General features: G+C 31.6%; 3 protein-coding genes and 3 long non-coding RNA genes across 6 annotated transcripts; 2 read left to right on the top strand and 4 right to left on the bottom strand.

Annotated features, from left to right (window-relative positions):
• Positions 1–16346: 16346 nt before the first annotated feature.
• LOC143084400 (uncharacterized) lies at positions 16347–21912 on the bottom strand. The gene is made up of 6 exons (XR_012981055.1): positions 21747–21912; positions 21134–21445; positions 20546–20667; positions 19417–19594; positions 17615–17726; positions 16347–16635 (listed from the first exon to the last, which is right to left on the bottom strand). It is a non-coding gene; the product is annotated as an uncharacterized LOC143084400 (long non-coding RNA).
• Positions 21913–37470: 15558 nt separating this feature from the next.
• Positions 37471–50392, bottom strand: LOC143082304 (uncharacterized). Its single transcript, XR_012980340.1, has 6 exons — positions 50334–50392; positions 47112–47204; positions 46050–46367; positions 45206–45318; positions 44129–44315; positions 37471–43393 (listed from the first exon to the last, which is right to left on the bottom strand). It is a non-coding gene; the product is annotated as an uncharacterized LOC143082304 (long non-coding RNA).
• Positions 50393–58515: 8123 nt separating this feature from the next.
• LOC143082301 (uncharacterized) lies at positions 58516–66485 on the top strand. The gene is made up of 9 exons (XM_076257926.1): positions 58516–58974; positions 59463–59786; positions 61330–61620; positions 62104–62196; positions 63325–63352; positions 64470–64507; positions 64962–65135; positions 65568–65626; positions 66225–66485. Exons 1-9 carry the CDS (start codon positions 58653–58655, stop codon positions 66441–66443), a joined length of 1548 nt encoding a protein of 515 aa, XP_076114041.1. The 5' UTR covers positions 58516–58652; the 3' UTR covers positions 66444–66485.
• Positions 66486–70084: 3599 nt separating this feature from the next.
• On the top strand, positions 70085–91477 carry LOC143082300 (sodium- and chloride-dependent glycine transporter 1-like). Its single transcript, XM_076257925.1, has 14 exons — positions 70085–70194; positions 71863–72024; positions 73408–73539; positions 74518–74779; positions 80106–80238; positions 81348–81482; positions 83371–83474; positions 84147–84271; positions 84709–84821; positions 85917–86045; positions 86747–86846; positions 87555–87655; positions 88274–88444; positions 90954–91477. Exons 2-14 carry the CDS (start codon positions 71868–71870, stop codon positions 91092–91094), a joined length of 1803 nt encoding a protein of 600 aa, XP_076114040.1. The 5' UTR covers positions 70085–70194; positions 71863–71867; the 3' UTR covers positions 91095–91477.
• A 1582-nt stretch (positions 91478–93059) lies between these two features.
• LOC143082303 (uncharacterized) lies at positions 93060–106487 on the bottom strand. The gene is made up of 3 exons (XR_012980339.1): positions 106405–106487; positions 102450–103353; positions 93060–95710 (listed from the first exon to the last, which is right to left on the bottom strand). It is a non-coding gene; the product is annotated as an uncharacterized LOC143082303 (long non-coding RNA).
• A 5404-nt stretch (positions 106488–111891) lies between these two features.
• LOC143082299 (interferon-induced helicase C domain-containing protein 1-like) lies at positions 111892–143023 on the bottom strand. Its single transcript, XM_076257924.1, has 5 exons — positions 142877–143023; positions 137548–138941; positions 134004–134157; positions 117528–117652; positions 111892–114488 (listed from the first exon to the last, which is right to left on the bottom strand). Exons 2-5 carry the CDS (start codon positions 138929–138931, stop codon positions 113179–113181), a joined length of 2973 nt encoding a protein of 990 aa, XP_076114039.1. The 5' UTR covers positions 138932–138941; positions 142877–143023; the 3' UTR covers positions 111892–113178.
• Between the last annotated feature and the right edge of the window lie 1156 nt (positions 143024–144179).

Genomic DNA, 144179 nt, shown 5'->3' with positions numbered 1-144179 from the left:
AGACTGTTGATTAACCAATTATTTATTATTTGAATAAAGAATAATTCAATTCTTCATTACTCTTGAGTACTTTTTTTCTGATTTAAATTTTCGTTGACACGATCACAACAAAACAGAATAGAAACAAATGTGTGCCAAATGTTAGCTTGGGGTGAACAATTGTTAGCTTCAGTCCAAAAAGGGATTGAAAGCTGTGAAAGTAACTTCCAGATCAGTCCAATCATAATACAGAGATTTCAACCAATCAACGTGAGTTTTATTACACCGAAAGGCCAATCAGTGTCGTGTTTGCAAACATTGCGGCTAGCACAAATACACTAACATTCGAAGTTTTAAAGTATTCTGTCGTGTAATCGTAGTAGATTTTCACAGAGAACATATCGCAATGGCTCGTACAAAGCAGACCGCCCGTAAATCCACTGGAGGAAAAGCTCCAAGAAAACAACTTGCCACCAAGGCCGCCCGTAAGAGCGCACCTGCCACAGGTGGAGTTAAGAAGCCACATAGATACAGGCCAGGAACAGTCGCTCTTCGTGAGATCAGAAGATACCAGAAAAGTACTGAACTCCTCATCAGGAAACTCCCCTTCCAGAGATTAGTTCGTGAAATTGCTCAAGACTTCAAGACTGATCTTCGTTTCCAGAGCTCTGCCGTTATGGCCCTCCAGGAAGCCAGTGAAGCTTACCTCGTTGGTCTTTTCGAGGACACCAACTTGTGTGCAATCCACGCCAAGAGAGTCACCATCATGCCCAAAGACATCCAGTTGGCTCGCAGAATCCGTGGAGAACGTGCTTAAACTGACCTTTACTCTATACAATAACGGCCCTTTTAAGGGCCACCAATATTTTTCAAAAAGAGTCTGATTATGTTGTACATCAAAATCAAATATAGCTGAAACCCCCTCTCCACCATCTTTCTTTATTATTGAAAGAAGAAGAAAAATAAAGAGAAACTTATTTCAAAACATGCAAAGGAAAGAAATAAAAGGATAAATATATATAGAGAGAGAGAGAGACAGACATACATATTTTCTTCCAAATCCTACAGAAAAAACAAGAATGTTATACCTTTTCTGGTATACCGCCCTGAAAAAAAATAATATACATGTATACATAAATAGAAAAAGGTAAGAAAAAACATACTCCAAGAACAACACAATCCATCTTCTAATTGCAGAATTATTAAAATGTATTTCTTTCTAATTTCTGTGTTTATATTTTTCTCTAAAATGCATTTTTCTCAGGTCTCATTTTCTCACTGTTTTTTTAGATGCTTTTTGTATGTAATTTTTACTTATATTGTGTATTATACTGTGACAACATGAGAAGATTCAATTATTTTATATTTCTGAAATATATTTTCGGTACGGGTCCAAGTAGTCCACCTTAAATTCTCATTGAAAACTTTGTCTTCATCAATTGTGTGGTACAGAAAGAACTTTTTTTTAATACCTTTATTTTGCGATTAAAATGCAGCTATTTTGGGTGCTCTATGTGCCTTATAAATGATGTGAACATGTGTGCGGATGAATCTTTTTTCCCAATTGGTGGAGAAAAATAGACAAGGCGCAATAATTTATTCATTCAGTGATGTACCAATTGTGGTATTTAAAAAGTGAGGCTGCACTGTGTACATTTCAAAAGCTTATGACTACATGTATAAAGTATTCATACATATGTAGCTGCTGAATTTAGAAAGATTCCTAATTAGTAGTTAAAAGATGAGCATTGATTGTATACATGTAATAATAACATGTTTGAAATGTCAATTTCCCGGGACATCTTTATTGAAACTGGTAAAGGTGATTTTTAGAAAAATTATTATGCACACCTGTTTTTATTTACAAATTTATCTGTCCATGCTTAAATATTAAAACTGGTATGCTGTAGTTTAGTTTTGCTTTTACTCTCTTAAGTCTGCAGAGTGGACTATCTCTGAAACTGTATCCTTAGAACAAGAAAAAAACTGTATAAAAAGATTTTTTTTTAAACTAATTGTTTTTAATTGCAATTGCACATTGTTAACTCCTGCTTATGTATGCAGTGTGATATGTTCTTGTATTTTAATTTAAGTAAAAGGAAATAAATCTCTTTCACATTGGAAAATATAAGAAGTATTAATTGATGATTAAGATCATTAGTTATTTGGTCCATCTTTTATAATCTTTGTATTTTTATTTGTATACAGTTTGAAATATTTTATTTTCATATATTTTCAGAGCTTCAATCAAAAAGTGGATTGAAAGTGTACAGAATTCCTACAGAGTTACCTCCCGGATTTAGACGAAAACAACCAATCAGGTCCAACCTATCAAAAATTCAGTGGTATTTCTTTTAGGGCCGCGTTCATGAGATATATAGCATAATTTGGATAGTGTTGTCATTCGTTTTATCGAACTTCACAAAGCAAGCAACATGTCAGGAAGAGGTAAAGGAGGAAAAGGTCTAGGTAAAGGAGGCGCCAAACGTCACAGGAAGGTGTTGCGTGATAATATCCAAGGTATCACCAAACCAGCAATCCGTCGTTTAGCAAGACGAGGTGGTGTCAAACGTATCTCTGGTCTGATCTACGAGGAAACACGTGGTGTCTTGAAAGTCTTTTTGGAAAATGTCATCCGTGATGCTGTCACATACACAGAGCACGCAAAGAGGAAGACTGTCACTGCCATGGATGTTGTCTACGCCCTGAAACGTCAAGGACGTACCCTTTACGGATTCGGAGGTTAAACAGCCAGCTGAAAAAATACAAATACAACGGCCCTTTTCAGGGCCACCAACATATTTCAAAAAGAATCTGCATTTGTTGTACTTAAAAATGAAAATCATAGCTTTCTCCTGTCCAACTTTCTTTTCTTTCCTTTTTACTTTTATTCGCTCATATTTTACTTTTTCATTTTTTTATTTTACCCCCATTAAAAAAAAAGGCAAGCAAGTCTGTGGATACAATATGAATCCCGATTTTTAATGTAAATTACAATTTTATTCTTTATTTCATATTCTTTTATGTCATAAATATATTGCTTAATTTTTCTCCATTGTCAAAAACATTCAATCTAGTTTATCCCCCCCCCCCCATTTTTTCGACGTTGAATTTATCTGTTCGTGTTTATGTTTTATACAATGGTTCATCAATACATATTCAAGTATAATTTTATTCTAGACAAAAAAAAAAAAAAAAAAAGAGAGGAAGAAATGTATAACCCGTTAAATTTTGTGTATATATATATTTTTAATAACAAACTTTTTTGAAATCGGACTAATCAGATGAAGAATAAAGAAGAGAAAAATAAGAAAGAAAGACAAAAAGACAGAATCCAGATATAGATAAATTGGTCATTTTGGGGTGGGACACAGCTTGATTTAGAAGTTTGTTATGTACAACAATAATAAGACTCTTTTTGAAAAATGTTGGTGGCCCTGAAAAGGGCCGTTTGTGAAGTGAAACTTCTCGTTGTTTACTTGCTGCTGGTGTACTTTGTGACGGCTTTGGTACCTTCACTGACAGCGTGCTTGGCCAATTCACCGGGTAAGAGCAGACGAACTGCAGTCTGGATCTCCCGAGATGTGATGGTAGATCTCTTGTTGTAGTGAGCGAGACGGGAAGCTTCTGCAGCGATTCTCTCAAAGATATCGTTGACAAAACTGTTCATGATAGACATAGCCTTTGAGGATACTCCAGTGTCTGGGTGAACCTGTCTCAAGACTTTGTAGATGTAGATGGCATAGGATTCTCTCCTCTTCCTCCTCCTTTTCTTGTCACCGCCGGGTCGGGCAGTCTTTGCCTTTGTTACGGCCTTTTTGGCTCCTTTGGTTCCAACTTTTGGTGGCATTTTGACAGATGTATACTCTCTGAAATATAATCAGTGAATGATGGCCGTTGATAAAAATTTCTATTTATACTCGGTAAAACGGATTGAAAGTTTTTACTTAACGCGAACTTCGGAGAGAGCACCTTCTAACATTCAACCTAACTACCTGGAAGAAGCGATGATTTGATTGGTTTAGAACTGAAACATCTTTCAATCCGTTTTGCGGGTATAAATAGTAAACTACCACCTCTTGGGATAATAAATTGAACCATCAAGTCAAGACATAAGTGATTTAAAAAACTGGGAAAACCTAATCACAGAGATACGGCATATAGCGGACAAACATGGGGATATCTCTGTTCCAATCATGAGACTCTTTCAAAATTTTGTCAGAGAGCAATTTAGTAAAGAAATAACAGTTGACGTCATATAAAGATAATATAAGCAACAATTAATTTAAATAATTAATTAACCGTAATGGGGCTACACATTTTACAGTGGAATGCGCGATCACTTTATGCGAACGCTAATTCCCTCAAACATTACTTAGACACACATAATAACCCAGAAATTATTTGTGTACAAGAAACTCGTTTCAAAGATAATAGGTACATAAAACTACAAGGCTACCACCCACCAATCATTCGAAATAGAAAGATACCGATTCAACCTAAAGGTAAAAATAAAAAGAAACCTCAAATAGGAGGAGGAGTAGCAATTTATGTTACGATTCAAGTTAATTTTTCACAACTTAATTTTAATACTGATAACATAGAAGTAGTAGGCGTATCTGTAAACTGTCAAAATAATAAGATAAATATAGTTAATGTGTATAGACCCCCTAATCAAGATATTAAATTTGATGAATATCAAGAAGTTTTGCATAACTTATCAGATAATATAGTGCTACTTGGAGATTTTAATAGTAGATCCTCGATGTGGGGGTCTAGCACAACAGATAGCAATGGTAACATAATTGAAAAGGTCATAGACCAAAATAACATGATAATTTTAAATGACGGTACAGGAACATATCAAACTGTAACAGGCAACCGAACACAAATAGATCTAACATTAGTCTCCGCATCGTTAGCCAATGACAGTCAATGGTCAGTTTTAGATGAGCAACTAGGTTCTGATCACTTCCCAGTACTCACCGTATTAAATGCAAAACCGGTTAAAAACAAAGTCTGCACTCCACAAAGATGGGTGTACGATAAAGCCGACTGGCACAGGTTCACTACCCTTTGTAACGAAATAAATATAGATAATATAAAACATGACGATATTGAAATCTTTAATCAAAATCTTTGTGAAGTGGTGACTAAAATCGCAGATGAAACAATCCCAAAAACTAGTGGTACTATACATACAAGAAAAAACTGTCCCTGGTGGAACGATGATTGTACAAATGCCAAAAAAAATAAGCGTCATAAACATAGAGTATATGATAAATCAAAATCAGAAGAAAATCATGAATTATATAAAACTGCAGTCAAGATGTTTAAACGTGTCACAGATAAGGCAAAAACTGACTACTGGCAAAATTTCTGCGACAAACTAAACTATAAAACTAACGTAAAAACAGTTTGGAACACAGTTAAAGGACTTAAAGGGGCAAAATCATCCACCCTTCCCACACTTATTAATGACACCAAACAAGCGGTATCTAATGTAGATAAAGCAAACATGCTCGCCGGAACTTTTGCAGAAGCATCCAGTGACAATAACTTAGATCCCAAATTCAGAACTCATAAATTAAAAACCGAAATAGAAAATCCAATTAATAGGGATGATGATGAGCAACATAATAGGTCAAAATTTAATATACCATTCAACAAAAACGAACTTTATAAGGTGCTTAAAACCAAAAAGACAACTGCGCCCGGTGATGACCGTATAACATATGAAATGTTCAAGCATATGCCTGAAAGTATGATCGATATTATGTTACAATTAATAAATAAAGTGTGGGTAACTGGTCAACTTCCCCACAGCTGGAAACATGCAAATGTAATCCCTATACTAAAACCTAATAAAAATAAATCTGACCCTAAATCCTACAGACCGATATCTCTTACATCAAATTTTTGTAAACTAATGGAAAGCATGGTTAATGTTAGACTTAAACATCTTCTAACGGAGAAAAATATAATAAATGAAACACAAAGTGGGTTCCGTGAAGGTCGCTCCACATTAGACCACTTACTGCGACTTGAGACAGACATTAAAAAAGCTAAAGTTCGTAAACAATTTCTACTAGCCATATTTCTCGATATTGAAAAGGCATTTGACTTAGTATGGCGTTTTGGTCTATTAAAAAAGTGCAAAGATTACGGTATAAATGGGAGATTATTTAACTTCATAAAAGACTTTCTGCAAGATAGAAAAATTCAAGTTAAAGTAAATCAAGAATCCTCAGACGAATATGATCTTAACAATGGTATCCCGCAAGGTAGTGTCATCAGTCCCACATTATTTAACATCATGATTAATGATCTAGTAGGTCTGGCAAAAAAACCCGCAGTAATGTCACAATTTGCTGACGACAGTGCTATGTGGTACCGAGGTGGAAATATTAAACACTTAACAAAAAAAATGCAAGAAACCCTTAATAACATAAGTGCATGGTCTAAAAAGTGGGGTTTTAAAATATCTAAAACCAAAACGATAGGAGTAATATTTGGAGATCGTCATGTTTATTCAGTTAACCTAATGCTAGATAACGAACCAATCAAATTCCAGAATCATGTTAAATTTCTTGGTCTCATATTTGATAGAAAGCTAACATGGAATAAACACGTAAACTATTTACAAGAAAGATCTAAAGCAATATTAAACGTTCTTAGGTATGTTCAAGCAAACAATTATGGCATGGGTACTGATTCTCTTCTCATGCTATATAAATCTCTTCTTAGATCGGTACTTGACTATGGATGTCAAGCGTTTAATTCAGCATCTATAACGGTAAAATCTAAATTAGATATAATACAAGCTAAAGGTCTTCGCATAGTGCTAGGGGCCCATAAATCGACCCCGTTAGAAACAATACTAGCCGAATCTGGCGAAATGCCATTACAATTAAGAAGGGACCACCTTTCTCTTAAATATTATGCTCGTACTAAACAAAATCCATCAAATCCAGCCAATCAATTAGTAGATGACTGTATTGAATATCAAATTTATAATCATAAATGGAATGACCATAACATACCTTACGGATTCAGAGTCCAAAATCTACTTAAAGATAACGAACTAGACAAAATAAAGTTGGCTACTAAAAATATTCAAGATCCACCTCCATGGATAATAGGTCAAGCAAAAACATCCAGTAACATAAAAAACAGCCTCAGTAAAAAAGAAAATCCGCATATCATTAAGACTAAAGCGTTAGAGTACATCGACAATGCATATAAAAATCATTTAAAAATTTACACCGATGGCTCAAAAGACCCAGCTTCGGGTAAAACTGGATATGCTTTTCTAATCCCATCAAAGTTGATTGCAAGCTATAAACGAACGTCAGACAATCTTTCCGTTTACACCACAGAAATGACGGCCATATATCAATCATTAAAGTGGGTATTCTCCAATCAACAGCCAGGGCAAAAAGTTGTTATTCTAACTGATTCATATAGTGCAATCCAATCTATAAATAATAATGCATCAAGTAGACCCGATATCCTAGAACCAATTCAAATACTGGCTTGTCGTCTAAAACAAAACAAAATAGAAGTAATCATAGAATGGATACCAGCGCATGTTGGTATCCTAGGTAATGAACAGGTTGACAAACTAGCTAAATTAGCACTAAGTAATGATAAGATTGACCTTAACTTGAGTCTTAGTGCAAATGAATTCATTGCAATAACAACAGCATTATATAAGAAAAAGTGGCAAGCTAGATGGGATAACACATGCTCCCTATGGAGTCGTTCTATAAATACTGCAGTAAATAAAAAACCCAACTTTTATCAAGGTAATCGATTTCATGCAAAAACAATAACTAGACTTAGGTTGGGCACTACTCTATTACCTGGGCAACTAGGCCAGTACATACGCAATGTCTCTCCAATATGCAATACATGCGGCATTAAAGAGGATATAGAACACGTACTAGTAAACTGTATTAATCATTCACAAGCGAGACAAAATTTGCAATCAAACTTGGACAAGGTTCAAATTCAAAATATTAATACCAAAATATTACTAGATCCTCCTAAAGACAAACAACAATATGTCTGGTCGTGCTTGGTACAATATTTAACAGAAATTGATTATCATAAATTTATATAAGTATATATATATATAAAAACAGGCATAGAAATAAAATAATTAAAATACACTGCAAGAGTTATCCGGGTCAGTGACTCAGAAATGGAGTCAGGCCGTAACCGGCAGTCAAAAACTAAATCTTCACTTCAAATACAGTACGTACTAAAGAAAAGATCGTTAAGAAGACCAGCTACACTGCAAGAGTTATCCGGGGTCAGTGACTCAGAAATGGAGTCAGGCCATAACCGGCAGTACAGAAGGCTCTTCAAGACGACTTACAACAACATCATTAAATAGGCAAAACACACTGCAAGAGTTATCCAGGTCAGTGACTCAGAAATGGAGTCAGGCCGTAACCGGCAGTAAAAATCAAATCTTCAATACAAATACAGTACGTACTTACTAGAAAAGATCGTTAAGAAGACCAACTACTCTGCAAGAGTTATCCGGGGTCAGTGACTCAGAAATGGAGTCAGGCCATAACCGGCAGTACAGATGGATCCTCAAGACGACTTACCACAGCATCATTAAAGGGGCAAAACATACTGCAAGAGTTATCCGGGTCAGTGACTCAGAAATGGAGTCAGGCCATAACCGGCAGTGAAAATTAAATCTTTAAGACAAATAAAATCCAAATTAAATATGATTTAAAAAAAAAACAAAAATAATAATAAAAAAAAAAATTATCCTTTGAAATAATTTAACATATTTAAAATTAGATAAAATAAATGTAGGGATAAGTTAATTAAACTATTGAAATTATGCTAACTAAACAAGAACGCACGATTACCTTTGGCTTTTTTTTTCCAAATTCGCGGCACCCCAAATTATTTTTGTTTCTACTTTTGGTCATTATATAAATTTTTCATGTCATTAAGCCGCAAGTCAAATCTAAGACTTAAAAAATGGTACTTCGCAAGATCTGGTTTGCGCTAATCCAGTTTTAATTAGCGTGGGGCACTGTCTTCCTGCGGATAAGTGTTCCAGTGTACTAGCACTCTAAAGTCCTGCAACTACGGTAGGCTAGCACAAAGCAGTCAAAATTTACATACACCCTTTGGTTTTTTATTTATTTTATTTTATTTTATTTCACTATTCTTTTTTTCTAGTACATACAAAACATCCCACTAATTATTTTTGCTAAAACCCACATACACAAATTTAGGCTTATTGTGGTTTATACATGATATTTGGCATATAAATTCACATACACAATTTGGCATATCAAAATTATCCGCTCTTTACTTGGCTGCTGGTGTACCAGGACAACGTTGCTGCCGTTCACTGCTGTTTGCTTGGCCAAGCTTTCCTCCTGTTCCTACTTCCGGTGGCTCCATGTTTAATAATTATTTATTTATTTTGTTTTATTTTATTTTTATTTTTATACAAAATTATTTCTATATTATTTTATTATCTTTATTTTTATATTCTTTTATTATTTTTTATTATTTTATTATCTACTTAATGTTAAAATGTTTACTTTTTTTTTTATTCATTTATTTATCCAAATTTTTGCTTTTTAAATTTTTGTTTTTATTAAACTTTCTTATCATTCTAAATTATTTAAATTACCACATGGTAAAAATATAAATTATTTAATGCCCAAAAAGGCGCAAGCCAGGGCCGACCGTGCAAGGGCTGTATAGCCAGTCAAGGTCGTTAAAAACTTCCATTTGTTGGGATAATCATTGTTTATACTTGTTCAAGTCAAACAACGTACTAAATCAAAATGTCAGGACGAGGAAAAGGAGGAAAAGCAAAAGCAAAGGCAAAGTCTAGGTCATCCCGTGCCGGACTTCAGTTCCCAGTAGGTCGTATCCACAGACTTTTGAGGAAAGGAAACTACGCCGAGAGAGTTGGTGCCGGAGCACCAGTCTACCTTGCCGCTGTCTTGGAATACTTAGCAGCTGAGGTTTTGGAGTTGGCAGGAAATGCTGCCCGTGACAACAAGAAGAGCAGAATCATCCCCCGTCATCTCCAGTTGGCCATCAGAAACGACGAAGAATTGAACAAACTTCTCTCTGGTGTAACCATTGCCCAAGGAGGTGTTTTACCAAACATCCAGGCTGTACTTCTGCCAAAGAAGACCCAGAAAGCTGCCAAGTAAAGTCAACACAACAGAAACTTCACTTACAACGGCCCTTTTCAGGGCCACCAACATTTTTCAAAAAGAATCTGATTTTGTTGTACAATTTAGTTGAATGCAGAAAGCAATCTCAAACATAGCTCACTCCCTCCATTTCTCTGTCTTTTTATTTTTCTGTTTTCTTTTTTCTTTGCAAACAGTATACAGGTGTCTACTTTCTTATTTTATATTACAATAGTTGGTGTGAAAAAAATGAAAAACATTACATGTTTCTTTTTTTTTTCTTTCTTTTCTCATACAAGTCCAAGAAAATATACAACCATATAACGCATATTCGATGGAAATGCGCAAGCACGAGAGGAAGAAAAACTCAGTTGTTAGTGGTCAATGTTGTATATTTGTATCGTTTGTTGTGTAAATTAGTTGCAGTCCTATATATTATATTATATAATTTACGCACACACATTACAATCTTTGACCTTATTTTTATATAAATATACATGTTCGTTCGTTCGTTCGTTCGTTCGTTCGTTCGTTCGTTCGTTCGTTCGTTCGTTCGTTCGTTGTGTGTGTGTCTGTCTTGTCTGTGATCTAGCTGGATTATTTTCTTCTTCTGCTGTCACATTCTCTTAAATATATAATATATAGTTTGTGTTCTAATACAAAGTACTTATGCGTATATTTATAGTTGTATAGATTTTTTTTTTTTTTAGCTGAAATCAGTTGTATTCGGCAAAATCGTATATAAACAATAAATAATACTTTAACAATGAGCAAGTTTCCCAGTATATGCGTGCAGTATACTAGAGAGAATACATGTAGAGAATATAGCTAGAGAATACAAAGACTATAGATATTACAAAGTGTTCTCTCTGTCTTAAGAACCCTTTCAAGACACTGAGACGAGTGACAGTTGTGTACTGTTATAAGCATGTCTTTATACGAGAAACTGGCGACACACTCTAAGAAAACGGCTGCTTGTCTATACCACTCGGATACTGATCAAAATGGATGGATGATGTTTTTTTCTTCTTTTTTTTCTATTTTGCTATTTAATTTACAGAGACTTATTTTCCTGTCAATTATTAATTTCGTGTCAGACTGTTGATTAACCAATTATTTATTATTTGAATAAAGAATAATTCAATTCTTCATTACTCTTGAGTACTTTTTTTTCTGATTTAAATTTTCGTTGACACGATCACAACAAAACAGAATAGAAATAAATGTGTGCCAAATGTTAGCTTGGGGTGAACAATTGTTAGCTTCAGTCCAAAAAGGGATTGAAAGCTGTGAAAGTAACTTTCAGATCAGTCCAATCATAATACAGAGATTTCAACCAATCAACGTGAGTTTTATTACACCGAAAGGCCAATCAGTGTCGTGTTTGCAAACATTGCGGCTAGCACAAATACACTAACATTCGAAGTTTTAAAGTATTCTGTCGTGTAATCGTAGATTTTCACAGAGAACGTATCGCAATGGCTCGTACAAAGCAGACCGCCCGTAAATCCACTGGAGGAAAAGCTCCAAGAAAACAACTTGCCACCAAGGCCGCCCGTAAGAGCGCACCTGCCACAGGTGGAGTTAAGAAGCCACATAGATACAGGCCAGGAACAGTCGCTCTTCGTGAGATCAGAAGATACCAGAAAAGTACTGAACTCCTCATCAGGAAACTCCCCTTCCAGAGATTAGTTCGTGAAATTGCTCAAGACTTCAAGACTGATCTTCGTTTCCAGAGCTCTGCCGTTATGGCCCTCCAGGAAGCCAGTGAAGCTTACCTCGTTGGTCTTTTCGAGGACACCAACTTGTGTGCAATCCACGCCAAGAGAGTCACCATCATGCCCAAAGACATCCAGTTGGCTCGCAGAATCCGTGGAGAACGTGCTTAAACTGACCTTTACTCTATACAATAACGGCCCTTTTAAGGGCCACCAATATTTTTCAAAAAGAGTCTGAATATGTTGTACATCAAAATCAAATATAGCTGAAACCCCCTCTCCACCATCTTTCTTTATTCTTCTTTCTCCACATCTTTCTTTATTCTTTCTTTTTATCTTTTTATTTTGCACTAAGATTAGACCAAGACAGTCAGGTTACTGTATTGAAAGAAGAAGAAAAATAAAAGAGAAACTTATTTCAAAACATGCAAAGGAAAGAAATAAAAGGATAAATATAGAGAGAGAGAGAGACATACATATTTTCTTCCAAATCCTACAGAAAAAACAAGAATGTTATACATTTTCTGATATACCGCCCTGAAAAAAAATAATATACATTTGTACATGTATACATAAATAAAAAAAGGTAAGAAAAAACATACTCCAAGAACAACACAATTCATCTTCTAATTGCAGAATTATTAAAATGTATTTCTTTCTAATTTCTGTGGTTATATTTTTCTCTAAAATGCATTTTTCTCAGGTCTTATTTTCTCACTGTTTTTTTTAGATGCTTTTTGTATGTAATTTTTCTTATATTGTGTATTATACTGTGACAACATGAGAAGATTCAATTATTTTATATTTCTGAAATATATTTTCGGTACGGGTCCAAGTAGTCCACCTTAAATTCTCATTGAAAACTTTGTCTTCATCAATTGTGTGTTACAGAAAGAACTTTTTTTTAATACCTTTATTTTTCGATTAAAATGCAGCTATTTTTGGGTGCTCTATGTGCCTTATAAATGATGTGAACATGTGTGCGGATGAATCTTTTTTCCCATTTGGTGGAGAAAAATAGACAAGGCGCAATAATTTATTCATTCAGTGATGTACCAATTGTGGTATTTAAAAAGTGAGGCTGCACTGTGTACATTTCAAAAGCTTATGACTACATGTATAAAGTAGCTGCCAAATTTAGAAAAATTCCTAATCAAGTAGTAGTTAAAAGATGAGCATTGATTGTATACATGTAATAATAACATGTTTGAAATGTCAATTTCCCGGGACATCTTTATTGAAACTGGTAAAGGTGATTTTTAGAAAAATTATAATGCACACCTGTTTTTATTTACAAATTTATCTGTCCATGCTTAAATAACTGACTGGTATGCTGTAGTTTAGTTTTGCTTTTACTCTCTTAAGTCTGCAGAGTGGACTATCTCTGAAACTGTATCATTAGAACAAGAAAAAACTGTATAAAAAGATTTTTTTTAAACTAATTGTTTTTAATTGCAATTGCACATGGTTAACTCCTGCTTATGTATGCAGTGTGATATGTACTTGTATTTTAATTTAAGTAAAAGGAATTACATATCTTTCACATTGGAAAATATAAGAAGTATTAATTGATGATGGAGATCATTAGTTTTTTGGTCCATCTTTTATAATCTTTGTATTTTTATTTGTATACAGTTTGAAATATTTTATTTTCATATTTTCAGACCTTTAGTCAAAAAGTGGATTGAAAGTGTACAAAATTCCTACGGAGTTACCTCCCGTATTTAGACGAAAACAACCAATCAGGCCCAACCTATCAAAAATACAGTGGTAATTCTTTTAGGGCTGTAAATAAAGAGACGATTTTTTTTCTGAAACTGTGAAAAAATATGAAAAAAGTAATTGTAATTGCAATTGCACATAACCTCCTTCTTACACATGTATCTTTTGCTTATGTTTACGGTGTGGTATTTTCAAGTCTGTCTTAAAAAAAAGCTCTTTCACATTTGAAAATATTAGGAATATTCATTAATATAAAAGATCGTTGATCGTTTGGTTTTAGATACAGCTGTATACTATCATAGGAAATTATGAATATGCCTATCCAAAGTTTTCGAAAATCTGTAGTTCAGTGATTGTTTTTTCTTGTTTAAACTATTCTCTAGTAGATACATTGACACTCATTCCACATCTTCCTATATCTATAGTCAGTGTCTCATCGCCCGCTGAATCGTGGATGGACTCTATTGTAAAATATAATAAAAAAAAAACCAAAGCGGAATTAACTTTCGTTAATCAATCTATGTAAACAATAATTATGTTGATTTCACTGTATTATGTTTATAATGCTCGATACGAATTGTAATTGAAAGAAAAAATAAACACAAACAAATGTTTGGTCTATAAGAATTAAAGACATTTGTTTAAGAGGTCATTGATGCTAAACATGGGCAGATTTTCAATGAAATTCAAAACGAATTTGTCTACTTTCGAAGTTCTACAATTTGTGAATACATGTATTTTGGCATTTTACACGGTGTTACACAAAATCTTTTGGACTTTGTATGTGTACTGATTAATATTTAAGTCATAACTTTGAATTTTTCGAAAAACTAAGGATTTTCTTACCCCAGTCATAGATTATCATAGCCGTATTTGGCACAACTTTTTGGGGAATTTTTGGTCCTCAATGCTCTTCAATTTTGTACTTGTTTGGCTTTATAACTTTTTATCAGAGCGTTGCTGATGAGTCTTATGGTGACCTATAGTTGTTAATTTCTGTATCATTTTGGTCTCTTGTGGAGAGTTGTCTCATTGGCCATCATACCACATTTTCTTTTTTATATTATGTAGAAGAAACGCCCGTCTTGCGTATCAAATTAAAATCCTGGTACCTTTGATAACTGTTAGTCTTGGACACATGATTTTCTATAAGTTGTTATTTGCATTTAACAAGTTTATAGTAACTGCAAGTACTCTCAAACCTGTACTTTGTGTCTTTGTGTTGTTGCATGTGTTATGTGTTATGTATGAACCTGAGGAGTCGGTCTGTTACACCACTGCCCTAGGTTAGGGATAGGGTTTAGCGTCATTGAACCCCGCCACATTCTGTATTTCACGGCCTGTTCAAAGTCAGGAGCCATTGGTTGTCGTTAGTTGCTGTATATCATATTTGTTTTTTGTTTATAGTTTTGTCCTTAAATTATACCGTAAGATTTCTCGTTTGATTTGATATTTTTTTTGCTAGGTCTTTTATAGCTTACTATGATGTTTGAGTGTTGCACATTGTTGAAGGCCGTTTTGTGACCTGTAGTTGATAACGTCTGTTTCATTTGGAGGCTTGTCACCCTGGCAATCATACCACATCTTCTATTCTTATTTTAACGATATGTTTGCAAGTCAACGTCCCAACATTGATTATGGTTAGATGCCAAAGAGTTCACGTTATTTATGAATCAAAGCACATTTGAAGTTTTCAAACATTTTTAATGAAATAACAATTGTAACAAAAACTATCTTTAAAAAAGATATCCGACGTATTTAAATTTGAGTATATGTTTAAAACTATCATTTCGATAACCATCAGAAGCACAAAGATACCATTTAAATAACGTTTTCTCTGTTTCACAAAAACCCCGCGGAAATCTCACATGCGTAGGTGCGTTCTAAAAGTCATGTACGTTCGTACAACAAATTATATTAAAAATTATATAATTGTCCCGAATAAACAGCTGTCACGGATGCAAAGAGCTATTGGAGAAATAATTATTTTAATAAAAATATAAATCTTTGTAAGATCTAGTTCAGATATTTATAGTTTTTCACTTGCTTTCCATCACGATATAATTAACGAGACGTTTTTTCAAACACAACCAAATCACTCACCATGACAGCATTTTGTCCAATCACAGAAAGGATTTTCGAGCATGCGTATTCTGTTGCCATAGTTAAGCGTCCTTAAGTTCAAAGGGCACAAACCGAAACTATACCGACTACGTCGGAAAATTAATATAAAAACAACACATATGTAAAACGATACTTATTTACATAATAGCAAAACCGTTATGACTTTGATAGCGATATGTTAATCCAAATACATTACATCATTTTTCGTACATTTCAAAACTCTTGTTTAAATCACAGATATTCACACAAATCCAATGACAAATAATATATGTGCCAAGTTTTTCTATACTCGACCAGATTACAAAAAAAAACTTTCTTTCCTAAGCTCTCGAGTGCTGACGTTGTCTAATTGACGCAAAAGGATATAAAAGAGGAAGTTAAAACCAAAAGGCAAATACATGTATCTATATATATCCTGAAAGGGTTAATCATCAATTTCTAATTTCTGACCTCTGAATCATTTCATTGGTTTAAGCATATCTAACCTTTCTATTTACCGTTTAGTGTTCTGATCGATTAATGATAAAGAAATGGTTATTATGTTATGTATGTAAACATGTTATCCATTACATCTAATTTGGACATTTTGTCGTTCGGTTGTTGTCTATAATTTACTTCAATCTTTAATCTAATTTTTTATAGGTATAGACCATATGCACATTAAAGATCTCATGTTGTGTATAAGATACATTATACTATAATTCAACAGCTTGTTTTCGAGCTTCCACGAAGCTTATGTTAATAGCTGTGAGTTTTAACATTTTGCTTCATAGCTACTCATCCTTCGTCGATTACGCTCCGGCAACTACCGGAAAGTCTTCTTCCGAACATCTGTGCTATATAGCATTTTTAGCACGATTTCTCAGCATTCGTTTATACCAGATTTCAAATAATCAGACCTAAAAAGAATAAAATAATAAACATACAATTAAAACGAGTTCATTGTTTCATGTTACAATTTGATTGTGTATTGTTGTATAATACAACACGGACGAAGATTATTGACTGTTTGACCAAATCTGTCCTGTATCATTTTCTATACTAATACTTAGTGAAAAGAGGTCCGTACGGTGATCTATTCTTAATATTTTTTTAATACGCGATTCGATCTTTGGTGCAGAATTGCCTAATTGGAAATCATTTAACATCTTATTGTTTTTCAGGAAATTCGTCAGTGGTCGTCCATTGAAAACTGGGTGTGTGTGTGTGTTATACATGCCATCGACTATTTGAAATTAGTTATCAACATGGAATATTAAGAGCTTTCCTTTCGGTAAGGTGTAATGCCATTATTTTTTTCCTCATTAGTCTTTGTTAAATATGCACTTCCCAAAAAATCGTGCAGAATTTATTTTTGTTTCAAATAAAGAAATACTTGGAAGGAGTAACGTTTTATCCTGTCCAGTACCATAGAAAAAATTGCACATAACATTTCACTGCATATAAGAAAATAACTCTCACTGGAAGTTAATCAATCAAATAATCACCTCTTTTTTACCGATGTGCAAGCTTTAGTAACCATGTACCCACAAGTTTCCAAAATATTCTATATAGAAACCCCAAATAAAAAAAGATAAAGGTGCTTTGAAATACCAAAGATGTATGTTTATAACTCAGAAATGTTTAATTGCGATGAAATGAAGAATTAATTACCTATAACTGTCAAATTCAAGAGCATATTTTTCGACCTATTTTCGTATGCAATCGGATGTGACGTACTATGACACAGTGGTATTACAACAACTGTTTATTTGGTCATCTTTACTTTTCTATTTTGACAAACCTGTGTTGTAGAGTTATTATATTATTATTGCAACGTTAATATATACTCAGCACCTACTATTTTATTGATACATATATATATATTATGAATCTTACTTGTGTTTTATTTTGTACACCAGTACCGAAATAACTAAACAGACCAACACTATGGACACGATTGGTAAAACAATCACTGTTATCCCTGGCAGCGTGACTAGCTCATCACGGTCTAAAACAAAACAGAAAACACAAATGTCAAAATAAGAAACAAATTATTGGCCGTATTTGTCTTTAAAAAAAAATATAGGATGGGGACCGCTACAAATAATATCAATAACCAAATCACGAAAGTTTTACAATTTAACCAATTGGTTAAAAAAATAATTTCTGTTTACTAGAAAATGATTATATTTTTAAAGAGACCTGTTTCTTATTTCAAGAAAGAATGTAATGGCTGTATTATATATCAATCGAAGACCTTGGTTTAACCTGGTATGTCATCATTTCCAAGAAAACATTAATCTTACAACTAATTATAGAGCAATTGAAACACGGGGAAAACATGCAACTCAGTTACTGTCTCAGCAAATTCAGCAAATCATACAATGACCCTAATTGTTATGCTTTTAAAGTCATATGAAACGAGTGAGTGGAGAACAAAAAATGTTTATCCAATTCTTTTACCATGTACATTTTTTACGCAAATATAACGTATAATCGTTATCTTTTTTTCTCTTTGTCTGTTATGATTAAACAAATATGGCTGCTCATTAAATGCCGTGTTTTGAAGCCGAAGTTTACCGATTGTCACTTTTTAGTAAACAAATAACAAAAAGCATGGGTATTGAGCACGTGTTTAACATGTACAATCAGATAATTGTTTATTTTAATGACAGATCCATGCGTATTGCGACCACAGGATTTTTACGAGGAGGGTTACGCTCAGGTCACTATGCATACAGAAAATATGTCGGCGAATTGCTTCCTAAAAGGAAGCAATAAAAAATAAGTAAACTGCTTCTTAATGTGGACAAATTAAAGAATTTTTCTCAGAAAAAAGTATATGTACACAAGTTGTGTAATTTAGTTATAAAAAAAATATGCATATTTTTTTTTAATTTGAGGTTTCTTATGACTTTAAGTGCAATGACTGAATAGATTTAATCTTATGTATCCTGATATTTTGTTAGTTAAGATAAAATACGATAGGTCCTTGGTTTATCAACCCAATTATATCTTTTGATTATGTATTTTTAGTCTTTTTTTTTTTTTTATATAATGTCAACTAATATGACACAGACACAAACACACCAGAGCAAAGTTGTTAGATGGATATTTACAATTATTACATTGGTTGCAATGAATTACATTGATTTCCCAGTTAAATAAAAAACGATAATTTCACATGTGAAATAAACTTGGTTATTTCACTCTCTGACGTCATACAACAATAGGCGTTGTAAAGACGTCGATAACGGCGGATAAACACAAATTGTGAATGCGTAGAAAAAAGATAAAGTTCCCTACATATTTCACATTAATTTCTTTAAAAAAAACATTTGCCAATGTAATAAAACATGTGAACGAACAACACTGATAATTAACTCATGCGCTACGCGCATTCGTGAATTAATGTGCTGTTCGGTCACTCGTTGAATATTTTACTCTATTTGAATTCTTCGATTAGTTTATATTCTATAAATAATCAGAAACCGACAAATTTTGGTTTGTTGACTCTTTGACACATTCACCATTTCCATCCTCTATTTTATTCGTAACCCCTTCAGATTCGGTTTAATAAGAAAATGAGGTTATAGAATATAAACATATTGCCTAAAAACAACCACATCTTTGAATAATTATGAAAACTGGCATATGCGTTTACCATATGAAACAGAGAATACTTTACATGTTCTTACCATCACAACCCGGAATCTTCATTGTTCTATTTACTATTTCACGTGTTCCTACTGAGCATATCATCGTGATTACTCTTCCGCAACATTCTGCTGACTTCATTTCTGAATTAAGGGAAACATTTAAAAACAAACCAATAGTTTTCCTACTTTCAATTGTCATGTCTACCGAAGATTTCTGCTAGAAAAGAAAAAAAAAACCCACACTAAATGAATATTTTCTCAACTATTAATCTGCTACATGCACCTGTCAAATGTATCCTCCGACTTGGTACATGAACACATATAGAAATATTGTTTTACTTAAAAATTCTTAAAAAAAAACGAATCCCAAGGGAAATTTAAGAAGGGGGAGTCCATATAAACTGACAAAACCAAAACGCTAGACTACATTAACCAACGAAATGAGCGGAAAACAACTGTCATATACAGGGGATTAAACTTTATAGCTAACTAAACCTCCAATTTGCATGACAATATTGTTGATAGTTCCATATTATAAAATTGCGCAAAATTCGTTTCGGAACTCAGATTTAGCCTCCCTCTTTCGGGTGATTTACTCACGTTTATTGTTTTACATAACCTACAGGAACAAAATTATTGTAAATCCTCTTTACAAAGGGAAATACCATTATAAAGTTTAAACTGGATTAAAATAACATTATCAAATTATAGACATGACCCAATTTAAGCTTCATTTTTAAAGTTTGACCTAGTATCATACGTGAACAATGGCGAGTTTCTATAAAATTGTTGAAACAAAAATGTATATATTAAAAATATATCATTTCTTGATTTACTTTAGGTTATACAAGTTACTGAGTTTTTTTTTTTTACTAACTATAACAATACAGAGTCAAATATTATTATTTGATAGTGAACAATAAATGTGAATCTTATCAGATAAGATAATAATTATTTTTAGAATTCATTTGATTTGTAATACACCCTAAAGACATATCCGGTATATTTATTAAATAAAGACATTTAATAGTGACTCATAGAAATATATAGCAATAAATTCCCACGACTGTACAATTTGATTGTTCTGAGAATAGTATTGACGTATATATTTTTATTAGGAACAGAAATTACGGTACATTCAAACTTATAAGGGGAAATACACACTTACATCGGTATAAACAACACACTGCGGTACTGGATATATTTTCTGAAATCTTACATACGTTGTCACAATTTCACTTTCGTTGTTTACTATAAACTGTGTGTCTATTTCATTTTCAATTGGTATATCTAAAAAATAGAAAGTAAATATACTGTGCAGAATGGAGCATTGTATTGTATAAACAGTAATAACATAAACAAAGCAGAAGAAAATGAAAAGTATAAACGATTCTGATCGTCGCTATCAGATGTTAAATTAGCCACTTTAATTAACACTTATAACTATATTATATTTGTTTGATACAAAAGATTTTTTTTAATAAAAAATCACCCATTACATTCATTTGACATATTTGCAAGTTATACACATTTTTAAAAGGAGGTTGAACATTTCTTTGATTTTTATCAAACTGTAAGATTATTTTACAAATCATTTCGTATCTAATTTAACGTAATTTTGTAAAAAAAAAAGAAAAGTAATGAATAAGCAAAAAAAATAAAAGAATTAGAAAAACAACAAGATTTTTCCTTACTATAGTGGGAAGATAATACACGACATCACAGTGATTAACACCTATAACATGACCACACTTACATTCATACAGTTTCTTCGTTAGATCCAATTTTGTCTCATTATATTTGAATCCGTACACACACTTATAATATTGGTTGGCGTCGGATTCATTGAAGTTTAACACCTTAAGACGAAATTCTGTGTTAGTTTTTATAACTTCTTGATATTTGCTGATATCAGATGAATATCCGTTCAAACTGAGAACTTTGTTGAAAGCACCTCCTGACCACTGTCGACTGCTTCCATCCTCTAGGTGTAAAGAGCCTTGCAGATAACACACTAACTCCACGGTTTGACCAAATACCAGCCGGTCTTCTTGTACATCTATTAAAACTAAAAGAATACGAATGATACTTTTCATTTTGAGCATGTATGCTTTCATCAAAGTTGAATAACTTTACAAGGAATATTTTTATCTTTTTGTTACTTTTTGCTTTCTGTCAGCTAATTCTTGTATTTCGGTGTTCAATAAAGACTTTTGCTGAATATCCAAATAATGATTTGGATATGAAATACAACAAACAATGTAGATGCATTTCTTTCATCTACCGAAAAGATATATAATGTTGGTGAATAATTCAACCCCTTTTCCCAAAAATAAATATCAAATGTGATCCATAACATTTAAACTTACCTTTAGACGATCTGTCAGTCGTTGCGCGTGTAAGATGTATAATACATGCTATCACAAATGAATAAAGAATCATTCTTTTTATTTTTTTTACTTGTTGACAATAAGGCACGATATTTCATAATGCTTGAATCTGTTCTACACCACTATACATGTCATTTTTTTTTTTTAGAAATTGCCGGATAGCTAAAAATAATTATGGAATTTCTTAATATCTATTTATAGTTGTGAAAATTATTATGACATAGGCATTTAAAGAAAGAATTTATTTTTACAAGTATCTTTTTAGTATGAAGAAGAAGAAGATATTTTATTTCCAATTATGGGCCCCAAAGGGCATAAACATTAAAACATCAATAATTTTCATAATGCAATACAAATAATGAGATACAAAAAAAGATTAATAAGAACTATTTAAGTTCTTAAAGAATATGTAGATAAAGAATCTATAGTATGTTTTTTTTAATACTAATGCATTTTAATGCAAGTGTGGTTGATATAGATAACAAACAAGTAGCCCAAAATGAAAGAAAAATATAGATATCCATATATGTATAGTACACAATAAGTTGGATCAATTAAACATACAATAACTAGCCAAAAGGAAAGTAGAAGGTAATCATGTCTATGACTCATCCCGTGTCAGCAGCAAATAGGAAAGTATTGGGAACAACTTTTTGGAAGTTTTGGTCCTTAATGCTCTTCGGCTTTGTACTTGTTTTGGCTTTCGAACTTTTTTCATCAGAGCGTCGCTGGTTAGTCTTGTGTGGACGAAGCGCGCGTCTGGCGTATTAAATTTTTGACCTGGTACCCTTTGTCTCCGGTCCGACCTCCTGCGGCAAGACGTTTTTCGTGAAGGAAGCATTGCGAAGATCCACGTGCAACCCGGTGCCGGAGAGGATCGTCTGGCTGTACCGACGATGGCAACCCTCTACGACGAGATTCGAAAGACGGTGGTGCCCACCGTGGAATTCGTTCGTGGTATCCCGATCGAGTTGGAAGCCGATCACTTCTTCGATGCACGGACCAGAAACTTACTCGTGCTGGACGACCTGATGTCGACCTCGGCCAAAGACCGTCGCATCAACGACTTGTTCACGGAAGGATCGCAGCATCGGAACCTGTCGGTGGTGGCTGTGAATCAGAACCTGTATTTCGGGAAGGATCCGACTCAGAGGAGAAACTGTCACTACCTGGTCCTCTTCGACAATCCAGTCGATCGCCAGCCCGTCGCCACGCTAGGTAGACAGATGTATCCGGGTCAGAGACACCTCTTGATGCAAACGTTCCGAGAGTTCACGAGGAGACCCTTCGGATACGTTATCTCGAAGACCTGCCGGCGACCGTGTGTTGTGCCGATGAACTCTCGGATGAAGTCTCGAACAGGCCCCGCAGTTTCGTCAACACGGACGACTGCGACGGCAAGGGCATTCACTGGGTGGCGTTCCACTTCCCGCGAGAGGGACCCGTCGAATGTTTCGATTCGTTCGGTCGAGCGCCAGAAACGTATCGATCTCGCTTCAGAGACGTGTTGGTCGCCAACGGACCCAGATACAAGTTCAGTCGGGTGCGAGTGCAGCCCGAAGACGGCGACAGTTGTGGATTGTACTGCATACATTTCGTCAAATACAGACACAAGAACTTCACACTGGAAGATATCGTGAACGAACTCACCGCCCGAGACCCAAAGACGATCGAATCCGAATTGAAAACATTTACCAATGAATTTGTTTGTGAATAAATAAACGTTTAAAACTAGTCGTTATTGCGGACGCCATACATCACTCCTTCTTATATATGATTAACCAGAATGATATGCTACCAATGTCGGTTCGTCTAGAGTCAATTCCCATTTCCCGAGTTGCCTCCCCTCTCCATCGCTTATTTTCCTTATATGGTCATATCATACTTCCATATATCGACATGTGTGTTTATTTCGATTTTCGAGTGATGGTAAAGTGTTGACCTTATTTGGACATATTTTCCTAATATGGTCATTTGATACTCTGAGTTATTTCCTTATATGGTCATGTGCGTTTGTCTCGGTTTCTGAGTGAAAATAAAGTGTTGACCTTATTTGGACATGTTTTCCTTATATGGTCATATCTAACTATGGGTTATTTCCTTATATGGTCATATGTGGTTCTTTCGATTTTCCAGTGAAAATAAAGTGTTGACCTTATTTGGGTATATTTTCCTGATATGGTCATATGACAACCTCCTTTATTTCCTTATATGGTCATATACGTTTCTTTCGATGTACGACAGAAAATAATGTTAAAAATACTTCTTGAATTTTCATACGTACATCATGGTATTGTCATGTAGTGAGTCATGCCCTGATCTTGCATCCTGATTACTCATGTAGTGAGTCATGCCCCGATCTTGGATCCTGATGACTCATGGTCGCACCGCGTTATGACCAAATATGACCGGCGTCCATCCGTCGTGATTCATCTTCCTTACTTCCGCTGACGTCATTAGGGCTAGTATATGCCCATATATAATATTGGGGGCGGGGCATGGGCATATGACGTCAGCGCCCTAGCGTCCTGCGTTTTAGGGGGGACTAAAACTGAACCGTCCCTACTACTCTTAACAATTTTTTTTTAATCGGCTAGTATGTTTGTGATATTCAGATGAATATATTTTTTTTATGTCCAATCAAATGTATATACATAGATTTCCTTTAAATAATCTTCACTAAGGAAGATATTTGTATATCAAATTACATATTATTTTAAGTAAATCAACATTTTCTACACTAAATAACCAGATAATTTTGTTTTGACTGATTAAAATAAGAATTATATTTTACAATACTAGCTAACATACAATTTCTATCATCCTCAAATTTGTTGCAATCAAATAGAAAATGAGCCTTATCTTCGACAGTATTTGAAGAACATTTATTACATATTCTGTATATGAAAACAATCTTCAAACTTGTTCTTTAAACCATGGAAGTATTATATTGACAGGAACTACTACTACCCGACTTCAAACGTTTCATCTACGATGCCGCGCCCAATTTAATGACATGTTAATTAGCTTGAAACATGGCACGTTATTTACATACCAGCGTGTGGTGCCCTACAATATTGTCATTCTCGGTTGCTTTCGGGATTACGGAAATAAATGAAGAAATCGAAAGTTGTGATAAATTCTTAGGAAACAGCAATCGGCAAACCTCAGCAGATTCCGTTACCTAACTGTGCCGATTTAGTGATTGATAGATTAATGCGAGTCATCATTAATTCTAAAGAAAAACACATTGACGATGGAAATTTGTACCAAATTTAATGAATAAAAGCTCCATTTTTATTGATTTATTTTTTCGGTAGAAATTGCACTATATGTAATATATATCGGAAGTTGTGATTATATAATAACTACTGTTTACTCCATTGAGTGGCACACATTTCCTGCATATTTAAGACGATTGTAAATGATCGTTCTGATAAAATCAAAAGATCAAAGAGATTTTAAATAAATGTAGGAATTATTAAGCTTCGCTCAAAATCCAGGGTAAGATCATTGGTTGGTATATACGAATGTTCAGCTGAACCCCGATGTGTTGAATTTTTTTTTAGTACTGCCACTCAAGGATTTGTATACAAATTTTTGTGCGACTGTTCAATAACATTTACCGGTATCATTTGGACGGTTTTATTTGGTCGGATAGTGATAACATGTTTAAGAAGACATAGACAATAACTGTTTATAATTACATTAAATGTATGTTTCACTATAATACGTTATTCTCATTGGCTAACTGTACATCACGTGTTATTCCTTAAGCAGTTGTATCACACAATAAAACTTTTCATTCAGGATGACACGAGGTCCCACAATAAAGTGCACAGGTAAATGAAATAAAAACTTGATAAAAGGCGTGTTTTCATGATCCTATAGGTAAAAATGTAATTATAAGTATTGAATGCTTTTTTTTTTTTTAACTTTATAGGGTTGTAAAAGCGTTGACCGTGCGCACATTTTTAGTATGAAGCGCTTCCGCGCTTCGTACTAAATGTACTTCGGTCAACGCTTTTACACCCCAATAAATTTACAAAAAAGAGCATTCAATTCTTAAATAAATATCAGCTGTATTTGTACGAGGCTAGGAAACAAGGTGTATGCGAGCTTTTAGCGAGCTACTACACCTGTTTCGAGCCGAGTACAAATACAGCTGATATTTAAAGACACTAAACAGTTATTGTCTTTATCCTGCAATTAATTCTGTATATTGTTTGTGTTTTAAAAGACACAAAAACTAACATATTTAGCATTTATTTTCGATTTGTAATCCCTTGATGCCCGAGTAGTAATATCAAAATCCCGAATTACGCTGAAGACGGGTTCGCAAAAAAATAATCTCGAATGGTCAACAATAATACATCGTTCAAGGTGAATAATTATCTTTTTTAACATAACAACATATTTCAACAGTAAAAACAAATAACAAAACATTGTCAAATTTGAAACAGAAGTGTACGAGTTGTCCTACGCTTCAAACTTGACATTTACTAAACATGCTTGCTGAAATTGACATGGTTGATTTTGTAACACAATCATACACATTCAAGTTTGAAATCGACAATTGTCATCGTCATTGGAATGCAACTGGAATACACATTCTGAGGTCACACAGGTTCAAACAATACTCAGTCCGGCAGTGGGCGGAGCTTTAAATCGATATCTGTACAGTATAGGTGGCAGGTACCAGTTTTGGTGTACCAGAACATGTGTCCCACGCAGAAATTTTGTTATAGTTAAGTATTGAGGTATATAATTGCATCATGTGGACTGAAAAAATAAATGAATGTAAATTCTAGGCTATTGTACTACACAAGTAAGTAGTTGCATACACAGGTTGGGGATTTCCTTCACATATAGGTCCAATCAGATGTCAAAATTGTGGTCTCCTCACTTGACGGCATCCAATCACATTGGGGGAAAAATTCAGTTTTATGTAAACAAAAATATCTTGAGATTTTGATGGTAAGGATAGGTTCGGACAAGGCTCTAATTCACTGAATATCCTTTCTCTCTTGAATTTTGGCTAAAATTCTTGTCGGCTTTTAGCAGGATTTTGCAGGTGAGGATTAGATTGGTATCAGAGCATCACATTTTTTGCCTTATTTGCAATGCATTTATAAATTTTTAAATTTCCATGCTGGACAGACACCCAAATTTATAGGTTTTCTATATATTAACATAAGCACGCACACATCTTAGTTCCTTGAAACCATACATTTTATTTGTATATAAGCTTGAATGAATTTTCAAGAAAATAAAATCATAAATCCATGAAATTCTAAAGATTTATTGTAAAATAACTGGTTTCTGCCACCATACAGATACAGCATAGCGATATATGTAGGGCTGTATCTGTATAGTTGGACACCTAATTGCAGGATACAGAAATGTATTATATAAATATCTATATAACATAGTTAGATCTCTGTTTTCTTCTGCTGTTTTTTGTTGATTGGTACTTGCTCGATTAATTTTCGTATTGTAAACTGGAAATTTCTACTTTCCAGGATTATCCAGTAACTTAACCATATATATTACTATAAACTTCACAGTTTTAGTATTTATCAAATATATTTATTGTAACCGGTGGTAACCGGAACACACCTTAATCACGATTTAAACTTCACCTACAAACTAATAAAATAATGTCACTCACTATTTCAAATCGTTGTAGAATAATTAATTCTGGGCCGATTTTCATTTTTTATACATCAGTCGATTAGTTTAAATAAGTTGTTCACGAATAAAGGTCTACCGACGCGATTGAAATAAGTGAAGGTGTTTTCCGACAGGTAATATTGTTAAGCTGTCTCGATTAAAACCACGTGATTGATAAGAAGTATCTCTGGTCAATTTATGACCGCGACATCGCAGATAGTCATACAAGAAATTAACGACAGCGTACTTATTAGACAGTTTCCATATCTTTTCTACAGGGCTACCCGGGTTATAAATAAATGCTAAGTAATCGTTGTAGTTCCTGTCAATATAATACTTCCATGTTTAAACCAAAAGGGAAACAAGAAAAGAGAAATACACATTACATTATAGAATTGATGTCTGGACAATATAATTACATTTTAGTGAACCCAGAATGTCTTGATTACACAATACATAATACCTGGTAAAAGTTTAACAAAATAGAGAAGCGTATCTTTCGGCATAATGTATTTTATGGAATGGAGTATTGGAATGGAGTATGGGAGTGTAGTGGTGGAGTGAAATTTTGAAGTGAGATTTTGGAGTGAAATGTTGGTGTAAATAGTATATTATTCCAGAACCTGTAAAATGTTGGGGAGTTAAATGTTTTGTTTAATTAATTTGAACAAGTATTCACTATAATTTTAAAATGTACAGTTCTACACATTAATATACATTTTGGTCAGAGATGATAATTATTTGGTCAAGTTTATCGTAAAATTATTCTAGAAATAGTGATGCCGGCTCACTCCACTCTAAAGTAACTGTATTATAACAAAGTCAATTTAGAACTTTCTTTGAGATATTATTGTGTCTGGGATACACAATTGATGCCCCGCAGATGGAAAGTGTTATTTTGAAATAATAACATTTAACCGCTTTATACCCCAATAATTACAAAGTTCAACTATCTCCCAAAAGAGCAAATATTAATAAAAATCAAAACCATGACCACATGCACACCTTCAATATATGTACAAACAGACAGCAAAGTGAAAACTTTCTTTCGAAACCACCAGGCCAATCAAAACTAAAATTGTCAAAATTATCATTAGGGTGTCTAAAAATTGTATTCGCTTTTCCTACATGTACTTACCTAAATTGTTTTAAAGAAACGCATCCGACCTCACGCTTTATACATGGTCGACTCAATAAACTATATATTGGCGTGTTATTTATGATTTTTTGTTTTATTTTGTATGTTACACCGTGTACACCGGTTGTCTTTGGATAAAATAGTAGTTGATTTTTTTTATGAGCTCAGTATCACATTGTGTTGTGAAATGTCATGCGGACTATACCAACTTCTGCGTTGATAATAAGTTTTTGTAAGTTTTTATGTATTTTATAAGTTATAATGGGCTGATGATTAAATATGTCCACACATAAAGGGTTTTGTAAAATAAGATTCCAGTGTTTCATTATTATATTTTTTAGTTTCTGTATAGCTGGTTGAATTGTGTAAACAAGAATATTGGCTGCTCCCGTTTCGTTGGACGTTGCATATGCAAGTTTTGCTTTTCTGTGTTTTGTGTACGATAAACAAAAAATACGTTGATTTCAGATATTCAATATCCTCGTTTGAGGAGACGTATTTTAAAAGCTTTCAGTTTTGCTGCTTGCGTTTTTGATGTACCTCAATACTCCCCCTTGCCATGATAATCCTTTGATTAAACACTTTTAGGTGCGAGCTGTGTCTGTGCAAATATTGAAATGTTTCAGTTGGTTTGATATGGGTTTTAATGTCTAGTATGCCTTCGTTTTATTAAGAATATTTCTCCTTTGTATATGCCAGTGTCTAAGAATACTGTTTTATTACGGGGAAATTTGTAGGTGAACTTCAAGTACGGGGGCACAGTAGTATGAGCTATTGTAAATAGCTCATGTATTTCCTCTATAAGTACATATTATATGATTTGCTCATCATCCCCATATCTGGAAGTCATTATCATTTTGTTTCTGTGTTGAAAGCATTGTAAAATATTTTCAAGTAATAACAAACATTGTAAGTTCTGTTAACTCATCGGATTCTGATCTGCCCATAGAGTTGATGTGTTATATATCTTTTCAAAATATTAGATAGAGCATACATGTAATTACTTTTACTTCAAAATTTAGCTCCAAAAATTTGACTCCAAAACCTCACTCCAAAAATTTCACTCCAAAAGTTCACTCCAACACTCCACTTCATAAAATCCGTTATGTCGTATCTTTCTGTATTAAAAACCATTTGATTGTCAACTGATAAATAAATAAATGTACACAAGAACACAATTAATTTAGGATATTTGGTGCATTACAGTTAAAGAAAGGATGGATATTACGGATATTACAATAATATATTGTGCGCACACTTTAAATATAGTGTGAGCACAACTTAAACATATTGTGCTCACAAAAAATAATTCATTGAGCTTACACATGGTACATCGCTTTAATGTGTCCTTTTCAAAGTGACAAAATGGAGAACTACATAAGGGTTTATTTTGAAATGGGTTTCATAAACATGGAAATACTCGAACTTTTAGCAAAGATTCATCACTGCATTATTTCTTATCGACATCTGAAACGAATACTGAAGAAGCTACTTTTACTTCGTCTTAAACTTGGTTTACCAACAGATGCGTTTGAAGCCACCACTGCTGTATCGGTGTTTATTGGAACGGTTTGAAACAGACTTGGCATTAGATTAAGGTCACTATCGAAATTATGTAGACTTATATATGGTTTAACCGATTTTCTTGTAAAAATTTAAAGCTACTATTTGTACTTATGCATTATACTTTATGTCTGCAAATCTCAAGATTTGTTTCTGTTGATTTACGCAAGACTTACATGTTGCTCAATTCACGATTTTGATTTTGTTATGCCCCGTCGACGATATAAGATGGTCACTATAATTAATAGTCTTTGTGTCCGTCCATCCGTCCGTATCTTTTTAGGATAAATGTTTGGTCATAGTAGTTTATGATGAAGTAGTAGTGTCAGCTACTAAAATAAATTCTGTGGTTACTTTGAAGATATCATTGTAACAGTGTAAAGTAAATCAAACCGACTTAAAACTAAGTACACGTGCAAGTTCTTTATCAAAATATTACTATGTTTGATCATGTTTAAGTACGGTTTCGCCCCAACATTTACTGTTCGTTATTGAAATGTGACGACGTGATCAGTCGTAGAAGTTCACCAAGAAGTTTTGATTAAATAAAGGCAAAACTGGGTACATATATAAATAAGAAGATGTAATATGAGTACCAATGAGACAACTCTCATTTTTGAAAGTTAACAATTATAGGTTAAAGTATGGAGCGTTGGCTCAGTAAACAGTAAACTATAAAGGACCCCAAAGTGACTATAATACTAAAACGATAAACACATATGAACCACACCAATCAACAACAATCACTGAACAATAACACTGGTGTTAAACTGATCACCGTAATTGGAACGGGGACCCACTAAATTGCCCCATTGAAAATTATAGTAAATAAATGGGGTCCTGCTCAATTAACAGTTTTGATAGCCACTTTGGAACTTCTGGTTCATGTTATGCATTTGTTTTGAAGTGTCTAGGTACAATCCCAGTGCCTCATGACCGGCATTCCATTGCAAATTTTATTTATTGAAAACAGGGTCAGTCTGTCTAATTCCGGGGAAGAATAAAGGCTAGAATTTAGGCAATTTACTCTATGTACTGACACCATAATACATTTAAATCAATCAATTTTTTTTACAGAAATTCAAGAGATATTTACATTCTGTAAATTGCATATATAAGGTAGATAAATTCATTCTTTGAATGGAAATCTAGTTTAAACAAAAATTTGCCAATAATAAATCAAAAATAATTATTTGTTTAAAATAATTTTTTTTTTTTTTTTTTTTTTTTTTTAAAGAACTACATATGCAAAAAAGCATACCCCCATAACAAGGGTACAAAATATGAGACAAAGTCTTCAAAAAGTCTGCTAAGTTCATTTAAAATACAATTTAAGAGTCTAGATGCAGAGAAGTTCTCACTTGTAGCTAAATCCAGTCAAGACGGCTTCTCCTATAGTTAAACAGATGTGGAAGGAAATCCTTGATCTTCCTGACCGCTTAATGATACTGTGCGTTGTTGTACTTTTGACTTCTCTAAATGTCCCACTAGTTCATACGTGTGTTCTATCGGACACTCAAAGTCAAACTGTTGGTGGCTGAGATCCATTTACTTTGGTCCAAACAATTTCACCAACCTGAATATGGATAACAAAGACAAGTTAATAATGCAGGAACTTTTAAAAATGAAACTTAGGGAAGAAGCAATAACGAAAATGATATTTTAACAGTGAAGCTGTTAAAAGAGCACTAAGTGTTGCCTTAAACAGAAGCTGTTCATGAAATGTTCCAAAAGCAAGGAAGATATAGCTCCGTTCACCTACTGCTGAAATTGATACAGATAAAATTAACGGTCCTTTTTAGGACCATCAAAATCTTTAAAAGGAGTCTAAAATTGTTGTACATTCAGTTTAAATTGTTTTTAAAAGCTATTTAAGCCCTACCCCTTTAGTACCTTCCAAAAAAAATGGAAAATTAGAGAGCCCCTGGCAAGAGTTTCTGATTTTACACAATATTCTCTCGTTATTTGTGTGATGCGGCTCTAAATAAATGTGAGCTGGATTCGCACACAACTTTTATGCAACAAATGGTTGGCCTGAAATGATTTATTTAATAGTCACAATTTATCAAAAACTTATTAAAAAACCTAAAACTGAAACTATGTTTGTTTATTTCTTTTTCCAGGTCACAGAAATAAGATACTGGAAAGAAATAAGCCAATACTTTCCATCTTTTATTGTCCCCTGATCCCATATAACACATTTGTTATTTATTGCCAGGTGGTTTTTTTCTAATACTGTTTGATGATATTTTTCGGAAAATCCCTCCATTTTAACTTACAATAACTCGAATAATTCAAGCCCTTTTCTAGCCTGGGGTCCTGGCTAATCTTGTCAGTATAGCCAGGCGTGTATCAATATACTGCCTGTCAATGATTGGTTAATACTAATTTTGTTGCGCAATGTTTGTTTAACATCTGTATCCAATCAATTCTTGTTTAACATCAATTAGTAAAAATTAAACTGTAATATTTTTCTTTATTAATTGATGCAGTGGCGGATCCAGGGGGGGGGGTTCCGGGGGTGCGCACCCCCTTTATTTTTGCCGATCAATGCATTTGTATCGGGACATATGTTTTGCACCCCCCTGCACCCCCCCCTTTGCCCTGGGTTAGCACCCCCCCCCCCTTTCGAAAATTCCTGCATCCGCCCCTGTTGATGTATAGTGTTATCATATCTAATTATTAGTATGGTGATAATTAATCAGCAGAAAAGGGTTAATTCTTATCAGCAATCGCCTGGTGAGAAAGTTAAAAGTTTAAGATTTCACATAACCAAGGTGTGAATTGGATTTCAATTTTGCTGGTTTACATCAAACATCAAATTTATGCAAATATTTATTCAGCCTCACTTTAGATTCAGAGTCAACTGGCACTGAATCGATCACATGGTATTTGTTCCCCACCTGGCCCTTACGACGCACAGCTAGATTGGGCCAGATACCAGGCTAGCCCTTTTCGTGTCCGATTTTCTCCCACAAGAGGGCTTGAACTCCTTATGATCATTGGCCGCGTCGCCTGCTCTCTGTGAGAGAGAGCCAATCGGCGGCGATCAGGGTAATGAGTCTGCGCAACTGTCTTGTAATTGTCTTACCAAACACGTGTGTTCAATTAACACAAATCCGATAATAATTTTAATTAACATCAATTAACATCAATTAACATCAGTTTACATCATTTAACATCAATTTACATCCGGAACTCCTCCTTCTTTAGCTGCCAATTTAAATCAAAATTCCCATATTGCATAGCGGTGTTGACGGTCTCGATCGAGGAAGACGTTCAGGCGTTAATATAGCCTTCGTAGATCAGCGGAATATAACGACTGAATTATTCGGGTTAAACTTAGTGTTTGAATACATATTACAAACAAAACGACCTTTCTGTGACCCCCTTTTAAGCTTTAAATTGAAAAATAACTTTTTTTAAAGTTCATAAATTTAAATTTCAATTTAAAATTTTAATTCAAATTTTCAAAATAATTACACCATTGTTTTCCTTATTGAATTTTGAAGTCTTCAGCCAAATTTCATCTATGAAACTTCAAAAATAAGCTTACAATTGCAAATTGAAGTGTTCAAAACATGCTCTCTGACAGGAACGCGGACTAAATTAATTGCCCCATTGAAACGCATTGAAAATCGAAAATCATAGTAAATAAATGGGGTTCTGCTCAATTAAGGTAGATTCATGGTATACCGCCATCTTGGATTGTACAATCACAGTACAAAATCGGTCTAGTTATTTGCCCAAATCAGCAAATTTGGAAACAGATTTGCAATTTAATGGTTAGACTTATTATTTATATAAAGAAAACTTTTTAATTTATTGTATAATTCAAAATGTTTTAACAAATATCAACCTTTTTGGTTTTAAAATCATTTTTTTCAAATGAGCCATTTAAGGGGAGATAACTCTTTTAGTACAATTTATACTGAGCTAATAGTGAATTTTTTTATTTTTCTTGTGGCAAGAAAACAAGTTCGGTGACACCATGTTTTCTTTTTATTTATTTTCTTAAAACATATAATGAAACCTATCTTCTCACAATTCATTTCCAAATTCTTTCTCATAGAATTTTTTTATGCACTCTTATGTGTTTTTTCATCAACTAACCAAATTTAGGCAATTTTCAACGACTCGTAGCTTGAAAAATAGCACGGTGACCCATACTTTTTATTATATTTTTGAAAAAAGCATAGTAAAATCTTCATTTTGGCAAATTATAAGAAAATTCTATCTCAAAAACATTTACTTATGATCTACCTTAATAATTTTGATAGCCACCTTGGGACTTTTGTTTCATGTTAGGCATTTGTTATGAAGTGTCTAAGTACAATCTCAGTGCCTCATGACCGGAATTCCGTTGCAAAATTTAGTTTTTATTGACAACAGGATCAGTCTGTCTACTTCCGGGGAAGAATAAAGGCTAGAATTTAGGCAATTTACTCTATGTACTGACGCCAGAATACATTTAAATCAATCAACATTTTTACAGAAATTCAAACTAGAAAGCCTACCCTTTCAAATAAATCTACATTCAGTTACAGAACTAGTGTAATAATAACACTATACAATTTTAAACAAAAGTTATATATTTTTTTAAGAACTACATTCGTGGGTACCGGACTGGTTGCCGTACCTGGGATCCTATTCCAATTGCAGTTACGGTGATCCCAACATGGCAGAGCATAAAACAGGTAAAATCGTCTTTTTGTAATTTCTCCGTGTGCACGCGTTGATTTAGAGAATAACTCAGCCGCTAGGTTGATATCGCAGGCACTTGTCTCAGAAATTTTTTTACTGTATACCTTATTATAACACAAGGTACTTAACTTGCATTTTAGAAAAATGTCAGGTGGTGACGAAGTTCCGTTATATGCCGCTTTACAGGCTGTCAACCCCGCTAAAACTTGTTATATCGTAAATCTAAATTGATTTATCTTTACAATGGTGTATAACATGCCTACATTTGTTGTCGGAATCATCCGTAGCAATCCTACCAAAGTATGCCAATCGTAATAATTTTGCAAACCGCTGAAGAATTGGCAATACACGTCCGCAGTAAATGATTTATTATAAAAAAATGTTTTAAAAAACCTGTTAGTTTTCGTATGAATAGAACTTATCATACAGTAAGTAAAATTGTATAATATACCGTGAAAAAAATCTAACAAGTGTTGTTTGTGGTATGTCTAATAATTTACAAATTTTCCCATGACGTCAATGTCTTGCAGACTCTCTCTCGACTTTACGTATGAAACGAAACAAGATCAGATAACTCTGAGAATCATTTAGACTTTCCCATAGAATTGACCAATCGGAAACCGAGATATACAAGTAGATGTGACGCGTTTATTGGAATAATTTCCCTTTAATGACGATTTTTACAATTTTTTGCGCTCTTTCTTATTATCTTGAAAACTTTAAAAGATAGATAAAAACTTTAAAAGGCAAACATTATCATTAGACAAGATCTACAAATTCGTCTTATCAGAGAAATCACATGACTTTTTATAAGAGTTATTAACATTCAATGATTTTTTTTACCAATTTTGTATGTGTTTTGTCTATTATCTTTATAATGATCAGCACGATATCTGTAAAAAGGTCAACATAAGTGTAGATTCATTTGTCAGTTGGCTGCCGATATGTATTGTCCTTGATGTCCCAAGTCAGGAGCATGCAAGTTAGTGGTTGTCGTTTGTTGCTGTTTAATATATTTGTTTTTAGTTCATTATTTTGTACAGAGATTAGGCCGTCAGTTTTCTCGTTTTACGTTTGTCATTTCGGTCGGGGCCTTATACAGTTGATTAATATGGTATGGGCTTTTGGGCTTTGTTTATTGTTGAAGACCATACAGTGAACTACAGTTGTATTTCTGTGTCAATAGGTCGCTTGTGGAGAGTTGTCTAATTGGAAGTCATACCACATATTCTTTTTTATCTTTTATTGAAGAAACTGCATGTAAGCAGAAAAAACGACCTGATTAGAAGTTCAACAAAAAAGAAACGAAAGTCATGCATAATTTTCTAGTCTACAATAGTGAAAAGTGTCCACTGATGAAGATGCATAAACACAAAGGTGAGTGGTACTTCTGAGTCTCTAGACATTTCTTTTAAAAAAAAAAAATTTTGACAACAAAAATTTATTTGTAAAAAAGGCTAATCATTTAGTCAATCTTTTTTACCAGAACATTTTACAACATATTGAAAAAACTATACACACACATTTCAATACAAAATCATCACAAAATAGAGAGAGAGAAATAGAGTTGAATAAACAATATGGTTAAATATACCAATATGATTCCATGTAGGAAAGATAAGTAACAGATGAAATCCAAATATACTCAATGTTATAATAATGGTTTTGGTATTTTTGTTATTTTACGTTTTAAGTACTTTATTTGACCTACTAAACTTATTTATTCGATCGTCACTGATGAATATTTGTAGTTGTAACGCGTGTCTGGTGTACAGAATTTCAATTTTGGTATTTATGATGAAAAATTTTCAGCTATAATTTAGGACAACATCTTAATATTAGTTAATATGTCAAAAATATCTACTTTAGCATAACTATAAAATCAGGGTTCCTTAGAATATTCACAATTTCCAAAAAAATAATGTTGTTTTGTTCAATATTTACAGTTGATGTCCATGTTATTAACGTAAATATACAATGCATTTAACATCTTTGCAAACTATGTTTCGAAATTGTCTCTTTCGTAGAAAAAGTGAAATCAATGGACCATCATAAAGGTTCATTGGTTTTAACAAGGATTCGGTACTCTTAAACTTGTCGATTTTTGCTGTGTAAAATATTTGTTTTTCGTTCTTTATTTGTTATATAAATAAGCCGTTAGTTTGCTTATTTGAACTGTTTTACATTTGTCATTTCGAGGTAATTTATAGCTGACTATGCGATATGGATTCAAAGCCTTACAATGACTTACAGTTATCAATTTTTGTGTCATTTGCTAACATTTAGGAGTTATCTGATTGACAATCATACCACATCTTCTTCTTTTTTTATATATATATAACTGAATTTAACATTTTGGCTTTTTTATTTTTATAGGTCGGGTTTTTTTTCAAGCTATCTTTACAGATAATCACTTATCATACCTCCTCGCTGCATATCTGTTAAATGTATTTATAATATCTTATATCACCTAGTTTGATATCTGTATACATGTCAATGACTTACACATATTGGTATTTTCCATAATAATTTACCTACATTTTATGAATAGGTTAATAGTCACTGTTATTAATGTTATTTGATAAAAGTGTAGGAATTATACTAGTCAACAAAAGAAACGATACACAAGTTTGAAATACAATTTATCATAAAATACGATTAATTGGGAAAACTGTTACATTATCCAATGAAGAACATTCATGTACATAGCAAATGCATATGATTAAAATAATCTGACCAAATTCGAAAGTTAGAAAATACAGAGTTATTGTACACAGGGGTCAATTGATTTTGCTGAAAATAAAGTCGGCACTTGATTTCGAAGATGAGAATTAAGTATTCAAATATCTGCAAAGGCATTCAAAATTTAAACAGACAATATGTAAGTTTCAAAGCTTAACATCAATTCTCTGTATGCATCAACCAACAGCTGGCCACATAAAAAAAATAATGTGATAGAAAAACTACCTCTTACATCAAAGTTAGTTGTATTATTCATATAAATCAGTTTAAAATCTTAATCATCCCAGTCCTTCTTGTCGGTTGCTAAGGAACATCAATTTCCTTAGCAACCAAGGAAAAATGTACCTCAAAATGACCAAATTTCAATTATGAACAGCTCATTTATTATGGCAGATAGCTTTACATAGTTTATCATTAAATGAACAACAGAATATGCTTTATAAAAATATATTTATTAAAGTAAATCATATACGGTAAAATACAGTATAAAACATCAGAGCTAATAGCTATTTTAGGTACTGTGGATCTTAAGCAAAAAGAGTAAAATTCGACCAAATTTGGTCCCTGAAACATTTTTTTTGCAGAAATATAGCCAAAACATGACTCCCTACACTTAAAGATTAGGTATTTAGCTAATCATTAATGAAAAAAAATATCTCTGGGTAAACATATTTTAAATCAATGGCGGATAACTCAATTTGGGTCATATTAGGGGTGTAAACTGTTCATGTAGGCCAATTTTTTATATGTTTGCTATCATACCAGATAATTTCAAACATATCAACCAACTTACATGTTATATTGATGTTGGTGTTTGTTGAATATGTTTTATGTTTGTTCAAATGACTGACCTATGGTTGACAATAAAAAAAACCTTCAAGAAAACCTTAAACAAAGAGGGGGGGGGGGTAGTGACATATTTTTTTTTTTTTTTTTTTTTTTTTTTTTTTTTGCACAAAAAAATTAGAAATAGAGAGGCACTTACATCAAAGAATTTTGGTATGGATACTTCAAATGATTTTCTTTAAAAACAGAGATTAACAAAATGGGTTCATTACTAGGTTCATTATATTTATGGAAAATTTGGGTTTTATGTTAAAAATTGGGGATTTTGAGATTCAATTTATTTTACAGGGTATACTTTGAGTAATTAAGTAAAAACTCTTTTGAAACAAGACTGAACATATAACTTGTTAATTTTTTTCTTCAATTCAATTTAAAGTAAAAGTTAGAGGACAAAATACTACATCTTTGTTGAAAAACCGTAATTTTGGGATGAAGTGTACTTTGGGCAGATGCTAATTTGCTACTGGTGTTCTTTCGTATTCATACTTGAATTATTTTTAAAAGAAAAAAGGTTTTGGTATTTTCTTTTAAATGTTTTTTTGTTTGTTTGTTATATATATAGACAATTGATAATTGCCTTTATAGATACTTATCGTCTTTGGCCAAACATGATAAGTTCCGCATGTATTCAAATTATTTTTAATAAATGTGTTAACTTTAAATTGCTTGAACTTTAAATCATTTTGTATTGCAGGTTTGAATCAATACCCATTTAGTTCCACATCAATATATGTATCATACACATTATACAGTTGTAAAAATATTCTTAAACAATATATTTTATAAACAAGAATAAGAATTAGAGGCTCTTAAGAGCCTGTATCGCTCACCTTGTGTACATATCAAACAAAGGACACAGATGGGTTCATGACAAAATTGTGTTTTGGTGATGGTGATGTGTTTGTAGATCTTACTTTACTGAACATTCTTGCTAGTTACAATTTTCTCCATCTATAATAAACTTGGCCCTTTAGTTACAGAGGAAAATATTTTGTAAAAATTTACAAAAAGAGGTAGCCAGGGCCAATTTGTCCGGATTTTTTTTCACAGGAGGGCCAATTTCAAAAAGTGCCGACAGAATAAAATTTACTATAAAAACAAAAAATAAAAATGCTTTTTGATCAATATCTCGATTTACATATATTATGATATGTGTGATAAATATTTAATTTAACCCTAAAAAAGGATGAGAGTTCAATATGCGGAATTTAGGGTGTTTTTAGGTTGGAAAAACAGGGAATCCCCAAGAAGAACATTTCAAACCAAAAAAAACAGTTATGTTTTTCGTGACAATTTATACTACATCTTCTCTCAAACATGAAATTGGTTTAGTGTGTCCTTATTATATAAAAACAAACATAAAACACAAAAATAATAAAAAAAAAAAACTTTTTAATGGAAAAAAATGTAACATCTCTAAATTGTATCGATATAGTTCCTTATTAAGAATATTATGGTCAAAGTTTTAATATCGATTTTTGAATTTTTGGGTGAAAATACTATTTTTGAAATCACAAAAATTAAAAAAAAAAAGAAATTCTCGCGTTTTTGTCTTTAATCAATGGTTTGAATAAGAATATAGCACTCTGTAAAGATTAGACCTTTAGGACAACTATTTACCTCGTCACAGTGTACCCACTTTTATTATATATGGAAACTACATTGCCTTGTATCGTTTGTTGTATTAGGTATGGGCTATTACGTTAACATGATTAAGACACAACTCAACAAAAATTAAACCTTTATTAGTAACCTCTTTCTAAATATATCTTGCATTGCATGTTAACTGTTGCTTGTGTCTGTATGCTTTGTTAATTTTTGTCTTTTCAATTTAATTATATATTAACAAAACGTTTAACAACTTTAAGTACAAGTATATGTATTACATTCCAATACAAGATCAAAACAAAATAAACAGAATATTTTAACATTATTGTTTATAAAATTTGTAAAAAAAAACTTTTATATACAATTGGCTTATTCTGTAGTATTTTGTTTGTATTAAGCATTCACGTAGATTTAAAATGATGTACATAATTTAAATAAAACACATTTCACTTAGTGTATCAATACACAATGTACATGTTCTTGAATTTCGATTACCCTTGGAGTGCATTCCCTTTTGATTGCTACATTATGTAAATACAGTCTCACTTTTTACGATACTGTGTTTATATATAAATTGAATATTAGTTTACGCAAAGATGTATCGATGAAATATCTTTACAAAAACCTATTCGTGAACTAAACATTTTAGCACCAAACTCTTTCTTAACAATATCAAACTGAAACTGTTTTTTTTTTCTTTCTCTATTTGACTACAAGAAATATGTTCTTTACATAGTTTTTTAAAAAAAAACACACAAATCATTGAAACCAAGTTCAAACGATTTAAATTCGTAAATTACATACAAAGTTATTCTTGTTATTTGAATTTGTTTAATGACACATAGAAATAACTAAAGCATGACCATGTAATATAAAATTACATGTACTAATATCCAATAACATAACTCAATACTAAAATAGACGTAGTTTTCTAATAATTAATATATGATATCAACCAAGTTCGTAATAAAAAAAATCATTTACAAATATGAATATAAATGTTTTTAACATCATACACCTTTTTAAAGCCCTGTTTCAAAATCATAACAGAGAAAACTACAAACACAGCTGTATAAAAATGTGTTTATTAATTATTTATTAGTAATCTAGATGACATTTGTTTACATAATCTGAATAAGGAAACCATCCTTGCATTTTTTCCATTTACTACTTCTTTTTTTTTTTGGTATTGAAACAATCTCATTACAACTATATGGAACACATCTAAATGAGTCAATATGTCAATATGTCAACAATATCTACTTAGTAATCATAATGAAACCATGTATCCTTCCTCTGTTATCTATATAACCACAATTTAAAAAAAAACTAATTTTGGTTTTTGTAATATTTACAGTTACTTTTCTGTAAATGAACAATACATATTATACATCTCTTGCATCTCTATGCAAACTGTCTTTCGGAATTATATATTCCATTCAAAGGTTATATGCCATGTACAATATGATTTTAAGCAAGAGTTCATGAAAAAAAAACCATATATTGTTGTTTATATTTTTGATACTCCACTTCATTCAAGATTCATTAAAATTGGCTGTCAATAATAAAATCTTAGAAAATAGTCTTCAAGTTATTTATTTTTCTGAGTTATTTTGTTCAACTTATTACTTATAGTGTTTACTCCACATCTTTAAGACCATTTTTTAAGTTGTCTCATTGGAGATCATATCATATCTCCTAACTGTGTATTAGTGTAGTGGGTTTTTGTTGTTGTTTTTTTTTGTTGTAAATTTTAACCTATTTTATTAACGATCACCTGTTACAACAACCCTGTCCACGGAAGCAACTGAGTTACCTTCGAATTTTTAGTCTTATTTGTCGGGGGGAAAAGCAAATGAGCGAAAAAACTCTAATCTATCTTTATAATTATTATCTATCTATGTACAAATGTACTATAGGGTTATTGCATGAATATTGGGGAATATTGTCCCGAGTAGAATTTTATATTGCACGAGCTTGCGAGTGCAATATATGTTCTACGAGGGACAATATTCCCCAATATTCATGCAATAACCCTTTTATTGTATAGCAATATAATATTTGAAAGTAAAAATTGGTTTAAACTAAGATTTAAACGTTGATGACGTCATGAATTTTGAAGATTTATTGCACTAGTGCAATATTAGAATTTATTGCACGCTAACTTTTGGTTACATTCTGTGGGAAATATTATATTGCTATACAATAAATGTAATTATTATCTATCTATATATTTATACATCACACCATATATAATCATTTGATTAAAGTATTCATTCTTTCTGCATATTTTTCTCACAAGAACTACCTGTATTAATTAAGCAGTTTAAATAGCACTTCACTCTGTTCATTTGTTATTTTAATTTCTATTACATTCAATTTCTGGTGTGATGTTTTTTTAGTATTTTATATCACCCGATTTGCATGATATCTTTTTACTTCAGTAACCTTTAAAACGAAATAAAGTTTGGTATTTCCAATTTTAATTAACCTACATTGTATAGATTTGTTAATAACCAATGTTAATAATGTAATTACATACACGTACATATAAAATGATTTCTGACACGATATAAAAGTCCATCGTTCGTGTTTATTAAATACCATTTGAAATACGACATATGATATTATATTAGATATGGGGGAATATATGAAGACACAAGTAAACAATATCATAGTATTTTTTAATATTTTCTTTCTAAGTATATCTTAAATTGCATGTTATAAGTTTTGCTTGGGTTTGTACTTTTTCCTTTAGTCAGATGATTTGCTGTTTTTCTTCTTAATTATAGGAATGAAATTATCGCTCTGAATAGGTTGTAACTGTTTACATCCGAGATTGCTTAATTATCTTCTTTTGCCAGTCAGGTATATTACAGTTGTTATCTATTCGTCTGACGTGTTTGAGGTTTTGATTTTGCTATTTGTTTAGGGACTTCCCTTTTTGAATTTTCTTCGGAGTTCTGTAATTCGGGAATTTAACTCTTTGTGGCGTTTATGCCCAGTACATTATTATATATATTGTGGTCAACTTAGTGTATATGATAAAATGCTGTTTGCTTTGTTAGTCGATTTCGTACACTTCAAAATATTGCATAGTTCTTGTTATTGGATCACTAATTCAAAATTATAGAACGATCGACGACATTTCAGTCTTGAAGTTCTTAATGGGAGATGCAATATAATGTATGATCTTTATAAGCTTAATTATAAAAGTTTATTAGGCTTATTTACTTGATGAAATGGACACATAATACAATCAAAACGTTCACAACAATGTTTGATTCTTTATTGTACGAGTTTGATGCGACAAAATCTCTTTGAGCAAGGTGCTTGCCTTTGAATGTAGATCCTGTAACATAATAAGAATACGTTAACTTTTTTAATGAAAACAGTGTGCACTTGTTTTCGTTTTCGTTTTTCTTTTCATTTATTTAATTCTGATATGAGTGAATGTGCTTTCTGTTAAAGTAGGAAATCAACACAACTATCTTTGCATATCAATTGTTGTTATTACTATTAAGCTTTCTAGTACGTTTCTTATCCTTTTACGAATTTCTTTTACGTTTTGTTACCCTTATATAGGATTTTTTAAAATTTTTGTTGCCCATATTCAGGATTTTGTACACTCAATTATTATGCTTCAGAAAGCATACTATATTTAAATCTTTAGTTTTGACGACAGATAGTATATTCTCAATTTGAGGATTTCAGGTTTTTCTGAATAACACAGACATTGGTTCGTTGTGGATGGTGTTTGTTTATACAAACGAAATCAGCAACTTCAGCAAAACTTTTTACGATACTAACTGTTTATGTTACGAGCTATCATTTTAAAAACTTGAGCATGTAGTTTCGTATTGTACTGAGTTTGAATATGAATGTTTTAACGCTTTTCTGGTCTCCTGGTATCTTTTGCTTAACAACTGCTTAATTGTAGTTAAGAGTTTCACATTAGTAAGATTTGTGTAAAAATATCAGGCATATGTCTTCGTGGTAATTGCACCAGGAAAGAAACTCACATGTTGAGGTTTTCGTCCAGAACGGTATAATTGTTTTGTTATAAATGCACAAAAAAAAGACGTACCTGTTTTGAGACATGAGAAGTTCCGTTTAGCTATAGTTATACGACTAGATCCAATCGTGCAAGTTATTGTTACCAAACCAAAACAATGCTGAGGGTCAATCATATAATTGAAGTAAAGCATTGATTTGTAAAAGATACCGTTACGTTTAGAGATTACTTTCAATGATTCTTGTGTGATGTCCTTTTCCTTTAAAAAAAGAAATTCTATTGTGTTATTTGCTTAAGTATATGAAAAGTATAGAGCACTTCTTGATAAAAGAAATGAAACAAAATGACTACTTCAATTTATTGATATTCATTATATTGTTTATTTGTAATATGAATGAATGTAACTAGAATAGTGACAATGTCAAGAAGGATCCAACTTGCATATCTATTTTTGAGACAAAGGAACAAAATATTTATAAACAAAGCAATACATTTTATAGGCTGAATTTTCATTAATTTTGACGGCTCGAAAAAACTTAGATGTAAAAGTAAATGCCAAGTTTCATTAATTATAATTTAATTACGAAAATAGTATCACATGGATAGGTTTTGATATGAATTTTATTGTAGAATTGTTTGTAATATCTAAACATGTATATCAAGTTTCGTATAATTCTTAGCATCAATACATGTTACTCACGATTTCTGATATTTTCATCAAACGCTTAGTGCAAATCTGATACTTGGAATATCACACGGTATTTATAAATAAATATGTTGCAATGCTATCAAACATTTTGTTTCTTAAATAAAACATTCTTGAATAAAATCCTTGTGATTTGTAAATAAAAACTATATTTTCAAAACCGAATTGGAATATTTGTAATTCAATTTAAATGCAGATCTGCATATTTTACACAATCATTTGTGTCATACCTATATATGTTTTGATGTGTTTGCATTTGCATATTGACAAATTGATTTTAAAGGACTACCTCATTCTTAACACACAAGCCTTATTTAAAAGATATTTACGTGAACAAGATAACGTTATGCCAAAGAAAATATACATAAAATCAAAAAGAAGTCAACTTAGAATTAAAACTTACTCAAATGTAAGTTATACTTACAAATGTAAGTTATACTTACATTAGCATTACCATAACACTGCGGTTTTGGGAAAACCTTTTCCAATGAAAGTTTTGCATACATATGTGTCCCATTAAAGCCCAAGGAAAAAGGCAGGGATTCGGTCGGGTGATCTGCATAAATAGATGTATATCTTATCCATAGAACAGTAATAATTGAAGTAAAGACTAAAAATGTTATATGGTACTGTCATTAATCATTTCATTAGTTATACTCGAGTAGAATACTTTAAATTTTCCTGAGCAGTCATACTTTTCTTTAAAAGACTTTATCGGCGAAAGTGGGCAAGTAAATATATTTAGGAGTTGCATATATGTAATAAACTTTAACCATGATTTTTTAAAAGCGTCTACCACAAACATGTTCATTTTGATTGGTAAGGAAAGAACTAATTGAAGATAATGGGAGAGCATGAACTAAGTAAATTTCAGAATACATGTACTATGTTTCTCTTTCTTTTTCCGTGCAATCAAAAGCTTTCATTAACGGGAAACTCATTTTTTTGTATTCACTTCATTATTACCAAACACAATTTAAAAGATAAATACTACAATGTTAATTTAATTTAAATGAAACCTCGCCATAGTGACAGCATTAAGCATATTTTCTTGTATTAAAGAAATGTTTGCTTTTATATAATACATGCACACTTTAACTGATATAGTTGTCCATCTGTTCAAAATGGGAAATATCAATAATGAAATTTTACATTTTGGAAATTAGAAATTGCCTTTATCATAGAATACCGTATCTTTCTTTTTTTAATACAGTGAGATGGATTTTTTTAACCAAACTTAATTATAGTTATATCAGCATGCTGATATAAAATACACGAAAATCTTACACTCATATCTATGCGTTGACAACTGCAAAATGGCTTCGTAGCTGGAAAACCCGTAACGGCATTGATAAAGAATATCAACCTCACTAACGGTAATGGAATTGATTGTCAAAATTGAGGTGCGATTTTCGGCATCTAATTGTTCTGTATATTTTGTGTCGTTTGATGACAATTCATTCAGAGTCAAAAGTGTATAATTCGAACCACTTCTCCATGACCTAGTATAATTGTGACAGCATGTATGTTTCGGCAAGTGACACCGTAGTTGAGCAGCTTGTCCAAAGACAACTTTTTTCGTCAAAAGTTTCCATGACACATTTTCTGAAAAAGATATTACGTTACGTAACCACAATATATATTTTATTCTTTTTTAAATCTTTTGTCATTTGTGTATTTATTTATTTTTGCTTTGTTATACAATGCATGAAAGACAAACCTTTTGTTTAACACATTGTTTATTTGATTGTTTAGTTTTTAAAACAACTAATTTTCACACTGCATAAGACGAGACAAAAAGGCAAAAACGTAAAAAAAACCAACAAAATACAAATAAAACAAACAGAAAATAAGCTACGTATCTAGAAAAGAATTTAATTAAACAGGGTTATTAACCTGTCTAAGTTTTCATTCAGCATTGTTTTAGGACACTTCCATTATTTTTGAAAGTTACAAAAGTAACATTAGTACAGTATCTATATTTTTAAAGGATATGTTATTGGTGAAATCAATATTGTGTAAGAAAGCATAAAGCGATGGCGACAAATGAACTTAAGTATGGTGACTTGTAGCTTTTTCAGTAACGGTCAACGAAGTAATGATGATCACCGTAAATTATTTCTTTTTTATTCTATTACACTTACATATTCTTCGATTAAGACAGATTTAGTAGATAACGAAAATCTTTTGAATTTGACAAACTAATGTTCTTATAATATTACAAATTAATAACATTAACGGTATCAACATTTCTTCACCAGATGCGTATCTGTCTACAGTGATGTTCGAGGTCAAAATATTTGAAAATCCAAAGCTAGTTGTCCTTTTCATAAACTGTATTTATTTTACCTTGTTCAAAAGACAGATCTACCAATAATACCAACACTGGAATAGTTAAATGCATGTTGCTTTGACATCAATTGATTCTTCATTCTTGATCTACTGTAACGAAAAAACACAAAATCAACTTTAAGTGATTTTTGTAACTCATATTTCAACATTTGCCTAAATTCTGTAAAAGCTCTGACTCAAAGTAATAAATTCCATATCTAAAGCAATATCTTGAAAGATAAAGATTTTTTTTTTCTCAAAAATGTTCTATTTGAAACTAAAAATATCTTTACTATTACTTTGGATCTGACTTAATTGTATAATGAATACGGATTCAATTATACACAATGGTGATATCAAATAACGGTATGTTGTCCATTCTAATTTTTCAAACAATTATACAAAACTTGAAGGTCGCATTTTACTAAAAGAATAAGATAAGATAAAACTATATGTGTCGGAATGGCCCAGCACACAAGCAAAGCTTAACTCCATATTTAGGAGTGGAAATTTGAGAATGAAAACCAGTATAACTGTTATATTAACGTAATTTTCAAAGACCAAACACAATAATATTGACACAAATCAGCAGGATAGAACCATGAATCGAATTCACTGAAACGAATCCGGGTAACATACTAAAACCGAGGGAAACACCTCAACTAGAGGAAAACAACAGAACAACAGAAACGCTGAACTGTTACAAAAACAGACGCCAACATACATAAAAACGGATTATTTAATTACAAGTGACATATTCCTGACTTAAAACAGGACATTTTAAGAAAAAAAAATATGGGTTGAACCTTGTTTAATGGCTAGCCAAACCTCACGCTTATATGGAAATGACTACAATATCACTAAAGTAAGTGGCACAAATAAACGAAAGAATATTCGGGACAGAGAAATACTTGAATAATCAATATAATAGTGCATTACAAACCACAGAATAACAACGAACACTGATTTACGACAGTACATAAGTACAGTACGATAGAATTATGAACTGTTCGTCACACGAATGTATCTGAGTCACATAAAGTGATATTGAAATATATAACTGGGCTTAAGTTTTCAATGGTGTTATGTTATGTATGTTCTAACCATTACGAGAGTATGAATTGTGTTTGTAATTTTGTTATTATTTGAATTTTCTTACGACAGTACATAAGTACAGTACGATAGAATTATGAACCGTTCGTCACACGAATGTATCTGAGTCACATAAAGTGATATTGAAATATGGTTCAACCCATATTTTTTCTTTTAAATCACATTTGAGAGAAACTAAAAATCATTTGAATGAACAAGTTGATTAATTATCATAACTATTACACCCAAAACACGAACGATAAGACATTACACAATATTCAATCAGATTTCCATACGAAACGTCACAACTAAATACACGAATGTTGAATCTCTAAATACCGACACACGTCTACTAGTAATTCGAGTTCACACTCGGCTAAATATTCATATTTGGGAATAGTTCACCGTCGGTACTCAACAGACCAGAAGACATTGATAGTAAACCCCAATGTAAGACGTGGTAAAAATGTCATTTTGTGTATCTTGTATTAAATATAAGAAGTCAACACTTAAGAAGTCGAATCTACTATATAGAGTAAATCAATTGTTGAGCTTTGTGGCCCGAACTTCTACTGCTGTCACTACGCTAATTAATGATAAAAAAACCTATGTTAAATAAAGGCAACAGTAGTATACCGCTGCTTGAAAGTCATAAATCGATTGAGAGAAAACAAATCCGGGCTACTAACTAAAACCGAGGAAACACATCACCTATAAGCAAACGAACAATAGACGTTTAAGTGCAACAAAATACAAACTACAATGCAACACGAACAGAAACGAAGTATAAGATAACAATTGCCATTTCCCTGACCACACATTCATATGTTTATTTATTCATTTATTTGGGAAAAGGGGGAGGGTAACATGTGTCCATGGATTTTTAGTAATTTCAAGAAATAGTCTTAAACAGTTTGTAAATTTCTGCGCACCCTTTTTATTCCTTACACTTTATTTCTATATGGTCGTGTTATTGGGTGTCTTCCCGATTGTCATAATCTATGAAATTAAAGATAAAAGAGTATTCAAACTTTGTGGGACAATAGGGGATATGTTTGTTGGACAGTTTTGTATTTAGCAAAAAACAACAGCAGTTAACTCATTTATTTAAACACATTTTAACACCTGTAATAATTTGGGAAAATCCGAATCTTTAAATTTGAAAGCGGGACAATCAGAAATAAACAGGTGAATGTTATTGAAAATTACTCAATTCTATTGGACGACGTTATTATTTCTTCACTTGTTGACCTACTGGAATAAGATTACCGGTACCAATTTTCCTGCACCAAGTAATTTGTCCTTTGTGTTTTATGTCAGAATGTGAAGTTTGTTATGTAACAATAATCATTTGTAAAACCAGTATAGCAACTCTATAACTGATGTTAAACATTCTTTAAGAAATTATAAAACTACTATTGTTTATGGATTTATCATTCAGTAATGGTGGTCTTCATTGTTTTGTCCTCCTTATATACTTAAAATTCAAGTTGAACACATTTACTTATTGATTTGCAATTCATGTAAGAGAAAACCATGTTCATTTATTTAATTGATCATAATTCAACCTGGCAGAAGTTCCTTATTTGAATAAATTTGCGATAATATAAAAATATTCTCCTATCCAAAAGACTTGTTATTTAAGAACAGCGTTACATGAATGTCCAAACAGTTATTTAATTGAGTTCGTGTTGTTTCTCTTTTATCAATAAAACACAATTTACAAAGGTTTGATTTGTCAGCTGTTTTACGAAATAGCACTTTCGTCAGAAATCTGTGACACTTTTACGAGTCATGCATTAACTTTTTTTTAAAACAGTTATTATATTGAAGTAAAATATTGACATGTGTAAAAAGGTAAAAAGCTTGTGTATTTTGACAGAAAATAAAATTTATCAAGGAATGGAAGATGCGTCAACCTACAATAACTTCTCATTCACAGTTTCTACAATATATTACGCTATATTAATATTAAATGAAACCCGGAAGATATTTAATGCCAGTTTTAGTATGCAAGTATTAACTTAAAGTTACTAAAAGCAATGCAGTAATTACGCAAAATTCACACACTAATCGAAATTATCTACATTATTTCTGTTGTTAAAGAATAAAAATCTATTAGACGAAGTTATATAAAAATAAACTTACCACAACAATATAGATCTCCGTTTTATCCAATAACTTTATCAAGGTGAATTCTATTTATTAATATTTGTTATGTTTGTCTATGACCCCTAAACCTACTTCTGTATTACGATAGCTTAAATGAATTCGTTTATGTTTTGTGTATGTTTCGTTTAAATATAGTTCACATATTTTTTAACGATTTATTTTCCTCTGAGTTCAGTATTTTTGTGATTTTACTTTTTTTTGTCATTTGTTAACGTATTATATACGCTTACATGGTACCAGTTTATCGGCCAGGCAATTAACTCATAAAATAAAGTGTACATAAGTTTGAATGTACTCAAATGCTTCACATAAGGTAAACATATGCACCAAACCTGATCGCAAACTTTTTTTAAATTTCCAATTTATTCACATAATAAACTGCCTTGATGTCTATTTAAAGTACATATGTAAATCTTACTTTCATAAAAAAAAAAAAAATTTGCCAACCTCTTCCTTATTTTCATATGAATCGTAGATCCTTCTCACGCTTGTGAAAAACAAGACGATAAAAGAAGCCAGCTAGTCATTAAGTTTCACATTCAGATAAATTAATGAAGTTCATTTCGTTAACAATCCGATTAGGTTCGATTGATATACCCCAAGAACTAGAAATAAAAAAAAAACCAACAGACACGGCTTCCTTCGTCTCATTTTTAGACTTACACATCGATTATGACATACACAGTCATCGCAGTACCATAATCTATGACAATTGAGACGATTTTAATTTTGAAATTACCAATTTGCCCCAAACGTAGTAGCAATATACCAACTTCACCTGCGTATAAGATATACATTTCCCAACTAATTCGGTAAAAGTTTATCGGAAGGTATCAAGATCTTGTTTTTAAATATTCAACTGTAAAAATAATACACGATGGTTTTGAAGTTTAAACTATTGGTACTAACGTCGTTAATCATCTTAATAACATTATAGTACTCTTGTATTTGTCTTTATAAATATTACTTTGTTGTCTTTTTTGTATTAAATCCTTTTGACGTGACTTATACAATCATATCGTTTGTTCTTGTATTATGCCATTCCACAACTACCCAAGGTTTAAAAGGAGGGAGGGTTTGTACTTTAATACATTCAAATTACATCGTTGTTACCGTTGAACAGACGCCGGACAGTTTTGAGCTTAATGTATAAAATGTATAGCTTATCAAAGGAACATTCTATACACAGTGTGTATGCACCAAATTCTTATCGTTTTCTCTAAATGTAAGCTATAAATTGCACCGCATTTTCTTTTGCACTCAGTGACCTTTGACTTTGGGTGCAAATTCCCATGAATTAAAGATTATTGGTGAAGGTTTCAAGTCACTACAACTTCTGGTTTTCGAAATAGTATTTTTTTTAAAAGTTGATTATAATTTTTCAAGAGAAATAACTCCTTATAAGAGTTAATAACATACTAATTGTTTATGTTTATAAATATTGCCATCTGTTTTTGTACATGCTGCCTTTTTCAATTTGATTTTATCTCTGATACTTAAGAAAAATGCAAATAATAGAAATTGCTTCAATGAGATTTAACTCTCACAGAGGATGATGAAATTTTACGCAGCCTCATCTGGTAATACTTCATGATGAGGTCTATATTTGGTACTGATAACTCCAATTGAAACGGGTGGAGGGCATGTCAAAAAACTGTTTGAAACAAAATCGTTTGAAAAACAATAAGAGTCTTTTCTCACGTACGGGAAATTACGTTATTAAAACAATACGAGATTTGTAACTGAAATGAAGAATATAATGCAAAATATGTTGTCGCAATTTTAAACAGTAATATTATATTCTTGTATTTTCTTCTAAAACGTTTTGTTTTTGGCTCTCCTGTGACATTTTATTGAAATACTAGTATCATTTTCATTTGGAAACTGTTTAATCTACAATTGTTAATTAAAGTGAGGATTGTATAAGTCCAAATACATGTTGAAAAGATGGTTCAAGAAAGATGTTTGAAGTTAAACTGTCATTAAATGGCATTTTTGACAATTAAACTTCCTCGAATTAGGTGTATTTGATGAACCGGATATCATCAAGTAGATATACTATGTTTCATATTGATGCACTTCACATATTGTCGTCTATTTTATTTCGTCAATTTATTCATCAGTCCAACTCCTGCAATAATGATCAATTTCCTTCATTTTTTCCAAAGTACATCAGTCATAGCATTGTTTCGATGAGTTTGATTGACATAAACTTCATAAATCTATATATATAAAAAAAAAAAAAAAAAAAAAAAGAAAAAACCAGGAAATTTGGACGAGAAAGGAAATATGCAATTGACTGAAATAAAAAACCAAACGGTAAATGTTATGAGTTATGGCATTCCCTGTCACTTATGATCAACGATGGTAAGTATAATAAGCATTTATATTATAAAGATTACTTTCTAGTTAGTATTTGTTAAGTTCTGTTTTATACTTGAAACGATGTGTTATTTTGTTTCTTTATCTCAGTATGTTTCATTTATTCCTAAAGTTATGAAAAGCAGAAAGACTACACAACTTAATTTTACAAGAGTTGCGAAAAATACCAAAGGGACCTCTAAACTCAGAAGTCAAATATGAACTTACAACACCATGTCTAAAGAAAACAGAAAATACAACATAAAAAACTAATGACTGACCAACACGAACCCTACAAAAAATAACTGTAATCGCAGGTGATCTTGAAGAAAAAAGTAGATCCACATGTGGCATTTATCATGTTGCTCATGCTAGTCCTAACCTGGTGATAAGTCAGGTAGGGCACATTTTCGGAAAAGGGGGATGCAATTTTAGCTACAACACATTAGTTGTTTCCTTTATTATTTTTATCAGTGAAACGGATATTCCATACACTCGGTCATACGGCCAACCAACTAGTTGTGGCGTCCGTAAAGTTTACGAAGGGATGATTTTAACTTCAACACTTAGAAATTATGGTTTAACAGATTCCGTTAGCGCAGCGACCCTCTACTAAGGAAATCATGATAGGAAACAGCAGACTTGGCATACGGCTTTTCTCGTATAAACTGAGTTATATACTCCGTATGCAGGCACTGTTGGAATTTTGCTATATAGAAATGGAAAGTTAATTTGTTTTCACTTGTTCAATAAGATATTTTTGAAATAGATGGTATTTTGAAAGTATTGCTATTCCGATTTGACTGTTACGTTCATGAAGGAAATATCTTTTGAATGTGACATATTGGAATAACGCATGCGCAAAAGTTATATCAAAAATATGTTAATGATATTTTTTTCTTAGATGCCACTTAAAGCGACTTTTTTACTTGTCTTCGGAATGTTTTATTGTAAGTACTTTAACAATATGAAATATATTTTTAAAATTCTTATATAATAAATAAACGGTACACTAGGTCAAAGAAAACTGAAATATGTCAATTGTACATTTTCATCGAACCAAGAAACAAAATTCACATTTTTGGTGGACAATACAAAGTAAACAGGTTTGAATGGCAAGCACAACTTGCTTATAATTGTTATGAATATTATTATAACATGTTCATTGAAATGCCTATATAGTCTTAACACTGAAAAAAAGATACTTACTGAAATATAAAAGCTTTTGTCATACAGTATATTTGTTAATTAATTCTGAAACAAATAAAGTGTTATATTGTTAAATAAAAAAAGTAAAAGTTCCTTTTTAGTAAAAAGTGCTCCGTCTTAGTTGGGCAATTGTGCTTCTTATTGATATAATTCATTGCTATATGATTGTAAATTAGAAAACTAAAGTTGATTAAGTATTTTGTTACACTGAATTTTTTACTGTAATGCACCAAAATTGCTTTAAGTTAAACGACATTGCTTGATTAAACTATTTTTCATGAAAACATTGTTTCTTTAGATATTTTGATATATTCTGCGTTGTGCAGTCAAAATTACTTTACAATAGTGTGTTTTGTCAGTGAAAACATCATTTGATAGAGGTAGATTCTAAGTTTCAACACACCAATCAACATAACAAAAACACATACGAAAGACAAAAATGTCGAGATAGAATCTTTTGAAAATTAAAACAAAATACTTCAAATTTTATTATAAAACAAATTTGTAAAAAATCATCATTTTCCGAATAAATGTTTGACTTTAACATCGTTTAAATTTTTATGATACAGGTAAAAGTAATGCCATTCCACAAAAAGACAAAATATATGTAACCATAGGATCTGAAGCGATCTTAAACTGTTCTAATAAGACAGTGAATGGATTAACTTGGTCACGAATGTTATATGGCGATCTCAACAGAAATTTGACAGTATATGCAGACAGAACTTTTATCAATCCAGACATTGAAAACAAGGGCCGTATTCGGATCCTTGTAAACAAAAGCGGAGAAAAATACCAGTTAAAGATAATGAACATTTCAGAATATGACGAAGGAGAATATAGATGCAGCTATTTCCAAAACAACAAGAGTTTTGAGTATGATGTATCTTTAAAGATTACAAGTATGTCAATCCACATGAAAATATCCTGTACCAAGTCAGTAATACGGCAAATAGTCCGTTTCTATGTGTGTTCTAATTTTTTTGTAGCAGTTTGGTGTTTCTGTTGTTCCGTTGTTTTTCTCTTATAGTAGATTCATTCCGCTTTTGGATTGTGTCCCGGTTTGTGTTTTTGCTTAATCGATTTATTGCTATTGAACAGCGGTATACTACTGTTGCCTTTATTTAGTCTTTCGCAATAAAATATACAATCATATTTTTTTTAAGTGGATTATAGTAATTGTATTGTTAGCCTTGATGTTATGTATTGGACATGGCTATACTGGTTAAGCAATATAGCTAGTCTTCTATCCCGTATGAGCTTGGTGTCAGCATGTATCTGTCATATCCAACCATTAGAAATTGTCAATTGTGTTAATATACAAATAAGATGTCGTTTAATTACCAATGAGACAACTATCTTTGATAAATCAAATGACGTAGATAAAAGCAAATATATGACACCATATAGCCTTCAACAACATGAACAATGAGACGAAACAATGTAATACAGTCGCCTATGAAAGACCGCAACATGGAAAATGAAAAAAATCCTAAAGAGGAAATTTATGACGTGATGTAGAACAAAACGAAAAACAAATATGGAAGACATAAAACAACGGCAAATATGACCGGGTTAAACATGGCTTGTTTTGGGGAGAGTTCTGAAAAATCAAAAAATCACACAATAAACTGTAGAAATACAGAAGTGCTGACTACTGGGCTGGTTATACCCTCGGGGAAATAAATCTCTACCAGCAAGGGCATCGACATAGTGGTTGCAAATAAACTCATCATAGATACCAGGACCAAAATTATATATTTACACCAGACGCACGTTTTGTCTACAAAATACTCATCAATGACGCTCGAATCAAAAGATGTTTAAAAGGCCAAATAAAGTACGAAGTTTGAATAGCATTGACGACCAAAAATTCCTAAAAGTTATGCCAAATACGGCTAAGGTAATCTATACCTGTAGTAGAAAGAACGGAGAGTTTCTTATTATACTAGTATACAGAGCTCGAGGGCACAATGCCAAAAATGAAATCGTCATGTTTGTCATACACCATATTTTATGTTGTAAATAAATGTTAATTTTGTGAAACAGATTTGAAGTATAGCTTGTACATACTGTCTTTTTGGTAGTCAGAAAGCTATATTGAAGTGAATTGATTTTTGTGGTTTCTTTTAAATACGTGAGTTGTTTTTTCTAATATTTCATTCCATATGTCAGTGGGTTAACTTACTTGCGAAATGTTTTCATGGTCTAGCTCTTTAATTTTTTTATAGCATCATAATCGTATGATCTGTCATTTTCCCGATTGTATCATATTGCTGATTGTAACATTTTAACTGATTGTGAATTCGCCTTTGCGGAAGGGACATGCATAGAGGGTGACGCTTAATCTATAGCGAAGCCTATCCCCACTCCCCACTTTAAGAGTTGATGCAAATCTCTTTGTTGGTTTGTTTCTTAATTTGTCACTCATTAATTCATGTTTATTTATATGATTCTAGCATTGGTAAATTAATGTCGTCTTATTCTTTGCCATGTATTTTTTTTAATTTTATTTAGGGATTGCAAATATTGTATTGTGCTGCTTAGCAGTTTTATATTATAATGACTGATTGATGATGACGATCGTTGGTGTTTAATATGATTTGAAGCACATGGGGGTATATCGTGGAGGATTTATTTTGGCGAGGAAAGCCAGAACGCTTGGGAAAATATCAATTTTCGTCAGGAGAACTGGCAATTCACGTAAATTTAGATAGCAGCCGAACACATTGTTAACCTCAATCTTGACTGGCTTTTAATATAGAAGATGAACTTTGTTGACCATTCGGTCACCGTGGCCATCCTTTTAAAAAAACGTTATGTTTATTAAGGTTTTCCATTAAGGAATTGAAATGTAAATTTGATATTGTGTAGTTTATGTACAAAACGATAGTTCTCAAACAACCTTATTAATAATTGACATCTCTTATAAGTAAATGCCTGTTCATTCAGTTTGTTGTTTTTTTGCTGTTTTAAAAATTAGTTACTATTATAGGATACCCTTCAAATATACGATTCTTAAACGTGAACGAAGGCTATATATCAGGCAAAGAAGAAAGTGATATAACATTAATCTGCTTAGTTGACAGTGGAGATCCACCAGAAACGTTATCTCTTCAATCATCTGACGGATTATCAATAGAAGGAGGACCTGGAAGCATCAGCCATTCTTTACGTCTGACTTATAACAAGCCTCGCATCAATTTCACTTGCAAAGCAATTAACCATCAAATGAATGTTCCGTTGATATCCAAAGTACACCTTGTTGTTAAATGTATGTACATAATCGTTAACATGTTATGCAATAAGTATAGGCTTTTTCAAAAAACTTATGCTCAGAAATTTATTTGAAAATTTGGACAATAATGTTTACGTTACTCATGAAATTCTTAATGCATTACTCAATTGAAAGTAAGCCTCATTTTGTGTCATCTTACAAAACACATTTACGAATTAATCAATTTATAAACACATTTGGCTACTATCTAAATTTTGTTGTAAATAACGGCTGTTCGGTTGTTTCAAAAAGCATTGAATATATTTTGTAGGAATGATTATTAAATTATTCGTATGGTTTAACTCATAGAAACCGTTTAGTCAATTCATTTTATTTCTCTGTTTTTCAATATTTTTTGTTTAGATAAACCAAGAGTAAGATTACTAGAGGGCACACAGCTAACTCTTGAAGAAGGGAAGAATTTAATGTTGACATGCCTTTTCTCTTGTTATCCCAATCAACACAATATATCATGGCATCACATTAGCAATACTTTGGATGAAAGCATTATTGCATATAGAGATCACAGAACATTAGAGATATACCCAGTAACGAAAACACACGCTGGTACATTTATATGTAAGGTCATAAACGAGATAGGAACTGGGATCGGCGTCATTAATATAACTGTTCAATGTAAGTATATGATATGATAACTTATTTAAATGAGATGTTAGTTATACGGCATGTAAATAGCAGCCAAACTACACCAAACTTCACCTCCCGAAAATATCACAACTCCTCAAAGTCAAAAAGAAAACGTTGAATAGCTCATATTAGATTATGCATCATATCATTGAAAATGATGAATGTTTCAATTAAAAGTAATTACCAAATTAACAATAGGTGCAAGATTGAAGAATTGTACTGCTGTTTATTTTAATTCGAGATTTAGTCTGCCGAATTTAAGTTTTGATAAGATTCACACCGGTTTTAATGTTCATTTGCTGACTAAAATAAGGCATCCAAAAATGTGATATTACTATTAACCAAAGACAATTTTTTTTCAAAAACTACACCAATGATATTTGTTTTTATAGAGTTTTATTCATGAATAAAATAAATTGATAATTTATGACCACAGATGACATTTGCTTAATCCCATTACCGGTTTTTTTTTTAGTTATTTATTGAAAAATACGATACGACCACAAATAAGATATCATTATTTCAAGATGTTCGAACTGTACAAAAACCTATAAAAGTTACCAATAAAGTTATGTCACTATATATATTTCTTAAGTTCACAACACATAAATAATGACAAGATTTTGTTTTATCTAAAATGTATATTATCACCTACATATCTAATAAGCATCAACATACATGTATCAATATTTTTACCCTTAAATACAATTTTCATGAAACTTTCAACACCTTTCTTCATTTATCCATTTTTTTCGCTGTATCAAAAAAATCTTTAAAAAACATCTTTTTTTCTTATAAAAATGTATGAGCTAAAACTTCATATTTTAGATCCACCAGTAGTACATATAAAGGTTTCACGAATGCCTAATGCTCTAAAGCTAGACTGTATGCCACAAGGATTACCAAACGTATATACTTTTGAACCCTGGGAACATACATCAAATACTGGTCAGCATATCAGATTTTTAAATGGAGATCATAATGGAAATTTGATTTTAAATCAAACAAGACAAGAAAATACATTACAGGACACTGGGATTTATATTTGCTCAGTTAGTAATGGCATCATTGGTCGCAATGGAACATTACGTCAAACAGGACAAACAGATATCAGTTGTAATGGTAGGATTTGTTAATATGTAACACAGGGGCTATGGACATTCCTAACACTGACATAATATTTTAGAACTTAAGATGAATATACATACATATTTTGCAAATAAAAGTTAAAGTATCTATAGAAGAGGCAACCTATCGTATTATTATCATGAGTTTGAATATCCCTTTGGTATTGTACTTCGTCTCTCTTTATCAGATATATCTTAAGGAAAGTAATAGTACATGATTGTATTACGTAGGTTTTGAATGTTAGTCTAGTCGCGGACACGTCATACTGTTAATGAAGCGTGGAATGATTTCAGCAACTAATGCTTTTGTCGTTTAAAGCCAATTATAAATGGTTAGTGTAATCAGTAAAAAGAAAGCGGATAGTTATTTAGGTTCAAGTGCTTCATTTTATGAAACACTAACATTGCAAATATGTATAAATGCAATCAGTGCTAGATATTGATTAAAAGTAAACGTTTGAAACATACTTCTCTCTCTTTCAGGACCTCCAATTTTCGGAAATAAGATTCAAGCATCAAAATATGGAACATTTGCACGAACGACAATTTTGAACTTTGAAGTGTACAGCTTAGATGGAGTTGATATTGTTATTAAAGACAATTTTAATCAACAAAAATGTGTTGTCAGTGAAATTAAAAGGCAGTACAACATATCTGTTGTTATTTATGGAAGGACCATTTATGTTGAGGGTTTCAACGTTAAAATAAAGACTAAACCCTTAACACGAGATGATTTTGGAAATTATACTGCAACTGCTGTGAGTCGTTATGGGAACACCACTTACCATTTTACTTTACAGTCAGCAAGTAAGCAAATATTCTTCTTTTAATTTTTGACTTTGGACTCTTGTATACTATTGAAATAATTAGTCCATCTATTGAAAAATCCATGATTATTTAGTGTATTATTGATTTGTGTGAGTAAATTCCTAGTTTGATTTCTTTTAAAAATAATTTTATTCGGATTTGGTTTAGACTTATTACCTTTGCATTCCTATTGTTGTCACGACGACCATGTTTAACTGCCGACTCCTGATCTCTCTGTTAGCACCATTTATTGACTAATGACTAGACATTTGCATAAGAAGACATGTAATCAGCAACTCATCTATTAAGCATCAACTTAGCAATATGTTCCCACTTAATAAAATGTCCATGAAATCATGGTAAATTACGTCAAACAGGATATACAGCAATCATTTGATAATAGTCCATCTATTAAAACATCAATGATTGCTTAGTGTGTAATTAATTAGTATGAGTATATTCCTATTTTGCTTTCTTTAAACAACAATTTTATTCGGATTTGGTGAAGACTTATTACCTTTGCATTCCATTTGTTATTGCTCCGACTATGTTTAAATATATCCGACTTCCGGATCTCTGTGTTTGCACAATTTAGTGTCCATCATTATGCAAACAAATCTACTTAAAACATCATTCTGTACATTTCATGCGTCCAAAGAGCTTTTCTGTATTCGCCTTTACCAGGAACGCAAAAACCATAGTAGTTAAAGAGCGAAATGACAAAACATTACACAGGCAATATAGTGCATCAGTAAAAATGTTTCTGAAGTTAGCGCCCGATTCGTTTTTCGTTATTCGATATACAATATTCCTCCGGCTGCTAGCAAGTCTAACCAATATCATTAGTTACATAGTGAGCTAGTGACTTAATACGGTATATATGGGGTCAGTGAATTCCATATGGGGTGAGCTCACTTGCACACTATGTAACGAATTTATCTTACCGACTATCTTAACGTGTGAAATTTAGACTAGTGACCTATCAAAATGAGCAAGTCTTCAATACTGTTATTATTAAGAAACTACTTCCATAGATCCCACAAAAACAGGTGCCAACAATAACCACTTTTTAGGTTTAAATGTGTTTTGTGAATTTATTTTCATCTTTATCATCAATTTATTCATCTGTTGAAACCTTTAAGATTTTTGCTCAGTACCGTTTTGTTTTTATAAAGGGACGTAACACCACTACTAACCGTGTATGAAATAAGCCCCGCCTCCCTTCTTACCTAAGATGGAATATAAAGGGACGTAACACCACTACTAACCGTGTATGAAATTAGCCCCGTCTCCCTGTAACCTTAAATGAAATATACATAGCATTCATGCGGACGCTTTTAACCAATCATAATCATAGAAATGTATAGGAGGTAAGATAAAAAAAAAGTTCCACTGCATATAGGGTACTTTGTGTGACAAATTCAATTTCTTTCTTTTAAATGAAAAATAAAATCCATCCCATCGGCTATACGTCTTTATTTTGACGAGACGCCAATTTGCTCAAATGTTGTTGTTTTAACTTATTATTTGTCTTTGTTCTAAGGTTTACCATTGAGCCCATACAACGTGACTTTAGCAACAACAGCTACAAAGATATTTGTTAAATGGAACAGAAATTTTGATGGTGGATATCAGCAAGAATTCTATATAGAATTGTTTATCAAGGATATGGTTCAACTATCAAACTATGGACCTTTAGTAGACACAAAGCAAGGACAACAACTGTTCACGCTTTATTCGATGACATCAGGGACTACATATTATGTACGAATGTTTTCAAAAAACAAACTTGGTCATAGTAATTATACTGAGGTTTTGGAAGTAACAACAATAGGTATGACAAAAACAGTCAAGAAAATAAAAAAAAAATCAATTCAGTTTTATAACTTTATATTTTTTTTTATTCGAACTTCTCTTATAATTCTGTATAAAACTGATAACAATGATGAGGTTATCATATTTAAAAGAATTATAACTAGACGTGTTTGGTTCTGGATGAATACAATATGTGCCTACATTGAGCACAGTTAAGAATAACTTTTGTTTATCATGGTTATAGGTTATTGCTTAAAAAATAAAATCAGAAAAATACTGAACTCCGGGGAAAATTCTAAAAGGAAACTCCCTTATTCATTATTTTAGTGTAATCTTATTAGGCGTGCAACTAAACAATAGATTATTCTTTTGTGATACAAACTAATTTACATATTCAAATGGTATGATAATTTTAAATAACCAACATTTTAGAAAAATATTTTTGAAGACAGTTGAATATAGTGCACTACTCATTTACATATACAGTTCTTTTGTTTTACAGACACGTCCAGGTTATCTGGTGAATATGTTTCAGCTATTTTGTGTGTAGTTTGTATTTTGACTATTTTCACTGTGGCCGTTTTTCATAACAAATGTAAGTTTGTATGTAGCTTTTTGTCATGTCTTTTGAAGTAGGATACAGTTTTTCATTAACATATAATCGCATGTTATTCGATTTTAGAAGCAAAACAAAAATGAGTACATTTACCTTAATTTTTACCAGTGTCGTTTTAATAATATCTTAAAAGTATAGTGAACAATGTGTAATTGATGGTGATAGTCGTCAATCGATTAGGATGAAACAAATCTGAAAGAAAAGTGCAGAATCTCTTATCATCAAACCTAGTATTTTAGATTTGTTGATTCCTGAATCACAATTCTTTAAACTGATCGTTTTTATGACCGTAAGGTCGAATATCTCGACTATAAACTTTACTCAGTCCTTGGATAACTAAATATGTTCTCTAAATACCTAATGCATTGTTTATGTTTTGCCTTGCTGTCATAAATATAGTTATCGCACCCAGACTCAACTTATTGAGTGTTGAATGAAGTTTTCTCATGCAAATTTTGTACTGGGAGTATTTATTGAAGTTGTATGGCCGAGAACTTGATGCATCGACAGACTAAGCGTCTTTTGCAATGCATGCATTATATCAACCTCTTTGATTAAAGAAGTATTGATATTCATTTAAAGGTTAATTCATAAATAGTGTATTGGAAAACATATTTGTACTGCACTAATAATGTAAATCAGTGAATCATCATTATGGCAAAGAAGCACGGAAACGTCGCCTTGCCATCTCTACTTGATTTTGAACATAACATAAACAGAAATCCGATATACGCATTTGTCCATGCAAACATTATTTAATCCGTTCCATGTTATAAAGTGGATTTGATGAACAGTACATCTCAGAATAAGGATATTAGCAGGGAGGAACCTGTTATGTCGTCATATGATTATTGTTCTATTTATTTTACAATTTTCTGTATCACTTGATCTCTTGTTGAGAGTTGTCTCATTGGCATCATACCACATTTATATATACATGTAGAATAAAAAAGAATAATGTGCGTTGTTTATAACAGCGCCAACATTTTGCTAAAAAGTTGCATCAAATCTAAAATAATCAGACATTTCAGTGAACAGTGCAAGTCATTTCATTTTAAAAAAAGCAGTGCTATCATAACTAATAATTGTCGTGAACCAATTTTGCAGGGAAGGCAAAACAAAATTCAAATCATGAGTAAGTATTTATATTGTAAAGCAATATCATCAAAGAAGCCTTCAGTATATATAATGTCATACATTTAAGTTTCGAGTTAAAGTAGATGGTGTGTCTATAGTAATAATTATAATCCATAGAATTTTTTAATAATTTGCCAAATGTAGTTTACATCATGCTTTTAAAAATAAAATAATAAAAAGAATTGGTCACGGGGCTTATTTTCATGCTACAGGATGTTCAAAATTGACAGATTTTGTATAGATTATGCATGGAAAACAATAAAACAAAAACAAAAACTGCACCATAGAATTTTGAGATAAGATATGAAAAGATAGCTTTAAAAGTATGTTTAAAGATCAGATAAGAAAAAGAAAACATGAGGTCACCGGACCCATTTTCGTGCTACATAATAAAATAGAGAAATTTCTAACACGATCTATTGTAAAAGTACCTTTATCTGAATTATCTGCCTTGATATTTGAGTTGCCTTCCCTTATGTGGCAAAGTTTGAAAAAATTGAATCAAATAAATGTTTCAGTTTTTTTTTTTTGTAAAATACAACCATCAATATGATAAAACATGTCATTTTCTATATTGAACGAAATTTCTTACCTACTACTCACAAAAATTTGCACATTTTATCAAAGATCTAGACCGATGTTCTCTGGTATTTCAAAATCCAAGATGAAGGAAGACACCCTTTCTACCTTAAGGTCCAAGTAAAAAATGTTTACAACTCAGCAATAAGAAATCTAGCATGTTGCTTTAATGTCGGATACGTATAAATGTTTGTGATTCTCGGATCCAGAACAACAAGTAACTTACATATAAAATGTCACATGTTGCAAACAGTTTTAAGGTTTCGGTAAAAGTAGAATCACTACTTCATTGATGTATTGAATTTGAATTTCACGAGACTGTCATCAAAGTGAGAGGGTTAGCGCTATAAAACCAGGTTTAATCCACCATTTTCTACAATTGAAAATGCCTGTACCAAGTCAGGAATATGACAGTTCTTGTCCATTCGTTTTTGATGCGTTTTGTTATTTGATTTTGCCATGTGATTATGGACTTTCCGAATAGATTTTCCTCTAAGTTCAGTATTTTTGTGATCTTACTTTTTTTTCTTGTCTAGAGACGAAGACGAAGTGATTCATCCCCTTGGAAATCAATGTAAGTTCGTTTTTATATCTTTGATATATCTTATTGATGTGTCGCTGACATGTGATTAGAGTTCATCTATTTTTCAAGTGTTACAATCTACTAACGGACTGAAAACAAAGTTGCAGAGAATAGAATACCAAAAATTCTTATAAGTCGTGTTAAATATATCTAAGTTAATCTATTAACATTTGATTCACTGACATACTTCGGTCCAAACAATACCAATATATTTATTTGGTCATGAAAAAATATCTTATTTATAATTGTTGTTTTTGTATAATATATAAAAAAAAAAGAAGATGTGGTATGATTGCCAATGAGACAACTATCCACAAAAGACCAAAATGACACAGACATTAACAACTATAGGTCACCGTGTCATTGCTATATTTAAGATGTAATATATGGCTTCTATCTTTTTCACGATACAACTTTTAATGTTCAAATTATAATTTATGTCTAGATCATGTTGATAATGTACTCTACCAATCACAAGAGGGAATCAATTTATCAGGAGTGGGAGGAGGAGATGGTTATTCCACGATTGACCGAACTGACACCATACCACAATACGGTGCTGTTGTTTCGTATTCAGCACAATGCTCAGACAGTGATGACGAAGAAGACTTTGAGAATTGTAATGCATAATTTACATATTAATATAAAAAAAGAAAATGTGGTATGATGGCCAATGAGACAACTTTCCACAAGACACCAAATGACACAGAACTAACAACTATAGATCACCGTATGTCCTTCAACATAACTCTTCACTATTTAAAAACGAAGGTAAAGATTAAAATCAGCTCAAGTCCAAAAAAGAGAAAGACAATAAAGAAATAGCAATCATAGACATTCTACCATCACCACAATTCGTTATAGGACACAATAACAACGATATAAAAGATATAAATGAATACAACCTACTGTGATTACATTAACTTCAAGAAAAATGCATGTAAAAAATCAGCAGAACTTTTCTTTACTGTAAAATATCGGAAAGAATGTGTGTAGGAAACTAGTTACGCCATATTTAATAAAAAAAAAATGTTCACTCTTTTCCTTACAGTGACAGGCAAAAGTGCCAATTTATTGAATAAAGGAGAACACAATGCAATCACAATTCAGGTATGAGCTTTTAATAAGCGTACATTATAAAGTTTTATGATTGGCATTCACAAAATTATCAAAGAAGTGTTTAATCATAACCGATTGACTCATACTCGTTTTAAACCAAAATAGAACTGAAATCAGATATACTGTTTTCTTAAACAATTGTAAAGAGTTAAATTAAGGTTTAGGAGTCTCTTGATGTAGAAGAATTAAAAAAAAGTAACGTTAACAATACTGCGATGCGTATTTAACTTGTCCACTATTTTTCGGCTTATCATGTAATTGTGACTGAGAGTCATGATGATAAGGGTAGATTTACCTACAAATTGTTCTGGTCATTGTACGGTTTGGTTTGGTTTGGTAAGTTTCAACCTTTTGTATTACAACAATTTGATATTTTTGATATTTCTGATACAGGTAGAAGCAATGCATAGTGCAATAAGGTAGAAGACGATGTTTTCTGTTTACATATCAATAACAAATAAAAATGGGTGGAATACATAAGACACACAACCTTACTAAGTTTAATAAAATGATACAATAAATAACAAATAACTAAATAAATAATGATATGATTTGATTTAAAGAAACCATGTTTCTTATCTATCTGCAGGGTGACCCTGTTCTTAACTATTCTGAGATTGTCTTCTGTCCCAGCGAAGGTCCAAGATTTGTGATTCATGGATCCAATAATAAAACCGTGTATGCTGATGTTGACCTGTCAGTCAAAGCTGTAGCTTTACCATACACAGACGATGAATCAAGTGATGACAACACTAGTGATTTTGATGATGTCTCATCATGGGTTAAAACTAAGAATGAAAGTGACTAGAGACATGCTTCCAAAATGAAAATTAAATTTATAAATACCAGTTGTGTGCCGTTGCTTACAGTTCCCAAGTTATATATATTCAAACGAGTGTATTAAATGAACCACCATTCAAAATGTTATACCTTCTGTTTTGAAAACACAGAACAATCCTTACTCTCGTACACATACAAACAAACCAGAAGAAGTTTAATTTCTAATTATATGTCAGTAACATCAGTCGTCAACATAATACATAATACTCCATAAACTTGAAACTGTCAATCGTCGAATTCCCTTCGTAAATTTAACTGACGCCATCACGACTTAATTGACTGTTTTTGAATATCCGTTTCACAGATGATATCGGATATGTTCCTTATGTCAATATAACTACAATCACGTTTCCTTTTTACAAATGTGAACTAAAGAATTAGACTATTTACCGGATTTTTCATAACATAAGAACAACGGATGCCAGATGTAGATCAGGATCTGCCCTTTCGGAGTACCTGATATCACCTAAGTTTTTGGTGGGATTCGTGTTGCTTAGATTTTAGTTTTCTATGTTGTGTCTTGTGTACTTGAATTTGTCTGTTTGTCTTTTTCTTTTTTAAGCCATGGCGTTTTTTTTTTATTTTCGATCTATGAGTTTGAATGTCTCTCTTATATCTTTCGTCTCTCTTATGTGACTATCTGGTAGGTTTAGCCCTTTTCAGCTGATTTGTATAGTTAGTTCTTGTGTTGTAATGTTACACCACTGTCAGTTATAGGGAGGGTTGCGATCCCGATAACATGTTTAACACTAGCACAATCAATGTGTGTGTGCCAGTCTCATGTCAGGACTCTATAATTCAGTGATTTTCGTTTGTTGCTCTGTTTCTCTGCCGCATAATTTTTTACGTATATTATTTTGTATATACATTATGCCATTAGTTTTCTGGTTTTATTTTGTTTATATTTGTCGTTTCGGGGCCTATACTATGTCGTATGGTCTTTGTTCATTGTTGAAGTCCCCATTCCAAACATAAAGAAACATTTATAAAGTTTCGAAGGTAGACTTAAACATTATCCTTTATGTTCAGTGATAAAGATGATGTCTTCTCTAAATAATTCAACGTTTGATGATTATTTCAAACGCAACTATCACATCGAACACGACAAAAGGATGCACAAATACAGTTAGGTGATATTTTGACTTACACCTAGAACTGAATAGACGCATAAGTATCCAACCTTCAAACAAACTTGCACTTCCATGTCACAAAATAAAAATCAATCAGAAGACAAACAGTTAGCAAAACTTAAACAAAAAAATACAAACTCAGCAAAAAAGAGAAGATTTCACTTCTCCTTTGGGAACTGCTCATTTCTATGTAGAATAATTCCAGCAGCGCATGTATATAAAGTGTGTTTCTTCCAATTCCTATGTTCCAGATCGTTCATTTCATATCATGATTAACTTTACAGAAGGCTCTGCTAACAAGGAAAAAGGAAGCTACTAAAGTAAAGGATTCAAAAAGGGACAAAAAGGGAAGTTACCCATAGAATATTTAACGAGTAATAAAGAGTGAAGTGACCTTTATGTATTTCACAAAGTACAAGGGATATATTTCAATTGTAGTAACCACAATGCCATCCTCTATTCTTGCAAGTGACTTTCTTAGATTCAAATTTGTACTTATGTGATAAAATTGAGAATGGAAATGGGGAATGTGTCAAAGAGACAACAACCCGACCATAGAAAAAACAACAGCAGAAGGTCACCAACAGGTCTGCAATGTAGCAAAAAATTCCCGCACCTGGAGGCGTCCTTCAGCTGGCCCCTAAACAAATATATACTATTTCAGTGATAATGAACGCCATACTAATTTCCAAATTGTACACAAGAAATTAAAATTAAAATGATACAAGACTAACAAAGGCCAGAGGCTCCTGACTTGGGACAGGCGCAAAAATGTGGCGGGGTTAAACATGTTTATGAGATCTCAACCCTCCCCTAATACATCTAGCCAATGTAGAAAAGTAAACGCATAACAATTCGCACATTAAAATCAGTTCAAGAGAAGTCCGAGTCTGATGTCAGAAGATGTAACCAAAGAAAATAAACAAAATGACAATAATACATAAATAACAACAGACTACTAGCAGTTAACTGACATGCCAGACTTCAATTAAACTGATTGAAAGATTATGATTTCATCATATGAATATCAGGCACAATCCTTCCCGTTAGGGGTTGAGTATCATACCATCATAACATATATGAGAAGAACATAACCCGTGTCATGCCAACAACTGGTTTTTGAATAAATGTATTTATTACATTGGTTGCAATGAATTACATTGATTTCCAAGTTAAATAAAAACCGATAATTTCACATGTGAAATAAACGTGGTTATTTCACTCTTTGACGTCATACAACAATAGGCGTTGTCAAGACGTCGATAACGGCGGATCAAAACAAATTGTGAATGCGTAGAAAAAGATATAGTTCCTTACATGTTTTATATTAATTTCGTTAAAAAAAGCCATTTGCCAATGTAATAAAAAGAATAAAGAATTAAAGAATTCAAATATCGAAAAATATTCAACTCGTGACCGAACAACACTGATAATTAACTCATGCGCTACGCGCATTCGTGAATTAATGTGTTGTTCGGTCACTCGTTGAATATTTTTTTCTATTTGAATTCTTCCATTAGTTATTCTATAATTAGTTCCGATGCAAAGACCCTATAAGTGAATCAATATTAACGCCAAAATATGCAATCCTTAATTACCTGACAAAAGTATGAGCCTGATTTTACACGTACAGCATGGCATTTTTTTCCGGTAGCATCTGATATTATAAATAATGGAGGAGATATTTTATTGTTGTAACAGAAAATAATTTGACTGCTAAACAAATACCTCAACGTGATCTATCGATTTATAACTGTATCATGCGTTTATTTTTAATTCATTCGGGTCATCTAGCACCAGCCCCTTGTGCTGACAAGTATCTATATAGGCAAATAGCATTTAAGTCAACTATGACATACCTGAATTTATCGACAGACAACGACTTTGTGGAACATAAATAAATAAATTATTTAGTTACCGTACTTTCTATTTGAACTCTACAAGTGAAATAAGGTTGAAATTGGTTTGATCAAGTCTGCTATTTCTGGTAGAGAGTTGACTTAATGGTATTCAAACCACATCTTCTTATTTATATATTTTAACATATGTTTAGATAAATAGACATATATCAGGCAGAGTACATTTAACTTCCATAAATAAGCAGTATACATATATTATTGAACATACGATTAAGAGATTAAACAAAATTCATTTTTATTCGGAGAGAGCGATGCAAACTTGAAAAATAATGAAAATGAAATTATTGAAATAAATTCATAAGAATACAGAATAAACAGTGCGGATGCGTGAAATTTATAATAATTCCACTATTTTTACGAGCACTTAACAGTGTGTGACTTTTAAATCGACTATATACTAGTTAATTAAGTTCTGTGTCATTTTGTATCTTGTGGAGAGTTATCTCATTGGCAATCCTACCACATCTTCTTTTTTATAGTTAATATTTTATATATTCGAATAACATTAACTTTCATTCAACGTAGATGATGGTCTTTTGGTAGAAGAAGGTGATGTTTTAGTACTAGAAGATGGTGTTTTAATACAAGAAGGCGGGGTTTTAATACAAAACGGATATATTAATCAATTACTACATAAGCATATGCTAATAATCATTCAAATGTGTTTAATGTAAGTTGTTTTGATAATTTTATGACTACAAATATGATTTATTGTTAATTTTTATAAACAGCTTTTGTGGTATATTAAATTTTTATATCAGCTAGACGCTAGATTCGTTTGATTTATTTTTTTTATAATTATATTATTAATCAGCCAAAGCGGTAAATACAAAATGTTTATAGCAATATCGGCGTTTTGCTACTTTCCTGGTCTCAATTTTGGCACACTAAGAAAACATATCACTTCAACTTATTTAGGTTTTTGCAATAATTTCCTTACCCCTCTCGTCACATGCAAGTTAATTCACTCTCAAAATTTTCTATGACATCGTATTTTGATTTAACAATACTTAATTCTATTCAACTAATGTAATAGGGGCAAAATGACAATTTCTTCACTACAATTTGTTTTCCATTTCTACAAAACACTCAGCATCCAAAATTTTTGTTAGAACTCCAAACTCCTATACATATATCATGTATATGTCTGTATTGGCATAGATTATCGGCTCCTTAATAGCTAAATAGCTCTAATGTAAGCCCTTCATTTTATTTTAATAAAATAAAGTACAGTGTAGTATACATTAAAGCTATAATTCATTTGGTTGCTGATTTTGAGCTTTTAATTTTGTCATTTAATAAAGGATTTATCGTTTTGTGTTTCCTCGGAGATTGGTATTTTGTTTAATTTGTATATTTTTCATCAAGTCGACGATCGTTACGAAACCATGATGCCAGAGAATGGGTTAAAATACATAACAAAATGATTTTGCATTTATTATCGTATTTAAATACGTTTCAAATATCTAATAAAATATACTGTTTTTTATATAATCTTTGTTGCTTTTAATCAGAGCGAATAGTCTACTGACGATTCGTCAGACGTAAACAAATATTTCAAGTGAATTATATTTAAACGTATTTCAAATCGATTCTCAACCAAGTAAGAAATCAACGTGAAACACAGAACCCCTGCTGAGTCTTCTGTACATGTTTACATTCATCATAGCTTCCAGACTTAAAATAATGTACGTTTCGTCTACAAAAGACTCATCAGTGAAGCTCGAACCCTGATGAGTCTAATGACACTTTAAAGACTTTGTTGTAGTATGGCGCATCAACGGTTTTAGAGCTTCCAGATTTTTTGCTCTTCGCCATTGTACTTTTGTTTGCCATTTTATCTTTTTTTTTTTATTCTGGCATCACTGATGAGAATTTTGTAGACGAAACAAGCATGTGCCTTTCAATTTTTTAATCCTGACAGCTTGATGATTTATTTCTGTTCAAGCATAATCAATAGATATAGTGTATTAATTTACTACTAAAAACTTGTTCTATGCACTTGCCAATAGAAAAAGTATAATGTCATTACCAGCTCAAAACATTGAGAAAAGGCTCAAATCTACAACACCTGTGGCTTTAAGCAATGCGTATGAATAAAATAAAATGATGGGAAAATTCGATAGAAAAGCAAAGTAAAAGAACCTTAAACTAGAGGTTAAAAATATGAGCAGGTGAATAGCATCCTTGCAAAAGTTAAAACGAAACAGATAACATGAACCATCAATTACCGGTATTTGTATAACCAAATGAGATGAAACAATACAATTATTGGAAATGGAATAGTGAACTACATTTACAAAGCATGTTAGATATTTTTATTGAATTTTATTTTCAGTAGCTATGGATAAAACAACTAATAGTTCTTCGTCAAGTCACAGAAATAATGAAAGGGGACAATGGAATCGAAAGGTCGAATACTTGTTATCACTGATTGGATATATGGTTGGTTTGGGAAATCTCTGGCGTTTTCCTTATATCTGTATGAGGAATGGAGGTGGTACGAGTTGATTGTTGATATATTTATTTACAAAGTGATAGTAGAATTTCTTTTTACAAATTCGTTACTTTTAGTGAGATCTATTGTACCCATGGAATTTAAACATTTTTACAGTTTCAATGCCAAAAAAGAACAATATTACTTGTTTGTGCTTATTGTAATACTTTTGAGAGACTCAATTTATTTTGAACAACTTTTCTATCAATAGTTATCAAAGGTGCCAGGATTATAATTTAATACGCTAGACGCGCGTTTCGTCTACATAAGACTCAGCAGTGACGCTCAGATAAAAAAAGTTATAAAGCCAAACAAGTACAAAGTTCAACAATGAAGAGCAATAAGCGCATTTGTAATTTTATGTTAAAATATCAACGAGTTTCCCGTTGTCGAAATGTCATATTATAAATAGTCCCTATATTTGGTCAGCATTTTTTATGCTCTACTGACTATGAAATTATTCAGTCATTCATACCATGTTTTGTTAATCTATGTCAATACTTTTCTTTTGTCTGTGTCTAGTCTTGGTATCTCTTTATGGCAAATTTTATAGATATTTTGATAGCAAGAATAACTGTATTTAAGATCCGATTTTTTTTAGATACAATCAACTGCATTTTATCTTTACCCATAATATTGGTTATAAAAATGTATGGTTGAGTTCTTCCTTCGTTTTGTCACGGCTTTCGAGTTAACTACGCAAAAGCATAGCACTAAACAAAGAAATAACTCATATGCACCATTAGAAGACGAAAATAATTATGACAAACAAAATGAAAGAGACACATTATCACTAGCTACTACTCGATGGTTTCCGAGCATTTTGAAAATATTCTCGGGTTTGTAGTTAATATCTATGTCTTTGGGATTTAAAGTCGTGTATTGTTAACAGTTTATTTCTTCCTGGAATTTGCCATCTTGTGATGTGCATGGTCCATCCTTTCGTTTTCTTTGTATTATCAATCGTTCTTGTGACAAGCATTTTTCTTCAAGAAAAATCATTCGCCATGACAGACAAAGCAATTCGAATAGAAAACATAAAGATCAGTGTCAAACTACTTAACAAATAATTGAAGGAAACTGCATTGTCCACATCATATTTGAAATAATACATCCAATATGTACTTCATTTGAATGAAGAGTATTCAATGGATTTCCAAAGTCTCATGTGAATTTTGTGTTTTATTCGTCAATGTCACAAAAGCTATAATAAAAAAAAAAACACGTATCGTGTACGTAATGCCTATTCCTGGTCACAAATATCTATATTTCATCCCATTACCTTTTTATATTTTCAATGAAAATAATTGTAATACATTTGCATATATAGAATGGTAACAAATATGACGACAACGATTCACAGCTCATATCTTACTTTCTCTACAGGTGCTTTCTTGATACCATTCGTATTTTTCTTGGTGTTTTGTGGACTGCCATTATTTTTCTTGGAGACTGCCATAGGACAATTCAGTGGGAAAGGCTTATTACATGTATGGGATGTCTGTCCTATTTTTAAAGGTAATACGTTACATGCATAGTAAAATATATATCTAAATGTATTTCAAAGGTTTCTCGTTTATACGATGAAGATTGAAAGTAAGGGTATGTAGTTACTGCTTGCACCTTATATACTGTTTGTTCCCACAACTATTGTAAGAGCCTACTTATAATGCATGAGATAAACATTTGGGTTCGTGAAAATGCGGTTGGATATGGTAAATGTTATAACTAAAGTGGGTTTTCTTCAATTGCTTCGCAATAAAAGCTTAATGTAGGTGACAACTTGTACACATGCGTGTAAGTAGTCTACAAATATATGTGATGTTTATTTCTTTGCATTTCTGAAGAAAATGACATTTTAGAAGTAACTATAAACGCTATATCAAAAACGTTCTAGATCAATGAAGATATGGAGAGTAAATCAATAACACCGAAATTGTTAACTGAAACGCTTGACAATTTAGATATAGGTAAACATTTTCATATTAGTTGATAAATGTGTGGTTCAAACTCTGCTACCTTGTTTTACGAGTTGAGCATATCTTACTAAAGTTCAAACTACTTTATCCGTAAAGTTTATGTTAATAATGTATTTTATGCTTTCAATTTGAGTTAAGTTATTCAAAATATGATCGTGTTGGTTTTTTTTTTCTGTTTAAAGTATATTGACTATTCTACAGTGCCGCAATGTTTTCATAATTTCTTTTAAGTATAAATGAATTAATTAAAAAAAACAATGTTACCATCTGTACAACTTATATTTCGATACAGATCAAATTATGTTACTTTTTAAAATGTGCAGCAGGTCCATTACCATGACGTAATAGCCAAATAAGACCTATTTAGAAAGAAATATGAAATCGGTATATATTTATTCGTACTCAGAATTAGTCATTCAACAAGAGTATCTTCTCGTCCTCTTTTTAATTTAGAATGTCGTTTTACCAGTTAAACTTTTTGAAGTAATTAACTACACAGGCTTATTAAATTTTACAGGAGTTGGATATGGAATGGCGATTCCTTTGTTTGTCATCAATATCTACTATAACATGATCATTGCATGGACACTGTATTACATCGGTAACTCATTTATCAACCCTTTGCCATGGACAGTATGTGATAATGATTGGAATAGCTTTCATTGCGTGAAAAACAGTGGTTTGTTAAATAACCACACCCAATTGCTGAGTAAAATGTCAAATCAAACAACTTTAAACGAAACTTCTTCCTGGATAACTGCTCAAGAAGATTTTTGGCAGTATGTATATTTGATTAATATGGTATTCATACTATTTTGCTTATACTATAGTACTTTATACTGATTTTTGAAGAAGTATGGCAATTTGATTCACATAAGGCAGCTCTTTGTCCATTCAAAATTAAATAATGTCGCCAAATGTGTTTTAGAGAGACAACAAAAGAAACGAATTTAATTTTTTTCTTCTTTAAATGGCAAAAATACTGCATCCAATGGCGTCTACATTGAAATAACACTGTATAAATTTCATGCGTCAAAATCATTATTATATGTTGGACTGATCATGATTAGTTACTTTGATACCCATCAGAAAGCAAATAATGCTTACATACATGAAAACGTGCTGAGTTAATAACAGAAAAAGACCTCAGAACATTAACCAAAATTATCGAAGGTAATCTTAACGTGAACTAGTTTGAGAATTAGGTTGATTTTAATTAATTACCAGAGGAGAATTCTAAAACAAAAAGTATGTTGAAATCATGACAGAACTGAAGTAATATGAAGCTGATTTTCTCAAGCGAAATCGTAATTTAACAGTAGTTACTTCAACAGGTTTAAATATACCAGAAAACGTTGAATACTTTCGAGTATCTTATTTATATTTATCTCAAGACGATATTTCGTACATTTTTTTTTAACACAATATCGAATTAGAATATATTTCAACTGAGAGATTGCTGGAAAGACTTTAAACAGATACTGCTAATTGCATGTTTTACTAAATTATTCAGTTATAATGGCTTCGTTTTGCCATGGTCTTTCGAATCAAAAGGTTAAACATATTTAAACATGTTTTTCATATAGATAAGTATTTTAATACAGTTTTGAACTAACTTATTTATATATTTGTTATTTTTTTAGCTTTATTTTATTTAAAACTTTTTTTTTTTATCTTTTCTACTATATTTAAGTTAGTTAATTAATACAATTATGTGTATAGTGTAAAACGCTTTGTAATGACTTAACAAATAATGATTTTGCTTGATCAAAACTACATTCGATGAGACTTCACTGCGAACATTTAAAATTCTAGGGGAAAGGTGTAAAGAAAAGCTTTGTCCTTTTTTTTATCTTTGCTAGGAAGAACGATCTCAGATTGAATGCATTTCATATGTATGTTTATATGTCTCACCGGATTAGAATTATTGCCTAGTATTATTAAAGATATCTTTCGTGTGGTGTGCTGTTTGGTCTCTCTGAAGATTTGTTGAATGTTTAGATTCATTTCAACGAAGGAAAAAATCTACATATTAGAGGGGTACAGCTGGTAGCAAAAACAAAAAAAATGGAGTTTTGTATTCAAATAGCTTGTCAATTATATTTCAAAAGCAAATTTGAATATTTTCAACCAAACAAACTGAATTAATTCATTGCTTTGCATGTCCTTTTTGTATTTTTTGTACGTTTATCATCATGTAAATGTATGTATTTGTCGGTTATAAAAGCTCAGAGAGCTTATGTTTATTTGTTATGTAACATTCCGACTATAAATAAAGCTTTGAATTTGAAAATTTTCAATACCAAAAATATAGAAATGACCGTCAATGATACAATTACACATAGATTTATCAAGAGACCATTATTTTTGATTCATTAAATAAACTTACTTGGTATGATGAGAAGAGTATCTGTAACTGTTGTTGGGAATGAAACTCGTAGCATATCCAGCACTTCGGAAGATTTGTCTTTACACAATACATAGTTTATACAATAAGCTTTGTCACAGCATTTCTTGAAATATTCATTAAGAGCGTACTTAAAACGATTTGAAACAATAACAGTTGACTGGATTCAAATATTTTTGTTTGTCAGCGGGAGAAATGATATATTTTGTGGAAGAGGGAACATAAAATTGCAAAAATGTGAAAACGACGAAAAGACCAAAAACGTGTACAAAATATTACATAAAAATGAAAACCAACATCATCCCAGTTAAAATTTGATAGTTAGAGCTCAAGTAATGTAAGTAGATTTTCTGCGTATAAAGCAGCTGCTGTCTCGTTAATCACGTAAAATTTAAGAATCCGATACATAATCGAAATTGTGTGGTGTTCATCGTCAGCTTTCAAATCAGTCGTTGTTAAAACATCTGCCTTGTTGTCTTAAACGGAAGTTGTTGGTTTCTATATATCTGAAAATGTTCTATCTCATTATTCATTTTTTATTTTAATATACTATAGAAGTACTTTGATGTCTTCTTTAATACAACAAATTTGAATAACGTTATTTTGAAATGTTTATAAATTGTAATGTATAACTTTATGAGATTTGAACATGTATTAAACTACTGCCGCTCTAATCTCTAATCAGTACTAATCAAATAAAAAGTATACAAAAACTAACATAATCAGTACTCATCCAATCACAAATATACAAAAACTAACATAATCAGTACTCATCCAATCACAAATATACAAAAACTAACATAATCAGTACTGATCAAATAACAAATATACAAAAACTAACATAATCAGTACTTATCAAATCACAAATATACAAAAACTAACATAATCAGTACTCATCCAATCACAAATATACAAAAACTAACATAATCAGTACTCATCCAATCACAAATATACAAAAACTAACATAATCAGTACTCATCCAATAAAAAGTATACAAAAACTTACATAATCAGTACTCATCAAATAAAAAGTATACAAAAACTTACATAATCAGTACTCATCAAATAACAAATATACAAAACTAACATAATCAGTACTCATCAAATAACAAATATACAAAAACTTACATAATCAGTACTCATCCAATCACAAATATACAAAAACTAACATAATCAGTACTCATTAAATAACAAGTATACAAAAACTAACATAATCAGTACTCATCCAATCACAAATATACAAAAACTAACATAATCAGTACTCATCCAATAAAAAGTATACAAAAATTTACATAATCAGTACTCATCAAATAACAAATATACAAAAACTAACATAATCAGTACTCATCAAATAACAAATTACAAAAACTTACATAATCAGTACTCATCCAATCACAAATATACAAAAACTAACATAATCAGTACTCATTAAATAACAAGTATACAAAAACTAACATAAGCAGTACTCATCAAATAACAAATATACAAAAACTACCATAATAAGTACTCATCAAATAACAAATATACAAAAACTAACATAATCAGTACTCATCAAATAACAAATATACAAAAACTTACATAATCAGTACTCATCAAATAACAAGTATACAAAAACTAACATAATCAGTACTCATTAAATAACAAGTATACAAAAACTAACATAATCAGTACTCATCAAATAACAAATATACAAAAACTAACAATAACAAATATACAAAAACTAACAATAACAAATATACAAAAACTAACATAATCAGTACTCATTAAATAACAAGTATACAAAAACTAACATAATCAGTACTCATCAAATAACAAATGTACAAAAACTAACATAATCAGTACTCATCAAATAACAAATATACAAAAACTAACATAATCAGTACTCATCAAATAACAAGTATACAAAAACTAACATAATCAGTACTCATCAAATAACAAGTATACAAAAACTAACATAATAAGTACTCATCAAATAACAAGTATACAAAAACTAACATAATCAGTACTCATCAAATAACAAATATACAAAAACTAACATAATCAGTACTCATCAAATAACAAATATACAAAAACTAACATAATCAGTACTCATCAAATAACAAATATACAAAAACTAACATAATCAGTACTCATCAAATAACAAATATACAGAAACTAACATAATCAGTACTCATCAAATAACAAATATACAAAAACTAACAATAACAAATATAAAAAAACTAACATAATCAGTACTCATCAAATAACAAATATACAAAAACTAGCATAATCAGTACTCATCAAATAACAAATATACAAAAACTAGCATAATCAGTACTCATCAAATAACAAATATACAAAAACTAACAATAACAAATATACAAATACTAACATAATCAGTACTCATCAAATAACAAATATACAAAAACTAACATAATCAGTACTCATCAGATAACAAGTATACAAAAACTAACATAATCAGTACTCATCAAATAACAAATATACAAAAACTAACATAATCAGTACTCATCAAATAACAAATATACAAAAACTAACATAATCAGTACTCATCAAATAACAAATATACAAAAACTAAAATAATCAGTACTCATCAGATTACAAGTATACAAAAACTAACATAATCAGTACTCATCAAATAACAAGTATACAAAAACTAACATAATCAGTACTCATCAAATAACAAGTATACAAATACTAACATAATCAGTACTCATCAAATAACAAATATACAAAAACTAACATAATCAGTACTCATCAAATCACAAGTATACAAAAACTAACAATAATCAGTACTCATCAGACAACAAGTATACAAAAACTAAAATAATCAGTACTCATCAGATAACAAGTATACAAAAACTAAAATAATCAGTACTCATCAAATAACAAGTATACAAAAACTAACATAATCAGTACTGATCAAATAACAAATATACAAAAACTAACATAATCAGTACTCATTAAATAACAAGTATACAAAAACTAACATAATCAGTACTCATCAAATAACAAATATACAAAAACTTACATAATCAGTACTCATTAAATAACAAGTATACAAAAACTAACATAATCAGTACTCATCAAATAACAAATATACAAAAACTAAAATAATCAGTACTCATCAGATTACAAGTATACAAAAACTAACATAATCAGTACTCATCAAATAACAAGTATACAAAAACTAACATAATCAGTACTCATCAAATAACAAGTATACAAATACTAACATAATCAGTACTCATCAAATAACAAATATACAAAAACTAACATAATCAGTACTCATCAAATCACAAGTATACAAAAACTAACAATAATCAGTACTCATCAGACAACAAGTATACAAAAACTAAAATAATCAGTACTCATCAGATAACAAGTATACAAAAACTAAAATAATCAGTACTCATCAAATAACAAGTATACAAAAACTAACATAATCAGTACTGATCAAATAACAAATATACAAAAACTAACATAATCAGTACTCATTAAATAACAAGTATACAAAAACTAACATAATCAGTACTCATCAAATAACAAATATACAAAAACTTACATAATCAGTACTCATTAAATAACAAGTATACAAAAACTAACATAATCAGTACTCATCAAATAACAAGTATCAAAAACTAACACTGTTTTGCAATTGATATAAAGATAAGATAATAAATCATGTTTTACTAATTCTAGGCAAAATGTCCTTCAGATGTCTTCAGGAGTAGGTGAGCTTGGTCAGATAAACTGGCGTATATTACTTGCATTGTTCGGTGCCTGGATAATTGTTGGACTCTGTATAATAAAGGGTGTAAAATCTGTTGGAAAGGTAAGATTATTTAATTGAAAGATTTAAACAATACATACGACATGACAATATTATTTAACTATCAATTAACATGTATAAAACAATGTATAATAGGATTCCTGTGTTCTATTAAATATTTCATGACAGGTGCACGGAACCAAAACAGTACTTCGTTGAATAGCTAAAACCTAAAAATGCAATTATGCACAATGGGGTTGCAACCTTCGCCTAAGTGAACTTTCCTAATTTTGTCAAATGGAATTTTCACACATGATCTATCTTTTATATATTTAATGTATCGATGAATTGGCTGACCACCAGCAATGTGTACGTTCATTGGTTGAAAACAAAGATGTTTGATAGTATTTCTGTGTGCGCAATGCTTGTTTCTGACATAACCTACATATACTTGTGATCAAAGTTTGAAGATATGCCTCAATTCACATTAAGTATTTCTGCATGATAAGACTAGTGTACTGTTTTGTATTTAATATTCCGAATGATGATTTCTACTTCACCCCTTTGATCTCTAAGTTTAATATCTTCCTTTAAAGAGAAACCGTCTATCATTGATTCACCACACAGAACTCTTTGTTTGTAAGCAGCAACCATCTATCATAGAAATCATGATGGGGAATCGATGCTTGGGAGTATCGTATTAGCTTGAAGATATAGACTCCATATGCAAGTTCTGCAGGAATGTTGATTGATTTATTCATTTATTCTTGAGAGTGCACTGTTATAACAAATATCAGTTGTCATGAGGTAACGTGAGCTTTTTTCCTGTCATGTGATATACTTTTCTACATATACCTTCCACTAATGCGATAGTTATTTAGGCTGACTAGCAAAAATGCATTCAGTCATGTTGACTAGACACCATAAACAAGAAAGAGAATCGTCTTCATACATAATAAGGAGATGTGGTTTGATTGCAAATGAGACAAATTTCCAGATAGACCAAAGTGCACAGAAATTAACAACTAGGTTATCGTACGGCCTTCAACAATCAGCGAAGCCAATACCGCATAGTCAGCTAAACATACCCCGAAAAGACAAATGTTAAACATACCAAAAGAGAAAACTAACGGCTTGATTTATTCTATTACAGTTTTTATTTTAATTTAAAGGTAGTATATGTGACAGCTCTTCTACCATATGTTATTTTAACGATCATTCTGATAAGAGGACTCACCCTGGACGGATCTGTTGACGGAGTAATTATGTATCTGCGACCAGATTTCTCGCACCTGCTGAAGTTACAAGCAAGTTTTTACTAGACACTCACGACGCTGCGGTTGACAAATTACACTTTAAATGTTGGGAATGTGTCAAAACACAAAAGAGCTTACCTGTATATACATGTACATTAGAATTATTTAAAAACTGCATTGATCATTTTTGAGGCAATTCCGTATGGAACGAATATTCAATAACATTTTTACCATTAGAAATATAAGATATAGATATTAATAAATTCCATAATATTTTTAAGAAACTCTAATGCAAAAAATGGGGGGATGGGGCGGTCATGTAAATGCAGTAGATGTGCGGGGTAACGGAGACACGGGATACATACGGCGATCTCTTAATAGTTCTTTCAAATAATCTTAAGTATTAAAATCTATTTTATACCTACTCGTGAATATTAATGTAACTGTCATTTTTATATAGTTATGAAAAGCAAAGGAGTGTATGTATTTTTATCCAGTCGTTTGCCACCTAAATTTTTATCTAACGGGGTCTGTTAAAACACGTATTTTATAGTCTTTATACAATTTCAACTTGAAACATGTTGCACTGTAGTTTTAGAAAATTATAAGGGGTTTCTGATTGATTGATTGTTGGTTGCTTTACATCCAGTGGCAAATATTCAGAACGATAAGAGTTTTGTGTAATATATGACTCACTACTCACCGGTTAAACATCCCTGCAGCGTTTCAAACGCATTGCATAGTGACTTTACATTTACACCTTAACACCACTTAGTGTATATAGTTTGTTTTCTATAAATTCCTGAAACGTTTTGTTGAAATTCGCCTACCGTTTCATTAGCAAATGACAATAGGAAAATTAACACCGATGACCAATGCTAGGGGGTTCTCTAAAAATATTTTGGCCTTTTTCTATTAAATCTGTTGGATGTGTACATATTACTACTCTACAGAGGTACCAGGGTTTTTTTCAGCGAGGTGAAGGGGTGCTAGGATTAAATTTAAAAAGGGAAGGACAGGAGTTTTGAGTTTGTAAAAAGGCCGGGTGACAAATTATGTCAAAAAAGGGCAAAATAAACTAATAAAAAAGTCCGAACATAAAAGGACGATAAAAAAGGTAGGAAATATATTACAAAAATGTTTGAGCTCGCAATACTTTTCATTAGCCTGTCCTAAGTCAGGGACCTGTAGTTCAGTGGTGGTCGTTAGCTACTGTCTGTCATACTGTTCTTCGTAAATGGTTAACCCTATAGACACCATCAATTAAGAGCTAAACTACGAATGGAAAACTTTCAGGGTCACTGGAAGCCTTTGGAAACACCAGAGAGAAAATAATTCAACCAGACTGTAGAGCTTTGTGTGGGATTAGTGGATAGACAGATTTCAGGAACTGTAATACAACAATAAAACTAATATCTAATTGGCTTACTTTGTATATATTATCAATCTAGAATCGAATGAACTTGTATAATTATCAGCCCCCTTTTTTTCTAGCCCACCCAATCCTGCACGCATACACCTGTCATGTCTTATGATTGCCAGTAATGATAGCACACAAGCAATTGTCATATAGGATGTTAAATGATGATGTTCTAGATAAATTTGATTTAAATTTACCAAAATGCACAGGATTTAAATTTTACCTATTTAATTTTATAATCAATGTTTTGACACCGTCCCTAGATTTAAAGTCTAATTTGTCAACCTCAGCCGGTCGAGAATATACCTTTTCGTAACATGTCTTTTTTTTTTTGTATTTTAAGAGTTTACAGAATAATACTCTACGACAAACAAACCTGTATAAAAAAAACTGTAATACGATTTGATGTATCAGCAAATGTATCAAATATCACATATATGATTTACTATGTTGTTAGATTGATGCGTGATTAGTGTAAGTCACTTTTCCTTTTACTCACATTGTCAAATATTATTACAGGTGTGGTTAGAAGCTGCACTGCAAGTATTTTACTCTCTAGGACCAGGATGGGGACCCCTCATTTCAATGGCCAGTTTTAACAAATTTGATAACAATATAGTACGGTATGTTGCAAAAATGTGTCAGTGTCACATGCATCAAAACAATCCACAAAGAAAAATACGTAGTGAATAACACATAAACTATACAGGAAATCCGAAAATCCGGGTGATCAAGAGAGGTGAGGAGTTCCTATTACGGTTCGAAGTTGCACTGCAAGTATTTTACTCTCTAGGACCAGGATGGGGACCCCTCATTTCAATTGCCAGTTTTAACAAATTTGATAACAATATAGTACGGTATGTTGCAAAAATGTGTCAGTGTCACATGCACCAAAATAATCCACAAAGAAAAATACGTAGTGAATAACATATAAACTATACAGGAAATCCGAAAATCATGGTGATCAAGAGAGGTGAGGAGTTCCTATTACGGTTCGCTGGTGACTGCACCAGAAAAGAAGAGAAAACTACGACTCAATTTAATATATCAGATGTGTTTCATGAAGACAATAACATATAGTTCTAGGAAACAAAAATGTGTGAAGCTCGCCAGCTTGATGTAAAAACTTTAACCAAAAACTTTCACCAACTAAAAAAAAAATCTGAGCTGTGGACGATTGACAAGGTTCCCTTATTTCAAAATATCAAGAATATAATAAATATGTTTTATTACTGAACATTTCATTAAAACAGTATCTGTAGTTTTCATTTTCATATATTGTATTGTATTTTCAGAGATTCAATCATGTTAACATTTATAGGCGAGGGTACCAGTATTTATTCTGGACTGGTTATTTTTACAGTTCTTGGATTTATGGCGGCAAAGTTGTCATTACCCATAGGTCAAATAGTTAAATCTGGTAATAACTATGTTATGCATGAATTAAGTTAATATACGTTTCAAATTATGTTTTGAAAGTAACATCTTGAAAATAAACAAGAAAAGAAGTGGGAAGTATATACACATAAGGAATATTAATGAATGAGAGAAGATGTTGTTATGTAATATGTTTTAATACGTTATAGTCGCATTATGCAAATATAATAATGGACATGTTCAATTTCACACATACGACATCAAAAGGGAAGAAAAAGGCAAAAGTAACATTTGAAAAGCAAAAGAGACGCTTGACTACGGGGTAGGAATCACAAACTTCCTGCATGTTCACAGCAAATGTTTACTGAGAACAGATTGTTCTGGTTATCAAGAATATAGTAGAAATAAAAAAGAGTGTACCCTTCAGAAATAATTATTACGTTTCATATTATGAATATTTATATTTGTCCGGTATTACAGGTCCAGGATTAGGTTTTATAGCCTACCCAGAAGCCCTTGCTAATCTACCAGGACAGAATGTGTGGTCATGTTTATTTTTTGTGATGTTGTTAACTGTAGGTCTTGATAGTCAGGTGAGTTAATTTATAAGTTTATGTGTCTGTATGTTTTTTTTTAAATTGCTAAATTTGTTTCGTAATCCTTACCATGATGTTTTAAAGAGAAAAAAAACATAAATATTCTTTAAAGTAATGTTACCAATACATCAGTAATATAAGCTGCATTAAACATAAATCTAATTCACACATAACTGTTTATTCATGATTGAAATGCTAAAGCTATAGCTAAAGAAAACGAAAACATCGAAGAACAGGTTTTTTTTTTTTTTATGAAAATATTTTTTTTAAACAGTAGAAATTATTAGAGTATAACCTATAGAACAAAAGGTAGTTTTACGTTCTCGAATCGTTATAACATGAAATAGAATGCCCATACATCAATTTTTGACACACTTGGATGTACGGTTTGAACACTATTGTCTTCTGTCACAATTGTTTGTTTCGTGTAATTAACAATGACATACAATGTTGACTGCTGTATCCCTATTTTTGGACATTTTTACCTTTATTTGAATTTGGTGCGACTGTCATACAAGTGGGATTCTTTAGCTTGCTATAAAACCAGGTTTAATACACCATTTTCTACAATGTCCATACCAAGTCAGGAATATGACAGTTGTTATCAATTCGTTTGATGCGTTTGAACTTTTGTTTTTGCCATTTTATTAGGGACTTTCCGTTTTGAATTTTCCTCGGAGTTCAATATTTTTCATGATTTGACTTTTTCTATAGCATATGACTTTCAGTCAGTTAAACAATAAACTTCATATGATAAGTAGATGAGGTATGATTGCCAATAATATAAATCTCCACAAGAGACTAAATCATGATTATAACATAAACTGCATAATTAAATAGTACACAACCTTGCGTGAGTCAGTCAAGACACTTCATGTTCATTACATAGACTAAACAAATAAATAAAATAACTGTCAGTAATGTCGTGCTATCAATTCTTGTCTCACGAAACAGTCTATTTATCTTCTTTTCCCAGTGTACAATTTCTTTGCTTTATTACATTTTATCAATTTTTAAGGTTATTTACATTAATATTGCTATGCATCAAGACTAAGATGCAAACATTTCAAACAAATTTGTAATATTTTATAGTTTGCTGTGTGTGAATCTATTGTGGTTGTATTTACCGACAGCTTCCAATCGTTACGCCGACACCGAGTATTATTTACAATAGCCTTCTGTGTGTTCAGTTTTCTTCTTGGAATTATTTTCTGTACGCAAGTAAGTGGACACATATAGTACTGTTCTAAAGTATGTAGCATAACGAAATGAATAACAGCGAGAAAAAACTGACAAAAATCCTGAGATTAAAACATTCTCAGTAATGAACATAGTTGATGTTCTATCTTAAAAATATTTTAAAAAACATTTTACTCCTTACAAACACTATAATAGCTCTATTTCTTGGATAAAACATTAGCTAAAAGAACTCGCCAATGAATCTGTTTTTGTCCAGATTGAAAAGGCTGTCAATAATATCATTATTGTTTGACGTAAAAATTAAATGTAGATTCTGCGAAAGAAAATCACGAATTCACCAACATTCCAATTGACTCTATTTTCCGAAAATGACATCTGTAACAAATATAAACTTTTAGCTACTTTTATATAAACAGAACCACAATCAACATAAGCTTACAACCATGTAATGTCTTCCGAAGATGTACATAACAACTTACAAATATAGATTTATTTCATATTTCATTTATTGTTCCACTAACAAACTGTCTGTTCTACTTACTAGTACATTTGGAACAATCAAATACCTTGTGATAAATTGTTCAAATATTTCATTTTCATTTCGACAAGAAAATAAGACTTTGTGTCTGTTTCCCATCACATTGTTTCTGTTATCGCGTTTTCACTGTATCTTCTACGGTTCATTACACAAAAATATAATTACCATCGTAATTTTATTTTAGGGAGGTATATATATATTTCAACTTGTGGACTGGTATGTTGCGGCATTTTCACTTCCAATATTTGGATTCATAGAGTGTATCATTTTCGGATGGATTTATGGTAAAATGAAATCTGAAAGATTAGATGTTTTTTTTATTCTCATTTCAAACTGCGTTGCTATAATAGCTTTCAAAGGTACCAGGCTTGGTACGCTAGTCGCGGGTTTCGTCTATACACCGGTGATTAATGGTAAAGTAATCTAAAATGTTCATTATTTCTATCGAATTGCCTTAGTCTATATTTTTTGCTGACATACGTATATGCATAGGTTAGAATATATCAATATCCTATGTAAATATTTCTTAGTAAGTAATTTTTCCATGTGTGTAACGAATCGCAAAATCTTGCATACGCGAATTCTATTGGTAGATTTAATTGTAAAAATGTTGCTTTTTTTGTATTGTCACTATCAAAAGGAAGACGTGGTTTGGTTGCTAATGAGACGATTAACAACTATAGGTCATCGTACGGCCTTTAACAATGAGCAAAGTCCATACCACATAGTCAGCTATAAAAGTCACCGAAATTACAAATATAAACAATTCAAACGAGAAAACTAAGGCCTTATTTATGTTAAAAAATGAAACAAAAAACAAATATATAACACAGCAACAAACGACAAACACTGAATTACAGGCTCCTGACTTTGAAATCCATTCATTGATCCTTTGATTAAGTCAACTACGACTAGACGTATAGATGTTTAATATGTAGTTAGTTTATGTGATTGTTATGATTCTTTATTTATTGAACCTGACTCTTGCCTAGGTGCAGAACGATTTTCAAACGATGTCTATCTAATGATTGGTAGAAAAGTTCCCGCCTTTTTTCGAATATGCATCGGATTTATTACACCTATAATTTTACTTGTAAGTTTAAAATTTATTCAAAATTTTTATTAATAAGAACCGTGGTAATTAAAACATCATTCCCATTTACTGAGGAAAACATAACACATTTTTTTTTTTATAGTTCAACTGCAGCTATTAGTTGGTTCATATATCGAACTAAAAGAAGGTAATCAGATATCAAAAAAGAAAAGAAAAAAAAATCATCTACGAAATGCATTCAAACTTAATAATATTGCTTGTCAATGAAATAAGATAAACAACATTTCGCTCCAAAAATGAATTGACAACTAAAACCAACTTTGTGGGGTAATTTGATAACAGATATTTTATTGGCTATCGCGCCTTTATAATAAGCCGGATATTTAGTTTCTAATATTGAATTTGAAGATTGATTTTGATATTGCTATTAATCTCGTGTCTTATTTCAAATTTACATATATAGTTCCCAGTTCCGAAATATTAATGATCCATCTGAATTTTTTGAATCTCGAATTTTCAGTTCTGAAATATCTTTTTAATTTTGATGGATCTCCATATTTTCTGTCAGGATCACAAATTGCCTATTATGAAGGTACATGTCAGAACATTAATTTTACTAATTGCACTTTCTATTGAGACTCTCTGATATCTTTACAGGGATTAATTGTATCTAGTTTCGTAGCTTATAGACCTCCAACATATGGATCCTATACTTACCCAGAATCCTCTGTAGCATTTGGAACTATTATATCTGTGATACCAATAGTACCTATATTCGTATTTGCTTTTATAGCAGTAAAGAATGCAGAGGGACAGTCAATAAAAGAGGTGAGATTTATCAATTATACTGCAATTAAGTTTTACAATAATTAAATGGGCTCTGTCGCATTTTTCTTTACTTTTGAGTACCGTTTTAGCTCGATGAACTTTAACTACCAATCTAAAAATCAAAGCATTTATCTCTTTTTATTATCTGACATATAACTGATTGTATTCTTTCAAAAGTGTTGAATTTTTCTATAGAAAGAACAATCATATAATTGACAAAAATATTTAGTAAGTCTTTAAATCATCAAATAAAATTCCATTTCAATAGATTTTCTTTAAAAAAAACTTCATGTTGTTGATACAGTTATTTGCAATGTTATAAAGTAAAAACAATAATAGGGTCATTGATTTAGATTTCATGGTATATATCATTCAAAGTGGTGTTCTGGGTGGAAAAAAAATAAACAAAAAAAAAACCCCCCGTCAAAATAATCCTAACATGATCGTGTTTTAGATAAAAACAAATATGAATGTATTTTCTGTTCCTAATAGGCCACAAACTGGTTGAAAGTAAATTAAGAAAAATATCGAATTAAATGTAAAATTAAAAAATGAAATTCCCTATCAAACGTCAAATATTAAAAAACCAAACACATTAAAGGAACGGAAAACAACTGTCGCATACCTGACTTGGTTCATTAGTTTCCATATATAGGGAAAAGGTAGATTAAACCTAGTTTTATAGCTAGCTAAGCCTATCACTTTTATGATATTTGCATATATTTGCATAATATTAACAACAATGTGTGGGAGCAAAACAAGAAGACATTATAGGTAAAATTATCATATATATTTGAATACAGCAGTCAACATTGCGTTAAACATTTTATAACCTTGTTTCATATAAAACAAACAACTATATCAACAAAGAAAACCGATTTGAAGGCATATATATATATACACAGTGCAAAGACAAACCGCATTAGAAAAGTCGTTAAGGCCGTATGGTGACCTAAAGTTGTTAGTTGTCTGTGTCCGTGTCATTTTGGTCTCTTTTTGATAGTTTTCTCATAGATAATTATACAACATCTTATTGTTATATCTAATATCACATTATAGGTTAAAAAGATCATTGGAGAACTATTGATTTAAAGACAAATTTAAGACATTTTTCGCCAATTTTATGCGCTTTCTATACCGATATTTACATATTTGAAAAAATCGGTCAACTAACTCGTGATTGCGTTCATAAAACATTAATTCAAAGGAATGATTTCAACTTCACCACTTATTTTTCTAAAGCTCCATTTTGAACAGTAACCCCCTTTTGAGGAAATAATGATTAAACTTTTTAAGTACAACTTGTATTACAAATAATATATCGTTGCAACTGTGAAATATATATTTTCTATGCAAGCGTTGCTGGAATGCTGTTGCTACATATGGATAAAAGTTCATATTTTAATAGCCGAAATAATCTATTTTGCCTAAAAATTTGTTCTCAAACGTCCTCATATTTTAAGTTTTAAATATAAGTCAAGAACCGATGCAATCCCCGTTTCTGTGTAATACTTTATTCCAGGTATAACTGGTAAGTGGCGTTCAACATAGTCACCACAATTTGAACAAGTCAATGGACCGTGAAGTTAAGGGATAAATAAACATACTCCTGTGTGTATGTATGACGTTTGCGTCATATGAATAAAGTTACCAATTAGCAAGTGAAACCGATGATTCCATTGGGAATGCCGACTATTTGTCAAAACTCTTCCTCTACACAAAACACGTTTTCCATCAAGACTTTAAACATTTTTAAAATATTAGCTTCAGAACAAAATGTGTTTACATCACAGTGTTTTATAAGATAAAATAAAGAAAATGTGGTATGGTTGTGGAGCAGGATCTGCTTACCCTTCCAGAGCACCTTAAATCAAACCCAGTTTTTTGGTGGAGGTCGTCTTGCTTATTCTTTAGTTTTCTATGTTGTGTACTTTTTTTGTCTGTTTGTCTTTATTTTTTTTTGTCGTGTTAGCTTATTTTAAATCCATGAGTATGACTGTCTCCCTGGTATCTATTGTCCCTCTGGTGTAAACAATTGATGGATTTAGAGTCACTATACTTACGATTTTCGAATAACATAAAATAATTCTCAGAGAAGTGTTAATGATAAAATTTAGGTCTCCGGTAATCATTTGGCCCTTCGATTTATAACAGTTGCAGTAATGTGGTTTAGGACGTCAGGTCGTTAATACTGAGAACCTACAACATATGTTTATGATTGATAGTTTAAGTTGCAATTGTTGTGATTTTGGTATAAGAGACGACACGAACAGCATGATCATTAAAGTATGGAGGTATTTTAGATTGAAATGATTTATAATGATGAGCATTGTTCAAGTTCATTACCTTAGAACCTTTGTTTGCAAGAAAGAATCTTTTCACTGTTCTGGAGAGTTTGTGACTGACCATATGCATGTTTATAGCTATAAGTTTAAATGGATTAAATAATGGTTCCAAGCAGTAATTCCCATGTATATTTTATGTTAATGTTCTAGTATCTCGTTTGCAGAAAATCAAATCATCCTTAAGACCAAGTACTACATGGAAGCCTGTATGTCAAGAATATCAGGAGGAATATTTGGATACAGAGGACAGCAAAAACAGTGTTTTTTATAACCTGAAGCTAAATTTGATTGGATCCAAACATTAAGTTGCATAATTTTTATCGACATTATAATTTGCTCATATTTTTTTGCGTAAATTGAATTGTTAAAAATAAGTTAGTTTTCTTGTTTGAATCTTTTATACGATTTTAAGTGGTCCTTAATAGTCCACTTTACGGTTTGGGATTTGTTTCATTAACCATTATACCATATTTACTTATTTTCGTATACTTTTATTTTTATTTGTAGTCATTATTGGATATGCAAATGTCATTGTCATTTATCAAAACGGCAACCAGAAGTTATATATTACCATAAATAAACTATGCACACCTTTCATTCACATTTTTACAATTTAAAACTTCCTACTTGTGACATAAAACCTTAAAATCGATTTTTGGTTCATTTCAACATAAAACTGAATAAAATATATCATGTTCACATATTCATTATATTAACACAAACGGTACTATTTTTTTTCTGCACCAAATGCCCAGTTCGACAATCAATGTCTCTAAAGTGATTCTCGAATCAAAAATTCAAAGCTTATTAAAAAGATGAAGAGATTGTTTTTTCACTAAATAATTTAAAATTTGATGACTATGTCGAACGCATCTATCCCATTAAACTAGAGATAAAGGATACAACAGATACAGTTAAGTCGGCCACATATCTTGACTTACATCTAGAAATTGACAATGAGGGTCGGTTGAAAACAAAACTTTACGACAAAAGATATGATTTCAGCTTTCCAATTGTTAACTTTCCATTTCTAAGTAGCAACATTCCAGCAGCACCTGCATACGGTGTATACATCTCCCAATTGATACGATATTCCCGTGCTTGCATTTCCTATCATGATTTTCTTGATAGAGGGTTGTTGCTTACAAGGAAGCTATTAAATCAAGAGTTCCAAATGGTGAAGTTGAAATCATCTCTTCGTAAATTTTACGGACGCCATCACGAGTTGGTTGACCGTTATGGAATAACCGTTTCACAAATGATATCGGATATGTTCCTTACGTCGTAACTACAATCCCCTTCCCTTTCATAAATATGACCTACCGAATTAGACTATTTACCGGATTTGTCATCTCATAAGCCACACGATGTGTGCCACATGTGGAGCAGGATCTGCTTACCCTTCCAGAGCACTTGAGATCACCCCTAGTTTTTGGTTGGTGGGGTTCGTACTGTTTATTTTTTAGTTTTCTATGTTGTGTCATGTGTGCTATTGTTTGTCTGTTTATCCTTTTCATTTTTAGCCATGGCGTTGTCAGTTTATTTTCGATTTATGAGTTTGACTGTCCCTCTGGTATCTTTCGTCCCTCCTCTTTATACGAAAGAAAAACCATTAAGTTGAAATCGGGCAAGTGACAAACAGTGATGCTGACATACACCCTGAATCTGTAAGACACAAATAATGCCCCGCCTAACCATAGGAAATTATAAATTCAAAAATACGTATGTATGATGATGTGTGATGATGTAACTGTAGGAGAAGATAGCCAGACAAACCATGATCCCTTTAAGCAGCTACAAAAATTACCAACTGACTGTCATTTTCAAAATACTTGTAACCATACAAATCTTCATTATGTGTATTTACATCATACAAAATGATAAAGTTGTACCTCCAAAACTGTAAGAGGAGAAAGCCGGACAAACAATGTATCCTAGTCTGGAAGGACGGATGGACAAACAGACGGACATGTGTAAAAGAAAATTCTCCCCACATTTTGTTGCAGGGGCAAAGATCCGTTCTTTTTAAACCAGTATCGAAGTTCTTACTACTTTTCTGGTGATATCCTGGAGGACTACCAGTCCACCAGAAGAGGTATCGACCAAAATAAACGGTTTCATTTTCTGCACAATATTCGCATTTGGACAGCCAATACCTCTTCAGTGATGCTTATAAATTTTGCACCTTTTTAAATAAAATATTTGTCGTTGCACAGACTGATAAGGATAAAGAAACCCTTTTCGACCTGAACACTGTAATGCTTTTTTTAATTCTATTTTTAATATGGACCAAAATCATATTAACCTTTGTAATATATATTTCATATTATGTATCTCATTTTTAACTATTCATTAAGAATATAATTACTGTGTTCAATTCATTATAGAATATAATTTATCATCTCATCCATAGCATTTTGTTCATAATTTTATTTATTCGCACCATGGTCAATTAGTATGTCAATTATTGGTTTATATGCCGTTTCACGTGCTATACTAAGAGCGGTGGACCCTTCTTTGTCGACTTTGTTAATGTCAGCTCCATAGCAAATCAGCAAAACTATAGTATGTTTTTGCAAATACTTGCAAGCTATCATTAAAGCAGTTTGTCCGCGGTTATTTGCAGTATTAATCTTCACCGATTCACTGATAAGTTTCCTTACAATGTGAATATGTCCGTACTGGCAACCGAACATCAAAGGTGTCCATCCTTCGTTATTTGTCACTTCAACATTGGCTCCTTGATCTATGAGTGCATTCATAATTGAAATATATCCGTACTCACAGGCAGCCATTATGGGATAAAATGCATCCTTTGTCGAAAGGTTTATAATTGCTCGGTTATCAATCAAACGATAACAAAGTCTAAGATTACCCGTACGGCATGCTAATATCAACGGTGTTAATCCCTTTCTATCGGACAGATTTGCATTTGAGTTCTTGCGGAGAAGTAAGGTTACAATGTCGTCATGTCCCTCCTCGCAAGCCATAAAAATGGCAGACCATCCATGTGAAGTAACTTTAAACATATCGGCACCTTTTTTTATAAGTGATAGTACTAACGAAGAACTACCACTACCACATGCAAACATTAATGGGGTCCAGCCATTGTTGGTAGTACAATTTATTTTTGCGCCATACTGAATAAGCAAATCAGTCATTGTTTTATAACCAAGGTTGCAAGCCGACATAAGCGCGGTCCATCCATTTGCTGTTGCTTTGTTCACTTTTGCTCCATTACTTAAAAGCTTCTGTACAAGTACTTTACTTCCCTTCCGACAAGCCGCTGAGAGAGGGGTATCCCCCATTTTATCGCTATGATTAATATCACAAGAATTATCCAATAGAAAACTAACAAGATCTTCCTGTTGATGTGAACAAGCTATCAAAAGAGGAGTTCTTCCCCTATTGTCTCTTTTGTTGATATCAACACCTTTATTAATGATAAGCTCGACGATATGTCGGTATCCTTTTCTGCATGCAGAATGTAACGATGACCCCAAATATACATTGGCACCTTTAGAAATAAGAATTTCTGCAATTTCCACATTACCACTGTCTAAAGCATTCTGGAGCGGTGAGTTGCCAGTAAAATCGACTAGATTAATGTCAGCACCGGTTTTCATCAACATTTCAACAACATCCTTTCTTCTGTTTAAGCAAGCCCATATAAGAGGTGTCGATCCATTTTCGTCTTTTGCATTGACCATACTATTCAGATGTGTTTGATCATTTGTGATCATAAAACTCATGAATTTTGACAAATACTCTGGAAATTTAAATTGAGTGTTGTTTAGAACCTGATCAAAACGTCCTTTTGATAGATCGTCGGTTATTCTACTGAAGTAATTATTTTCGTTGTTTTCTTCTATCAGAATTGTAAAATCACAATGGTCTGTTTTCAAGGATTTCAATTTTGTTCTTTCGCTGAGTATCTTACTATTCCCAAATTTTATGAACATTATTTGATAATTGTGTCCAAAAAAATTACAAATAATATCAAAGAGTTTGTCATGAATTGGTAAAAACCATACATCTGATTTTTTTAAATATGTATGTGTGAGTGCATAAAGTTGATCTAAAATTGATTGTAAAGACGTGTGTGGATCAACTCCAAAGGCTTTAAATATTTGTTTACGTTTCTTATTTTCTTCATAATTATGGTCGTTCAATAAGTCACTTTCATTTATGAGGCCATTGTTTACCACAGTGCATAAGAATAAGGTACATATTTTTAGCTTGTCCTTTTGCTCACTTAAGAACTTTAGTTCTGAATTAAAGATGATATAAGGGTCCATGAAGAACTTTACAACATCAACGTTTTGATTCGTTCTGCACAGAGAACAAATTAACGGAAAAAAATCATACTCATTTAATTTATGTTTTACCTTTTCAACATATTCATTAGAAAGGTATTTCTGTGCGATCGAAACCTTTTCCTCTTGTGTAAGCGAGCATTTCTCTGACGGAAAACAAAGCACGTTTTGTGTAAGTAGTTGTAACCTTTGAACTTGAAATTCTTTGAAGACTTGTGATCTGCACGATGCTAGAACCTTAATTCTTCCGGTGTTCAGAATTCGTTTCATTTTTTGCTCATATCGAACCCATTCCTCTATCTCACTCTGAATAGCAGTATAACGTCCACAAATATCGTCAAAAACGAAAATCTGGTCTTTGTCTTTTCTATAATACGCCTCTATTTCATACGGACTACAACAAGGCAGTATAGTGTGGTTGTCCTGGTTCCGTAGGTACAAGGCAACATGACGAATCATCATCGATTTTCCAACACCAGATATGCCTGTGATGGTTAAACTGTTGTTTTCTTTAAGAAAATTCAATACCTCCGTAAATGCAGTTGTTTCAACAAAAAACTGTTTGTCCTCTGATTCCCATTCATCAATTTCTAATTGGTAAGCATCTGTAATTAAACAAGCTATATCTTTATATTTCACTACGAGATAGTCCATACAAATAATATATATACATTTTATCTGATCACAGTTGCAATATTTTCCTTTGCCAGTACACTCTGTTATCAAATAACATTTTTGGGTTTCTCATTTTAAAGTTAAAATAATAAAAATAAGGATCCTAAATGTTGCATAGCTGTAAATAGAAATGGTACAGGAATACGTTTATTTTTTATTTTTCTCTTTTCGATTTGGTGACATTGAGCTATGTATCCTCTTACTGTAAGAACATGGAGTTAATATTGATTTTATTTACGGTACAAATATTCATCACTTAAGTGATATTAAGGCAATAATATTTGAAAAGTCGAGATCCTAAGATAAGCGTTGAAAAAGGTGATAAAACCATTGAGAACAAAAGAAGACGCCCAATCAGATGAAAGGGAAACAGTTGGTATATTTCCGGCTTGGTCCATGTATTTTCTTATGTAGAAAATGATGGGTTTAAACTGGTTTTATAACTAGCTTAACCGCTCACTTGCATGACAGCCGCATACATTGCAATCATAATGACAAAATTGTGTAGGCAAAACAAACAGATATAATAAATAAACAAAAGTTGAGGCACAGTAGTCAACATTGTGTAATAACCTTAATAACTATATATGAAACAATCTTTTTGAACAAAAAGAGACAAAATGGCATTAAGAAGCTCTATAGACAAAGCTCTAAGTAAAAAAGAAAGACAAAAATAAATCATTCTTAAAATTTATGATAATTATATTCTTTTAATACAAATATCAAAATATCATTTTTTTTTTCGTAATTGTAGATCTTGTCTTGCTGATCATTTTTGGTTTTTGGTTTTTGGTCTATCATATAATTTTTTAGGTTTGAGTTAAATACTTTTTTATTTATTAAAATCGTCTTCAAAGGGAAACAACTCTAATTAAGAGTCGATTGACGTCTACTAGATAATAGGCAAAAATGAATAATTGTGAAATATGTCATTTGTATTGCAATAACTCAAAGAAAAAGTCATCTGAAAGTTTTGACATATGTAAAACAATTCATAGAACTTATTATTCCGAAAATATTTGTGCCAGTCATAATTTTTCTTTCTATAACGGTTTTCAAATATATAGAATAAAACTTGCATTTTACCCCTTGTTTCATTTTCAGCCATGTAAGCCATCTTGGTTAGCATGCGGGTCATCGAACACATTTTAAAAAGGAGGGGCGAAAGATATCAAAGGGACAGTCGAACTTATATATCAAAAATAAACTGACAACGCCATGGCTAAAAAATAAAAATACAAAGAGGCAAATTATAGTACACATGACACAACATAGAAAACTAAAGACTAAACATCACGAACCCTACCAAAAACTGGGCTGATCTTAGGTGCTCCGGAAGGGTAAGCAGAACCTGCTCCACATGTGGCACCCGTTATGACATTTCTGTTATTACACATCCGGTAAATAGTCTAATTCGGTAGGTCAAATACGTGAAAAGAGAAGGGGATTGTAGTTACGAAATAAGGAACATAACCGATATCATCTGTGAAACGTTTATTCCATAAAATCTACGAAGGAATGATTTAAACTTCCCCATTTGGAACTCTTAGTTTAATAGTGTCCTTATGGGCAGCAACCCTCTATGAAGGACATCATGATAGGACATACACACCCGGAAATATCGTATCAATTTGGAAATAAATGGCGAAGAGCTTGAGAAAATAAATATTCACTGTCATCTTGGGATAACATTTCAGTCATTAGCTTCATGGAACACGCATATTGGTATTATTTATAAAGAAACATGCTCTCGTCTATCTGTGCTTCGTCAAGTTAAACACTTATTAGATAGGAGTTCACGTATACGTATTTATTATGCTTTTATTATACCTATATTAGAATATGGTTATGTTGTTTGGGGCAATTGCTCCCAGCATGAGACTGAGCTTCTTGAAGATATTCAGATAGAAGCTGCTAGAATTATTACAGGATTACGACGTAATTCCCCCAGTTTGGGTATTCTTAGAAGTGGACTGGATAAGTTTTATATGACTGATGATATATTTAAACCTTTCAACTATGGGATAAGGAAACTTAATATAAGTCATTGTCAACTCAGAAGTAATGCTAGCAACCTTAAATCTCATTTGTTTAATCAGTTCTTATCAGAGAACACTTTTTGTGCAAACTGTAACCATCCTGTTGAGGATAACTAACATTTATTGGTTAACCTGTTACCTTTGGATGGCTATTATTCGTTTGTTTCTCTGTCCTATATTTTCTCTCATTTATCTGTTTATTTATTGTAACTCTGTCGTGTAATATTGTCATTTTAATGTTATAACTAACACTGCCATTAAAGCGAGAGGTTTGGCATGCCACAAAACCAGGTTCAACCCACCATTTCTTCATAAAATGCCCTGTACCAAGTCAGGAAAATGGCCATTGTTACATTATAGTTCGTTTCTGTGTGTGTTACGTTTCAGTGTTGTGTCTCTGTTGTGTCGCAGTTCTCTTATATTTCATACGTTTCCCTCAGTTTTAGTTAATAACCCGGATTTGTTTTTTTCTCAGTCGATTTATGAATTTTGAACAGCGGTATACTACTATTGCCTTTATTTATTTGCCCTAAGTATAATGATGTAAGACAGATCCTTCTTGACTACATTTACTCCATTGTTGATAATGTTGACATACATATTGAATTACTCCTTTTTGGAAACAGATAATTTTCATTTGATATGAATATTGCTATTTTAAAATCTGTTCGGAAATATATCAGTGACACTCAACGTTTTGTTTGAAACTTACTTAATTTTTGTTTCATTTAGTTTTATTTTTTTATTTTTTTCTCCTACACTCCAACATTAATTCATCTATTCCACTAAGCAAGCTTAGTGTCTCTTTCAAACCTTATATATATATATATATAAGGTTTGAAAGAGACACTAAGCTTGCTTATATATATATATATATATATATATATATATATATATATATATATAATGTCTAAAAATAGCAACAATCAACATTCAATCTAATTAAGCGTGGATCAGTTTGTGAAAATAAACTGATACAGTTACTGAATTAAAATTATATAAATGTCTAAGAATATAACTAAAACACACTAATTGATACATAAAAAAGTTCTATTAGATGTTAAATAGAAATACGCAATATTTCGCTAAACAAATTAGCTTCATCAGGCGTGTGCATCTCTCAAGGTGAAATCGGATGCATGACAGAAAAATATTTTTGTAGCTTAATCTATACAAGATTTGAGGGATGGGTGTAACATATTAATTCGGTCATAAAATATGTTTGTAGCTACAACTACATGAAGTTGGAATAAAAGTTTAACACATTTATAGATGTTCAATTAATTGTATGAATTTTTATAAATTAATTTGTATGATTTCAAGATAACTATGGTTTTGATTTGCTTTGAAATCTTTTTTCGTCTCTCTCATTGAGTCCATCAGGTTCAAGAGTTCGTAACTGGTGCATCCAAAATCTCTCTCTTTTTTGTCTTCCTTGTGTATCCCAATTTTGATTTTTCTCAATGATTTGAAATGTGATGTTTTCAAAATCATGTCCTGCTCTTAAAAGGTGTCTTGTAATTGGGCAGTTCCTTTCTTTTGTATAAAATGACCGATGGTTATTTAGTCGGATGTTAAATGGGGTTTCTGTTTCACCAACATATTGTAATTTGCAAGTTCCACACGTTAGAACATAAATGCAATTTTGCGTTTTGCAAAACGCAAAATTGCATTTATCATACATGATTTTTTGTTCTAACGTGTGGAACTTGCAAATTACAATATGTTGGTGAAACAGAAACCCCATTTAACATCCGACTAAATAACCATCGGTCATTTTATACAAAAGAAAGGAACTGCCCAATTACAAGACACCTTTTAAGAGCAGGACATGATTTTGAAAACATCACATTTCAAATCATTGAGAAAAATCAAAATTGGGATACACAAGGAAGACAAAAAAGAGAGAGATTTTGGATGCACCAGTTACGAACTCTTGAACCTGATGGACTCAATGAGAGAGACGAAAAAAGATTTCAAAGCAAATCAAAACCATAGTTATCTTGAAATCATACAAATTAATTTATAAAAATTCATACAATTAATTGAACATCTATAAATGTGTTAAACTTTTATTCCAACTTCATGTAGTTGTAGCTACAAACATATTTTATGACCGAATTAATATGTTACACCCATCCCTCAAATCTTGTATAGATTAAGCTACAAAAATATTTTTCTGTCATGCATCCGATTTCACCTTGAGAGATGCACACGCCTGATGAAGCTAATTTGTTTAGCGAAATATTGCGTATTTCTATTTAACATCTAATAGAACTTTTTTATGTATCAATTAGTGTGTTTTAGTTATATTCTTAGACATTTATATATATATATATATATATATATATATATATATATATATATATATATATATATATATATATATATATATATATATATATATATATATATATATATATTTCTTATGACTAATAAAGGACATTTGCATGTTTCAAGGTACTTTGAATAACTGATGATTAATTGCCTATATATTTAAATAAACTTTGCATTTAGTAAGTAACACTGTTAACAAATTTTTGCTCGTGTGTGCTCACACGTATATTGCATTATTTTAAATACAGTTGTTATAATTGAATTATACCTTGCACATGTAATATGGAGAGACCTTTTTTAGGCTGTGCCTGTTGCTCAATCCTTTTCATATCTTAATGAATAAAATATGTTTAAAATCAAATCAATTTGGAGATGTATACTCCGTTTGCAGGCGCTGCTGGAATGTTGCTACATAAAAATGGAAAGTTCACAATTGGAAAGTTGAAATCATCTCGTTTGTCGTAAAGTTTTGTTTTCGACCGACCCTCATTGTCAATTTCTAAATGTAAGTCAAGATATGAGGCAGACTGTATCTGTAGTGCCTTTATCTGTAGTTCAATGAGATGGATTCGTTCAACAGACTCATCGAATTTTGAATTATTTAGTGAGAGAACATCGTCTATATAGCGGAAAATAAAGTTAAAGGATATTGCTTACTTCTTATCTTTCTTCCTTGTGAGTTCCTGTGTGAAGTCAGTCTCATAAAAATAAAGAAACAAGCCGACAAGAAGAGGGACACAATTGGTTCCCATTGGAATTTCGACTGTCTTTTGAAAAACACGTCCTCCAAACGTAACAAATATGTTATCAATCAAGACATGAAGCATCTTGGTATAGCCAGTTTCAGATAATATTTTATTTGAATCTGAGTGATTCTTTACAAAGTAGGATGTATCCCTTCCTAAGAAAAGATACTTGTATCTATGTTTGTCATAATTAACTAGATACCTAAATGATGATTGAATCTTAGTTTGGTTAAATTTGGTCCAGTTGTGTCAGAGAAGATTTTGGTAAAATTTTACGGACGACGACGACGGACGCCAAGTGATAAAAAAAACTAAGTTCGCCCTTTTGGCCAAGTGAGCTAGAAATGTACAAATGTATATATAACTTGTTATGAATTCTATTCTATTTTGCTCAAATGTTATATATCACGTAAGTGGGGAGACCTACAATGTCTTAACAATTATAAGGTAGACATTGCTGTGGTATTACTATCATTGACCCAAGAAGGAGAGTGGCCCCCGAACAAAACTTATACAAATTATTGAAAGACAAAAAACAAAGATAGATGGAGATAAAGAAATTGAAAGGTGGTATTGATAATTAAAAACGAGTGTACTTTTATTCCGACTTGTCCGTATTTAATTGTTATTTTTTAAATGGCGTTGTGTCAATAATTAAATTCTTATATTCGGATAAATACATGAATCATATTAAGAAGCTAATCTTTTTAATTCTCCAAGTATGACGTCAAAGTTTCATGACATTTCTCAAAAGAAACTAAAACTATGCCTAGTAACTTATAAGATTGAATTTAAGGGTTTGTTTTTTTCTAAAGGTTATCCATTATCGGAGAACTTTCGAAGAAGACCTGACAAGAGACAAAAATTTTAAATTTTAATTAATTGAGACACAAAATCAATCTCATGATGTTTTCCATTTTCATTTTATTTTTGTAAATCTAGGTGTTTCTTAAATTATGGAGGAGGATACTATGCATTTACTTTAGTCAAGCAATCCAGGTGAATTAATTGGACATGTGTATACTTACATTACTTAATTTACGAACAACTATTTTTTAATGCTGAAATTTAATCTTATCTCAATATGATTTCAAGACAAAGACAAGTAGACTAGTGTATTCACTGATGTGGTATGAGTGCCAATGAGACGACGTCATAGTCACAATTTGAGAAAGTAAATCGCTAAAGGTAAAAAAAAAATGATCAAAAGCAAAGTTGCGGCTTATTGTTTAAAAGAATCATTTGGAAATCCATACAAATAATGTACCCTTAATGAGAGTGTCGAACATTAAAACCAAGTATTAAATAAAAGAAACCGCTTATTTTGAGTGTTTGGTACAAGTATTGATATTCAAGATGATAGAACCCTATAAAACCATATTTTTTTCCCAAACTGCTATGCATCTATAATTCCGAATATTAAATTTGAGAAATAGTCTTATCTTCTTGTTTTCTATATATTAAATCATCAGCCCAGAACATTCTAATAATAGATGTGGAATGATTCTCAATGACAAATAACTTGGATTTAAGTAGTATTGTAATACCTGTTTCTGTTTCAGTACTTAATAATCTACCAATATTTTCGTTAATTGTTGAGACCTGTCGGTCTACCGAAAGTACTTGCTCATCCACCCTTGAAACGTGTTGTCCTATTCGATTTACGTCACCGTGTACTTCAGTGAATTCATCAGTTACTCTTTGTTCTATCCCTAAAACCCGCTCATCGACTCCCGATAATCTGGCATCTACTATTGAAATGTGCTGGTCTACGTCAGATAATTCACCATGTACAACATTGAATTCATCTTCAAACTTTGTAATGGTCCTTCCTATTATATCTTCTAGTTCGCGTTCTCTATCTTTTAATTCTTCTAACTTCCGGATGTACATGTTTGCTATTTCACTATCCATACAACATGACTTTAAATGATCCAATTTGGACACGAATTCCCCATTTTGCTTGCCTAAGTACATTTCCAATCTCGCAGCAATTTCTTTTAATTTGTAAAAATAATCATTAAGTTCTCCATCAGTAACGTTAGCATTACCTCTGTGAATTATTCCATTCCTGATTCTTCGTATACGCTCAATATCATCTCCTACAGTTATTTCTGTCGAAATTGGTCCCGATTGATTATGCCAACCACTTGTAGGTGATTGCACAATGTTAAGGTTCCGTATAATTTTATAACTTAAAGGAATGTCAAAATCTGCATACCCTTTGGTTGTGACATTATTTATCAGTAACCATTCTTCAGGTCGTAATGTTGAATTTAAGAATGTATTGTTTATAACATGACCTTGTAACAAAGATGGAGGTTCTTTGATAAGCAACAGTTCCTGTAAAATAGTTGGCAGTAACTGTTGTGAAGCATGCCCAATTCTAGCATAATTAGTAGAATTGAAACTCGATGGTAAGCCTTGATTCGCCATTGCTCAATTCGATTTCTACAAAAAGAGAAATTAATATATAATAGTAAAAAAGAATTCATTATTATAAAAAAAGTTTATTAAGTTTATTAAGTTGTTACTTATGCAACTTCTACATTATGATGATAGTCAGCAAAAATAATACTACGGTATACAGAACTTGGAATTGATTGGTTACATACATTTTGACCGCATTGTGTATCAATTGATAGTACTACTAAGAAGACTGTAGAAAATGTTGAAGCCAATGAAGCTCAAATTGATTGTACTCAATATATAACCTTGCAAATGATGCAGCCAATGTGCATATATCAGTAGAATAGACGGAACAAGCAAATAGACGCCTCCCTCAGAACAGATAGGAACATATTTTGTTTTGTTTTAATTTGTTTTATTTATAAAACCAACTTATAAACCAAAGCTTAAAGAAATAATAGATGTTTGTTATCATATTGAAATAATGATTGAAGACGTAACTTTTTTTTCAACCAAGAACATCACTTTATTAAATATAATGTAACAAATATATAGTCTCGTATTAAAAAAATGATTCAACAGTCTTGTCCGTACTTAAGGAAAAACACAGATAATTCTGATTAACCTATGTTTGGAACTGTATCTGTATATAATATAATACACTGACAGGAAATATGATCCAATGTGGGGGTACATCAATACATATTGCCCTATTGCTTTCAATATTACCAGTTGCTTCAGTCAAAATGCAACAATAAAAAGGCAATAAACTTGAAAAGTTTAAAGATTATATGACCATTTTGAACAAGTTGTAGTATGTTTTTATTGATTTCAATGTAAAAAAAAAAAAGAAGGCGAAATTGGAAATTCCGATTTAAATCTTAACTGTATGTATGTTGTATGACCCAAGAAGTCTGAAATGCCATATTGTTGCAATTTTAGAGCTGATATTTGCCAATTTGGTGTATTTCAATCGTCATTCTTGATGTTAATACCAAAGAAGAGAAGGCTTAGTGATTTTTTAAAGTCCCCTCTTTCGTAAATAATGTTAGGGAAAACTTGGTTACCTGGTTCGTTAGCTAGACATTTAGATAACGAGTTTTTTTCATACAAAAACAATATTGTCTGATGCTTTGTCTGCTGTAACAACTACATATTTGTCAAGGAGAAACGATAACACACCAACAGTCTCGGAATTCCTGAAAGTGTCAGAAATCCGCGTACATGTATATCGTACAATTTAAGTGCACTTCCGAATGAATGAACGAACAGCTTTGATCCATTCCATAAACGTGTCCAGTTTTGGTTTGTTTTGCTCTCACTTTATCCATTCTCTGGCAAAATCCTCAAGTGAATCCATTGGATATCCGAAATTCTTCATTCAGTTAATGGACTGGGGAGATCGATATTTTGGGTCTTTGGCTAACAGATATATTTTAGTTCTTCATTGTTAGCGATGCCAAAGTTTCCAGTTAAAATTGAAGGACTTTTAATGTATGGGGTGATGCACAAAATTAATAGAGAGTTTCGGATTTTACATCCCTGAGGATAAAGGCCTTTTATACATTATTGTGGTTAAAATAAGAAGCACTAGGTTTGGTTTAGGTAAATGTAAATGAAATGACAGGTATTGTATTCTGCAGCATTTTTTGGTCGAAAATATTACTATATAAATTGCATCCAAAACCGTATTAGCGAATGCAAATTGAAAAAGTATACTCTTTTCGTCAGTTTTGGAAACATGTGTCATGGGTTTAGTAGCTTGTGGTTATCAATTTTTTCGTAGTAATGCAAACAATTTATATCAATAACGAACATTTTTTGGCCTTATTGAAATAGTAAATTCAGCTTTGTTCTGTTCCAAGTCGGGAACAGGCAGTTGTTATCAAATATCCCGTTTTTGTATATGTTAGCATTTGTTTTTGTTGCAGCTCAGTGTTTCTGTTGTTCCGTTGTTTAACTCTTATATATAATTTGTTTCCTCGGATTTAGTTTGTAACCCGTATTTGTTTTTTTTGCTTAATCCCTATATGACTATTAAAAACAGCAGTATACTTCTATTGCCTTCATTCACATTGGTATGGATAATTGTTTTGTTAGAATAAAGTGAGTTTGACTATCCCTTAAGTTTCTTTCGCCTCCATTTATTGAATTCGCTAAACAAGGAAAAGATGACATCTATAAACGCAGTGGAACAGCAGTGGGGGTTGCTGTCGGTTACTTTGACTCCTATGGTGTCCAACAGAGGTGTTAATTAACTTTGATTTGTTGATATCCTTACATCTGGAAGAGCGGTTGCAGCCGTAAGAGATAGCTGTGTTCAATTTTCGAATCTATAAATCTTTTCTATGTATAAAGTATATCTCGACCAATTCACTCACAAACAAATAAAAGTCCGAATAAATTTTATGATATGTTTGTGAGTGACTTGGTCCAGTTTATACACCAATAAAATCCTTTACAAAGGCGTTTAATCCTTATAATTCTTTAAGATTTGAAATGAGGAATGTATTTTTCCAAACTCATAGCCTCTATCACGCGTAAATTGTATATTTGTGTCATTGAAAAGTCCTGGATCATGAATATATTTGTTGGTTAACCAAAAAGTATGTACTCAATGCAATTTGCTATCTGATCAAAAATAAACTACAAAAACTCTTATTTTCAGTCTAACGAATGTTTTTGTGTTTATTATTTAATTTAACGATTAACGTGCATTGATAAAAAAAAATTGTAAACGTCGGCGTTATTATCGCTGCCATCTTGTTTACATTGGTTACGAAAAGAAGTTCGGTCAACGTCGTCTATCGAAAAATAAACAACGCCAAGATCAACTACCGGAAATCCTCTCGCTCAATCATATCAACGTATTCCCTAATATGCAAATCCTATGAGAATCATTGGATATGGAATTACGAATAACAAACCGGTCTCTAACTTCACATCCATGGTTATATCTCATGATTTAACTGTAAATACCAGTTACAATAGTTGTTTGTTCAACCAAGCTATTTCAAGCCTTTTAATAAATGGTTTGATTTTTAATCTGAAATCTAGTCTACAGTTTTTAGTATATATATTTCTCTTACTTACCTTATTCATCTTCAAACATTCGCAATGATGTAATAGGTCAAAATGCCTATGCAATAACTTCCCTTTTAAAATGTCTACCTTCGTTCAAATTAAAATATGTTTACACATGGCCGGGTTTAGCACACCTTAGTGCAGGTATCGTGGTGTTGATTTTAAATGCACAACAAATAGTATTATTTATAGGTTTTCATGGTTCTGTTATTTTGTATTATAATGATTATAATAAATTTATGTTATGAAAAGTAAAATAATCGACTACGCGGATAATTCAAAGTCAAAAGCTCAAATACATCAAACAACTGTCATATTCCTGACTTGGTACAGGCTTTTCGTATGTAGAAAATGGTGGATTTAACCTGATATTATAGCTAGATAAATCTCTCCCTTGTATGAGAGTTGTATAAAATACCATTATATTTGCAACGATGTGTACACCTTGATAGGGACAAAAAATAGTAAAGGTAAAATGAACTGATATTTCTTGTGAAACTTTCCGAAATAACAAGGTAGTAGAGTAAGTTTCATTTTTGCTTATATGCATTGTCTACATGTCTTTTTGTGTTTCTTTCTTACATATTTGTTTATCACAATGTTATACTGCTGTACCCTATTTTTTGACATTTTTACCTATTGTTTCTGTTTGTTTTGCTCACACATCATTGTCAATATAATAGAATTTGATGTGACTGTCATGCAAGTGAGAGGTTTAGCTACTAAAACAAGGTTTAAACCATCATTTTCTACATAAAAAAATGCCTGGACCATTTCAAAAAATGCTCAACAAAAAAGCCATTATTTGCGTAACAATAGCCCTTACGTGATGAGTTTTCATTAATTTTATGTTTTTTGCCTTTTATCTCAAAAGCTTTTTATAAACAAGAAAATGTATAAAACGTTGCACACGATGTTGGTACTACTTAGCGTTTCACGACTTCCTCAAAATAAGGCGATTTCGACAACTCCAAAGAAAGTTTCAGGCGTTCAGGCATATTATTGATGAGGTCAATTTACTGTTGTGAATTTGGTAATCGATTTCGGTTTGTCTGAAAAAATGCATAGTTTTACTAAATAAAACTCAAACTTGTTGTATCGAGATATTTATTATTCATTTACAGGAGTTGCCAGTCTTTCCAAGCCATACTTAATAATTTTCCTTTCAGCAGCAGTTCGCATTAATGAATTCGATACAGTAATTTCCAAATGTACATTAGATTTAGAATTCATATTCTCCTATTTTTTTTTTTTTTTTTTGGCACATTTTAAATTTGTACATACTCCTTTTGTTGCATTTCTTCCCATTTCCGTTTCCATTCTATATTTTATTATTTTCCGATGCTTTCTTTGTCGCAAAATAGGTAGTAAGTTAAACATTCGGGATTTATGTTTTAATTTTTCACATTTCCGAATTTTTGTGGCATATCCTTAAATATTGTTTGTTATAATTATCAGCAATGGGTTTTCTTTATTTTACTTTATTAACACAAATAATATACGTTACTTTTGACGTTTGAAAACTTGCAGATAGACAATGTTCCTTATATAAAATAAATATGCTATAAAAAAAAACTAAGATCCTGATACATTTGAATTTAAACTTAAACTATTGTCATACATTGGTTGTATTGTAATTTATACATGTATTTTTATTTTCATTCGAATTAAACTGGAAACAAGTAGTTACGATATAAATACGATATAAAATTAAAAACCTGAGCATGACATCAATTACGTTTCGCGAACGTTGGGACAAAACGGCTATACTTTTTGAAACGATCTAAAAACCTTGTTGCCTAACGAAAAAAATTTAAACACTATAATGTTTAAAGTGAAAAACAGAAAAACCTCTACCGCCAAGTTTTATTTTCTATGATCTAACTATGCTTATTTGATAGACAGCTGGTTAAAACCTCAATTTTAAAGGAAATACAGCGTTTTGTCGTTGGGACAAGATGGCTATACTTTTTGAAGTCATTGCAATATAAATTATACATACGGTTTCCGGTAAAAAAATATCATGAAATAGGAAAAAAGTAAAACAACTTTCAAAATATAATAAATATTTTTCCTCTCAGCTTTTTCAATTTCAATAAATGCGCAAACTCGAATTATACTTAACTTGCATATGCTTGAACAGTTTTTCCAACCGTTTACAAAAAATAAGTTTTATTATAATAAAAACATTTTTGGCAGTAAATTTTTATACACTAAATTTTAGCGTTATGGGCTACTGTTTCAACTTGTGTAGGTTTTATTTCTTATCAATGGTGTAATAAGAAACCGAAAATTTCCATGGTCTTTGTCCAGGAATTATGCAAGTTTTCGATTACAGGCAGTCAAGGCCAGCATGGTCATGGCATGATCAGGGTCAATACTAATTATCATTGTCCACAAATATTTTAATTGACCAATGAGGTTAAAGTGCATGCTTACTTTCAACAAGCGTCAAGTTGCGACCGCATTATCGCAATTGCACTGAATGCTTCTAGACACTATTTTTGTTTTGCCAGAAAAGTAAAGATTTTCAATTTCCCACCCACCAACACCCTCTTTTTTAAGTTTTTAGTATTATTATTCTATCATATCTATGTTGATTGTATATAATTGTTTGTTTATGTTTTGTAATTTGTTTATTGATGAGTGGCGGTATTTATTCCCCTCCTTTGCAATTGTTGTCATTTATTCAGTTTTGTTTGATGACATAATTGTCCATCACTGTCAGTTATATAATGCTTTATGATATTCTGAATAAATGACCTTTTTCACAATTCTTGAGTTAGATATTCTGCAAATGAACTCGCATCCTTGGTTTCCATTTTCATGTCTTTATTTGGACAGGAAGAAAAGTTTAGCTGACAAAAAATAAGTTTTATTATAATAAAAACATTTTTGGCAGTAATTTTTTATACACTAAATTTTAGCGTTATGGGCTACTGTTTCAACTTGTGTAGGTTTTATTTCTTATCAATGGTGTAATAAGAAACCGAAAATTTCCATGGTCTTTGTCTAGGAATTATGCAAGTTTTCGATTACAGGCAGTCAAGGTCAGCATGGTCATGGCATGATCAGGGTCAATACTAATTATCATTGGCCACAAATATTTTAATTGACCAATGAGGTTAAAGTGCATGCTGACTTTCAACAAGCGTCAAGTTGGGACCGCATAATCGCAATTGCACTGAATGCTACTAGATGCTATTTTTGTTTTGCCAGAAAAGTAAAGATTTTCAATTTCCCACCCACCTACACCCTCTTTTTTAAGTTTTTAGTATTATTATTCTATCATATCTATGTTGATTGTATATAATTGTTTGTTTATGTTTTGTAATTTGTTTATTGATGAGTGGCGGTATTTATTCCCCACCTTTGCAATTGTTGTCATTTATTCAGTTTTGTTTGATGACATAATTGTCCATCATTTTCAGTTATATAATGCTTTATGATATTCTGAATAAATGACCTTTTTCACAAAGTTTAAGTTAGATATTCTGCAAATGAACTCGCATCCTTGGTTTCCATTTTCATGTCTTTATTTGTACATCTTGCAAAGTCAGCTATAAATGGCATAAAACCAATGTACAACAATTTAAACTACTTAAAACCAACGACTGTTGAAAAATAATAGAATAGACAGCAACCATCGACAACTACTGAATTAGAGGCTCATAAACTGACATTATAGCTAATCTCAAAATGTAAACGAAGTCAATTGACCATGACTGAAGAGGCAGGGTCAAATAATCATCATGAAAATGAGATGTACCAGTGCTTATAAACTGCATACCAAGTATCATGGACTAGTCATTAGTGGTTCCTCTTGAACTCAATAACTTTAAATTTAACATTCAAACTATGAATTTTCTAAAGTCAAAAGATTATGACTGAAGGATCAAGGACAAATAACCTCCTTTTTTTCAATGGAAATAATATGTGCCAATGCTTATACATCTGCATATTAATATCATAAGTGGGTTATCTTAAACTAAACTAATCACAAATTTAACATGTAAAGTATAAAAAAAAAGTGTCAGAGTAAATAGACCATCACTGAGGTGGGCATGACCAAATTCTCTCAATAGAAATGATATGTAACAATTCTGATACTTTTGCTTACCTGAAACAATTGATTTACTATTCATTGTTCCACATAAACTGACCTTAAACATAATAAACTGTTAATGGTGCATATGTTGCTGCCAGAAACAGCCTACTAAGTCTTGCTTTTTGACCCTGGCAAGGGCAGGCAAAATTATATGTTGCTTACTTATATGGTTGTGTTTCCTTTGTTGAAGGTACCAAATAAAACTAAACTTTAAACATTGAGATACGTCTTAAGTTTGGTTATTTTGATATTTGAAAATAAAAAGGCAACATTTAAACATGCAAATCATCAAAAGTCAGTTAACCATGACTGAAGGCGCAGTACCACATAGCCTATGCTTATAAAACTGTATTGTGAATATCAAATACCTTATCATAAGTGTTTTCTATCATTAAATTTAAACACAAACTTTTAACTTGTGCAGTATGTAACAGTTTCAAAATATGTGATCCATGATAAGGGTATGAACCATATCTCCTTGGAAATGAGAAATGAAAATTCGTATACATCTGCATACCAAATAGCATTGAATTAACATTGGTAGTTCATCTTTAACTAATCCAATCACAAACTTTAAGATATAAACGTATCTCTATGAAACATTTAAAGTCCATCGATCATGACAGAGGAGGCAGAGTCTAAAATAAACTCCACGGAAATGAGAAGTTATAATGCTAATACATATGCTTACAAAAATATCATAGAGTTAACATTTATGGTTCCCCTTAAACTGACATAATCACAAACTTATACATGTAAACTAAATAAAAGTTTAAAGTCAATAGACCATGACTGAGAAGAGGGACTAAATAATCTCCATGGACATGAGCTGTTTTAATGTTTATACATATGAATACAAAATGTTATATATCTACACTAGTGGTGTCACTTAAACTTACCTATTCTTAAAATAATACATGTAAAGTAAGCAAAATTCAAAGTCAATAGACCATAACTGGGTGGTTGGCCTTAACAATCTCCATGAAAATGAGATTGACAATAGTTATACAACATGTACAACTGTATATCAAATATCATTGACCTACAACTAGTGGTTCCTCTGAAACTGACATTTTTACAAACAAATACAATGTTGATGCCATTTCTAACTGAAGCATAAACTAAGTCAGGCTTTTCCAACTTCATCAACGTGAAACAAAAACCAAACAAAATGAAAAAAATGATACCGTTATCAGTCATATTCAAAACATCATTTAAAGGGAAAGAATAAATCAGTTTGGAATATAATATGTTTCTTAAGCAGAATGTTCTTCATTAACACTGTTTTGCTGTGCATTTTCTCTCTTTGAAAACTTAGAAAAGATAGTTTGCTCATTACATGCCTTGGCTTCTTTCTTAGAGGCCTTGCAATAAAATGAATACTGACATTGAATAACATATTTATTAAATCTGTAAATAGCACCTGGAATAAATTAAATTGTAGGACATATTCCATTAATTATCGAAGAAGCACAACAAAAACAAAACAGTTTCACAACAAAATACAACATCCGACTATTATAACACATGTTTTATAGTGGTCTTAAATACAACCAACTATTATACAACATTACTATTTTGGGATGAAACTTAACAAGTTAGCATCAAATTGCTTATGTTCAAATAAAAATAATTAACTTAAAAATGTGCAAATATAATAAGAATAATCTATGAAGAAAAGGTAAAATAAAAACAAAAATACTGAACTCTAAGGATAACTTAAAATGGAAAGTTCCTTATCTAATGGCAAAATCATAAGCTTAACACATATTACAAAAGGAAAACAACTGTCATACACTGACTTGGTATAGGTATTTCCTTATGTAGAAAACGTTGGATTTAACCTAGTTTTATAATAGAATAAAGGAGCTTATTACATGATATTCTTATTCCGATCTCTTTTGTTATAATGCTCATTCTTATCGTTTATTTTTAAATCCATTGCCATTACTTAATGAACATATTTCATGCAAATTGAGGACTAAAGATCCACTGTACATTTATGTGTGCAGTCCATTAAAGTACAACCATTTCTCTTTTAATTTATAAATAAATCATGCCTTCTAACCAAATAGCAAAACTACTGGTAATCAATCAGGTGTTAAATTATAAATGTGATAGCCATTTAAAGATTAAAATTTACAACCTTGATTTAAAGAACTACTTGACAATCTTATATACGGTCACAGCAGATGTTTTTTTATAATCAAAATTAAGATCTATACTATTATTTTGTTTCAATGAGAATTAGAAAAAATTAGCAATTAACAAATTTAAAAGTGTAAATTCTCTTAAATATCAAAATGACTGTTACTTTTAAAATGTTATTTTGAGTCATGCCAATCCATATTAAATATGAATTTCATAATCTTTAATATTGCACAATAATTTCAAAATAGTTTAATCATACACCATATTAAAACAAAATTAAAATTATCATAAATATCATAAATGGCCAGATGAATGGTCAGACCTATGAAATGATCCCTTCAAATATAATAATACTGAACACCAACAACCAATAACTAATCCTTTAACCTTGGCATATGACCTTTAAGGTAATGAACAACTTATGATTATTTATAGTTGGTAATAACTTTTAAAAAACTTAAAAGCAGATTGAAAAACTAGTTTGTAAAATAACATGAATAAAGTCAACATGCATATTGCGTGTGTTAAGATTGTGATAATTGTTTGACTGCTTCCATCATATTCTGTTCACGCTTCAGTAAATCTACCATGTCCTCCCGTTCCTTTGTATTATTACAGACGACAATGAATTTGCTCTGGTTTTTCCTAGCTCTACCCCTCATCTGTACTAAAGCTGTTACATTTGAAGGAGGGTTTAATGTTATGACTAGCTCACACTCAGGGATGTCTATTCCTTCTTCTGCCACTGAAGTTGCCACCACAATGTTATACTTATGTTGTCGAATGTTATCCAGTATGACTTTCTGGTGAGTAACTTTCATGCCTGGTTCTTTACCACTTGTTGTCCCATGTCCAACCAATGCAGATACGCCTCCTTTACAAACACTCGTAATTTTGTCTTGTAGAAGCTCGTTCATTTTAAATGCAGACCCTCTCTCTTTGACAAGAATAAGTATGAGTGATTTGTCATCTTTAAGCAAGGTCATTGTCTCAGGGTTAATTAAAAGGTCAACTAATTTGGTAAATTTCCCATCATCTATCTGATCTTGCTGGTTTTCTTGACACATAATTCTGGAAACCATTTCTGTGATATTTGAACAAGGTAGCTCTAGTTTTCTGGCAAATTCAAAACTTGTCTCTTTATCCAAACCCATTAATTCTTTTAATTCCTCCACAGCAGCGTCCATTCCAAACTGTAATAAAATGTCTAAGGTAACACAAATATAGTGAGAATGCTTTATCAAGTTAGTTGCTAGCTCTTTCTCCTGAGGACTTGCACCAACACATGGTTCAGACAAGCCTATTGTTAACTTCAGGTAATTGAGCATCTTTCCATCTAGTTTTTCTTCTGCAAGTTGTCTTAACTCTCTATCATTTTTGTTTACCAGTTTTAACTCCTCTGCATCTGAATGCTCTAAAAGATTTGTCACATCAGCCATTTTCTTGTAGCAATGTAATATGTAAACCTGTAGTTCTGATTTAAACCTCTCTTCCTGGGAATTCAGTGAAACAGTTTGTATATCAATCTCAGCATTAGATCTATATGTGTTTAGCTCACTTTCATTTTCCTCGACTATTTCAATGGACACACCACCTACATTTTTGGTTAATTCATCAAGCATTTTGACAGTTTGTTCAACAGTTGATTTGCCTGCAGGGGAAGCTGTGAGTCCTAATAGTTTTGGTTGGTCTTCTGTAGGACATACTTTATGTTCAAAGTATGACAACCTGTTGTAAGGATGACTCTTTACACAGTGATGGACTTCATCAAACACTACCAAACATGTGTCTTTCCATCGTAATAACTTCTTCTGTAACAAATTCTCATAGTATGCTGAAAATATTCAATTTTATTCTTGATAATATATAAATATAGTTCCAATAACACATCAAAATATTTTGAACCTGTTATTTCAGTTTTCATTGGCTTTAATTTTTTTTGGTATGATCCTGGGGAGGGTAAATCAAGAAAATTGATATGGAAACAACAAATTTATAAAGTGGTCTATAATATATGTACTTTTTATTGCGTGTACATTGTTCTTAATGAATATAGTACTGCTGATGAGTGATTTGGAGAACATGAAACATATATAGCTAACTTAACATATAAAAGTACTAACTAATTAAATATTTATTTGTTGACCTATAGCTTTAAGGCATTGCTTTACATTTTAAAACTAGAGGTTCCCTCGAGCTTGTGTCGCTCACCTGATTCTACTTTGATTTTGGAAATCATGTAAAAATAGATTAAAATCATAACAGATAACTTAATAGTGATTGTGGTAAAATTTGGTTTAATATTTAATTACAGTGGTTCTCTTAAGAAGACATTTGTATGAATTGTCCGTAGGGTCCTGTAATAAACGAAGTCCCTTGCTTGCAGCCATCTTGGATGGTTGTCCCCTACAAAGTTACAACACTAGGTCAGCACCTAACTCATAAGGAATGTTCATGCCATGTTTTATTTCATTCCTGTTAGTGGATAGCTAAAAGAAGACATTTGTATGTATTTCCCATAGAGTTCTATGTTAAATGAAGTCCCCCAATGCCAACCATCTTGATTGATGGATCAGCTACAAAGTAACAACACTTGGTCAGCGTCTCATCTGGAACATTCATGCTATGTTTGGTTTCATTCCATCCAGTGGTTCTCTAGAAGTTCAAAATGTAAAAAGTTAAACACAACGACAGTTAACAACTGACACCAAGTGATGAGAAATACTCCCTTGGCCCATCAGGCCAAGTGGGTTCCCCCCTAAAAATCAAATTATAGCTCCCTTACTGTGAAAATCATATTTTTCATGTGAAAAGGCACTGATTGCCATAATGATAAGATTCAATAAATTTGCTCAAAGTCTATAATTCCATAATAAATAAAATGCCTTGCTGAGCCCAGCCTGATACGATTGCAGAGGTCGAACCCTGAAAAGTTGGGACAAATTTGCACACAATATTCAAGCTAGATACTGTCTGAATTTGGATTGTGATCAAGTTTTTGACAAAATAAAGGTTTCCGACACAAAATAAATGTGTTCAAAGATCTTACAAATCTTTAATTGCTCAATATTGTCGTTAGAAGATTTCTTCTTGAAACTTTCCAAAAATTTGAAATTTGAAAATTAAAAAAAAAATATGAATCCCATAAAAAAATTGTACACAAAATATCCTCTCCCCTTAGCTTATTGAAACTCCCATTAGAGCATTACCCTAAAACTCAATCCAAGCCTTTCCTTTGTAGTATGGAACCTTGCAGTATAATTTCAGAGAGATCTGTTCACTTAAACACAAGTTATTGTCTGGAAACTAGAAAAATGCTTCTTTTTGACACTTTTTTTGCCCCTAACTCCTACATGTTGAGGGTATTTAACCCAAAACTCGATCTAGCCTTCCCTTTGCTATATGGAACATTGTGAGTATGATTTCAGAGAGATCCAAACACTAATACACAAGTTATTGTCTGGAAACTAGAAAAATTCTTGTTTTAGCCTCTTTTTGGCCCTCAATTCCTACATTTTTGGGGAAATTAACCCAAAACTCAATCCCAGCCTTCCCTTTGTTATATTGAACATTGTGGTACAATTTCAGAGAGATCCAAACACTTACACACAAATTATTTTCTGGAAACTAGAAAAATGCTTGTTTTTGGCCTTTTTTTTGCCCTTAATTCCTGAACTGGTTGCACCCAAACCCCTAAATTGAATCTCAACCTTCTACTTGTTGTATTTTACACTGTCCCACAATTTAAGAGCAATTGAAATACTTATACATAAGTTATCCTGAAACTAAAAAATGCTTGTTTTGGGCCCCTTTTTTGGCCACTAATTCCTAAACAAGTGGGACCATCATCCCCAAATTCAATCCTAATCTTCTCTTTGTGGTATTGAACCTTCTGAAAAAATTTCATAAAGATCTATTTCCCTTAAAGGGGCACTAGCTGCCAAATTCATGGTCACAGATTTGACTCAAATTCTCATATTTTATTTATAACAATGTAAAACATTTTTCCAAACTATCAAAAGTATAAATAAACAATTTACAGGACATGGTCTCAATAAGATGTAGCTTCGTTTCGTGTGACTTTTAGCCAAGACGCCATCTAATTAACTATTGAGTTGACCTTATATGACCATATAAGTGATGTAAACATAAACACGGATATAAATAGATTAAGCAACTCGTGCAAATGGATTTTTATAGGTCTGTTAAATTTTGTATTATAGATTAAAAATTTCTGTTTATTGTCGTTTTTACCTTTATAAGAATGATTTTGTGTGATCGAATCAGTTAATCAAATTATTTACCTTTGTTTCACTTTCAATGTTGACATTCTTTTCCTTTAAATACCCATACACGGACAATGCATGTGTTATTCTATCTCTTTCTACAGGGTTAAATTGGAGTTCACATGAATACGGATTTAATGAGGTGGAATTATTCACTTGCAAGTGAATAATTCATTATCAATGTTTTTGAGCTTGATTTGACAAAATTGAACCATTTTAGCTGATAAAAAGGATATTATTATTTCACTATTTCACTTTCATTAATGATTAAACAAAAAAAATCATACTTTTGATTTTTTATATATCTCGTAGCTAGTGCCCCTTTAGCTAAAATTATTGTCCAGAAATTACTGTGTCTTCCGACGATGTCAACAACGCAGACAACAACATCATACCATTATACAATCCCAAATTTTTTTATTGCGGTCGTATAAAAATTAAAAATAATGAGATAAAGTGTGTATGACACAAAGGAGAGAAGTATACATAAGATATAAAAAGGCTAATCACTGCAGTCAACATTTTTGAATCCAAATAGTGCTAGTCTGCTAGAGTATGGTATTGACTTAATTCATTAAGATACATACCTGCTGTGACTACAATAACATCATGTTTCCACAAAGGTACACCTCTAGAGCTCTGAGAACCTGAACATAGTCCAGCAATCAATAACTTTCTTCTCTCTGTTGTGTAGAGATCCTGCAGTCCAAATCTAAATCGGTATAAAATTAAAATTAAAATAATCTAGACTATTCATATTATATATCCCTCTAAATTTGTCACACTTCATGCCACTAAGATGTATATGAAGGTTTTGATTTGTAAGAAAAAAGTTTGTAAGAAATTTTGCCATTCCATTCATGTATTCCAAGGGGAAATCAAGAAAATTTCAATGGGTGTCAAAAATTCATGTAGATGTACCGTACCTTAAAGAATTATATAGCTCATAGTAAACACAGTTATGACAGTTTTAATAAATAAATTTTTTTTTTTTTAAATTTAAACCTATATAAGATATGTATTGCTTAACATGCTTAATATGTACATAATAAGCCTATTTGGCTGGCTGATTATTTTGTATTTTAAAGCATGTATTTATTTGTACTATAATAAATAATTCTTCTTCTCCTTCTTGTACAGTTATGAGAAATAATCATTCTACATCAAGTCCATACTGTTTCAGTGCATAAGCAGTGTTCTCCCCAGGCCCTTAAAGGACCACGGGCCCGCGATGTATAATTTTCTACCGCGGTGGTATCGTTCTTGCCGCGATGTATAATTTTTCTCCGTGGTGCTAAAGTTTTCGGTAAAAAAATCATATCAAAATCGGTAAAGTTTCAGATGACTTCAACTTTCAGTGAGGATTAAAATTTTACATGAAAATTGACCAGTTCTAACCAGTTTAATCCAGTATTGACAAGTAGATTGTTTACACCACGTGATCGATTTACCTGTTGAGGTTAACCTTGATGATTGGATTTAATCGATGTACATGTTTCTCTTGTGTTTTAATTAATTAAGAGATCATATTTTTAATAACAGACTTGTAATAGGGGACAAGCAGACATTTGTTAATGAACTCTATTACGCCAGTCTTTAGTCAAAATAATTTGCCTGTTAGAAATTAATTGTGGAGTTACTTCCCCTGATTTTGGTTATTACAAATAAATGCTCCTCACACATAATTTCTCATTGAAAATTAAAATAAAGTACAAATTGAATGCAAAATTATATTAGAATGTTACATTAAGGATAAAAACTTTCGTAGAACATACCAACAAAAATGTTTTGCAAATTATTTTAGAGAATCATACCTTTATTGATACACAGACTTTTATATCAAATTGGTAGTAATTTTCAAATTGTAATGGATGTAAAGCTTAATGCCTAATTTTAATAGGAATATAAATTTTAAAATTACTTTCATATTTGAAATAAAATATTTTAACTATATATAAATAATTTAAAGTAAAAACTAATATGCATAAGAAAATAAATTAATTTGTTGTTGTTAAAAAGAATAGAAAGTTTTTAATTTACTGTAGATTCTGTATCAAAAATTAATCTTGTTCAAAGTTCATTGTTATGGTCAAATCTAACATGGGGAATGTGTAGTGTAACTACAAGTATTGGGACAAAATGGCTTGATCAAAATATAAGAAGTGACTTTAGTTTTAAAGACTAATTGTGCTTTCTTTTCTTTTTCAAAGATATTAAAGTATACAAACTGTTTTATTGATTTACTTTTTCTACCAATAATGTTCTGACCCAAAGTCAATACAACACAGTACCATAGTAAACAAAACAAAGGCAAAAAGGTAATGACAAAAACTAACAAGAAAAAAATAAGCGACGCAACGCGACACACAATATTGTAAAATTCATTTCGTCACGCGTTACCCTGGTGCTATCCAAAAATCCTGGGGAGAACACTGGCATAAGGTTATGCATTTCACAAACTGATTACACTAAATCCTTTGGATATGCACTTACTGATATTTAAGTCTGGGTGAACATGATGTATTCTTAAGTTGTTATTGGCTTTGAACTAGCTTTAAGTGACAGTGGGTACTCTTATTTCTATGCTTTTTTTCTGTTGTGTTTATGTTAGATGTTTTTTGTGCCCTATGCCAATCTTTTGAGTTTAAAGCCAATGTTACTGATTTTTAAAGTTTATTCTTATGTTGTGCTGTCACATCACTATCCCTGGCTATTAAGAGCTCACAAACATGTTTAAATATTATTCATGTGCCTATTCCAAGCCAGAAAAAAAACCTACTGATCTGAGTCCTAATCTCCTGACCAAAATTCCAAATCTCCTGATCTGAGTTTCACATTCCATCACATGTATGAAATTTAGTTCAGTGGTTGTCATTGTTTCATGTATTTCATATTAGTTTATGGTAAATTGTATGCTATAAATTAGGCCACTGGTTTTCTCGTTTGAATTGTTTGAATTGATTTATATTCTTCATGTCTGGGCCTTTTACAGCCGCCTATACAGTATGAGTTTTTCTCATTGTAAAAGTTGTCAACAGTTTCAAAAACAAAGTCCCATATTTATAAATCAAGAAATTTAAAAAAATAAAATCAAAATGGATAGGGAGTTTATCTAAATTTAATCATACAGTGTGAATTTGCATATGGCAATTGAGAAGGAAAACTGAGAAAGGCTTTAATTTGCACCTTGAGGTCAAACTGCATTTTTTTTCTCGCTTTGAAATTTCTTATTTAGATAAATACAATTATTTTCTGTTGCCTATTTATTTTAGCCAGTCTTGAAAGAGTTAAATAGATGATATTGTTCCAGGTTTTAGTAATTTATTTCCCATTGTAATGCCTTTTCCATCTTTTAATAGAAAACATTGACTTAACAATAGGAAATTCAGAAGAAACGAAGAAAATTTGAAGTCATAATCAAATTTTGACCAATCATTTGCCATAAACAGATCTTTCACAAGTGAGGAGAAATATTTTTTCCAACATTGCTCATGACTAAATGACTAAATAGCTTAAAAATTTAAGAAATGTTGATTCTACCTTTGCATCAAGTGCGATACCATATTTATACACTAGAGACAGTTTAATTTTTTTAATTTAGAATATATGCAGACAATCATAATCTTTCTTTACACATGATCTGCAATAAGATGTGTTCTTTCTATGTGATGTCATCAGGTCTTTTTTTCATGACATCTCAATGGGAATTTCAGAGGAATGCAAGAAAATTAGATCTCATAATCCAATTTTGAAAATGGCAAACTGAGATTAAACGAACCATGTTGATTAAATAAAAACAATCAATAGGGCAAGAAAAGTAAAATCATGTAAGAATTAGGCAACAACCATTTTCTTATCAGGGGGGGGGGGGGGGCTGATATTTTTATTATGTTCATAAAAATATTTTCAGAAACTTCCTCCGATAATTTTTTTTTCTTATGAGAAGGAAAGCAAAAAAAAATTTCCTATAATGTGGAACAGAAATACATTTTTTTTTCTCAAAACCATAAAATTTACATAAAATTCATTTTAATTTTTTAATTGATGTAAAATGTAAAGTGCATGGCTCTGTCTGTATCCTGGCATTGGCTGTTGTCTCTGTTGTTTTGTTTTTAGCCCACTTTCTACATTATGATATTCTCTGAGTCCGTCATACGGGTACCACAGTCCTTGAATTTTAATACTGCAATTGAAGTGGCCACCATTGCCATATGTAATGGCAAAGAGTGAGTAGCTCCAAATTATAAACATCCACTGTTTCCAACTATGATAATTGACATTCCATTGAAAAAAGAGGTATAAAGAATGATACAGAATGATACAAAGGAAAATACTACCGGTAAACAAGTCTGTGTCATACACAATCAGGGCTACTTTAAAAGACTGTTTTTATATGATACCATATCTGTCCCTGTTATAAAATGACCATATTATGTTTATAATAGTTGCAGTTTTAAGTATGTCTTAATGTAGTAGCATACATGTGGGAGATTTCCAATGCTTTTAAATATTTCTGGATCAAACACTATTACAGGAAAATACAAAAAGTAATAAGGTATAAATATAAATCTTAGTTTAATCTGTAGACTGGACAGATGTTTATAATCTGCTGTTCCACTGTCTCAACTGTTGTTATTTTCACTATTCTCAAATTCAGCAGTGCAATTTTTTTTTTCAAGCAGGTGACAGCATAATTTTTTTTTCAGCTACAGTGCAAAACATAATTTTTTTTTCGTTCAGCTAGGCCATCAAAATATTTTTTTCCAAAAAATCACAGCCCCCCCCCCCCCAGATAAGAAAATGGTTGTTGCCTTAGAGAAACTAACATCTCTGTCTGCTTTGTTTATTAAACACTTTTTCTATGATTAATCTATATATTCATTATCATTAGTATTAGAATTTTGTTTTCTGTTACAAATGAAAATAAAACCACATGCTCTGCAGGGTGCAGCTTTATACGACTGCAGAGGTTGAACCCTGAACGGTTGGGGCAAGTATGGACACAACATGCAAGCTGGATTCAGCTCTAAATTTGGATTGTGATTAAATAGTTGACACAGCATAGGTTTCCGACACAGAATGAATGTGGTCTAATGAACTTAAAATATTATTTTTGCCTCACTATGATGTTGAATATTAATCCTCTCAAAAAAATGTTTGAAGAAATTTTCTTTTTATTTATGAAATCTGAAATGAGAAAAATGTAACCCCCCCCTCCAAATTTTTTTTTCACATCCCCCTTTCCCTTTTTCCAAAACTGATCTCAATTCAAATTTCTAATGGAGTTTGCAACAATAACTACTCATTTAAACACATCATAAAATATTAAAATGTAACAAAAGGTGCTGGTAAAGATTGTTTTAATTTATCAGTTGGTAGTAAAAGTGAATATACAGTTTATTGTATAAAACAATGATTTAAGTTAATTACAAACGAAAGTGAACCAACGCCTGGTCTGTAGTACGGTAGAGTCCATAAAGTGGATACCCGAGGGTATGCAGGGTCGTTATGATAAAAACATAAAATGTAGAGAGTCTTATAACAACAACACTTTAGGGACTGCTGCAGAAAATTTATTCATCGACATGTTTCGGTGCCTAGGGCACCGTCATCAGGATAAAAACAATACATAAAATCATGTTGAAGTAAAAAATCGGGTTAATAAAATTTAAACGTCACAATGTTATAATGGTAAGTAACGTTATTAATAGCAACGTACTGAAAGTGAAAGTGAAAGTTCATTGGAAGTATGTAAATAAACTATAAAAAGAAATTAAAAATAAAATGTTTTTGTTGTGAAAATGTTTGTTAAAATTATTCTGCCAACATGTGTTTGTCCTCTTGCATCGTGGAAAGAATAATACAATAAGTTGTCAGGCTGTGTATATACTGTATAGGTTGTGTGGTCTGAATGTTCTGTTAACTTTCTTCCCCAAAATAGACGACATTTTATCAGCAATTCCGTACCATTTCGACTGGCTTCCCTTGGCAGTACCTCTCAACCTATACAGTATATACACATTACACAGCCTGACAACTTATTGTATTATTCTTTCCACAATGCAAGAGGACATGTTGGCAGAATAATTTTAACAAACATTTTCACAACAAAAACATTTTATTTTTAATTTCTTTTTATAGTTTATTTACATACTTCCAATGAACTTTCACTTTCACTTTCAGTACGTTGCTATTAATAATGTTACTTACAATTGTAACATTGTGACGTTTAAGGTGGTATGGGTGTCTTCCTCCATCTTTGATTATAAAAAACAGTGAACCAAAGGTCCATATTTTCTATCAAGTTAGCAAAATTTTATGCAGGAATGCAGATATTTAATATGAATTTTCATTTAAAAGAACCAATTTATAAGAATATAACTTATAAATATTAATATTTTTGCAAAAATTGATTATTTTTGGGTTTTTTTTCTTTTTTTTAAATTGCCACTTTAAGGGGAGGTAACTCTAAAATAGTGCATTTTCTGAAGGATTCTACATGGAATTTTCCTATTTTGTATTTTAGCCGGAAAAAACTCACGGTAACCTTATCTTTCCTTTTGAAATTCTCAAAGCATTGTCTGAAAGCTATCTTTTCCTTAAGTATTTAACAATTCTATCATTTTGTTTAGTTTCTAACCACAAAATGGTGTTTTTTTCCTGTATAATCCTTACAAAATGTGTCATTTTGTCGCTTCCTGTAGCTTGAGAAAATGCGCGGTGACCTACCATTTTTATTACATTTTTCAACATATATCAATAGATACTACCTTTTGGCAAAGTATGAACAAATTCTATCATTTTTATTTTAGACTTCCATACCACCTTAAATTTTAACAACCCAATTTTTTACTTCAACATGATTTTATGTATTGTTTTTATCCTGATGACGGTGCCTAGAAACATGTCGATCAATAAATTTTCTGCAGCAGTCCCTAAAGTGTTGTTGTTATAAGACTCTCTACAATGATTCTACAATGATTTAAGTTGATTCAACTACTATTCTGGACAAAGAAAGATAACTCCAATCAATTGAAAATTTCTTGCTATTGCACAATATTGTGCAATTAGATATTTCTTGCTATTGCACAATACTGTGCAATTGAAAATATTTGCTATTGCACAATACTGTGCAATTGAAGATTTCTTGCTATTGCACAATACTGTGCAATTGAAAATTTCTTGCTATTGCACAATACTGTGCAATTGAAGATTTCTTGCTATTGCTGAATACTGTGCAATCGAAAAAATTTTGCTATTGCACAATACTTAACATAATAATTTTGGATCCTGATTTGAACCAACTTAAAAACTGGGCCCATAATCAAAAATCTAAGTACATGTTTAGATTCAGCATATCAAAAAAGCCCAAATTAAGAATTCAATTTTTGTTAAAATCAAACTTAGTTTAATTTTGGACCTTTTGGACTTTAATGTAGACCAATTTGAAAACGGGACTAAAAATTAAGAATCTACATACACAGTTAGATTTGGCATATCAAAGAACCCCAATTATTCAATTTTTGATGAAATCAAACAAAGTTTAATTTTGGACCCCGATTTGGACCAACTTGAAAACTGGGCCAATAATCAAAAATCTAAGTTCATATTTAGATTCAGCATATCAAAGAACCCCAAGGATTCATTTTTTGTTAAGTTTAATTTTGGAACCTTTGGACCTTAATGTAGACCAATTTGAAAACGGGACCAAAAATAAAGAATCTACATACACAGTTAGATTTGGCATATCAAAGAACCCTTTGGGCTCCTTATTCCTAAACTGTTGGGACCAAAACTCTCAAAATCAATCCCAACCTTTCTTTTGTGGTCATAAACCTTGTGTTTAAATTTCATTGATTTCTATTTACTTATACTAAAGTTATTGTGCGAAAACCAAGAATAATGCTTATTTGGGCCCTTTTTTGGCCCCTAATTCCTAAACTGTTTAAACTAAAACTCTTAAAATCAATCCCAACCTTCCTTTTGTGGTCATAAACCTTGTGTCAAAATTTCATAGATTTCTATTTACTTAAACTAAAGTTATAGTGCGAAAACCCAAAAAATGCTTATTTTGTCCCTTTTTGGTCCCTCATTCCTAAAATATTGGGACCAAAACTCCCAAAATCAATCCCAACCTTCCTTTAGTGGTAATAAACCTTGTGTTAAAATTTCATAGATTTCTATTCACTTTTACTAAAGTTGGAGTGCGAAAACTAAAAGTATTCGGACGACGATGACGACGCCAAATTGATACCAATATACGACCAAAAAATTTTCAATTTTTGCGGTCGTATAAAAATTATGATTGCAGAGATTAATCAAACAACACCCCCTCCCCCTTTAAATAATCTTATCTACTTAACCTATCTATTTCTGCATAAGAACTAATAAACCTCTTTGCCATTAAAAATAGCTAGTCTGGTACATATGTGGGAATAATTTATCCCCAAATCTCTGATTCTAGAAACTGGTACTGCTGAAGTAACACCTAGATCTGTCTCTATTAGCCTGGCACTAGGAAGATAACTAATTCGGTACCAACTTCGTAAATTATTTATCCCCAATCTCTATTTTGATTTAAAGACAAATCCCTCTATTGTTTATGCGCATATACAAGCGCAACAGTACTATGCCGTCAGCGGTTTGTGACGTCGCGGTTTCCGCGAACTGGAAACGTCTATTAGAGTTATTCCTCTTTGAGCCGATGGAGAGAGTGACAATCGTTTTGATAGGTTAATTTTCCGAGAAAAAAAATGAAAATTGTTTTTATATAATAAACATGTTCCAGAATTGGATACAATATGAGAATGAAAAGAGAGTCAACTATACAACAATCTAACAACAACAAATACACAAAAATGACTGCAAAGAAAAGATACAGAATCTGGATACTCGACAGAAAGATGAGCCAATCAAATTATAATATAATACTTTTTTCCTTAATTTTCTATATGTATAGACTTTCGTAGGTTCTTAATTATATCGATATTTTACAAATCATTAAGAAAGTACGAAAATCATCAATCATTCTGGACATGTCCTCAAAATTCAATGTATCTTTAGCAATAGGTACATAACGTGCCTATATATGGATATGGCAAATTGCACTGACGTATTTTGAATGTGTACGGCACTTACATTTTTACATGAATATAATAATTAGATTTCTGATAAACACCAACAAAACAGTAACCTAACGACGTATACATGTAAAACAAAGTACATCTAGAGAAGTTAACATAAAAGCTTCTAACATTCTAGGTTTTTTATATGACCATTCCGAGTTTGTTCCGATTTACCAAATTTGATATTTATGTGCAAGGTGCGCAATTTTTGTACGAAAAAAACATAATCGTGTCTGTGTTAAAAAGTTGTCGGAATGAAGAACAAGTGAAAGTGCGAGCTACTGCTCACTGATGATACCCCCGCCGCAAGTGGATAATATTAATAGTGTAAAAATATGCAAGTGTTCGGTAAACAGGAAGTTGTCGAGTGATGAATCTGAAAACGCATCACATGGTATAGCTGACTTATAAAAATCCTGAAACCAAATTTCAGAAATCCTTGTATTGTACTTCCTGAGAAAAATGTGACGAAAATTTTTAACTTGGTTATCATGTGTAAAATCATACAAGTGTTCGGTAAACAGGAAGTAGTCGAGTGATGAATCTGAAAACGCATCACACGGTATAGCTGACTTATATAAATCCTGAAACCAAATTTTGAAATCCTTGTATTGTAGTTCCTGAGAAAAATGTGACGAAAATTTTCAACTTGGCTATCATGTGTAAAATCATACAAGTGTTCGGTAAACAGGAAGTTGTCGAGTGATGAATCTTAAAACGCATCACACGGTATAGCTGACTAATATAAATCCTGAAACCAAATTTCAGAAATCCTTGTATTGTAGTTCCTGAGAAAAATGTGACGAAAATTTTCAACTTGGCTATCATGTGTAAAATCAGACAAGTGTTCGGTAAACAGGAAGTTGTCAAGTGATGAATCTGAAAACGCATCACACGGTGTGGCTGACATATATAAATGTTGATACCAAATTACAGAAAGGGTGGATGTGTAGTTCCTGAGAAAAATGTGACGAAAGTTTCATGGAACGGACTGACTGACTGACTGACGGACGGACTGATGGACGGACGGACTGACAGACAGAGGTAAAACAGTATACCCCTCTTTTTTAAAGCGGGGGTATAATTACAGAGGAATGCATACGGAAAAAAATCAATTAAAAGGAGATTTGAGAAAAGAGGTCGGACTAGGTTTTATCCATACTCACGGTATGACATCTGTATGAGTATACTTAGACTGAGTTTCTAGCAACATTACGGAATATTTCGACATTCATTGATGCCTAAGGATGAATGATCAAAACAGATATGATGTTAATTAGACCCCGTTAACACTTGCACGGAATTGAAATAAAATCTATCTCTGAAGAGCATCTCTCGTTTTCGATCTTTTAAGAACTTGTGCGTTTACATTTAGTATACATTGCATATCTAAAATAATCGGTCTAACCATTTCGATAACAAAAAATCGTAGAAAATTGAATAAGGAAATATTTGGTTCGTGAGATAATTATATGCTTCTGCATTTATTAATTTTATTTTTGATTAACATGTCATAAGTAATCATAAACAAAGATATGTCAGAAAAAAAATTACGTATAACGGAAGATGAGTAATTTACAGAAAATAAAAAATAATAATGAATAAATACAATTGAAAAGATATTTTTTAAAAGGTGCACCGAATACCACACGTATAGTAAGCGAATATGGAACGAATAAGTAACAGGGCATCAGTTGAGCACTGAAACGAGTATTTACGCCTTAGTATAGGGTTATTTTACCTCTTAGAACCAATATATAGCATCAGAGGCAAGAAAAAAAAATGGAAAAGATTTGTTTAAAAAGGTGTTACCTTTAACAAACATATTGTAAGCGAATAAGTAGCAGGTCATCGGTCTAGCGCTAAAACTGGTACATACACGGTAATAGGTATGTTTCACTTTTAAGAACCCATACCTAACACCAGAGACAAGAAAACAATTGAAAAGATTTGTTTCGTAATAGGTGCAACGTATTTCAACGTATAAGCAAATAAGGAACGAATAAGTAATGGTATCAGTCGAGCGCTGAAACGGGTCCTGTTTCAACTCAGGAGTCGGTAATTAAGGGGTTGTTGTTTGTAAAAGAACTACATCTATTAGTTTTTCATTAATTTTGTTTTGTTATTTTCTAGTTTGAATTGTGTTACATTTGTCCTTTCGGGACCTTTTGTAGTTGTTTATGCGGTATGGGATTTGCTCAATGTTGTAGGCCGTACTTTGACCCATAGTTAATAATTTCCTGTGTCAATTGGTCATTTGTGGAGAATTGTGTTATTTGCAATCATACCACATCTTCTTTTTTTATTTATATATTTTCAGAAGAATGACGCAAAAAACGTCGAATATATTTATTTGGTTTTTATTATCTCTATGGCACGTTCTGTCAAATCATTTGAGAATAAACACTGAAATCAGCTTTTTTTAAGAACATTTTTAAACTGACCATGCGCAGATTTATTTTCATATCTACATATAACACTTGGAATTTTATATCGATTGATTGATTGAAAAGTCGATCACGATGTATATAAAACGTTTTCATTTGAAGAAAAATCGGTCTTTTAAAACTACATCTGGAGATGGAATGTTTACGTCCGATTGAAGATCAATCTTTCTCATTTTTGCAATACTAAAGATCGGCGATCTCAGAAATGATCGATCTTTATTGTTAGTGGAAACGGAGTCTTATATTTCTAATGATTTTAAGTAATTTTCATCTAAATAAAAAGGAACAACATTCTTAAACGAAATTAAAATTCATGATATATACCTGAAGCTAAATTCTGTCTTGTCTTTCAGATATACTTTGATTGAAAAATGATATTATATAAAAATGTCTTCACTATTTTAAAAAGAATTTCTGTTAAACACATAGTGCTAGCACTATGAATAACCTGAAATGAAATGTTCATAGAAGCATTCGTGTGTACATTTGTACAACGCATTGTTTTCCAACCACCGCATTTATATTACGTGTCTGTGATTATATACTGCATGGCCAACTATTGTCCTCAGTGTAAGCCAGTACGAGTTATCGCGCATGATTTTGATTTCTTATCCGTCTGATCAGTCTTTTCTGTGTGTGATATCTTATCAAGACAACATGCTGAGTTTGTAAAGACAATGTTGACACTCGTAAATAATTTGATAACCCTAAGTAAACAATATTATAAATATATGGCACTGTAGCATGCTAGGTTCCGCGGCATGAATACGAGTTGTATAAACCATGGAAGTATTATATTGACACTGTATTATATTGACAGGGGTCAAGTCAATATACTACTTCCATGTATACGTATAAACTGACTTTATTTCCGAAAGACATACAATTCGATTTTACCGAATATCAAACCATGCATACAAAATAAAAAGTCGAAAAAGGACAAATATGAGATCATGATTACCAAACATATATATATCTTTCGACGTAAACCCGAATATGAGACAGCGTAGAATTTGAATATACTACATACACAAACACAAACTCATTGCAACATTTTGCTTTTTCATTAAAAGAATAAATTCAGTCTTTATTAAAAGAATAAATTCAGTCTTTGTTAAAAGAATAAATTCAGTCTTTATTAAAAGAATAAATTCAGTCTCTGCTTTTACTCTTATTTTCAGTTACCTCCCAGAATTGTTTGTTTATCAATATTTTCTCTAACTTTTCAGCCATGATTTCTGAGAGACATTTTCAAAATTGGCCTTCAACACTAAATGCTTTTAAAATAGTACGTTTGCCCGTGACGATGCAGTTTAATAGTACGTTTGCCCGTGACGATGCAGTTTAATAGTACGTTTGCCCGTGATGATGCAGTTTAATAGTACGTTTGCCCGTGACGATGCAGTTTAATAGTACTTTTGCCCGTGACGATGCAGTTTAATAGTACTTTTGCCCGTGACGATGCAGTTTAATAGTACTTTTGCCCGTGACGATGCAGTTTAATAGTACGTTTGCCCGTGACGATGCAGTTTAATAGTACTTTTGCCCGTGACGATGCAGTTTAATAGTACTTTTGCCCGTGACTTTTGCCCGCGACGATGCAGTTTAATAGTACTTTTGCCCGTGACGATGCAGTTTAATAGTACTTTTGCCCGCGACGATGCAGTTTAATAGTACGTTTGCCCGCGACGATGCAGTTTAATAGTACGTTTGCCCGCGACGATGCAGTTTAATAGTACGTTTGCCCGCGACGATGCAGTTTAATAGTACTTTTGCCCGCGACGATGCAGTTTAATAGTACTTTTGCCCGCGACGATGCAGTTTAATAGTACGTTTGCCCGCGACGATGCAGTTTAATAGTACGTTTGCCCGCGACGATGCAGTTTAATAGTACTTTTGCCCGCGACGATGCAGTTTAATAGTACGTTTGCCCGCGACGATGCAGTTTAATAGTACTTTTGCCCGTGACTTTTGCCCGCGACGATGCAGTTTAATAGTACTTTTGCCCGTGACGATGCAGTTTAATAGTACTTTTGCCCGCGACGATGCAGTTTAATAGTACGTTTGCCCGCGACGATGCAGTTTAATAGTACGTTTGCCCGTGACGATGCAGTTTAATAGTACGTTTGCCCGCGACGATGCAGTTTAATAGTACTTTTGCCCGCGACGATGCAGTTTAATAGTACGTTTGCCCGCGACGATGCAGTTTAATAGTACGTTTGCCCGCGACGATGCAGTTTAATAGTACTTTTGCCCGCGACGATGCAGTTTAATAGTACTTTTGCCCGCGACGATGCAGTTTAATAGTACTTTTGCCCGCGACGATGCAGTTTGTTTATAAATCACAATGGAAAACACGCTACAGTACATCAACGTATTGTCCTTTAAATAGCTTTAATTTTGCTATGTGAAATAAAGACGAATGTCGTATTAATAATGAATAAGTATAAATGTACAGCTAAATTTTCAAATTTCTTTAAAAATGTCTTCAGTTCAGACAAAAAGTTTAACGATGTGAAAAGCAGCGTCTTCTATGTAAAATTAAAATAAATTTGCATATTTTGGCACTTCAATCACATTCACTGGCTACCTATAGAACAATAGACAATTTTTCAAATTGGATTGTTTTTTTAAAGTTAAGTGACAAAGTTTTTCTAAAAAAGATCAGTTTGCAGGTCATCTCACAATAGGCACTATATCAATACATGTTTCTCAGTTTCAACAATATTTATACACGCTTCACATGTTCGTTGATGGATGGAGAGGTCTAGCTCTCACTTACAAAAATGATATAGTCTTAGATTACTTTTTTTATATAGATATAAGCCAATCGAAGCACATACTAATGAATTTATGTACTGATATTCTCAAATTTTCCTAAAACCGTAAAGAAAGTCCCACAGAAAAAGTGTTTACAATAATGTTCCGAGTATGATATATAAAAAAAGGGGGGGGGGATACCCTTCGCGGAAAATAATATTACTGATATGTGTAGGAAAGTTTAAACCACGGATTTGACTGAACTTGACAGTGTTATCTGATATTCACAACAGGTGATCAAATGAATGATGAAATTTGTGAACTTCACGCGGATATCTTTAGAAAACATGCTAATCGAAACAACAGGGGTCGCAGGCATCTGTTTGCATGTATAATACTATATTTTAACGATTCCAACTATCTCATTCATACGATAAATAAAAATAAAAATTCTGCAAATACATGTACAATATAAATGCAAGAAGATTTGGGATGAGTTGGTATGAGTTCCAATGAGACAGCTCTCCGTTAACTTTACATTAACAGAACAGTAATTAAAATAAGTTTCCTTTTTACTACAAATTTTACAGTAATGTTCAAGTATAAAAATTAAATATATTTCACGATAGAAACTTCTGAAAGGACAGAGACAAATTAAAATTAATTTTATTTTGTTCTATGCGATTTATTTCTCTCAGTACCAGTTAAAATGATAAAAGGAGAACAAGCAATAGACTAGTATATATTACATGTACATGTAAGATAGTACAGCGATTCATATTGGCAATCAAACTGAGCAGTGAAAAGGTATAAAATTGATGAAAGAAAATTTGACGATTTCATTCCAAATCCATCTACTACAAAAGATCTGCTGAAAGTGTTACTGCATCTGAAAAATTTAAGATAATGACACTTTTCCTGTTTCATCGGTCTTTTTAGAACATCATGAGAATAATATATATATAAAATATGTATCTATTACGTCTATGTTAATCAGATGAGCATGTTTAAGTATCAAAATTGTTTAGTTACGGCCGCCTAATTTAAAAAAACAACTTTTAATGTAAGAAAATTGATAAAAAAAAAATCATTTTAGATGGGATTTCAATTTTTTTAAAACGCTTCACGAAAAACATCCAAAAGTCTGAGTTAATGTAGTAGTGAAAGATTTTATATTATCAAAAATAAAGAAAACTGACGGCTGGACAAAAAAATTCTTTTAAATTAAAAGTTACACTTCTTTTACTTTATTTACTGAATTTTTAAATTCATGATATAAAACATTGTATTAAATGTATAAATATTTTATGTACAACTAGATTAACTTTGTTTTGTGACTTGTGAGCGATTTACTTGGTAGGACCATGGAAGTACTATATCAAGATAATTTTTCCATGGACTTAGAAATTTTTTCGCAATCTTCAAACAATGACAATAACTCAAGTTTTGGATAAAAAAGGCCCCGATTCATTAAATTTTCTAAAATACCAAATATATACCATTGGAAAGATTATAAAGCAAAGAACATATATTTATGCCAATGAATTTATTTCTAAAAATAGTGAAAGATGTAATCATATATGAAAACTCATTTGCAAACGTTTTTGGTTTTGAATTGTATGAAGTAATAGGGAATGAACCACTTTTTTAAAAATGAAAATGGCCGTAACTTCTGCTATCCCGATTCAATTATAAAATATGTCATTAGAAAGCTAAGAAAATGTATTTTCTAATGTGATGCCAATGAAAAAGGTATTTATTTTTGTTTACTGTCAGCTAACCAAAATTCAACATTTCCTTTAATAATCTATAGTAAATTTATCGATATCGATTGCGATCAAATTTAGCGCATGCGCACTGCGGGTGCTGATAATAGTTGCGTATGGACTTAAAACTAAGTACTATCATGTGTAGATTAATGTGAATTTATCGTAGTTTAAAACAAACAAATAACAAATCAGCAAATAACGAGAACTGGGTTGTCCCTAATTTGTAAGAATATAGCCTAAACCGGCCGAACGTCTTTCGACGTTATTTTTAGAATTGGCGCAATATGTTCCCGCCAATTCAAATTGTTACCCCCTTTTTAGAAATATCTCTTTTTCCATTACGGTGACCCCATCTTTTTATTTCCTTATTTTGTTTAGATATAAACAACGCATATTCTATTGAAGACTCATGGAGAAATTATTGGTCAATTTTTTTTAAACTTAATTTTTTTATAGGTATTTCACAATAAAAAAGGCGGGAAAACTATTATAGCAACTTATCATTATTATTTTCCACTCAGAAAATGGTGATATTATTAAAATAGTTTGTATTAACATCTAGGTTAACAAAACAGACAAGTTTTTATTGGATACGGACTTTTAAAAAAATATTACACTGCTATTGAGTAGAAGTCCCAATTTCCAAATTCCGTGAAAAAGATGGCGTTTTAAATCGAAAACGAGGTCGGTGACCCCATTTTTTTATTTGCTTATTTTAAAGCTTTTACCTAGCCTAAAGTAAAAATAAAATATAAAGAAGATATTATTGGTAGATCTGAATAGAAGGATTTGTCTTTAATGTGACAGCTGAAGAAAAATTAGATCTCTATCAATCAGGAAGATAGCTTGTTTCGTACCTACCTGGTAAATAATGTAGCCCCAAGCTCTCTTTTGATATACTGAAACTGCTGTAGGACCAGTAGACCTCTTTCTACAAGAAAGACAACTTGTCTGGTACCTACCTGGTAAATAATGAAGCTCCAAGCTCTCTTTTGATATACTGAAACTGCTGTAGGACCAGTAGACCTCTCTCCACAAGGAAGATAGCTTGTCTGGTAGGGTTCTGCTCTAACATTGTACTCATTACCATACAACCTATCAATGTTTTGCCAGTACCTGTAGAAAGAAAAAGAATTAAAAACTCTAATACTAACATCATTATATCTTAACAAATAGTTATCTTAAGGTAGCCGGGGTGTCTAAATGTTGGATGGTATATTTTTCTTAAACTTCTGTAAAAGACTTCTGGGTTTAAGAACTTTCAAATTTCAATTAAAAAACAAAATGTGTGTCACAGACCATGTTTTTTCTTTAAAATACATGGAAATTAATGAAATCCCAGTTATTTATATGGTTATATAGGGGAAACTTAATTTTTCCTTATTGAGGAAATAAAACAGTAGAATTGGTTCAAAATTAAAAATAAAAAAAAATTGCTTTTCATAAATACTTTAGAAATATCAAATAACAAAGAGCTGCACCATGGTATACAATAAAATGTTTTGTTAAAATGGCATATAAAATTAAGGGGTCACTGCCTTCTTTTTTTGACAATAATAAAAAAAACTCCAAATGTGCTATAAAATTCAGTATAATTATCTGCCCTTGATTTTGAAAGTACAATGAAGTACTTTTTCTGAAATTTTACAGTGAGTTGACTGTTAGTGTTGCTCTCCACCAATTGCAACTCATTCAAAATTTTGACCAAATTGCAATTTGTTTTTTAAAATCAAATTGTTCAACTGGTCAGAAATTTGAACCAACTGCATGCTGTAGAAAACCACAGTCAAGTCGTGAAAGTGCAAGGTGATAAAATAAAACATACTTACAATCCTATAAGACTTTTTTTTTATCTTTATTCAATTCTTCAACATATATATACAACAGATATATTACATATTACACAAAAATATCACAAGGCAATGTTTTTAAGTACAATCACATATATAATCAGCACAATAATTAGAAATTAAATGTTATGACACCTTCGGTTTCTTGTACCAGAATATTATTCTTTAAAAAGTGTTTCTCAAAAACATTTCTCATACAAATATTCATACAGGTAAGTTATATAATGTTTTACAGTGTATTTAAATAGTCTAATAAGATCAACATTACTGTTTAAATTTTTAAGTAAATTCCTTCTGAAGATACAATATCTTGCTACAGATAACATGAAATTGACAAAACTTACATTTACGCCTTTGATAGATCCAAATAAACCAAACATAAATACCTCTTATAAGACTTTAACTCCACTTTAATGATGTTGTGACAAAAATTAGTTTATCAGTTTGTATAGTTATATTATATTCATTTCCATGCTGAAGGGGAACTTTCAAAAAGTCTTTATTCAAAAGAATAATATTTTAGGTTATCTCCCCTGAAAATTTATCAATAGCATATTGTTATTTCACACATATTTTACTGAATATATGATGTTTTATTTAAAATGATATCTGATTCTTATAAATATAGAAGACTTTTAGAAAGAAAAACTATATGAAAGCTTAGTTTGGACAATTTAATAGCAATTAAAAATAAACAGTTCCCCTTCAGCATGGAAATGAATATAATATAACTACACAAACTGATAACCTGATTTTTGTCACAACATCATTAAAATGGAGTTAAAGTCTTATAGGATTGTAAGTATATTTTATTTTAAGCAGTGCAAGCCGGACAAATAGCATTTGTACGCTATTTGTCCGGGTTTTCGCTAATTTGTCCGGGTTTTCGCTATTTGTCCGGCCAAAAATATAATGATGAAGATATAACATCGTGTTTTGAAGGTTTTAAATAAAGCACGAGTTGTTTCAAAATATATTAGCTAAAATCATTTTATGAAAAAGATCTCATTCTAATAATAAAAAAAAACTATACATTTGATTCAGATTTTTTTGTTCTAATATTCTAAAGGAACTTGGGTTAGGGAGGGCAGAAATGATGCTCTCTTTTGTTCTTCTGCCTATGAATTTCCTGTAAAGCAAATAGTCGAGCCAATCATTATTGGCTTCATCTTTGAATCCAAAAAATCCTGAATTTATTGTTTCTGTGAAGTTTGGTTAAAGTAAAGGTCCTCATATGATTATGCACGATCCTTCATTTAAATTGTTCGGCGATTTTTATTTCATAGGAAATTAGAGAAAAGGTCAGGCACATGTAATCTGTCCCCAAAAGTAGGATTGTGTTTTCGATAAGATTTTTTTAGAAAAAAATGTGTATTAGATATAACAGAAAAAAGGGGGGATTCCCCAACCCTGGTGTCTTATTCCCAGTCCAGGCATATCAGTATGTTCATATATCTCCGTTGTAGTATAACTGAAAATAATGCATCCAAGCAAGTTTGATATAGTACTTTTTTCCGAATGCGTCCATAAGGTAAATGGGGGTAAATCATCAATTTCACTTTGATTTCAGGCTTATTCCTCACAGTTAACATGTATACGCTATTGTTCTGGAATCACTTCTATAGACATTTGTTTAAAGCAATCACATTCTCTCTGGTTTTCTCTATGACATCTCTAAATATAAATCACGATCTCCAATTCTCAAAACGTCCATTGCATACGCGCGTGTGTTATCCGACACCTAGTGTGTTATCCGACACCTCATCCGGGACACTTTCTGCGTCACATGACACGTTTATTGATATCGAAGGTTTGTGCATCTGCAGACGGATGGCCGGACGAATAGAGATTTTTAACTATTCGTCCGGCTAGCCAGACGAATAGACACTCCGTTTATTTTATCACCTTGCACTTTCACATTTTGACTGAACAATTTGTTCAATTTTCTGACCAGTTGAACAATTTGGTTTAATAATACAAATTGCAATTTGGTCAAAATTTTGAATGAGTTGCAATTGGTGGAGAGCAACACTAACAGTCAACTCACTGTAAATGCACTTATAAAAATTAATGCCCCTGTTCACATATCATATAATAAAGTTATAAAGGGACATAACTAAAGATTGTTAATAGTGATACTTCCCAAATCTGAATTTAGTGGTAATATAAGTATTGTGTATTATAAGTTTTTAGATAACTCTATAAAAATAACAGTGAAACCCCCAAAATTCAAATTTGATCTGTATTTTTCAGTAATTAGCATTGTGTATAAATTTCAGAACATTTAACATGTATAAGTTTCATAACATTTGGTTGAGGTGATCTAAAGTTAGAGAAGGTAAACGAAAAATTCAGTAATTTTTCCATTTATAAAGGAGCATAACTCTAAAACGGTAAAAGTGACACCACCAAATTCAAACTTAAAAGGGTTAAAACTTAATTCCCCTTCGATACAGCGTAGGAATAAAAATTTGCAATTATTTATTTTCCATAAATAATAAGTAGATGAGGTATGATTGCCAATGAGACAACTATGCGCCAAAGTTCATATAAAGCAGATGTTAGCAATTATCAATTTTTTGCGGATTCCTTCCCCTTACATCATTACAAAGCTTATGTGATTTTACTAAATTTTTGAAAAGGTTTTAAATTTCACCTGTAGGAAGAAAACAAATGGCGTCTTTCCTCATGGCTTTCCTGAACAGTTCTTCTTGATACTTCCTGGGTCTGGATTTAGTTTTTACTTCAGTTATATCTACTTCTGTGAAGACAGTTTCTGGTAGAACTCTGTCAGGGGCCAATAACTTCCTACCATGGTTCTTTCCTTGTAAATGATCTTTGTAGGCTTTCTCTGTGTTCATCAACTGGTTGCATATGACACAGTGGTAATTCTGTTGACGTTTAGGCATTCTGACTGTAGTTTTAGACGGTGTGTTTTGTGTACCTTTTAAATTATCCTTTTTAGTTGACTGATTTGGAGTAGATGCTTTATTTTCTATTGACTTGGTACTAGTGTTTGTTTCCATTGTATTTTTAGTTGTCGTAGAAACATCCAGTGAACATCCATTATCATGTATTGTTTCAGAATTATTTATCTTTTGAAATGTTGTATCAACATTTTTGCCTTCAATCTTATTTTCATTTGAGTAATTACTGGAGGAATTTAAAGATTTGAAGTCTTTGTTTACTGCTTTGTTCAAAGGTAAGCTTAAATTATCTTTGTGGTCAATACTTGTGGAATATTTCCCTTCTTCAAAAGACTCAAGAATATTTTTTACAAAAGTTTGATCTAATTCCTGTCCGACATTGTCCTCGTCACTGGAACTACTCCCATCTCTACTGATATTGGGTTCCTCCTTTTCGTCTGATTGGCCACTCAAATCGTTTTCAGCAGTTTTGTGTTCAAGGTCCAAGGACTGCTGTGCATCATAGTATATAGAGTCATCATTTTCTCCATTATTGCCTTCAATATTGCCATCATTATTTGTTTTGCTCTTTTCATCACCATGACTATTAGACTGCTGAAGCTGTTTTTTCTTGTGACCTTTACCTTCTACATGTATTTTCATATTATCACTCCCACTAATATTGACTTGACAAATATCACAATACAACAAACTTCCATCTGACTTCTCCTTTGGTGATCCATAGTCTTCTGATGATTCAATATTAACTTGCATTTCTTTCTTCTTATGTGATTTTCCTTGTAAATGAACTTTAATATTTTCTATTCCGCTGCATTTAATGTCACATAACTTGCAACAAAAACCATCTCCACTTTCATCTTTAATGACATTCTCATCATTCACCACTGGAGATAGCATGGCTTCTTGTTCCTTCCTTTTGTGAGATTTTCCTTCCAAGTGATCGTTCATGCTCTCAAGACAACTGCATTTAATTTTACACAAATCACAAAATAGTTCACTTTCACCAATCAATGCATTCTTATGTGTCCTACCTTCATAATGATCATTTGCATTTTTGGCAGATGTGAAAGATACTTTACACAAGTTACAAAATTCATCTGGTCTGGTTGCCATTCTTCAATTTCTAGAAAAAAATAAATATGAAAAGTATTATTAAACCTGGTACAATTTATTAAACCTTCAGGTTTAAAACATTGAATAAATTAAATTATATTTGCACCTTGCACATTGTACACAAATGCTTGTAAAATATGAAATATGATTTTATCAAATAAATCAATTAAGGGTTTTTGCTGTTGTTTGAATCCATTTTTTCTCTCTACATATATACATGATATACATACTGTATACCCGAATGTGTATTTACCAAACAAATCAAGTTGTAAGTTACAAGTCTATATGGAATGGGAAATTAACAGACTAAATGTTCTATAAAAATTAGTGCCTTGTCTGACAAATACAAGTTAGTATCTTATTTGACAGGTAAAAAATATTGCTTTGTCTGACAATTAAAGTAAGTAAAATTGAGAATGGAAATCGGGAATATGTCAAAGAAACAACAAACCGACTAAAGATCAGATAACAACCAAAGATCACAAACAGGTCTTGAACGCAGCAAGAAAATCAACCACACAGAGGTAGTCCTCAGTCCCCTAAATATAAATGTGTACTAGTTCAATGCAAAATGAAGTCATTCTAAACTCAAAAACTTATAAATGACCTAAAATCAAGAGATGCTTACTCAGCAATTTGTGTAATGAATTCAATACACCTTATTGTTATTTGACGCCATTACTGGAAATCAAAAAGGCTCCTGTAAAATATTGACATCACAATAGAAAATATCTGAAGCCATAATGGCATATTGATTGTTGTATTCTAGAGACACAGATTCTCAGGTCAAGCCAGCAGCATTCTAAACAACAATAAGGTCTGTAGTATATCAGATTTGTAAAAAGATGAAAGGCATAATTCTAGAATTTGTAAACAGATTGGAAGTCTTACTTGTACTCATCTTCACTTTAGTATGTTAAAATTTACTGTTTCATGTTCTTCTAAATGATCTAATGAAGCATGTGGGAGGAGGTTCATGCATGATATGCAAATCCAAACATATCATGGTTCAGAAGAATTCCGAGTCTGTTTCCTAGATGTTTGATCCCCTTCTCATTAGCCCCCTTTCACATTCACACCCCACCATTGTGAATTATTTTAAATTTGTCAAATGAATAATGAGTATTGTCATGATGATCATTTATCTCTAAGACTTGAAAAAGAGAGAGATGATTCCTAACAGCTTTCAAGACATAAAAGTACTAATACAATTATGAGGGGGGGGGGAGGGTCCTGATCCCAAAATCTGGGGTTTAAAACATGAAATCCTGAGGTCCCAAATTTTTAAAATCATGACATCCTAAAATTTGAAAAAAGAAATCCCAGATTCCGAAAGGATCATTCCCTAAATCCTGAGATTGAATAAACACCGGATCCCAAAGTCATGATAAAGGTCTGAACCCCCTAAATTATCTTCTTAAAAAAAATCTTCATTGCTTAACAAGTTTAATATTAGCAACTTATATTTTACTTTACACAAACACATAGCAATAATACCAAATAACTTTTTAAATACCAATTAATAATGATAATCTAAAGTAAAATAAATTAAAATCAACAGATTAATCATCTATTCATGAGCCTTATGATCCGCCGATGATTAGGAAATAAAATATCTAAGTTTATCTTTATCTTATTCACAAAAACAATATTTCATTTTAAAAAACAAATCACAATTTTTTTATTATTTAAATATTATATATATTTTGATATATACATCTAAAAAAGTCATCTAATAATTTTACGGCTATATCCTTATTCTATCCTGTCATTTCCATTTACGGGAAAGAATGAAATGGCATATATATTTTATGTTGTATATCGTCTAGCGTGAAATTATGAATAAAGGAAAGATTGCACTGCCAATATTTACCTGTATTTCTTACATTATTAAACGAAATAAAGTTCATTAATTACTAATGAAGGTCAAATTACTAATATCGTTTATTTCGTCATTAGAGTTATAACTTTTATTACGAAATAAACCAATATATAGATTGTACCATATTTATTGAATTTGTATGCATAATACGGCATAAAATGAGAATCAGTTAAACATGAATACAAAAATATCTTTTAAAGACAAAAATTAAATAATAAATATCGTTTATTTCGTAATTAGAGTATTATAAATAAACTTTGTTACGAAATAAACCGATATATAGATTATACCATATTGATTGGATTTATTCATACTAGTATACTAATACGGGATAGTTTAAACTATCCCGTATTTGGCATCACAAATTGAATTTTCATATTTCTTTTCCCCCCAAAATATCTTTACCCCTTTTTTTATAACATCTCCCCAAAGAAAACCCTTTCTTAAACTTTTATATAGATTAATTAATTATTCTTTTCTATTCCGTAATAAAATACACTTTTCTTACATAAAAGACACATTTTTTTATAGAAATTGTCTTCTATATATACTGATCCTCATTCTATCCCGTATTTGATATAAAATAACACTTTTTTAATATAAAAAGACACTTCTTTATTGAAATTGTCTTTATTGAAATCGTCTTTATTGAAATCGTCTTCTATATACTGATCCTCATTCTATCCCGTATTTAATATAAAAAGACACTTCTTTATTGAAATTGTCTTCTATATACTGATCCTCATTCTATCCCGTATTAAATATAAAAAGACACTTCTTTATTGAAATCGTCTTCTATATACTGATCTTCATTCTATCCCGTATTAAATATAAAAAGACACTTCTTTATTGAAATCGTCTTCTATATACTGATCCTCATTCTATCCCGTATTTGATAAAGAATGACACTTTTTTAATATAAAAAGACAGTTCTTTATTGAAATCGTCTTCTATATACTGATCCTCATTCTTATGTTGTACTGTTATACCACTGTCCCAGGTTAGGGGAGGGTTGGGATCCCGCTAACATGTTTAACCCCGCCACATTAATTATGTATGTGCCTGTCCCAAGTCAGGAGCCTGTAATTCAGTGGTTGTCGTTTGTTTATGTGTTACATATTTGTTTTTCGTTCATTTTTTTACATAAATAAGGCCGTTAGTTTTCTCGTTTGAATTGTTTTACATTGTCTTATCGGGGCTTATTATAGCTGACTATGCGGTATGGGCTTTGCTCATTGTTGAAGGCCGTACGGTGACCTATAGTTGCTAATGTCTGTGTCATTTTGGTCTTTTGTGGATAGTTGTCTCATTGGCAATCATACCACATCTTCTTTTTTATACCTCATTCTATCCCATATTTAATATTAAAAGACACTTCTTTATTGAAATTGTCTTCTATATACTGATCCTCATTATATCCTGTATTTAATATAAAAAACACTTCTTTATTGAAATCGTCTTATATACTGATCCTCATTCTATCCTGTATTTAATATAAAAAGACACTTCTTTATTGAAATCGTCTTCTATATACTGATCCTCATTCTATCCCGTATTTAATATAAAAAGACACTTCTTTATTGAAATCGTCTTCTATATACTGATCCTCATTCTATCCCGTATTTAATATAAAAAGACACTTCTTTATTGAAATCGTCTTCTATATACTGATCCTCATTCTATCCCATATTTAATATAAAAAGACACTTCTTTATTGAAATCGTCATATATTACGGGAGAGAATGAGGATCAGAATAAAACACATCTTATGACATTTTTTTATGAAGATATAAAATAAAATCTTTCCTTTATTCATCTAAAAAAATAGCGGAGTTTTATATACGTTGCAAATCGGCATTTTTCATCAATCCCGTACGGGATAGAAACACGATATAGCCAATTTTACCAGTATTCGAATAAAAATAGGATGCGAACGTACCCAAGAGGCGAACGTACGAATGTGTTGTGCCACTGGCACTGACTTCACTCTTCAGACAATTACCCTGTCAATATTGCAAGATACTATGCTCTGGTGTTTCTCTTATGTGTTTTACTGAATATACCTGTTTAATTATACGTCGGTGAACAAAACGTACGACTGTTTTAAGATACTTGTCAAGTTCAACTTTTACTTTCGTTTTGCAGTATATCTATTGAGTTACCTCCCATACAGTGATGGAACGAAGCCCGTTAGGTTTCAAAGTAACTCTCCGAGTCTTCCCGAAGTTCTGAGGGTTGAAGTTTCTTTTAATCCGAAAGAAAGTAATTATGGATAGTCGACCTTCCTATGGATAGAAACAATGGCTATGGATTTTTTTCCTGGACAAACTTTTTTTTCGGAGCGTCTTTTTACCACAGAACACCACAGAATACCACAGAATACCACAGAACATTAAAAATATACCACAGAACACATATAATATACCACAGAACACTCAAAATATACCACAGAACATAAAAACAAACAAAAAAACAACTAAAATATGCAACATACCATTAAAATAACTTTAAAAATCCATGAACTAATGTTAATTAGACGGGAAATCTAAACTTCATCACCGATCGCAAACCGCATATCGCTAAACAGCGCATTTTTTTTTAATTTTGTTTTTTTGTTTTATTGTATTAATTGTGACCTTAATATATTATGTCAGTTATTAATGCAACAAATCATATTGAATTAAAGTTTAAATATCAAATATATCTACATTGAACACACCAAACAGGAAAGGAAAGTCTATAACATGACAACTCCGCAAACCACCAAATATATATATTATATATTTTATTCATTCATTTCTTTCTTCTTCTTATATAAAATAGTTTTACTAAAAATAAGACAAGAGACAAATATCAAAATCTAACCGACGGAAAGAGATCGAGGACTTTGACTGATTACTTTAATATTATGAATATATTTAAATTCTATTTGAAATGCATAAAGTTCCTTTAGCACGATTTTAATCAATTATCATGCAATATCTTTGAATGGGTTTCCTTTTGACATTCTTATATAATTTTATAAATTTTTTTTTTAATAATGCTTGTAAAACAGAAGCCTATGTTATGGTCATTATTAAGAGTAATTAAACAAACACAACCCACTTTATAATGAGGTCTATGTCAAAATTTAAAAAGAACGGATGGCTTCTATAATTCAACCACGCTGTCAAAAGAAATGGAAATTTAAAAGAAGTCCTACATAACTTTTTGTTTTTTTAACGATGTCTCAAGAGAAGTCATTTCACATTTTTGTTCTGTTAGCGACGTCTAAAATCTTGTGTTAGACAATGGAAACGTGAAACCATAAAGTACTGGAATCACAATTTCTTCCTGTAAATGTTATTGGATCATCTTTTACTTCCG

The sequence above is a fragment of the Mytilus galloprovincialis genome, chromosome 7 (genome assembly GCF_965363235.1).
Source record: "Mytilus galloprovincialis chromosome 7, xbMytGall1.hap1.1, whole genome shotgun sequence".
Lineage (NCBI taxonomy): Eukaryota > Metazoa > Mollusca > Bivalvia > Mytilida > Mytilidae > Mytilus > Mytilus galloprovincialis.
This window is presented reverse-complemented; position numbering and strand designations above follow the sequence as displayed.

Excerpts from the sequence above, each read along its gene's own strand:
- LOC143082300 (XM_076257925.1), top strand. The coding sequence starts at position 71,868 with ATGGATAAAACAACTAATAGTTCTTCGTCAAGTCACAGAAATAATGAA. Across the intron at positions 84,822-85,916 it reads CTGTAGGTCTTGATAGTCAG|TTTGCTGTGTGTGAATCTAT; the intron begins GTGAGTTAATTT and ends AATATTTTATAG. Across the intron at positions 86,046-86,746 it reads GAATTATTTTCTGTACGCAA|GGAGGTATATATATATTTCA; the intron begins GTAAGTGGACAC and ends ATTTTATTTTAG.
- LOC143082301 (XM_076257926.1), top strand. The coding sequence starts at position 58,653 with ATGTATGAGCTAAAACTTCATATTTTAGATCCACCAGTAGTACATATA. Across the intron at positions 58,975-59,462 it reads AACAGATATCAGTTGTAATG|GACCTCCAATTTTCGGAAAT; the intron begins GTAGGATTTGTT and ends TCTCTCTTTCAG. Across the intron at positions 59,787-61,329 it reads TTTTACTTTACAGTCAGCAA|GTTTACCATTGAGCCCATAC; the intron begins GTAAGCAAATAT and ends CTTTGTTCTAAG.
- LOC143082299 (XM_076257924.1), bottom strand. The coding sequence starts at position 138,931 with ATGGCAACCAGACCAGATGAATTTTGTAACTTGTGTAAAGTATCTTTC. Across the intron at positions 117,653-134,003 it reads GGAGCTTCATTATTTACCAG|ATTTGGACTGCAGGATCTCT; the intron begins GTAGGTACCAGA and ends ATACCGATTTAG. Across the intron at positions 114,489-117,527 it reads TGTTATTGTAGTCACAGCAG|CATACTATGAGAATTTGTTA; the intron begins GTATGTATCTTA and ends GAATATTTTCAG.